We start from the raw sequence: 141,486 nt of genomic DNA on the forward strand, positions 1-141,486 counted from the left end.
TAGTTCTAGTAGATTTATTATCAATTCCATCTACGTAGACCAGGGGTCCTCAAACTATGGCCCACGGGCCACATGCAGCCCGCCAAGGGCATTTATCCGGCCCGCCGGGTGTTTTTCCCCCTTTTGTTTTTTTACTTCAAAATAAGGTATGTGCAGTGTGCATAGGAATTTGTTCATAGATTTTTTTTTAAAAGCTATAGTCCGGCCGTCCAACAGTCTGAAGGACAGTGAACTGGCCCCTGTTTAAAAAGTTTGAGGACCCCTGGACTAGAGGAATGGTTCCTTGGGATTGCGGCAGGGAGGCTTGAGGTAAATGGGGAGCAGATAACGATGAGTCCAACAATGAAGAAAACGTTCTAAAACTCTGGGGATGACTGTACAACTCTTCTTGACGGGACGAAACTACTGAACCGCATGCTATGTGAATTATATGCCAATAAAGCGGTTGCAAAAACAAAACCAAGGCTCTACCAGATCCCCTGGCTGGTGAGGAGCATGAAGGTGTCAACTCCCCAGGACCCGGATGGAGAGTTTCCAATGTTGCCCCTGCCAGGGTTAGAACCCGACACCCTGCTCCACCCGACCCCCCACGTCAGAACGCCCTGCACAGAATCAGTGAGCAGTCAGGCGTCCAGTGGGGGCACTGAAGTGGCCAGTGGCTGGCTGAGCAGACCTTTGTAGGACTCATTAATCTGAAAAGAATGCCTGACATTTATTCTGAAAGGCGTCTTTCTATGGACCCTCAATTCTTGTAGCACAGAATGATAATTTCCCTATATACTTTCATTTATCTTTCAAATGTTTCCTAATTTATTCTCAGGCATCTGTATCAGAGGGACATGGTACATCAACAGTTTAAAGCATTTCAATAAAGAATATCGCAAAGCAACCCTGAGGAGCATAAAACCAACATAGATCGATTCGATGTGCCACACAAAGCTGGCTTAAACCAGGCTGGCAGAGTCCCCAAGCATTGATCATGTGGCAGCATTCCGGGGTTGACTCTGGTGTCAGAGGGGCTACATTTTTTTGGAATCTCCTGTGTCCCTAAGACAACCCCAAATCTCTCTGTAGTTCTCCCTGGCGTCCAATAAGAAAAGGCCAATTTGATTCATCCACTCGATCTTTATCAGGAGTATTTCAAAGCTGCTGGGCCAGGGTTTTGTCCTAGCTGGACACTGGATTGCTTCAGGGCTTCTCCGAATCCCCTTGCCCAGTTCCACCCTCAAGGTCGGTCAAAGGCATCGGTGGGACCAGGCACCAGTGTTTTGGAAAAGCCTCCCATGTGATTCCAGGGGCAACCAGGGCTGAGAAACCCAGAGTTATGCTGAGTAAATTCTTGGTGGATCTCCACCACCTTCCAGGTCCTGGTTCCCTCCCTGTTCTTTCTCCAGGGACTTCAGTAGAATTTCCCTCCTGGAGTGAGTGTGCTTCCTGGGCTGCTCGGGGCTCTGCTGTGGGCCTGGCTACCAAAGGCCATTGATTGAGGGCCTGCTAGATGCTGGCAGCTGAGTTTCAGCCATGTAAGTAGCCCTAGGAGACAGATGCTGCTGTCTCCATTCATCCAGGCTGGCCTTTATTCCGCTGGCCTGCCAAGCGGTGAAGAGGCGTGAGGCTGTGAATGGTGGTGTGAATCCTGCACATATTGGCAAGGTGGTTTCTCATAGTTGTGCCGAATCACACCATCATCGCTGTGCACACTTAACCCTCTCTCTTAGCCTCTGTTTGCACTGGGGCTTGGTGTTCCCACGGCCCCCTCCCCTGTAATTAAAAAGAAATTAACACAATAGATATAAAATGGTACTGTGGCAGATTAAAGGTGACCATCAGCTCTTACTTTAACTCTCTTTTTTCTTACTTGGATCCACAATCGGTGCTCATGGAAGCAGCAGTCAAGAGATCAAACGTATTGTATTAGGTCAATCTGCTGCACAGAACTCTTTATAATATTGTGGAGCAAGGGAGTTACTTTGAGGACTAAGGTGCGCCTGCCCCAAGCCATGGTGTTCTCCTTTGCAGCCCATGCATGTGAACGTTGGACTTTGGATCGGGAAGACTGTAGAATAGACCCAGTAGAATCGTGGTGCCGGAGAAGAATATTGGAAGCACTGTGGACTGTTCAAAGGACGAGTTATCTGTGTTAGAAGAAATAAGACCAGAGTGCTCCTTAGAAGCAAGGACGGCAACACGCGTCTTATATCCCTTGGACCTATTAAAAGGAGAGGCCCGTCCCGGGAGAGGGACATCCTACTTGGCAAAGTGGAGGGGCAGTGAAAAAGGAAGGTTCTGGATGCGATGGATTGACACGGTGATGGGCTCAGGCACAGGGACAATCGGAACCATTGTGAGGATGACTCAGGGCCTGGCGGTGCTTTGCTCTGTGGTATGTTGGGTCGCTATGGGCCAGAACCGACTCGATGGGACCTAGCAACTACAGCAGGCTTTTGCTAGCTCTTCTAAGAGTCGAATTTCCACCTATCAGATCTGCTCTGGGCCTAGAGATCTACTTGCCCAGCAGTCTATGGCGGCTGCGATGTTTGGGGACTCTTAGGCTCCCCTGTAAGAAACGTTCCTCTTCTGGCTAAGTCCTTCCCACTGCTTAGTCTGGGGGTGCCACCAGCTGCCAGTCTGGCCAACCCAAGGAGATTGCCAGGCTGGGGACCAGGGTGGGGTGGAACTTCACCTGCCAGTCTCCCAATCCAGGCATGGGACCTGTGGAAGAAGCTACGTGGCCCCTCTGGGCCCCCTTGACAGCAAGTGCCCTCCATTGCCACCAGGAATGAGGGAGTCATTCAGCCTCCACCAAACTCAGCCTATACTGCGAAAGACAAAAGAATCGTAGCGCCTTGAGCCTCTGTGTTTAGGGTCATTTCTTATGCAATAGGTTGCTGGGCTAATGGGCGACTGCATGCTACTTGGCTGTCATGTTCCCAGGTATTTGGATTTGTGATTCCATCTCCCCATCCCCAGTGAATGCCTTTGCCAATCGCTCCTTTGTGTTCCTGGGTGGGACTTTGATTGCATTCACTCACTAATACGCCCCGGAGCCTCCACCGGGCCGGGCTAACTCTCACCCACATCATTGGAAGAGGATGCTCAGGTGATTTCTCCTTAAGTCATCCTTGTAACGCTCATGAGTCTGGGGCTCCAAGCATGCCAGAGTGGGAGATGGTTTTTGAAGGCAACAACCACATTGAGACTTGTTATTTTTGTCCGTGTGTGACACCGGGTCCGTTCTGGCTCATAGTGACCTTACAGGACAGAGAAGACCTGCCCCATGGCAGCTTTCTTACGTGGCAGTGTTTGCTGTGGTTAAGCGTTCTGCTGCTTAACCCAAGGCTCAGTGGATTGAGCCGGGGACGTGGCTGCCTCTTTCTGTGAATAGTTCGAGCCTTGGAGATCCGTGGGGCCATTCTGCCTGTGAAGTCTCTGTGAGTCTCAATTCACTTGACACAAAAGGTTTCACACACAAAAAAACAAAAAACCCTGATGGGAGCATCTCACTAGCGCTTTCCTCCCTGGGAGCTACTGGTGAGTTGGAAACTCTGGCCCTTCGGTTGGTAGCTGAGCTGAGTGCCAACCCATTGTGCCATGGAAGCTCTATGGTCACGATTGGCTCACTGAGTGCTACACGGTTTATCAACGTAGCGGGACAGCTGACCGTCATTTCTTTTAAGCACATCCACAGCCACCAGGAATAAGAGAACCATCAGCTCCAGGTGGTCCCGCCGTAATATCATTCCTTTGACCCCTGGTTTGTAGTTGTTTCCTCACACACAAAAGCATTCTAAAGACCGTCAGCAACGCCTGGACAGAGTCCCATCCTAACTTGCCCAAACCTCAGCTAATGATGCGTCTTCCTGCTCACAGCATCGGTTGCTCGGTTCTTTTGTGGCGGGGGTGGGAAGGGCGGTGGTATTGGAGCTTTGTTAAACAGGCGGAGGTGGAACACCATTAGAGAACTTTGGAAGCAAGGTGGAAATCCAGGAGCCTACCACCTGGCACGGGAACACGAGACTTCTCCCAGTCTCTTCCTGCTTTCCCAAAGAATGCAAGTGTGGGCACAGTCCTGACTTTTCTCCCCCCCGATGTTTCTAGCAGAAGTGTTGTCCATGGAACAGAAGCTTTGTATCCATAATTGTAAATGGCCAGAGATCATTTCTTAATGTCCATGCCGGGATTTGCTTAACGACCGCACCCCCTTGGGAGAAGCGGGCTGCTTCCAGTTTTTCAATAAGCAGTTCTTTGAGGCCTGCTTTCCTGCATATGGCTTTCCCAATTTCGGGGTGTTTTCTTAGGCGAGTTTCCCAGAAGGGGGTGATTGAGTCAAAGTGTATGAACGTTTTTATGGCTTCAAAGTAGCTTTTGAAGAAGGTAGGTGTTCCATTTCATGAAGTTTCCAAACATGAAAGAGGAAATTTGGCTTCAGAAAGCCCCCTTGTAACCCACGTATGTTAAAACTTGGGCCATGAGCCATTCTGGCCATTTTACTTAGGTATTTAGAGCTTTCCTTCTTAAATTAAAATAACTTAAAAAGTCGTTTGTTTTATTGGTGTTTCTAATGATGGTGGTCTTTTCTGCACATACACAAAAATTTTTTTTTTCATTTCGAGCTTTTCTAAAAAGAATCCACAAAGCACAAGTTAACGCTTTTTTTCATGACTCGCCTGATCAGAATAGCCATTGCCCTGCACTCACTACCCGGATGTGTTCAGGGATTGCCGAGGTGGGGCCCGCTCCCTGCTCCTACACAAGACGCCCTCAGACCTTGGCTGTACCCTCCTTCGCTTCGGCAACGGACAACGGTTGGTCTCGCTACGAGCAGCTCGTTTGAGGAGACCCCGCAGGAATGGTTTAGCTCCACGGCAGTCTTGGGGGCTTTCTTCACCTGGCGCTTCCAACATCAGGTGATGTGGTGAGAGCAGACAGGTGAGTCTTCCACTACGCTCACGTTCCCTTCCCGTGGAGCTGATCCGAGAGTTTAGAGACGATCATATTCTGACATGGTTGTGACCTGTTTATCTGTGGCCACCAAACCTGTCTACTGGAGCCGTCCCCCCGCGTGGTGTTTCATTAAAAGGAACAGAACAAAACACAGCAGGAAATAGCTGAACGGACTCCATGTAATAAGGGCAAGTATGGTTACATAAAACATTAGTTTCAGATGTGTTGCTTATGGGATTGTGAAACCAAAGGTCTCGGTCACAGAGTTTGAGAGCCAGAATCTGCTAGTACTTCTCTTCGGGGGCACAATTAGCATATTTGGTGGGATTTTGTTGTGTAGTCCAGCCCCTTGCATTGTAGAAGTTAGCGCTCCTGGCCCCCTTCAGCCAAATGCCAGTAGGCTCCTGTGACAAAAGACGCTCCCCACAACATTTCCAAACATTCCTTAGGGGTGCCGAGGATCACTTGTGAACTGTGGAACCTATTGTCCTTCTGGGCCAGGGGATTGATGCTGACTCACAGGGAGCCTGCAGGACGGAGTAGAAGCCTCAGACAGTTCCCTGACCCATCTCTTTCCTGAAACAAATGACCAGGTCTTTCTCCCGCAGAGCTGCTTGGAGGTTGTCTGCTGACTTTTCAGTTTACAGCAGAGGGGCTTAAATCTTTGCCAACAAGGCTCCTCACTGAACCTAGAGAGCTGAAGGGAAAGGAAGCCACAGGTCATTGCTGGTCCAAGTGATTCTTCCCGCTGTCTGGGGATGAGGACCAGGATGTCTTGCTCCAGCAGAACTGGTTCCCAACTAAGAGGAGGGGGGGTGGTGGTGTTTTGGGTCAGCTATACCACTCTGAGAGACAATGACGCTGGCATTTGGGAGCATCCAACCTCAAAGAGTGATCACACTCTGCCTCCTTTGGCCCGATTTCACGCCCTGTGTATTGTCTCTTCCATGAAGATTGATGAACTCCTCATCCTTGAGACCAAAACAGCAGCTAAAGTCACCGCCACTGTTGAGGAAGTGAGAGCCAGTGTCAGGCGTACTAATGGGGCGCGGTGGGGGTGAAAGGCAGGTCACAAGCAGGGGGCTGTGCTCACAGCCTCTTCTACAGGCCCTCGCCTCTAGGTGGTGAGCTCATCGTTCTAAACTTGCTCCGCAGACCCTCTGATTGACTTGAGTTTGGGGCTGGGTGGAAGGTCCCTTATAGGGTTCTGGTCTGTGTTCAGTCCAAAATCTTAGGTTCTAGGGGCCTCTCCTTAATAGATCACACTTTTCTTGCTCCTTCAAGGGAAACTCCATACAAGAGACGTCTTGGCATTCTGCTTGAGTGGGGGACTGTAGGTGCATCATTGTGCGGGGCTGTATTTGAAAAGGGAAGACTGTCGACTTGAGAAGGGGTGGAGTCTAGCCTGTCAATCAGGTCATAGCCAGTGAGGCCTCTGTGTGGGGGGCATGGCCTTCTCCTGAGGATTCTGGGAACTCCTGTCTTCCTCTCTGGAGGTGGGACACACACACTCTCTGCTTCGCCTTCCTGCTGATAAGACACATGGAGCTACGCTGATGTAGCCAGAGCCGTGGAGCTGGAGAAGCCATGTGGAGATTCACACCAGCGCTGAGATGCTTACACCGCCACTGGATCCACAAGACTTCCCACCCACTGGCCTGCGATCTTCCTGCATTTGGCATCATTACATGTGTTGTATGAGTCTGAAGTGGAATTTATAGACTGGTATCAGACATATGGGCTAATATCTGGACTTATGGACTTGATCTGAACTGGACTGGGATTTTTTTAAAAATATACAATTACACTTTGATATAAAGCACTTTCTTATACACATATGTGTGTCTATGAAGTTGTTTCTCTAGTTCACCCGGACTAACACTGGGTCCTTATGTAAGAGGTGCCAAGAGGACATTCTGGGGGACCAGGTACCATAGACATATCGGTGTAAAACAGAAGGGATTAGAAGAAAGATCAGGGGAATGTCTTACCATTCCAATTCCCAGGGCTCACCTGTAGAACTGCTGATTCAATCAGCCATGGGCAGAGAGATGGGAAGGAGCCTGGGTGCAGTGGCTAAAGGACTTGGCTGCTGGCCTCGTGCCCTCTGAATCCACCCATCGCCCTGAGGGGCAAAGGGTACCAGTCAGCGTCTGTGAAGATGCAGTCTTGGAAACCCTGGGCAACGCAGTCTGTCCTAAGGGTTGCTGGGGCTGGATTTGCCACCTGTGGGCTGCATTGGGTTTGGGCACCTGGACCGGGAAGCTCCGCTTATCCTGCTGTTCTCACAAAGCGATTCTGGTCAGCAGCGTGGGTCTGAACTGCGACTGACCAGAGCTGCTTGGTAGAGTAGAGCAAGAACGAAGCATTCCTTTCCAGTTAGCCTTCTCATTCGTAATGGTCTTGACTCTGGGTGTGTGGAGGAACTTGGAGAGAGGACGCCAAGATTAGATCTCAGTTCCAAAGGACAAGGGAAGCGCATCAGACATGTGAGCATTTGGAGAACCCACAGCCGTTGACCCCTTTTGATTCGCAGCAACCCTCTAGGACAGAGAAGAAGGGCCCACAGGATGTCCAAGGCCGGACCTTAGATGGAAGCGGATGGCACGTCTTCCTCTTGTGGCAGGGCTGGTGAGTTTGAGTCACTGGCCTATGGGTGGTGGCAGAGCGCTGAACCACCGGGCCACCGGGCTCTTCTTGAACAGGAGATGCGACTTGCTTACCCGGAGGGGGAGACCAGACGGAGGGAACGGAAGAAATGACCGTTTGGGGAACATTGGATGTGTTTCCAGGGAGGGAAGGGTGGGTAAAGGACATTGGGGATGGCTGCACAACAGGAGTGATGGAATTAGGCTCACAGAATTGTAGGAGGGGCTTCAAAGAGTTTGTGGGATGATTTTGTTACCTTTGAATTCCATTTCCTCATGTTTTTTTAAAAGCCCCTGAGGTAGTTAGTTTACTGTGCCAACCTGGCCGATAAACACATGCGGGGTTAATTGAAGGTGGGAGAGATAAATGGCTCGGTGAGCCTCGCCTTTCTAGTTCTCGGGTCTCTTGCTTTTTGATGATCGGACCAGGGTACAGCTGCCTTAGACAGTTCCCTGCAAGACACCCCCGAGGAGAAGCCGCATGGATCTGCCCTGATGCAGCCCTGGGTGCTGGAGCAGCCGTGTGGAGACCCCTGCCAGTGCTGAGATGTTTACATGTTCACTGATTCGGCTTTCCTCCTGCAGTCAGCATCATAGTGTATATTCTGTGAGATGGAGGAGGACTTTGTGGATTGGATCGGACATATGGGTTAATGTTGGACTTGTGGGCTTGGGCAGCACTGGGTTGGGATGTTTTCTTCACGTGCACTTTATATTAAACTCTCTTATGCATGAGTTCCTGTGGATTTGTTTCTCTAAAGTACCCAGACTAACACAGCCTCCTTGCGTAGGTGAAAAATGTTGGACGGACAAGTGTTGTGTTTTGTACGCTTTGACACCAATACAAAAGAACACATATCCACACCAACATATGTCTACACAAAGATGTAGCAGGAACAGGATTAGTTGGCCCCACCATACGTCCATACGTTCCCTTGTATGGTCCTTGCCAGACCATACGGATTATGGGGTGATAGTGGGTCCCCATCCCTTGGAGCAGATGGCAGCCTCCATTGTGGCTGCCATGCCGGGTAGGGCATGTTGACTAGGATGTATCAACCCAGCCTTTGGCACTTAGGAGGCAAGATGATCTGGAGAAGCCCATTTTAATCCCCATTAATAAGGAAAATCAAATGTGATTCACTTTCACCTGGCCAGGACAGTAGGACACGTTTCGTGTCCGGCTCTAGGGCTCTGGTAATTCTTCTGCTCTTTGTTGTTGTTCACAGAGTGCTCACTCTTTCTTACACGCTACTCCAGGTGAGCAGGGTGTGAGGAATACCCTACACGGCCTCTTAGACACATAAGGGTCAGAAGGTGAAGAGAGAAACTCCATTGCTTACTTAATCCTGGGTTACTCCGAGAGCAGTATGGGAGGTGAAGTCTCTCTATCAGGGAGTAGAAGCCTGGAGAGGAAGAAAATGAGGCAGAGGAGGCGAAGAGCCCATCAGGGGCATGAAGCCTGGACCTGATTGCTCAGCTCTGTGAGACCATCTCCTGAGAGATCAGGATGGTCCCGTGGGAGAGGAAGAGAGAGGGATCGATTATGTCGTTTCCATGGATGAACCTTTTGTCCCTCCCACACTTCCACCTTGCTTGTGCCTGGTGTGGAGAAGATCCAGGTGCTATCCTTTCACATCAACAGCAAGTTTGGGGGCACAATGCCCTGGGACAGGAAGCACGAGGTGCTCAAGGAGAGCAGGAGGGAAGGGGCTGGGCATGGCAGCTGTGTCACCACTGAGGGGCCTGGGGCAGAGACACGTGGTTGAAGATGCTGAAAACAGGTGAGGCCGACAGAACCTGAAGTAGCTGTCTTAAAATGGATCCCCCTAGAAGTCGACCTTGAAGCCACGATGCTAGAAATGCAGGAAAGGGAAGACAGCCAACAAGGGGCAAATGCACTACACTACAAAAAAGACAGTCCTGCAGGGCACTCGGGCACCAGTGTAGACCAGGTTCTTGAGTGTTCCCACCAGATGGAGGAGGGGCTGAGGTTGCATCCGCTGACTCCTTTTGCTGACGGCAGCCATTAATTTCCCACCACTTCTGGCATCCCTCAGTCCAGGGGATACCCAGATCAAGTCCACTGCTGTCAGATCAATTCTGACTCACAGTGACCTACAGGACAGAGTAGAACTGGTCCCCAGGGTGTCTGAGATGGAAAGTCTTTACGGAAGCAGGCTGCCTCATCTTCCTCCTGAGCAGGGTTCACACGCCCACCTTTTTGCCCAACATTTAGTCCACTGCCCACCAGGACCCCTGAAAGGAACACAGGTGCCGGCAACGGGAAGACGGCCACCACATTACAAAGGCAGTGCGCAGATGATAAAGGCAGAAGTGCCCAGCGCAGCTTTCTCTGCCACACAGAACAAGTCGGCTCTTCTCAGCTCTTTGTCTCCTTTGCCTCCTCGCCGAACACAGGGAGGTGCTCATCACAACACAGAGGTCCTCCGTGGAAGGCAGTGCCCACTGGCATCATGTTCTCATAATTACCACCCAGAAGGCAATGATCTTTCCGCTTATGCTGGTACGTTGTTTTCTAACCAGCTGGTTAAGCCTGCTTGGCTGCTTCTGCTCATTAAATCACATGAAAATGCAAGCTTTGAGTACCTCCTGTGAACCCCCTTATCACAACCCCACGAAGGAGGCATTTTACAGACATAGCTCAGAGATGGTACTCCTGATGGCCCAGTGGGTTAGGAGCAGAGCTGCTCATGGGCAGAGTCTGTGGTTCAAACTCACCAGGTGCTCCAAGGAGGAAAGGTGAGGCTTTCTGTTCCCACGAAGTCTTCTAGCCTTAGGCATGCTCTATACTAGAGGGTCACGGTGAGTCAGGATTGACTTAGCGGCGCTGGGTTTGGGGTTTTGACCTCAGAGAGCGGGTGTGTTCCATTCCAGATGACCGGAACAGTGAATGGTTCACAGAAAAGCAAGCACATTGGCTCTTTGGCTTTGCCAGTGCACGCAAAACTGAATGTTTACGCTGCAATGTGCCGTCACATTATGAGAAAAGCTGGAAATAATGGTGAAAATTCCCAAAACGTGATACAGAGCCATGAAGTGAGCATGTGCTGTTTGGCAATCGGCGCCAATAGACGGGCCTGCCACGAACCCGAAGAAGCATATTCTCCGCACAGTTCAATAGTAAAAAGCTACCTTGCTATCAACTGGAAGCCTTGCCACTGGGTTTCAATGCCAGCAGGTCCGCTCACAGCGCAGAGGTTCCAGCAGAGCCTCCCGACTAAGATACTAGGAAGACAGGCAATCTACATCTGTGAACTGGGCAACGAAAACCCTATGGATCATACGTGAGATGTTGACCTGTGGATGTCAGATTAAGATTTTGACTCACTTACTTCGATGTGTCATCAGGAAGGACTGGCTGATGGAGAAAGGCATCACATTCAGAGGGAAGCCATCAGGACGGACTCGCCGGATCAGGCAGGGTGGTGTTCAGTTCAACATAAAGTCTCCATGCCTCAGAGCTGACTCAGTGGAACTAACTATCACCAACAGCAATGGAAAGAAACCAAGGTTCTGAATGCTCAACATGCTTGGTAACCTCTTCCCAGACCCAAACTCCAGCTGCTCTGGCTGGTTCTTGTGCCCCTTCCAGCTGCTTGAGTCAGTCTGCAGAGAGCTTATGGATACGGACTTTTCTGGGTCACTCGGTGGAGAGGGGAAGGTGGAACTTCCTCAGAATGTAGCGGAGCCTTGGACAAGCTGGGACGTGCGAGCCCACTTCTCCACATGTCCTGATCTTGAAGACTGAACGGAGCCGAAGTAAACCATTTAGACCAGCGTGGGGATGACATGAAGCTTTCTCTTGGCTATTCCTCCAACCTCACTTTGAATCGAAGGAAATCACTTAAGCCCTGAAAGCGCAGTCTGGCAGGAGGTGGCCTGCCTTGTTTGGCTTCCTGCTTTCTCCCACACTCACAGCTGGGCCCATTTGGTCCTCAGGACCTCCCTGTCCTTCCGCAAGCTGAGTTCACCAGTCCCACCTCTAGGCCACACTCTCCAGTGAGACACCTGGTTATACCTGGCTTCCTGGGTAGAAAAGGTACAGATTTAACCGTATAGATGTGTGCCCATGGCCAAGCATATTAGGGGCAAAATGTTTTTTTGGGAATTACATCTTTAGATTCCTATAACCATCAGTCACTTTAACACAGTGGTTCTCAACCTTCCTAATGCCGTGACCCTTTCATGCAGTTCCTCATGTTGTGGTGACCACCCCCCCAACCATAAAATTATTTTCGTTGCTACTTCATCACTGTCATTTTGCTACTGTTATGAATCGGGCAACCCCTGTGAAAGGGTTGTTTAACCCCCAAAAGGGTTGCGACCCACAGGTTGAGAACTGCTGAACTAGAAGGTGGAACCAAAGACATAATTAGGGATGTCCCATGAAACCAGAACTCTGAACCTCCAGACCAAGGACCCATATCTCGTGCGGCACGTGGTTGCACCCAAACAGCCTCCACAGCTACTTTCCTTTTTGGTCATGGTTGTAAATAGGCCTATCAGACATTTTCCAGTGCAGCCTTTTAAAGGGATGCAACTTGTTCACAGCAATGACAATAATTGGCTAAGCAGCCATCCCCTTTAGTACACCTTGGGTGACTGAAGGGGCAGTCGTCCTTGGGTACGATGCATGGCCTGGCACTGTGAGGGTGAAGGAAGATGGGCCACTTTCAGTCTGAAGACCCCAGACTGATGGGGTTGGAGGGCGGTGTGGACTTTCTCGCCTGGTAGAGCTTAGCACAAGGCCTGTGACTTGGGGAAGCCTCACATGGTGGCTTTTGCCACTGTCATCAGTACCAGGCATAAGGAGAGTATAGGATCTTTGAGAGCGAGGAAGCATTGACCAATTCGGTTCTGACTTGGACTGCTGGGAAGGCAGGTCCACCCAGGGCCTTCACTTGCTGGTGCACACGTAACCCAGAGGCTCCACGGCCATCTGGTTTTCATTAAGTATCTCGAGCTTCCAAGGAACCCCAAGTTGAGTGAACGGCTGTTGGAGTTAGCCCTGCAGGGGACAAGGTCAAACTGAATGGTAATTCCTCAGAGGACATCAATGTCTCCATCTCTGGCACCTGTGGCTGTTACTTTACCTGGTAGGGGACCTTAGTGGCATAGTGGGTTACTCACTGGGCTGCTAACCGCAAGGTCAGCAGTTTGAAACCAGTATTGACCGCAGGAGAAAGACTAGGCTTTCTACTTCGGTACAGAGTTACAGTCTCAGAAATCCACAGGGGCCGTTCTACCCTGTCCTATAGGGTTGCTATAAGTTGGAATTGACTCAATGGTGGCGTTTTATTTTAGTAACATCTGCAAGAATTCACTTTCTGATGCACTCTGTTTGAGGACAAGTCTATCCACATCTCTGGTCACTGGTCCCTTTAATGGAGACTTAATCTGAATGGGGACTCTAACCTTCTCCAAACTAGTCACTCAGAATTTCAGCTGCAAACAATGATCTCTGATCTTGGATTTCATTAGTTATAATTCTTGGATCACGCAGGCGGGCGCGCTTCTTCTGTGTGGGGAGCTGACACCTCGCTTGGAAGTCTGCTTGTTTGAGACGTTTTAAGACCCCAGCATCTCTTCTGTCCGATTGTCACACACCATGGAGCGATCTAAACTCTTCTAAGCTCCATCTGTGTGACAGCAAATTGACGAAAGTTTAGAGGAAAACCCAGGGACAGAGAGTGTGTTTGTTGGGGAGGAAGCACTCCAAAGAGGAGCGTGGGACTCCTTGCACTGCTTGAAGAACGTAAGCAATGCCCCTGGATCCCGTGCGCACAAACTGTTGACTTGGTGGCTGTTTTGCTGTGCATAATCTCAACAGACACAGCAAAATGTAGAGGAAGAAGAAGAAGAGGGGGTGGGGAGACAGCAGCAAAAAGCACCAAGTCTGTTACTCTCCAGCCAGTTAATTTTGACTCACAGTGACAGGGTAGGGCAGAGTAGAACAAGGCTATTTTTTTTTTTAGAAGCAGATTGCTGCATCCATTTCCCACAGGGACAGGCTGGTGGGCACCAACTACGGACAGTTAGGAGCCCGGAGTCTCAATCCCTCTGCCCCCCAGTGCTGCTTCATCTCCTTCCACCCAGCCCCCCAAAGCCCACCGCCATGCAATCAAGGGGAGGGATGATTTGGGATATATATATATATATATATATATATATATAGCTTGTGTGTCCCGAACATGGGGCCACTCCTGAGCGTCCAAGTGAGTTCGTGGGTCAGGTGAGCTGATTCCCTCCAGCTGTGTGGCCCTGGGACATTCACATGCCTCTCTGAGCCTCGGCTTCCTGGTTTCCTAGTTTCCTAGTCCACGGAATAGCAGAATCTCTGTGGTTCCCCTCTCCCTCGGCAGCGGAGAGGGACCGAAAGACGCGCGCGAGGGAGGTGGCCGGGGTCCGCTGGGCTTTCCTCGAGGTTACGTAAGACTGCCTAGGGCGGGGTGGGGGGGCGCGGAGGTGGAGCCCTTCGAGGGGGAAGGGGCGTGGGGAGCGCCGGCGGGGCCGGGATCCACGGCAAAGGAGCCTGGGTGACCCGAGGTGGGGCGTAAATCGGGAGCGCAGGGCGCGGCCGAGTTGGGTTTCAGAGCGCGGTGACTCTGGGCGCCGGCCACTGCCGCGGAGCGCCGCCTTTGTTCCAGGCGGCCGGGCGCACAGCCCCTAGGTCTCGCCCAGCTCCGCGCCTCTGCCCGGCCCGGCTCGCCGCGCGCCTTCGGGGCTCCAAGACCAGCGAGATGGCGCCAAGGTAAGACCCGCCGCCTCGCGCCCCGGGGACCCCCAGCCCGCCCGACCGCCCGCGCGCCTCACCTCCCTCCCTGGGCCACTTCTTGCAGGAGGACCGGCCAGTGCGGGCGTCTGCTCTTGCTGCTCTCCGTCTCCGCCCTTCTCCCCGCTGTTCCTTGGACCCGCGCCGCGACAGGTAAGGGATCCGGCCGGGAGAGGGGGTGGGGGGGTGCACGGACCCTCCACGCCTTGTGCAAAGTTGGGTTAGCGGCGGCCGCGGGCGCGGTGCGCGCTACATTCCTGGACATAAAAGGGAGTGCTCTCCACTCAATGCGCACTGGCCGGACTGCTGGCGGCTTCCCGCTGCCATGCGGGCTCTGAGCGGCGCTTGGGAGCGCCCTGGGCATTCGGAGAGGTGAAACGCTGCCCCGGCACCAGGGTCAGGGGGTCGGAGTTGGGCGCGGCCCCGCCAATCTGGGTACAGAAAGGGAGCTAAGCCAATGACAGCGCGGCGGCTAGGGACACCTGGCGCCTTTGCCGCGCAAAACTAACGGGACCAAATTACTCCGATGCCTTCCTTAGGCCGAGTTGCCTAGAGGATGGCAGCTGCGTGTGCGAGCAGTGGCACCAGGTGATGGGAAGAGGGGCGGGAGGATAGGTTGGGCATCTGGGTCACTTCTGCTCCCTGGGCCACAACTTTCACACCCAGACCTGGAGGTGGTAGCATGAATTAAAATGGGTCTCCGTTGAGATAGAAGTCCTGGGCTTGAATTGTACCCAAGCAGAGCGCCCTGATAGGGTCTGCCTCTCTGCGCCTTAGAGCAGGAAAGGGAATGGTCAGATAACCCTCCCTCCGCGGGCTGCGGTGAAGGTCGAGGGCAGATTGGAAATGATGTGTCCCCATGCTGCTGGAGCACAGGTGGGAGTAAGTGATGGGGCCTGTGCTTGGATCTTTGCAGCCCTGGTGGGTGAGAAAGCCCGGCAGGCATTTTCACAGAAGAGGGAATACAAGTTGGAGGCAGCTTAGGAAGTGGTGGGACCCAGAGTCAGAGCAGAACCCAGGTTCCCAGGCTCCCCTCGGCTGCTTGCCGAAGTTCAAAAGCATGAAAGTGATGGGAGACCAGGGACACTGCCCTCTCCCCCCTGGAAGGAAACCAGGGCTTCAGTGGGCAGCCTCGGTTAACTCGTGGTATGCGGAGGAAACCGGAACAGCCCAGGCCATTGTCTTCTTGGAAGGGGGACCCAAAGCAATTGCAGCGGTCCCTGCCAGAGCATCCAGCCTGGCATTTCTCGCAGATCAAAGGGCAGCTGGAACATAGTTCTGGCTTCTCGGCATCATGGCCCATACTGAACATTGCAATTTTGAATGTGATATTGGGCACTGCCAACCCAGCTGCAGAGGGCAGCTTTGGGGTCTGTGGTCTTTGGTGAGTTTTGCTGAAAACTCTCTTTCCTGAAGGGGCCGGGGTTCTGAGGAAGGAAACTTGGCTTCTTTCCTGCCCCACCCACTCTGTTTTTGTAGCTGGGTCGCTCCATGTCAGGTCAAGGCTGGTATTTCTAACACGAAGGAAGCCCCTTTCCCATCCCTGGAGAGAAAAGGTGGGGTCCAGGAAGTCCTTAGGAGCCGAAGAGGGCCGTTTGTCCCTGGTGGGTCCTCAGTGCCTCCGTGGGAATCTGAACACCATGATCCTAGGATTGGAGTTCACCTTCTACAACCCACATCTCGCATGAGTTTCATGCGGCTAACGCTTACCAAACACGTGTGTATGTGTGCGCGCGCGTGCGCCGGCCAGGGATCTGGCATCTCACACTCACCCAGTGTTCACTGCCACCTGGAAGTGGGATCTGCGGATGGTTATTTTCTCTGTATGTCAGATGAGGAGACGGAGACCCAAGTGGCCAGGTTAAGATTCGGACCAGATAGTCTGACCCCAGAATCTTTGCACTAAAGCATCTGATTACGCTGTTAGTTAGTGAAGCTTCACAGAATGAAGGCTTAGGGGCCCACAGTCTCCCATGAGCCCTACAATGGAGTGTCATCAGTGTAACTCAAGCCCATTGCATCAGTCATACCATCTGCACTACACTTGCCCTTCACTCAGCCACTGGATCCACCACCTAAGAGCTTGAGCAGAAATAAGATGGCCTCTATCTTACAGAAGAGGTTCAGAGAGGGCGTGAGACTTGCCCAAGGCCACACAGCTATAACTGGGCAGATCCATGATGGCCATCCCATGCCTGTGACTCTCAGATTTCCCCTGCTTCCTCACTGGACCACAGCTGAACTGACGATAAGAAATGATGATGATGATGATAGCTAAAATTTTGCGGCACTCATGAGCCATGGTATTCTAAGTGCTTTGTGTAGTGAACTTCTTCAGTCTTCACAACGGTCCCATGTGTTGCCCTTCTCAGAGCTGAGGAAGTTGAGCCACAAAGAGGTGAAGTCACATTTGCCTTGCATGGCTGAAGCACTATCTGGACCCAGAGCCTCTGATTCCAGAATCTCTGTGCCCATTCCTCTATAACATCTGCTCCTGCAGACTGACTTCTGACAGCAGGTTTGCAAACGGGTTGGTAGGAGCTTTGTTGTGGTTGTTGTTGTTGGGTGCCATCGAGGCAGACGATACACACAGCAGAACGAGACGCCGTGTAGTCCTCTGCCATCCTCACAGTTGTTCTTATGGTTGAGCCTGTTGTTGCAGCCAATGTCTATCCATCTTGTCCAGGGCCTTCCTCTTTTTCACTGCCCCTCTACATTACCAGCTGTTAACCGCAAAGCCAGCAGTTCAAAACCACCAGCTGCTCCATGGGAGAAAGATGGGGTTCTCTTTCACACAAAAAGTTACAGGGTGGGAAACACAGAGGCAGTCCTATCCTCTCTTCTAGGGTCCTTAAGAATTGGAATTGACTCAATGGCAGTGAGTTTGGTTAGTAACAGAATAGAGTGCGGTGTTTTTGTTTTGTTTTTCAAAAAACATGGCAGTTTCTTACGAAGTTAAACATGTTCTGTGACCCAGAGCACCGACTCCTAGGTGCCTACAGCAGAACAAGGAAAGCAGATGTCCACACAATTGTATGTGAATGCGCACTGTGGTGTTATCCACAATAGCCAAAGTGCGGGGGGTGGATGGATAAACAGAATGTGGTAGATTCATACAATGGATGAAAAGGAATTAAGTACTGATACATGCTGCAATGTGGATGCATTTTAAAGCTATTATGGCGAGTGACAAGCATCCAACACAAAGGCTGTACGCTGAGATTCCACGTTCATGACGCTTCTAGAAGGAAATACAATAGACGCCAAACAGAATCGTGGTTGGCTGTGAGTCACAACAATAAACTGTTGAAAAGGAAGGGTGTCACTTAGAGGACTTCAGATGTGACCCAAACCATGGTGTTTCCAGTGGCCTCATGCACATGTGAGAGTTGGACATGGTCCAAGGAACACCAAAGAAGAAGCAATGCATTTAAATCAAATGCTGCAAACAATATTGAAGGTACCATGGGCTGCCAAAAGAGCAAGCAGATCTCTCTTGGAAGAAGTACAGCCAGATGCTCGTTAGAGGCAGGGATAGCGAGACTTCGTCTCAGGTACTTTGGACACATTGGCAGGAGAGACCAGTCCCTGGAGAAGGACATCATGCTTGGTAGAGGGCAGTGGAAAAGAGCAAGGCCCTCAACGAGATGGATTGATTGACCCAGTGGCTGCAACAATGGGCTCAAGACAAGTGTTTTATTCTGTTGTCCACAGGGAGGCTATGCGTGGGAACTGACCTAACTTGAGTCACAATCAACTGAATGGCAGTGGGTTTGGTTTGTGTGTGGGACCAAGGGTGGATGCTGAGCTTGGCTGCAGTAGGCATGAGGGAACTTTGGGGGTGGGGGGGGGGCTGTTCTAAAGCTAGACGGTAGTTGTGGCTCTACAGATATACCTAAAATGGTGAGTTTTATGGAGTGAAGATGATATCCCAGTAAAAACGTTAAAATAACATCAAAAGTGTGTATGATCCAAGGATTGTATATAATCAAATCCAAGATCAGAGGAGAGAATTGTTTCGGCTTTAAATTCTGAGCACCTGGATTGCAGAAGCTTATGGATGACAATGAAAACCCCAAATCCTTGTGCAGAGGCCCCACCGGGATGAAGCCTCCATTGAATTCCCTTGGACCTTTGACCAGGGATGTTTACAGCCTTGCCCTCAGACAGAGTGCCTCAGGAAGTAAGTGAATGCAGATATGATCAGACTGAAGTTTAACTTCTTTTGTTTTCCCAGAGCATGTGTGCTACAGGCCTGCTGGGGGTCCCTGTGGAGCTCAGCCAGACTGATATGAAGGAATGTCATAGTAGAAATGCCACTCAGAAAGGCCAGCCCTATATTGCACCATTTCTCTGGGGAAACTGGTGTTGGGCTTCAGCTGGAAAGGCCAAGTCCTCCTCTGCCCCTAGGCCTCCAGCCCTCTTCTCCCTACTTCCCCAGCTGCCACTCAGAGCCCTGAGCTGGGATCCTCAGCTACGGTGGCACACAGGTGGAGGATGATTTGCTGAAAATGAAGTGGATCTGTGGAAAAGTCAACCTTTGCAAGCTACGTGGTATCTAAAAAATAGCAACATCTCGGGCATTGACTCCATCACTGGTGTCCTCTGTGAGTTTGGCTGAGTGACTTTTCCCAGGCCAAGACTGAGTGTTTCCATCCATAAAACGGGTGTGGAATGTGGGGGGTGGGGCAAGATCCACAACTCTCTGAACTCTTCCAGCTGAAAACTCTGCAAAACAAAACTAAGCAGTATTTGGTTTGAGGTCCAATTATTCGATATAACTTATTATATAGAATCCACCCTGAACACTCACCCCAAGTCTGCCCTGGTGCTGACCACTGGGCACTCGGAGAGGATTTGGGCACAGTCTCTGCTCCCAGAGACTCATCGTTCGAGAGCAGAAAAGCAGGTCACAGTCAAGTGCGATGTACATTTTATGGCAGGCTTCTCATCTAATATCCAGCATGCCCACTGTGCAGCCAGCCCCCTGCTTGGAGAGACCTTGACCCCGACGTGTCCCCAGACAGTCCCTCATGTCCCTTCAGGGTCAGGTCTGAACTGGATGACAGCACCGTCCCTTTGTCCTTGGTTTTCGTTTGAGTGTTATTGGGATACCTGCTGCTTTGGGAGGATAGGGGACTATGGCAGGGTGAGGATTGGTGTCGTCATGAATAATTTGTCATTTGTTCTTCATCGTGAAGTGCTGATCTGTGTAAATTATTTGCTTTTCTTTAAACTATTTTTATTATGGAATATGACATGCATTCATGGATGTGCATGCAAAAAGTATTGTCTACTTGCAAAGCAAAAAACACCGTCTTGTTATAAAGCAAACACCCGTGCATCTCAAGTCAAGAAGCAGCCCCCTCAGAAGCCCCTTTACAATGGTCTTTCCCTCTCGTCCCTGCCACCCCCAAATGATCACAGTCATGACTTCCAGTGATCACTTCTTCGATCTTAAAACATACCTTTACCAGCTAAGCATGTATTCTCAAACACGGTCAGTCCCCAACCTATAATTCATTCAAATGACAACCTGCATCTACCCACTGTCTGTCCCCCAGTCCCACATCTTATTCATCTTATTCGTAATGCGTACTGCATGCCTTGTTGCAGCGCATAATATAATAATGTCATCATTCTCATATGTTCACCACAGATGTTCAAAGAGTGGGTTTATCAAGACACTGATAATAAGAGGCAGTGATAATAGAAACTTTTAAAACAGTAATCCATTTACATCAAATTACTTTTAAAGAATAGGAGTCAGGCACAGGTTTTCACTCATAGCACTGTCCCTCCGCCTCATGGGCAGCCCGGTGTGCTCTCTGGATGAGGGGCAGTGGGTACAGTCCCGCCTGGGTTTTCGTGTCCGTGGCGTCGGGCCTGGCCTGTGGGCAGCCCGGTGTGCTCTCTGGATGAGGGGCAGTGGGTAGAGTCCCGCCTGGGTTTTCGTGTCCGTGGCATCGGGCCTGGCCTGTGGGCAGCCTGTGATGAGCTGCTGTTGCTCACAGGCTATTGGAAGTTGTGCTGAGCATCCCGATCACGGTGTTTGGATTCCTGGCTACATGGGCGGGTTTTGGTGGCATCATAGCACACATGGTTTTGCACAGCAGAGTGAAGATTTAGGGCCAGGCCACTCCTCTGCACTCCGGTCCTGGGTGGCAGCAATGGCCTCCCCTTACTCATCTATCCACCAATCCACCCAGAGCAACCGTGAAGACAGGCCTGGCAACACGCTGCCCCAGTGGGAACCCGCTTGCTGGCCGTGGGCTTCCCACGACTATTGTCCAGCGTTGCACGTGTGCACCTGTCCCATGTTGTCATGATGCCGCACAAGGCTGCTGGGAGCATCTTTCGCCAAATGGCCTTTGTTTTGGTTTGAGTAATTTCTTTTGGCTACATTCCCCAATGGACTCTCCCGGCCGAAGAACAGAACAAATGGGATAGCTCTCAGGATACATTTAGAAGGATCTTTCTTAGCGACAGATTCATGTAGCCACTGCCTACTTTAATTGCTGCCCTCACTGTGCTTGGGGTGGAGTCCTGCTCCTGACCGTGGAAGAGCCTCTGGTCAGCCTTCTGGCACCCCCTAGACTTCTCTGACACAGAATCCCCGGGACTGGGGGCTCACACAGCGACTCTATGGGACAAGAGAGAACTGGTCCTTTGGGTATCTAGACTTTTAATCTTTACATCTTTACAGACAGCCTCGTCTTGCTCCGGTGGAGCGACTGGTGGGTTCTAACCACTAGCCGTGAGGTTAGCTTAGCCCACAGTGCCTCCAGTGGTCCACTGAGGGATACTCAATGGGAGCCTGCACAAGCTGGTCCCTTGTGGAAAATACTTGGCCCACTGGCAAACTCCGGGAAGCCATCTCTTTTCTCCTTGGGACAGCCAAACCTGTGAAAGCCAGAACCTGTGAATGGCAGAAACCTGACGGAGAAGGAAAGCTCCAATGCTGATGGAAAAGAGGTCAGACTCACCCTCTCAAGGGCAGGATATTTGTGAGGCCCTGAAGAACAGGGAAGCCTGGTTATGTTCCGGTGCTCACAGGTTCTGAGGGGATTGAGTGTGTCCCCTCCAGGCCAGCACTCAGCCAGGGGGGCTCTCTGACCGTGTCACCATCATCTGCCCCTATGACACAGAAAATCTCACGAGCCAGGGGCCGGCTGTTGTCTAGCTCTGAATCCCAGACTTTGTACGAAGTGGACGGATGCTCGGCAAACTTTTCCAACAAACTGAAGCAGGGACTAGTTAGGTTCAGTCTGTGGTCTTGAGAGGATGGCCCGCCGATGGCCTAAGTGGTGGACCACTCTGCCTGCCAACTCTGGGAATGCCTTCTTTCTTCACGTTTCCTTTCCTCTAGACGTACAGGGCCGCTCGGGGCCGCGATCGGCTCAGAGTGGTAGAAACAATTTAATTTTCAGCATAAACCGCACCCCCATCTTATTCCTGATGGCTCCTCATGTTGTCCACCGTTGGACACAGCTCTTTTGTGCTTCTGGCCACATAGTGAGTTTATTTTCTAGTTTTCTTTCAAAGTCTATAATCTGCTCTATCTAAATTAACTACAACTTAGGGTATAATATGAAGTTCAGTAATTTTTTATGGAGTTTTGATCAATATTACCCGGAATGTTAGTTAAAACACGAATTATCTCTTTATCATTGAGTTGTCCTGCTTGTCACATGATTTTTAAAAAACAACGATACAAATTTTAGTTCTAGAATCTCTTATATCGCTGATCATTTCTGGTGCACACATGCTTTCAAAAATAATGCCATATGATTTTTAAAAAATCATTTTATGGGGGCTTATACAACTCGTATCACAATCAATCCATCCATCCATTGTGTCAAGCATGTTTGTACATTTGTTGCCATCATCATTCTCAAAACATTTTCTTTCTACTTGAGCCCTTGGTATCAGCTCCTCATTTTGTTTCCCCTCCATTCATGCCATATGACTTTGATGATTGTTGCTTTTTAATATGTTTTAAAATCTAATAAGGGTGCACAATTGTTATAGTATCAAAACAAAAAAGATTGTGATGTGTTATCGGACTGTGATATGCCATAAAGAGATGAGTTTTTAAAAATCTGATAGGGGAGTTCACTCTTGCCTCTTTAGTTACAGGTCAGGTTTCCTTTTTTTGTTGCATGGGTTGATTTATTGCATAGCTTTTGTTGGCATCCTGAGATGGCTGGATGATGCCAGGAGTATCCATCTTCAGCGGATAGGTGCAAATTATGAAAATGGTGTGTTAGTCTGGGTAGACTAGAGAAACAAAATTCACAAACACTCATATTCTATAAGACAGTGTTATATAAAGGGTAATTGTACATTATGCATCCCAACCCAGTCCAAGCCCATAAGTTCACCGTTAGCCCATATGTCTGACACCGATCTACAAAGTCCTCCTCAATCTCACAAAACACATGCAGTGATGCCAACTGCAGGAGGAAAGCCGAATCTGTGAACATGTAAGCATCTCAGCTCTGACAGAGGTCTCCATGTGCTTCTCCAGCACCCAGGGCTGCATCGGGGTAGGTCCATGTGGCTTCTCCTCAGGGATGTCTCACAGGAAGTGAGCCTTGCCAGCTGAGGCAGATAATAAGCTAAGGCAGCTGTACACTGGTCCAACCATCAGAGAGCAAGAGACAAGATAGGCAAGGCTCGCCGGGCCATTTATCTCTCTGCCCCTTCAATCAATCCGATGTGTGTTAATCGGTCGGGTTGGCACAATAAACCTTATCACAGGAGGTGTGTGAGGTTGGCTTCTCCAGAGAAGCAAAACTAGCAATGCTTGCATGTGTTGTGGGTAGAAAGAGATTTCTCTCAAGAAATGGCTCACACAGTAGAAATAGCTAAGTCCAGTCTGGTTCCAGCCAGGCTTCCCCTGACTTGAGGAAGCAGCTTGGCAAAGCAGCGACCGTCGGACGATGACCAAGAAAGGGGCCATCAGGCTGTGACACACTGATAGGTTGAGCGCTGCCCTACTCTTTTCCAACAGTGTCTTGCTTGACATCATCATGAACCATCACAGGCGGTGGTCTTACATGAAGAGTGCAAATGAGCATAGAAGGCTGCAGAGTGAGAGCAACAGATGGTGGGGTCTGAGTCACTGCACAGAGGCCACAGGAACAGAGAAGGGTTGGAATCCATTTGTTGACTCGCTGTGTTCCTCACGGGAGAAAACGTCTAGTCCAGGGCAGCACCTCGGCAATGCGCCCCACCTTTGCCTGGGGCGATCTGATGAGGAGGACACAGGGCCTATGTCGCCTGATGCAGCGCCCTCTTCCTCCACATTGGCTTCACTCGACTCATTCAACCTAGTCAAATCCAACCCACTTCATCCCATCCCAGCTGGCACTGAACCCCAGAGAGAACCTCCCAGGGTGGAGGCCATGGTCATTAATAAGCTCCTGGGATCTGAGTCTGGGGTTCCAATCTCAATTCTGCCACTTCCTGTTGCTTGGCCCGAGGCCTTATCTTCTTTATCTGTCAGAGATAAAATACCATAACTCCTACTGCAAGAAATAGCGGTACAAGTCTCAGGGCTGTGTATTGCTCAGGGGCAGGAAGCCCGCTTTATTTGTTCATGTTTCCCCAGCATCTGAGTTGGCACCAGAAGGACACAAAGAGCATTTGAATGCATCATGAACGAGTCATTCAAAGCCCAAGACTGCAGAGGTCTAAATGAAAACCCTGCTTTAAGAACCCTTGACCACAGCAAACGCGATGTGTCCCTTCAGCCCTGTGGACGACTGGTGGAGGGGCAGGAGCGGGGATGAGAGCAGGGCCTGGATGTGATGGGAACACAGGGATAGGCTGTATTTCATTCAAGAAAATCTAGGTCTGCTCTTCTAGGGCTGGGAAGTTATAAGCCATTCCATGTAGCAGACAGCCGGACAGAGTCCCGAAACTGATAAAAAGCCCAACCTAAATTTTCACCGAGCCATGCAAAACTCCATCTGAAATTGGCCCAGCAAGCTGCTTCTCTGCTTTAGTCACACCGTCTTTGTGACCAACCAGCCGAGCTTTCTACTCCCGTAAGGAGTTGTGGTCTTGGAAACTGGGGGACAGTTCTGCACTGTCCTGTAGGGGTCTCTAAGAGGCAGCATCAACGCAATGGCAGTGAGGTTTGGATGGATATTCTTGTGTGTTTAGTACATTTGGTTCTGAGGGGGGAAAATCCTCAATTACAATTCGGCAGCAGTACTGCTTCCTGGTCTCCATCCTCTTTACCGTCTGTGCCCCACACTGCTGCCACAAACAGATTCTAGCTTCTTGCTCCTCCAAGTGTGACCCACCATGAACCATCTGAATCAGCATCTCCTGGGAACCCAGTAGAAATACAATCTCCGGGGTCCCACCCCAGACCCTGATCAATTAAAACCTGCAGTTTCACAACAGCAGGAGCCTTGGGGGTGGGGTGGGGTGGGCAGGGACAGGCATAAGGGTTACATTTCAAAATCACCAACCCAGGGGAGAGAGAGAAGTTTTCTACGCCTGTAAACAGTTACAGTCTCAGAACCTCAGGGCGGTTATACCCAGTCCTGTAGGGTCACTATGCATTGGGCTCAATTCGATGCCAGTGAGTTTGCTTTTCTTCTGGAAGATTGAGCACCGCTTTCTGATCACGTCCCTCCCCGCAGGAAGCCTTGGCGTCCTGCCACAGTAAGCGCCTTCGGGTAACCTGCCCCCCAAGATGCCCACGATTTGACCCATTGGACCTTTGGGTGTGTTGTACCCTTGTTGGTGTTAGGTGCACTCAAGCTGGACGCTCCTCACAGTGACCCTATGCACACAAGGCCGTGCCGTCCTCACCGTTGTTAACTTGAGCCCGTTGTTGCAGCCACGTGTCGGTCCATGTTGAGTGAGTGTGTGGCAACGAGGAATTAGGGTGGCAATTAGGTTGAGAATGACCTGGGAAGGGCAACTCTGCTGCTGGGGGAAACAGGCTGTTAGTCCGAGGACCTTCATGAAGGAAGATTATCTGGGATTATCTGGGCCAGCCCCATGTGGTCACGAGGACCCTTACAGGCAAAGCGAGCCCTGGGGAGGGAAGGGGGGAAGAGCACCACCAGCAAGGTGTTTGCTGGCTTTGAGGGTGGCGGCAGCGGTCACGGGCCTCTATTAGCTGGCCGTGGAAAGACACCGATTCTTCCTGCAGTCTCCAGAGAGGCGCCCAGCCTGTGGGTCCTTGGCTGTGAACGCCCAGGCAGCCCTATGTTGGACTTGGACCTTGGGTAGCTGTAAACCCACTGCCCCCGACCTGGGTCTGACTCCCAGCAACCTTGCGGAGTTCCCAAGGCTGGGCTCTTTATGGAAACAGACGGCCTCATCTTTCTCCCAACGAGGGGGCGGTGGGTTCAAACCACTGACCTCTGGGTTAGCAGTCCAACACTTAATGCAGTGTGCCACCAGGACTCTTCCAGAACTGTAAGATAATGCGTTTGGGTGGTTTTTAAGGCACTAAGTGTGTGATCATTGGTTCCAGCAGCAATAGCAAACGGGTACAACATCTGCCTCCTCAGTGTGCCACCCAAGGTGCCCTTGGCCTGGGCTCCCGGAACCTCTCCGCCCGCATCCCGATCTTAAACCACACAGCTTCCAGAGTGGCAGCAGTGCATGGGAGGCTCCGTGCAGGGTCTGGGCTTCGGGTCACTCCCTTTGGTACCTGAAACCCCTAGCACTGTGCCCCAGTCCCTGGTGATGACTCAGGTGTTACGTGTTCAGTGAACCCGGTGGAATCTGGCAACATTCGGTATGTACCAGCCATGGAGGCACCCCGGTGTGCTGGAGACAATAGCGGCGACAGGGAGGGGGCACGGTGGGGACTTGTCCAGAGTCTCGGCTTTGACATTTATCTGCTCTTCTCAGTCGGATGGGCTGCAGGTTGCCCATCTGGAAACTGAAGGGGTTGGATCAGATGAACCCTGAAAACGCTGTGAGCTGGAACGTTCTAGAAGGCCTGGGTTCAAAGAGACCCGCTTTGGGGCAGTCGAGGAAGTGATTCACCTCAGTGGCACTCAGCCTGTCCATCGGATGGCTGGGCCAGCCCTCTACGGCCCACGCCCCAGTCGGTGCACCGGACCCAAACAGTGCATTTGCGCCGTCTAGTTAAATGCCAAGTTACTCACTCTCCCGCAGAAAGGAAAAGGGGGAGAGAGACAAAAAAGAAAAGAAAAAGAAACTTTTACTCACTGCACAGTTTTTCCGGGTGACACGCTTTCTAATTTTACTTCAGGTTTCACTGTCTACAGTCGATGGCTCCGTCTCACGGTCCCCCCTTCCTCTGCCCCCGCACTCCCCCTTGTGAAGCTGTGAGCTTTCAGTTGAAGAAATGGCGTGGTTTTGTTTGCAAGTGTGGGCTGATAGCACAGAAAGCCTGTGGTCCTTATTTTCTCCGCTGGGGAAGCTCTCTAGAAGCCTCAGCCCTGGGCTGCTGGTTCGCCTCCTGGCATCTAGGGCTGGGCATGGCCCCGTGGTTTCAGCTCACAGATGCTGTGTCTGTGAAGTGACGGGAGGCTGGTGAACAATGAAGGTGCTGGGACGGGGTGGGAGTGGTGCATGCTGGGCTCATGTCTGCCAGCAGTTCTGCTGGAGGCTTGGTGCCTTGCAGGTAACACAGCTGGCACCTACGGACCACAGCCTTTGTCATCTCTGCAACATGGCCCTCCCACACTGCAGGGGCTCCATGTTTTGAGCACTGGGAAAGAGCTGGGTAGCCATGTGTTAAATAAATAAATTCCCCTTACATAGTGCCAGGGAGTCTGAAAAGCTGGCCAGCCATTTGTTTCTATTTGCCTAGAGTAACCAAGGAAGGAGTGAGGAAGGTGTGGCTGCTTCCTAGGCCAGGAGAGCAGGAGAACTAGATGGTGCCTGGCTACCATGACTGAGCATACTGATCAAAGATCCTCCAGAAGAATCCTGATCAGAGGAGGGAAAATGCAGGATGGAATTTCAACTGCTCACAGAACCCAGAACTTTTGGAGCTGCCGAAACGATGGCCCCAAGATCATCTTGAAACCTTAAACCAAGAAGATTTGGGCGGAAGCCTTAAGACTCACAATAACTAGATAAAGAATATTAACCACTGTGCTCTTGTCAGACCTAGCTACGTGGGATCACACTGCGAACAGCAACTCACAGTTTAGAGAGGAGACTTGGGGGGCAGTGAGTTCTCATGGCTGAAGAGGGAGTGGTTCAGACGGAGGGTGAGGATCGTGGTACAACTTGAAGGCTGGAAGCCAGGCCTCTGGTTACTGCCGGTAGACATCATCCCTGGGTCTGCTGTGTAGACATTTTAAAAAGTTAACGTTCTAGATGGCAGGGAATGCTGCTCCTGTGACATCTGTGCGCCCAGCCGCTCTCCCCATCTGCGGGCCCCTCCAGGGTCAGACATGTGTTCCCCCCGACCCCCGCCACCACCACCCAGTTACCTTGCCATGGGATCTCCCGCCCTCCTCCAGCTGTGCACACAGAGCAGATCCTCCGAAATGCAGCTCCCATCATTTCGGGTCCACAGGTAGATTCTCCGATGCTTTGCATGACAGCCAGTCCACATGCGTAGGTCTGAAATTCAGGCCGCGCCTCCCCTTCGAGACCGCCTGTCCTGGCTCCGGTCGCCTGAACTGCGGCTCTTCTCTGCACTTGCCATGCAAGCATGGTCCCCTGCTCTAAGCCTCCTCTCATGCTGCCCCGCAGCTAGGAATAGTTGCCCTGCCCTGTTGAAATCCTCCCTCCTTTTCTCTTTGTTGGAGGCCCTGAGTAGGGCGAAGGGCTAACACGCTCGGCTGCTAACCAAAAGGTTAGAGGTTCAAGTCCACTGAGAGGTACCCCAGAGCAAGGCCTGGCAAGGAGCTTTTGAAGACACAGTCATCGGGAACCCACGGGAGCGCGGTCCTCCTCTGACCCGCCTGGGGTCACCACCTATCAGAGTCACCTCGACAGTAGCTGGATTTCTCTGTCATGGGTCTGCCACTCAAAGTGTCAGCAAGTTCCCCTGGAGCTGCTTAGACATGCAGACTCCCAGGCTCAAGCCTCAGGATATGCTCTGGAAGCAGGTGGCCAGACGCCTGGGGGCAGCTGAACCGCAGTGCTTCGCAGCATGAGGACCCAGGGCTGGGGCTGCGGAGTCTAGGCAGACTTGGCTGGACGTACTAGCTGTGTGACCTTCGACTCTTCTCCAAGCCTTTTGGAGCCTCAGTTTCCTCCTCCGTGGAGTGGAGACACTAGCAGTGCCCAGCTTACGTTCTCGTGGGGATTAAATGTGACCACGTCCTCAAGGCTTAGCGCACAGGGCCTGCCCCTGGTAAAGGCCATTGGCTGGCATGGTGATGAGGTCCAAGCTCGGTGTGGCCCGCTGACGCCCAGGCCTTGCTCGCACCTGGTCCATCCCTCCGGAGTCAGGACTCCCTTGCAGGGAGGGCTGGGACAGCGCTGGCCAGTGCGAGGTTAGAGTGCTGCCTTCCGATGGAGGCAGAAGAGCGATGCGCTGTGGGGAGAGGACAAATGCAGGATGTGCTCACCTGGGGGAACCAAGCGCATGCAGAGAAACCAATGATTATTAGTGGTGACGCAGGCGGGGAGGGAGAGGGCCGGGAAAGGAGGGGGTTAGGCTTAGGGGGCATTTAACTTATGTCAATGTTGGCGGAATAATTGGGAAAAGTATAGCAAGAACAGGTGTACAAGGTGAAGAAGAGAGTCAACGTCACTGAATTATATATTATATATGGAGAAATTGTTAGGGATTGGGGGAGAAAGGGAGAGTGATTTTACTCAATGCTCAAACTCCGCAAGACTCTCAGATGGCCGGGTCCAGGTTCTCAGGTGTAGGATCCTGTCACTCTGGTGACAAGAGTCCTCAATGGAGATGGTATGATGTGTCGACTTGATGACTCCAGTGTATGAGGAAGGCTCAGAGACCCTGCAGCGGAGCCCTCGGCCCCACGCCTGCCCAGCCACCCTCTCCCTTGCTAGACAGTGGACCAGCCATGCGTGCGCACACAGGGAGGCGTACCAGTGTGCTTGCTTAGCTTTGTGACTGGCAAGATGGAAGCCACTGCTCTCAGAGTGTTGGTCTGACACTGGTGAGCTCCCCCAGGGAAGCGACACGTCTCATTACATCCCTGCTGGAGTCCTAACGCCTCTCACAGCACCTGCACGCCACAGGTGCCCCATCAGGGTATTCACCTGGGTGGGACTGTGTGGAGCGATGGCTACGAGACACATGCCTTTCCCACCCGGCATTTGTCTTTCCAGGAATAAGCGTGTGGGGCTTGGCCGGCATGGGAAGATGGAGTGGAATGTGAAACATGTTGCTCATGCATATGCAGGCAGGAGATTGGCTCAGACCCACGGTTTCTAAGTGGGGTTGTGAACTGGCTTTTCTTGGTTCAATCATCCCTGAAGATGCAGAAACAGAACAGATTTTTGCAGCATGTGGGTGAATTGGAATGATAACCAGCCTGGGAAAATTAGACATTTATATCCTGCTAGAAATGGAATCTCCCTTCTAGAAAGGATGGGCAGCGTATGCACGGCCTAGCAACCAAATCTCTTGCCTGGCACAGTAAGAAATGATGGTGCCCGACTCAACGATGGTGGCCAGCGGTGTTGCTTTGACCATCTGTCCTGAGAATAATCCAGTGTCTTGCATCAGGCTCTTGAGTGGCCTCCCATCTCAAAGTTTCAGTTCATAATACTTCCCATTCCTGTGGTCTTTCATCACTGCACTCAACGTGTCACATTGGGGTCTGTTTTGCGTCTGCTTCCCTGCCTGTAACTGAACTGGTTTGAACGGACTCAGAGCCTTGTTTCTAAGACTCGCCTGTGGCTGGCAGCTTCCCACTTGTGGGGACCCTGGCTGCATGGTGACTCCTTACGAGATGAGTGTGCCTCATTTGCGCCTCAGACACGTGGGACCCCAGAGCTTCCGCTTTGACGGGGCTTCCAAGTCCCAAGATACCTTGTTTCCGTCAAACTCGATAGGAATCTTGAGGACTCAGGAAATGCTGGACTTTCAGGGTGGTCGTCTGGTGTATGGTTACCTGCGTTTGAGTTGGTCCCATCTGATGCTAGGTTTCAGGGGAGAAGCATGCAGTACTAGGTTTTCAATAGCTGGCTGTTCCGAGACTGATCTCCAGGCTTCCTTCGGATGCTCCTCCAGGTAAACCAGAGGAGGCTCCAGCCTCCAGCCCATCACCAAGTGTATTAACCGTCCTGCCACCCAGGGACTCCTCGTCTGTGGGAGTGACACCGTTTCATGTCAACTTGATAAATATGAATGAAGGGGTGGAGTCTAGCCTGTCAATCAGGTCACAGCCTGCTGCCTCCTTATGGGCATAGCCTTCTGATGCCTCTCTTCCTCCCTGGAGGAGGGCACACTCTCCCTTTGCTTCACATTCCTGTTGACAAGCCACATGGAGCCACGCTCATGGCAGCCAGAGCCCTGGAGATGCTTCAACCGCCATTGGATCCACGGGACTTTCCACCCACCAGCCTGTGGTCTTCCTGCATTCAGCATCATTACATGTGCTGCGTGAGTCTGAAGAGAAATTCGTGGACTAACATCAGACGTAGGGGTTAATGTCCACCTTATGGACTTGATCTGGACTGGGCTGGGGTGTTTAATTGATGCATAATTACTTCTTGATATAAAGTTTTCTCTGATACATAGTTGAGTGTCTCGGGATTTGTTTCTCTAGTCAACCCGGACTAGCACATCATCTATCCCAGCTCTTCCAGGTTGCAGATGGGAAGACTGAGCTTCAGTGGGAAGCAGGGCCTTACAGAGTCACACAGTTACAGTGCAGAAGACCTCTAAGAATCACCTGGGCACCTTGTTGAATGAAGATTCTGATTCAGCATACCTGGGGTGGAAATGAAAAGTCTCAAAACAGGTTCAAACCAGAAGGAACCTGTTTGAAGCCCTGAGAAGAACTGACCCTCGATCCCAAGTGTTGTGATGTCCAGGTTGGTGGCGGCCACCTCTGGAAGTTCCTGAGTGATTCTTGACCAATGGCCTTTGTGTTCTGCTTCTTTCCTTCAACTATAGTCCCCAGCAGACTCTGCTGGTCAAAGAACAGAATGAATCGGATAACTTTTATTCTACATTCAGACGGATCTTTCTCAGACACGGATTCACTGTGGCCACTGGGAGTCCTGCTCCCTGCTGAGGGAGGGCCTCTGTGGTCTGCCCTCCACCGGCGCCTCCTTCACTCACACTGAACTCCTGGGACCTGAGGTTCCCACAGAGCCAGCCCCAAACACAAGCTCCCCGCACCATCTGTGGAGCCTACCCTCGGGGGTGTGGAAGGAAGGCGGGGAGCTCACATTTGCTCTTGGTCTCCCATGTGCCTGGCTGGGCTTAGCAATCGTCAGATGGGCTTTGCATCCCAATTCTGCTATTTATTAGCGCTGTGATTTGGAGGGGTTGCCCAGAAGCAGGTTGGTTTCCTCATCCGGATGAGAAAGCGGCGGAGACGCCCGGAGAGCGGAGCACAACATGTCCCAGTCCCGCAACGTCCTCACAATTGCTCCCTCTGAGCACATTGTGGCAGCCCCTGTGTCCAGGCAGCGCCTAGGACCCCTCTCCTTTACTAGCACGAGGTCCTTGCCCAGGGAGGTCTGATGGCATGACCAAGGGACATGAGATGGAGTCTCGCCATGCTCACTTAGGGGCACGCTGGCGGTGGTACTCCTACAGAGAAGGACTTGTTCATCCTTCTGGCAGGCTGTGGTATGTTCACTCCAACGCCACGGTTCAAATCCTTCTCCGGTCTTCTTTCTTCCCTGTCTGGCTTTCCATGTCAGAGAAGCTTTTAAAAATTCTGATGCCAGGGGCCCAGCATCCGGATGCTAGAGCCCCTGTGCAGCGAGGGGCCAGCGCCAGCCCACACAGTCCATGACAGGAGTGTCACTTGTGTCCTGGTCACCACTAACCCCGCAGCACCGGCAGTGACAGACACCTGGTGATGGGAGCTTGGTGAGCGTTTCTGAATGCATGAATGGACAATGCGGGCACCTGACACGGATCCTGTGCCACTGCCCTGAGAGCCAGCTGGGGCCGTGCTGGTGCAGTGTTTAGGTGCTGGGCGACTAACTCAGAGGATCAGGAGGTCAAGCAGGCCAGCGGCTCCGCGGTAGAAAAGACCTGGTGATCACTCCTGTAGTACCTGCAAACCCAGGACCCCTGTGGGCAGTTCTTTTCCATCAGAGAGGGCCCACTGGGAGCCCGGATCCACTCGGGCACCTGCACCTGCCAAGAAGGCTCAGCGAGGCCAAAGTTGATTAAGGTCACCCGTAAGTGGTAGATGAAGGACATGCATGAGGATGTCTGGTCCTGAATTCTCCGACCTCTCCCTTGCACCCTGCTGGGTAAAGCACCCACCGTCAGCTCCAGTCTCCCTGTATTCGTCCAGGTAGACTAGAGGAACAAATTCATCGACACTCATGTGTGTATAAGAAAGACCTTTATAGACCAGAGCAATTGAATATTGAGAAAACATCCCAACCTTGTCCAGATCAAGTCCATAAGCCCATGTGTCCAATACTAATCTATAAAGTTCTCTTCAGAATCATGAAACAATGATGTCGAATGAAGGAAGATCACAGCCAGTGGGTGGAAAGTCTTGTGGATCCAGTGGAAGTAGAAGCATCTTAGCGCTGGCAGGGGTCTCCACGTGGTCCCTCCAGCTCCAGCACTCTAGCAGAGCTCTGTGTGCCTTGTCAGCAGGAAAGAAAAGAAGAGAGGCTGTCTGTATCTGGCCTCCAGTGAGCTGTTTATCTCCTGAGTGCCTCCAAATGAGGTCATCAAGCTGTGACCTGATCGACAGGCTAGACTCCACCCCTTCACAAGTTGACTCCAGATGATGTAACCACTACTCTCCCCAACCTCTCCTCTGTTATTAGGAGGCTTCTCGGGGGCTGTCGTCTGCCAAGGTCCGGTCCACGCTCCCACGATACCAGTGGCCCACAGCTCTCCCTCGGCAAACATTTGGAGACCCTCATTCTGCACTTTCAGCCCCGCTAAACAAGAGTCGCCCTGTTTCAAGATGTGACCTCAGGGTCACCATCTGTTCTGGGCTATTCTCTTAAACTCAAACCCTGTTTTGGAGCCAGAGGGGGCTCGGACCTCCTGCAGAGAGCAGACCTCTTTGCACACCTGAGCAGGACAGTCTGTAGGCTGGATGTAGCATCCTCCAGGTGTGGCATGAGGAAGGAAGGTCTCAGGTGTAGCTGCAGGACAAATTGCTTATGGTGTTTGCTTCCTCTGCTCCATAGCGTCAAAGAACCCTAGCGCCCCAGTACAGGCCCCTTCCTTCCTTCCTTCCTTCCTTCCTTCCTTCCTTCCTTCCTTCCTTCCTTCCTTCCTTCATCTATCTACTGAGCGCCTACTGGGACCCAGCAGTATGTGGAGCATTTCCCCATCCAGCTTGACCTGGGGAGTAGTGTGAGTACCTAGGGGGATGGAGCTGTGGAGACACACAGACAAGAAATGTGGCAGCTCACCAGTCTCCCCCCTGGTGGGGATGACTGGGTTGGGGGGTAGTCCTCTGAGTCCTCCTCAGCTCTGGGGGTCTCTCCGATTCTCCAGGCTCCTGCTGTGGTCATTCTGGGTGAGATTTCACAGTGTGGGCTGAAGCCGTGAGCTCATTCTGCCGGGCTGACTGGATCCACACAGACTCGTTTGTTGGGACGCCCCGGGCCGTTCCCAGGGCAGCATGATTTTGCCCTGGGCATAACATGCCAAGTGCTGAGAGTCTGCAGGAAAGTATGTCTCCTGCGTGTGCCAAGCTGCCGCCTCGCTGTACATTCCTAGTCGCCCAAGTCTACCCTCTCCTTGGCAAAGACAGGGGCCCGACTGCCAGCAGCAGCAGCAGCTCGAGGTGCAGGGAAGGGTGAGTCTACCTCTGAAACCCCTTGGGGGCCGTCCTCAGAAAGCTGCTGAGATGCCCCCTGCTGTTGGGAAGATGTGCCTCTTCCCCAAGGCGAGCCACAGTCTGGTGCTGGTCACTGCTAGAAAGAGCCGGGAAGGACCTCAGATGACCAGCATATGACCACCCTTCCCCCATCCCTCCCAGGCACCAGCTTGTGGCCTCGATCTCCTTCAGTCTGTCTCTAACCTACAAAATGGGGTAGCCAGTGTCCCCACGGGCCAGGCGGCCCTGGGATTCCATGAGCTGGTGCATGTGCATAGGTGCTGAGCCGGAGCCCTGGCCCTTCGCTGGCTGCAGGGTTTTAAATCTGGGCCCATCCTTCTCTTCTTTCTGCTCCAGCGCTGGCGCTTCTCCAGTGGCCCCATTTCTCCATCCGTTGGGATCATCCCCATACCCTTTCTTTTCACAACTTTGCTATGCGCTTCTCCCCGGCCCCCACCTTCACCTGTGCAAAGACGGACAGGGGAGTGCTGCCCTTCCTTCAGGTCGCCCTCCCGGGCCCCTTGGAGCGGGGACTTTCAGCCTGTGAAGACCTTTGCCATGACCACGTGTCAGGGCTCTGTGTCCAACCCCCCCTAAGCCAGTGCTTACCCCAGGGCCAAGTCCAGGCAAGGGCAGCTACTGGCTGCTGGCTGTGGGCAAGGTTCAAACCCTCCGCTGGGACCTGTGTCCCTTCCCCGGATCCATGCTCCCCTCTGGCAGGACTGCCTCACGAAGGGGTCATGTAATTTACGGTGGAGTGAAGGCCTGTGGATGGAAACCCTTAGAGATTGTGTCAACCACGTGGTGTCGACAGGCCGTGCCAGGGAAGTCAGGAAGCGCCCCAAGACCGGCCTCGCTCAGAGAATTGGAAGACTCCAGTTACAATACACTCCCAAGCTGGTCCCACCATCTGATGCGTCTCCACTGCCCTGCCCTGCCACCACGGAGTCCTGCTGGGAGACAGTGAAGAGCCAGGAGCTTATCTGTCATTAGAGATGCTCTGCTCCTGGGAACTACGGGGTGGAACGATTCTCCCACCCCCACCCCCACCCCCTGCCTATTGACCACTGCCCTCAGTTCATACTCTGACACCCAAGTAGCCTATGAGTAGCCTCCCCGGAGCGTCCAGCCAAACCTCAAAAACCCCAACAGACAGTGGCGGGGGAGGGGAGCTGACATTGTTCCCAGTCCCCGCCCAGACCAGACTGTAGACTCAGGGATTGGTGGCGTGGGGGCACCTGGAAAGCCTTCTGTAGCCTGGAATGCTTCTCAGCGGCGTTCCCAACACTGTCGGCAGCGCAGGCGCTGAGGGCCAGGGTCGGCCATCCCAGCCCTCCTACCGCAGGAGATGGGAGATCGCAGACCTCAGATAATCTCACGTCCAGCCCTCTGTGGGTGTCAATACTTATTCTACCTTCACGGAAGGGGCAGGGGTGTGTGGAGGTGGTCAGAGAAGGGCAGGGCTGTGAAGGGTCTACTGGGCTACCGCGATGTGGGTGGGTTTGCTGTCACGCCTGCCGGCCTTCCCTGCAGTCCTTTATGATGGCTGTCAGAGGTCAGGGTGCTCAAAAGCAGGCACCATGGGACCCGGGAGCGCCTCCACGCACACATGCACGCACGTCTCTATTAGTGGTGCTTTCATTCATCGAAGGCTTAAATCCTGCCTCTGCCCTGTCGCCAGCCCGGGTCAGCAGGGCTGCCGAATCTCCCAGCCTCTGGGGCTGCCAGCAGTCCTTGACTTGCGGCCACATCCCTCCAATCTCAACGTCCATAGTCACACAGGCCTCCTTTTCTAGCTGTCAACAGCCCCCCACCACTGTGTCCATTTTGAGACCCTTGTCATGGACTTTAAGGCTCAGCTGGATGATGTAGGAGTCCCCTCATTGCAAACTCCTTAACTTAACCGTGGCTGCTGGAGTCTTTTCCTGAATAAGCTCGCATTCACGGGGTCCAGGGATTAGGATGTGGACACATTTGGGGACCCTCCATTCTGTTAACTGCCATGACCATGGGCTATTTCTGGTTGTCGCCTGCCTCTAAGCTCCATCTCTAGCTCTTCAACTGGGGCGTGAGGGGTGGGTGCTGTGCTAAGTCTGTGCCCAGCTTCCAGCTCCTCCTGGTCAGTCCCATCTCATTCGAAAAACCCACTGCCAGGCTGTGGTTTACAAAGATTGTGCCGATCTGAGGAACATGCCTCTCCTGGCACCCAGCCCCCTGTCCAGAGCCTCCCCATCAGGTTTCTCAGGCTGGAAAGGCTGCCCTAGACAAAGGAGTTTCACTTTGAGGACCACATCTGATTCTCAGTCCGCCTGAGAGAGAGGGATCGCCCCCATTTTACAGGTGAGAAAGTGGGGCTCGAAGGGCTCAACCTGCCATAACCCTACTTTTCCTGGCCCCACTGTGCCTCTGGCCCCTCATCTGGAAATTGGGAACAATTATAGTACCGTCAGCATGGACTGAGAGGGGGATGGAGAGCTCTTCAAGACTCCCAGGGCCAGGCTGCACCCAGGCAGACTGAACTGCCGTCGGTCACCGGGGCAAGGTGGACCCAGGCCTGAGCAATTGAAGCCATCTCCCCCTGTGACCCAACTGTCCACCCAAGGGCGAGAGCCCCTGCTGTGCTGGTGTGGTCCCACCACCTGCACTGCACACGAGCCACGAGGGTGCACTCACTCACTCACTCAGTCATTCACCAGCAGTGACCCCATGTCTGCCCGTGCTGGGTCCAGCTTGTAAAATATACCTGGGAGCACGTCTGTGTGCCGCCCAAGAGCTTGGGCTCCCGTGAGCCCCCGTCCAGTTGCTGGGAAGGAAGAAGGTCTTACGGAGCAGGGGGACGTGCGGACAATGGGCCCACATCAGAGAGACTGAGCCACTGTGACTAAGGCCGAGTGGTCCTGAACTTCAGAGAGGGGCCCAGAGCTAGCACAAAGCCTGCCTGCCTTTGGGGACACCCCTCCCCCGCCATACCAGGGAGAGCCTGGGAGTGGCACCACCCTTTCTTCAACCACTCTCTAATTGGAACCCAATATAGGAAGCAGGCCAAGTCCAGTCTACACTGGTGTGCGGTATGTGCCAGCCTGGGGCATGAATGAGTGTGTGTGTGTGTATTATTAGTGTATGTGTGTGTGTGTGTGTGTGTGAGAGAGAGAGAGAGAGAGAGAGAGAGACCCTGCACAAGTTGATGAGTGTGTTAATGTATGCATATATGTGAAGGTGAGGCTATGAATGTGTGTGAGCCTTTGTGAGCACGTGTGAGTGTCAGAATATATGTAAAGGTGTGAGAGAGTGTTTAACTGTTTACTTGTGTGTATGTCAAATACCTAGGATCCCTGGTGAGATAATGGTTATGCACTGGACTTTGATTCTCAAGGTCAGTAGTTCGAAACCCCCAGCAGCTCCTTGGGAAGAAGATGGGCTTTCTACTCTTGTGGCAGAAACTCGCGGGGGCAGTTCCGGCCTATCCTGTAGGGTTGCGCTGAGTCGGCGTGGACTCGGTGGTGGTGGGTTTGGTGAGATGCCTGTGTATCACGGCCTCTGTGGGTGGATGAGAATGAGTAGATGTGTGTGGACTGGGTGTGAAATTGTGAGTGTATATGTGCCACACTTACACTCACTCACTGCCATCACATTGATTAGGACTCCTGGTGACCCTATAGGACAGGGTAGAACTGTCCCGGTGTGTTTCCAAAAATGCTAACTCTTTACGGGAGTAGAAAGCCTCATCTTTCTCCCAAGGAATGGCTAGGGGTTTTGAACTGCTGACCTTGCGGTCAGCAGCCCAATGTGTAACCCACTACACCTTGGGTGGCTATTGGGGTGATGTATATGCGATTAAGTGTCTAGATGGGTGTCTGGGTCTGAGTGTGTGTGATATAGGTTAATGAGCGAGTGTGTATATGTGTTTGTTGGTGGGAGTGGGGGTGTGGCTGTGAGGCAGAACCTCTCCTCTGCAGTCTTCCCTTCCCCCTGGTCCTGGGAATCAGTCTGAAAAGCCCTGGACCATATGCTGCGCTGGCCCTGCCCGTCCTGCCCGCTGACGTCATCCTCTGAGTGCCGAGCCTGCCACCATTCAGGAGCTGTAGGTGGTGGGCTGCCAGCTTCTAACAGGTAGCTGCACGTTCCATCAGGTGCCCCTCACATGCCCCCGGCAGGCCCCTCCTCCTCTGAGCCCCGAGCGGAACCCTCCAGAGCTGCCCGCTGGGCTTATGATTCATCTGGTTGATGTCATCCTAGGACTCAGACCTCAGCACACTCAAAGAGGCTTTGTTCCCCAAATGGAAAAGGCAAGTCTATAAACTGAGTTGACTACAGCGGTCTTCCCAGAGGCCCATGGCTGCTCACGCCTACCAGCCTTCACTCTGCCACCTGTCCCTGGGGTGATGAGGGACTCTCCCCCAGCTTCCCTGAGGGGGGTGGGCTGGGGAAGGGGTGAAGGAAGAGAAATGAAGGCCCTCCCCTCAGTGGACAGTGGGTGCCCCTGCGTGCTTCCTAAGCTCAGATCTAGCATCGACACCTGGGCTGCTTCCTGCCATGACCAAGGGAGTGAATGGATGTGGGGGCTCGGTGTTGGGTGAGAAGACAGAGCACGGGACATCAATCAACTCCCTGATGGCTCACAGGTGGAGGGTGGCTGGGTGTTGCCTCTGAGACCACCTTCACCTTGATCACCACTAGCTGGATGCTGGCTTGCTGTCTGCAAACGCTCCCCCAGCCCCGGCTCAGCAGGACCATGTTGTCCGTTCTCACGGTGACCTGTGAGCCAGACTCTATTGAGGGAGTTAGCCTTTATCTGTCGCTGTCACCCAGGCCAGACCCAGGCAGGCCAGGCAGAAGGAGCAGACTCGGATTTTGTGAAAGCTGCCCGAGCGATGAATGTGGGGTGAGGCCCAGGACCCCCCCACCACACTAGTCTACCTCTCCCAGTTCCATGGCCTCTCCAAGCCTCCGATTTTCAACCTGTCAAAGGGGGATAGAAGTACTATTCACCACACAGCGGATCAAGCGTGCGGATAAGTGGGTGTATGGAGCGTGCTTGGTGCAGGGCCTGGCATGGAGCAAGACCTCCACTCATTCTAGCTGCTGCCGCCACGATTGTGGTCTCTCGGCATTCAGCCGACAGCACAGGTCACCTTTGCTCGGCTCTGTCCTGCTGTGGGAGGATGACAGATGAGCTGGTATGGACTGCACCCCGGCAATCTGGTTGACATCAGAGGACCGGATGCAGAAGGATGTGGCTGTGTGGTTGGAGGAGGTGCCTCTGTGAGAGCCGCTGGAGCACCTGTGAGCCAGGGGCACAGTGGGCAGTGCCAGATTCAGGTTGGCACCGCTGACTGCTGCACTGGGCACTGGGAGTGAGTCGCTCTGATATCCGGAGCTTGAGTCCGCCCTCTGCAAAGCCAGGTGATGGTGGCTGGCCTGCTTCCGTCCCGGCGGTGGCAGGCACAGGTGCAAGGGGTACTCTGGACACTGGAGAGGGCTCGGACCAGATGAGGACCTCTCCTCCTGCCGAGGCCCTCCGCTGGGCGAACCTCTTCCAGCTGCCAGGCCAACACTGCAGAGCCCACGCCTTACCAAGGGCTCTGCCTCTGGCTGGAACCCACCTCCAGGTCCTCCCAGCCCTACCCTCTGTTCAGCTTAAACCTGAGCCCATAGAGAGACAGAGAGAGACCTAGACAGAGACACAGAGAGAAAGAGAGGTAGGCAGCGCAGACAGTAACTTCATTGAGCAGGAAAATTCCTGTGCTCTATATGAAAACCGGAAAAGGGAAGGGGGCGTTCTAAGTTTACATGCAGAAAAATGCTCTTCTGTGAGTCAGAAAAATGGGTTCTTTGATTATCGCTAAGCCAGGTCTCCCTTCTAAGTCGATCCAGGAATTTTGCCCTGGTGGGGGAGCAGTTCTTTTTTCTAAGAACCTCTCGAGGCCTCGCAAACTAGACCCTGGATTCCTGCTCCCTGAGCGGGAGGCCGGCAGGGCTGAGGCTTCCAGAGACGGCCGCCTGGGTGGGGCGGCCTCTGCACAGCCCTGAGAGTGCTGGTGTTTTCCTGGGCACGGCTGAGCTGCAGAGACCAGGAAGTCTGGGGAAGAGCTGGGCTGGTCCTGGCCCCTGTTGGAGTTCTTCCTTCCAGGCCTGAAGACTGTGTCTTGAAGGAGCGGGCCGGTCAGGGTAGTTGGAGAAAACAGCCTGGAAATGAGGAGGATGCGGAATTTGAGCCTCTCAGACCTGGCAAGGGCCTTTGGAAAGCCTCTTGCCCAGCCTCTCCTTCACGGAGCAGAGGCCTGAGCGGGATGGGGCTGTTCAACATCGGACCAGGAGCTCATGGCAGAGGCAAGAACCAGGGCCCTGCCTCCTGGACCTCAGTGCTCCCACCACCTCAGGCCACTGCTGAAAGGCCTCATGTGCCAATGGAAGCCAACTGTGTGTGGTCCCAAAGGGCAGCGCCAGGCCCCGCCGGGTGGGTGGGACCTCAGTTCTCTCTGTGTGAGCACCAACTGCGGAGGACTTAGCACTGTCCAGCCAAGGTCAGGGCTGTCTGTGGGGGAGTGGGCTCCCCTGCCGGAGAGATGCGCAAGCAGGGACAGGCTGGCCTTTGGTGGGAGTTGGGGTGGGAGTGGGGGGGCCTGCCCTTTTTCAGCACAGTTTGCTGAGCTCTGGGCTCTGTGCCTGGAGCACTGGGAGAGGGGGGCGAGCGAGGGGAGAGGGAAGGAAGCCACAGACCGAGCAGATGGTCTGGTGAGATTCCCAGGAGTCTTCAGGGGAAGGGAGCCAGCAGGCCTGAGCAGGGCAGGGCAGCCTGGGTGCTGGTGCTCCCTGGGGCTTCTTGGCTCCTGCTGGAGGCAGATGGGGAGCAGGGTGGGATGCCAGGGGCCGACTCTCTCCCAAGGGGTAGAATTCAGGAACATCCAGGCCAGATGTGCCCTCTGGGGCCCTGGGGCAGTCACTCCCCACTTCTGCCCACTGACCCCTAACCAACATGGCTCATATCCGACCCCACCCTCCAGCCCTGTCCCCACCCAGAAGCGCCAGCCAGCTCAACAGCGTCCTTCCAAGCCCACTGGGGTGCCGTTCATCCTCACAGCCCGGTGGGGGTAGGAGTGGGAGTGACGTGGGCAGGGCCATCTTTTGGCTTCTGGGGCAGCAGATGTAGGAAGGCGCAGGGGATGGGCGCTCGGGGCCTGGGTGGGAACCTCTCATTTGTGCTGTGAGCGGACGCACGGGTTGCTCTCTCAGCTCCTTTCCTAGCCCCTGATGCGGCTTCCGTCGCTGGGTTCCACCCGGATCTTTACCATTTCCAGGAGCAAGCAGCCTCACGTGTACCTCGGGTTGGCGAGGCGCAGTTCTCCGTGTGGCCACGGGGGGCCGCTGCCGCGCATGATCCCTGGCGTGGCCTGGTCCTTGACCTCGCTGGCCTAGTCTCTGCCGGCCCTTCGCCTCCTCCCTCCTCCGCCCCTTCAGGCCTTAAATGCTAACAGTTGTTGCTTGGTGCCACACGCAGGTCCCCAGGGACGCCAGCCCCAAAGGCCAGGCTAGCCCAAACTTGGCCCAGAACCCAGCATCTGGAAGGCCTGGAGGAGAGGTGCCTAATGTCCTTCCCTGAGAGGAGCAGAGGGTGGGGCACTTTTCTGGCCAGGCCTCTGCTGCCTCTCTGGAAAGAAAGCCTGAACCCTGGCCTGTTTGTGTCTTCATCCCTAAGATTTGTCCTGTTTCCATGGAAACTGGCCTTGGGCCCCCACGGGGTGGGGGGAGACGGGGAGTCGCACCCTGCAGTGACTTTACTGCTCAGAATTTCCTCTGCCCCGTCCATCTTAGAGGCCTCTGGCCTCTCTCAAGGCGTGTGCTCAGGAGGTGGAACTGAAGGCCGGCAGGAGCCAGGCCCAGCCACGTCTGTCAGTCCAAGGGCCAGCTCGGTGACACGCCCCGGGTTGGCCCCTGCCCAGCCAGACCAGGTGGCTCACATTACAACAGGTAGCCCACCTCATGTCTCCAAGGAGATGGACAAGGACGTGGGCCATCTCATGTGCAAGGGATGAGGCTCAGGGACCTTGGCGCAGCAGAGACAGGGCTGGAAAGAAGTGACCATGTGTGGTAGTTACATCATCTGGTGTCAGTTTGGGACTTGAGAGGATTAAGAGTGAAGGGGTGGAGTCTAGTCTGTCAATCGGGTCATAGCCAATGAGGCCTCTGTGTGGGTATGGTCTTCTTTTGAGGATTCTGGGAACTCCGGTATTTCCTCCTTGGAGGTGGGAGACACTCTCGGCTCACTCCCTGAGAGACACTCTACTGACAAGACTCATGGCAGTATGGTGATAGACCCCATACCTGGGAACTAGAGGAGCCACGTGGAGACCCCTGCCAGCGCTGAGCTGCTTCCACTGCCACTGTATGCACAAGACTTTGCACCCACTGACCTGCGATCTTCCTGCACTCAGCATGTGTTTCAAGAGTCTGAAGAGGGCTTTATAGATTGGCATCAGACATATGAGCCGATATCCGATTTGATGGACTTGATCTTAATGGGGCTGGGATGTTTTCTCAATATTCAACTGCTCTTGTAAATAAAGCTCTTTTCTCTACATACGAGAGTGCCCATGAATTTGTTTCTCTGGTCTGCCCAGAGTAACACACCGTGAGATGAGGGAGGGTGTCACCAAGAACAGAAGCAGCATGAACGGCGACAGGGGCAGAAAGGCGGCGGGAATGGGAGAGGAATAGGAATCAGATTTTTACTTGATCCTTAGGGCGCGGGAGCCATTGAAGGCTTGGGAGCTTGTGGGCAGCAGGGCGAATGGCTATTCATGGAGGCGCACCGACCGTGAACTTTGTAGGATCACACATGCCGCTTACAGGCCTAGCTCCTCGGTGCCACACAGACCCAGACGTCATCAGTGTCCTCAAAACACAGGTCGAAACCCCTCTCCAACACACGCTCACACACACACACACACACACACACACACACATACACGGATGAGATCTATGAAGGGAGAAATCAAGGCAGAGGTCAAAGTCAGCCCCCGGACCTGTGGCGAGAAGGGCCATGTCAGAGAAGATACCACAGGGACTCCAAAGCTTGTTTTGTCAATTGCTCTGATGTGCAGATGGGGCAACTGAGGACAGGGAGGTGGAGTGGCCTGGCCAAGAGCAGAGGTAGAATCCATGGCAGACCTGGCATTTGAACTCAAAAGTGCTGCCCCTCCTGCCTGGGTCATTCTTGTTGCCTGCCCCTTGGCTCAGTGCATTCCTGGGGCCTTCTAGAACCAGTGGGCCCAGCCTGGTGCAGGAGGGAAGAGAGGGCTAACTGATCTCAGACAAAGAATGAGGATATAATGAGGTTCTTCTTGGTGGTGGGTCCAGGCCCGACCTCACCGACCTCTGGTTTGAGCCTAACACTTGTAACTCTGGACTGAGTGGGGGTCTGTGCATGCAGCAGACACATCCAGACCACCCACTGGGGCCTGAGGCTGGATGCTGGGGTGGGCGGATAACAAGGTAGAGGGCAGTCCTACCCCTCTTTGCCGACTCAGGAGCTCCCAAGTTGGTGGTGTCTGCCGCATCGATCAACACGGCAGAGAGCAGGGCCAGGTGCTGGATCAAGGTTGTCCAGATTACCTGGTAGGACAATCCAGGAAGACTTCATGGAAGTGGTGACAGTATGGAAGTTGAGAACTAGTCCTCGGATGGAGGGAACAGCATCTGCACGGCTGAGAGGTGGGACGGGGTCAGACCCACGGTGACAAGTGTATGAGGGAAATGGCAGGATCGTACATTCTACTGAGCATGTTACCTGCTGAGCTGTGTTGCTTGTAGGCGCTGACAAGTAGGTTCAAACTCAGCGCCCTTATGCACCACAGGACCAAGCATCGCCTGGTCCTTCAGTGTCCTCAAAAGAGCTGCTGTGTTTGACCCACTGTCAGTCCACCTCCTCCTGAGGCTTCTCTTTGTCCGCTGCCCCTCCACTTTACCAAGCACGATGTCCTTCACCAGGGACTGGCCTCTTCTGAACAACACATCCAGAAGACGCCGCACCCTCTGTAACCTCAAGAGCAGCCTGGCTGTGCTTCCTCCAAGACTGGTGTGCTTCTTCTTTTGGCGACCACAGTTCTTTCGATATTCTTCACCGAAACAGCAGTTCAAATACATCGATTCTTCTTCCAAAGGCCTTCCTTATGCGCCGTCTAATGTTGCCACGCATCTGATGCGATCGAAAGCACCCGAGTCCTCAAAGCGACATCATGCCGCTTGCGTGAGCATGATTGGGGGCCAAGCAAGGTGAAGTCGGTCGATCATGCTGCTGTCAGTGGGTCCGGTTGTGGGGATTTGGGTCTTCTTGACACTGAGTTGTGATCCCTCCTGAAGGCTCCAGTCCCCCAGCTTCATCCGCACGTGCTTCAGATCCCCCTGTTTTCAGCTGAGCATTCAGGCGCATTATTTTATTTGAGTTGCACAACTGTTCCAAGAGGTAGGTATGATTGTCTGCGGGGAACTGTGGCTGCCTCCCAGGAAGGTCCCTAAGAGTCCTGAGACTGGACAGCCCCAGAGTGAGCTCACCCTACCCAGGTCGGTGAGTGTCTGCCCACCCCCTGTGACCTCGACCCCCCACCTCCCACCCAGCACAGAGCCATGCCGGCGCACGCCATTGGCCAGTTTATCTTAGCCCCCACTTTCTCTGCCCTCCCTGGTGGCCATTTAACAGGTGGCCCTCCTGCTGGAGGCCAAGTGGAAATGGTCAGTAGCCCCAGGGGCGTCTTTGAGGATGGGTCACTCCAGGCCAGCAGTCGCTGTCCAGCATGCAGGAGGGAGGGGGGTGCTAAGGGCCAGGCTGGGCTGACTTGGGCTTCCTGGGAGGTGTGGGTTTGGCTCCCTCTGTGCCCCCCTCACTGGAAACAGATTTGTTTGCTGCCCACACAGGTCCCTCTGAGGGGCTAGTGGGGAAGGATAGAAAGGGACCGCTTTGTAGACATCGATTTTTGCCAAGCTTCTACCTGGGGTCCGGTGGTTACAAGATGGGCTGCTAACTGCAAGGCCCACAGTTTGAACCCCTTAGCCTTATAACCCCATCGCATCACTGTGAGTCAGAATCAACATGATCCCAGTGAGTTGTACATATGTATCTATACATACAGATACACACATGTATATACATGCATTTCACTCACTCACTGCCATCAAGTTAATTCAGACTCATCGTGACCCTGTAGGTCAGGGTTGAGCTGCTCCTGCATGTTTCTGAGACTAACTGTTGGTGGAGTAGAGAGTAGAAAGCCTCATCTTTCTCCCAACGTGCGTGTGTGTGTACACGTTTGAATTGCATATGTATGTGTACATATGTACGTTTGCATTCCCCACTTCCACCATGAGAAGTAGGCGGGGACATCCCCACACCATCATCATTAAATCATTCACCCAACAGCCGGATGGCCACTTAGTAAATGGCCAAGGCTGGACCTGAAGCTGGCTCTGTCCAAAGCTGAGAGCGTTCCCCTCACTGGCCCTTCCGTTTGCCAGCTCTCTAGCTGCCCATCCGATGGACAGTGCCTGGAGGGGCTGGGGCAGCCTGGGGCCATGGGGGGGGCACTAACTTTTCTGCTGCTCCCTGGCCTTGTCTCCTGGCCCTCGACCCCTCCCCTGACCCCTGGTTTCCCTGTCCGTAATACAAGGCCATTGGTCGATTCCTGATTATTGCTCCGATGATGTTGAGCAGGGTCTCCTGGCGATAGGAATCCCGAGAATTATGCTGCACGAGTCTGGGTTTCATTAGCCACGAGCAGCACTGGGTGGAGCTAAGAACGTGGGAACCCTTCTGCCTTGCACCCACTCCCCACCCCAGCCCGTGGGCCCCAGGACACCACTTGGGCCCTCGTCACTTGTGACTTCTTCCAAACCAGGATCCTCCCAGATAGAACAGGACTTCCCAATCTGTTCTCAGTAGGAGATAAGGGAGGGCAGGAGAAGCTTGATCATTGGATCAGGTACAAGAAGAAAGCAGAGTTTCTCACATGTGCATGTGTGTGCATGTGCATGCGTGTGTGTGATTTTTGTTTTTTGTTTTTCCTTTAAACTGGGAGAAAAGAGATCTCAGCAGGGTGTTTTTTTTCTTTTCTTTTCCCCTTTGCTTTCTTTGTTATCCCCCCACCCACCCACTTTCCTCTTGGTCTCCCTTCCCGCCTTCAGCTTGTCTTTCCTCTTTCCTGCCCTGGGCTCCTCTCTCCATCTGAGCAAACGTGGGCTTTACCTCAGGGCGGGAAGTCAGCAGTAGGCTGTGTCATTTCTAAAGGCGAAATGAATCGTCTTACAAAATATGTAAATGTTTTCCATTTCGAATACCTGAAACCTGGTACAAAATTCAATGTGCACTGAAGGGCATCCAGGCCAGTAACCCTCTCCTCCTCCATCCGTCTGCCCCAGCCCCCAGCCTCCTGGAGGCAGCTGCTGAGAGAGTGCGTGTATCCCCACACATAGGTTCCATAGACACATACTAACACATGTGTGCATACACATACATTAGAGTACATCTAGAAAGATATACAAGAAATTAGTACTCAACTAGGTGGTAGTGGGTTGGGTGTAGGTTATATATTTCCAACTGAGAGCAATTCTGCTTTGCACTTTTAAATTGTAATTTCTCCTCTTTTTAGTGCAGCTTGTTGATTGCTTCATATTGGTACCTGGAATGGCATCATTTTAAAGGCTGCATTGCAGTTCATTGTGCAGCGATGCCACCGCATTATTCTTTTAAGCATTTCCAAAGATGGACCCATCTGTCTTGGAAGGAGTAAGGCCAGAGAGCTTCTTAGAGGCACAGGCCCGTATGGCAAGGTTTCCTCTTACATGCTTCGGACATGTTGTCAGAAGAGACCAGTCCCGGGAGAAGGACGTCATGCCTGGTGGAGGGGAGGGCTGTGGAAAAGAGGAAGGCCTTCAAGGAGACGGATTGACTCCATGGCTTCCACAGTGGGCCCTGGCCTGGGAGCAAGTGGGAGGATGGCGCAGGACCGGAAATGCTTCTTTCTGCTGTGCGGCATGGGGTCACTATCGGTCAGAACTGACTTGAGGCACCTAACACAACAGAGATGGACGTGTAGGTGAATATCAAATGATGCCACCGTGAATATTCTTGTGCCTACTTGAGATCTCACACATGCGATTGAATCTGTAAAAGGCATCACCGGAGGTATAATTCCTTCTAGGTCAAAGAGTACATACGCTTTTGTCATCCTGTTAAATATCATCAAGTTGCCTCCCACGGGTGCTGTACCAATCTGCGCGCCCACCAGCAGTGCTAGCGAGAACGTTTCCCCAGGCCCTTGCCAACGCAGCTGATTACCCAGCCTGCTCCTCTTTGCCAGTCTGATAAGGAAAATGGTATCTCTTTGGGGTCCCTGGTTTGCATTTCTCTCAAGGGTCAAAGGACCCTTTCGCAGGGGTCGCCCGATTCGTAACAGTAGCAAAATGACAGTGATGAAGTGGAAACAAAATTATTTTATGGTTGGTGGGGGGGGAGGGGGAGTCCCCACCACATGAGAAGCTGTAAGAAAGGGCCGCGGCCTTAGGAAGGTGGAGAACCACTGGCTCACCCCACTGAATGAGTTCAAGGATCAGGGAACCTCTTCATGGGCCTGTGGTGTAGACAGTGAAGAACCCCCTGGTCCCGGCATTGGTGGTTGTGGGTTTGTTTGTATGCCGTGCAGAACTGCAGGAGCTTCTGTCTTGCTGTAAGTTAACCAAATCTATTCGTGAATCCTCACTGGGGTTGAGTCCTTTCAAGCAAAGTGCAAGCTGTCGAGCAAAGGCTCGGGATTGAGGAGCCGGCTTGCGTTTGGCCAGCGGACACTTTGTCTCAAGCCTCGGCGTCGGCATCCGTCAAGTCAGGAGGTTGGGCTTTGTCCGTTCATTCATTGGTTCATTCCCTTGTTCATTCAGCACCGGGCTGACAACGGGAACATGGTGATGGACTGGTGCTGTCCTAGTCCAGTCTCTGGGGGACAGGGCCTACAGCAGGTGAATGTAGAGATCACAGAGGAGATGTTGTTAAGTGTTTGGCTGCTCGTCCAAAGGGCGGCAGTTCAAACCCACCAGTCTGCTTCTCTAAGGTTGTCAGTCTTACAAGCCCGTGGGGTGATTCTTCTGTCCTGTAGGCTCACTTTGAGTCAGAATGGACTCGATGCCAGTGAGCGTGGTCTTTTGGGGTGTTGATGGGGTGCCACAGGTGACTGTGCCGGGAAGGGGTGGGGGACGAGTGGAGGGCATTCATAGGGCTGAGGTGTGAGGACCTGCCCAGCAAGGGCCCTCGGGGGACTGTGCCAGGAATGTAGCTGAGTCCTGACCACAAAAGGACCAGGGCCCACAGCCTGACCCTGACCGTGGTGGCCTGACCACAGATGGCTTTGCTTACAAGCAAAACAGCAAGAGCATCCGATCGGCTCTTTGTTGACACGGGGTAGTTTGTTCATGGAAATGTGAAATCGTTGACACAGAAGGCTTCTTTTGGATACCCACCGCTGTCTCATCGTGGCCCTATAGGACAGAGGGAACTAGTCCATTGGGTTTCCCAGCCTGTAACTCTGGAAAGGGGCACCGCTGATGGGTTACCACCAACCCTTCCGGCCGCCAGCCACACACCTAACCCGTGGCTCCACTTGAAATTGCCTGAAAGTGGTAATGGTGTTCAGTCTTAATCAGTGTCTCCAAACGTTTCAATACAAAGAAAAACTTCATGTAAGACATTATATTCAGCTCTATTTTTTTAAAAACACACTAGAATTCATGGCAGCACACAGCCACGTAAAAAATAGTGTTGTGATGAAAAAATTCCTGACAGACTCTATAAATATTGAAATGAAGGTTGAAGATGCTTTTTCAGTAGGACACGCTCAGCTTGCTACTCTGAAATACACACTAAAATAAACTTTATGATAGTGCAGGCAATATCTCACTAATTTATAATCATCCCATCATCATGACAAGCACGGATTCAGGAACTGCCAAAAATGCAGAAGCACAAGAGAAGAGTTAATACCGCCAGGTGTGCTCCAGGCTAAGCTGCGCCATAGTCTGACACAAGATAGACAAGTTATTACAAATACAGGTCCAATCCATGCACAGTGATAAAGCTTATTACAAAAACGTTTCAAGAAATCATAATCTTTAAACGACCACTGCCAATGCGTCAATTCCAACTGATGTCACCCCATGGAGAGCTTCTGAGACTGTCGATCTTGACGGGAGCAGAGCCTCCACTTCCTCCCTCAGAGTGGCCGGTGGGCTTGTACTGCTAACCTTGCAAGTAGCAGCCCAAGGCCCAACCCACCAGCAGAGCGCCCTGCACCCTCATTACACTGATGAAAGGAATGTCCCCTAATATCCGTCCATGGAAGCCATCCCTGTGTCTTGCGAGATGAGTTTCCGACCTGAGAAATGAAGCTTAGCACCGCCTTGAGTAGTGAGCGTACCCAATGCTACCACAGCAATGTAACAGTGGTGGGGGGGACTGGTGAGTGGCCCCCCCCCCAAATCTAAGAATACCTTTATTGTTCTCAACCCATTGCACACCATCAACGTGTGTGGCTACAGGGTCAAGGTTAACAGTACAGTCATTTGGCCTCAATTTAGCCTTGTTTCTTTTGAGAAGTACTCCCGCCTCATCAGCATCATCATATGAAGGGCAGAGATTCCCTGAGTGGCTTCCGGTATTGCTCCTTCTCCGACTGGCAGTCATTCCCCAAGGGCTTTAGAAACGTGACGTGGCCTTGCCCTCACATTCCAGACGAACCAGAACTTGAGAAGGGGCTCTAGGAAAATCCCTGATGTGCTATAACCTTTACGTAACTTTTCCCAGCTATGTGTCTTGTTTCTTTTAGATGTAAGATTAAGAGTTTTAGATTTCAGCTTGGTTTCCACCCGTATACCAAAAGCACCACTTGTGGTGAATTGTTCTTTTTGCTACCTTCTTCCTTGAAGTTCTCGTTTAGAGGTTTTCCAACTTAATTTGACACCTGGCCATTCTTACACTGTTTCATCTTGTGGGGCAATCCATCCACTACACGTTGCCTTGGACTGTTTGGGGGAAAACGTGGGAGCCAGTGTCAGAATATGAAGTCTTCTCTCGAGTCCCTGACGTTGTCATGAGCATTCTTCCCAGCCTCCATCCTTTATGGGCCTTTAGCACCTGATTGAAGTATGCGTGCAGCACGTGTTCTCCTCGTCAGTCGTTCCGTCTGTCTGCAGGTCCCCAGGTGCTACGTCAGCCCTCCTTCCTTTGGCCCTTCCTGCTGTTTCTGGGCAGATCAACCGCTCTGATCTTATTGCTGCTATTGTCCGTGGCTCCAGAGTGAATCTGCTATAAACCGCTGGGCATTTCTCGGAAACCTGATGCCCAATGTTGTTGTAGATGAGTGTACAGATCTGTGTGCCTTTCTTTTAATTTTCTCCTCCTCCTTCTCAACGGATGGGGTCTTAGCATCTTGTTTTCAGTCCTGGTCCAGTGGGGAGCCCCAGGCAAAAGCCCTGCAGCAGCAACAAGGCTGGTGTTGAAGCCCCAGAGCATCCAGGAACTCAGCTTCGCACAGGTGGCCAACACGTTCCCAGAGGGGTGGGAGAGAGACCCCAACTCCTGATCCCCATCCTGCAGCCCCCACAGGAAGATTGTCTACAGTTGGCCACTAGTATGCATGTGTGAGTGCATGGGTGTAGGCATTTGCATGTGCATGTATACGCATGTGTACTTGTGTGCACGCATGTCAGTGTGTGTGAGTGCAGGCATGTCATATATGTGCACTGTGCGTGAGGGTGTGCACACATGTGTGCATGTGGGCACGTGTACATGTGTGGGTGTGGGCATGCATCTCCATTAATGTTAAAATGCATGCTAGTGGGCGTGTGTGTGTGGACATTTACAGTGAGCGTCTCAGAGCATGCTGGGAGGTACAAAGAGTCGCCCCCACCACCCCAGTTCAGAAACAGTGCATCAATTCATCTGGAGCGCTCCCTGGGGGCCTTTCCAATCACACGCCCTGGTCCTCATCACAGAGGGTCATTGGTCTGGAAACTGGGTTGAGCCCCACCCAGAACTGTGGGGAGAGAGGACCCATCTTTAGGAGGCTGTGGCAGTGACCCGGCCAGGGTCAGACAGGCCAGGGCTGGCAGCACACTGCCCCATACTAGCCCTGTAAGCACGGCCAGTCATTCATCTTCCTAAGCCTCTGCTCTTGGGACACCGCAGGTCATGCTCAGGGCTGCGGTGGGGACTAAGTAAAATCTTTGCCGGGGCCCAGGGACAGAGCACCCGGGCACCCAAATCGACTGATTTCCTCGTCAGCACAGGAGAAGTCAGAATCACTGCTGAATGATATCAGAAAAGCAAAGCGTTGCAAAAAATATGTTTGCTGCATTGCTGCCATTGTTGGCCAGGGTTCACATAGATGGTCTGCTGAATCACTCCCTGGACCCGTCCTCTTCCTCCGATCCACGGGGCTGCAGGTCACACAGCTGACACCTGTGTCGAAGGAGACGGGTACAAGAGAAATCAGGTCTCATCATCCGGTGGGACTTTCTTCGGAGGAGTTGTAGGGTAGCCTGGGTCTTCTCTGGAGACCAGCCTGTCAAGGGCTTCCGTATTGTCACGGCACTTCCCCAGGGTCTGTGGCTTCAGCAGTAGCCCAGGCAGTTGCCAGGTGAGTCTGCTCCCGCCTGGTCCTGCTCCTGGGGAGGACACTGCTGGATTTTGAGCCCCACTCAGCCCAGGCCACCTGTCTGCTGTGTACCAAGCACCACTTACACTGCTCCAAAGCCTTGCTTGTCCATGGTCCTGGCTGCAGTGACCTTGGCCACTTCCCTCCTGGGGCCTACTGCCACCTAGACCACTGTAAGTAATGTGTCAGTGGATGGGTAAGGGGGTGGGGTGCCCCTGCACATCACTCTGCTGTCTTCTCCCAGGGACCATGGTTGAAGGGACCAAGGCTCTGAGCCCGAGTTCTCCCCCAGCCACCAAGGGAGCCCAGGTGGTGGAATGGCTGAGCCCAAACCCACCCAGATCTGCTCTTACAACAAGGACAGCCTAGAAACCTATGGGGCAGCTCCACGCCGTCACACGGCGTCACCATGAGTCAGAGTCAACTCCATGACACCCACAACACACCCGATGAGGAGGCCCCTCGTTCCCCACTCACTTAAGGTGTGCATGGTTAAGAGTCCAGGACTGGGTCACGTGCCTGGGATTGAACCCTGGATCAGTCTTCCCTTGTACAAAGAGCCTCACTTCTAAAGGGCTTGGTTTACTCTAAAGTCAAGTGGGGGTCACAGTGCCGAGCCTCACCCAGCCCTGTCGGTCGCTGTGAGTCGGAATCGACTCGATGGCGGTGAGTTTGCTTTCTGGTGTAACCTCACGGGGTGCGTGAAGTGTGAATGAGCGAATGTCTGTGACCAGCTCAGTGCGTCGCCAGGTGCAGAGAGATCGCTCGGGGAATGTTGATGAGGATGACGACAGGGCAGCGACTATCTCAGGGGTGACCCTGTCTGTTCCAATCCTCCGAGGCCCTGAGACTACATTCCTACACCCATCCCCGCCCTGAGGCACGCAGGCAGCAGACCACGCTCAGAACAGAATGAAACAGAATGTAATACATCAACCTACACTGTTCTGTAGACAGAAACTAAATACACACCCACGGCTCTTCCAACTCACGTCGTCCACCTTCAGGACAGAGTAAAACTGCCCTGGGGGATTCAGAGGCTGCAATCCTTCTAGGAACAGAAAGCCTCATCTTTGTCCCATGGGACAGCTGGTGGCCTCCAACTGCTGATCTTGTGGTTAGCACTCCAGTGTTAACCCCACTGTGCCACCAGGGAGCCCACTGACAGAAAGCTGGGTGGTGGGTCTATTGTAGGATACCAGCCATCCCAAACCAAACCGCCGCTGTCGATCACTAGACAGTGTGACCCTACAGGACAGAGGAGGACCGTGCCCGAGGGGGTCTCTGAGGGGGTCCTCCTATGGGAACAGACAGCCTCATCTTTCCCCTGGGGAGCAAACCACGGAACTTTCTGGCCGTGGCCCTGTGTTTAACCCATTGCATGGCTTTGCACATTTCCCGAAGTGCAGATCATGACCCACAAGCAGCGGTTCTCAACCGGTGGGTCGCGACCCCCCCCCCCAGGGGTCGAAGGACCCTTTCACAGGGGTTGCCCAATTCATAACAGTAGCAAAATGACAGTGATGAAGTAGCAACGAAAATGATTTTATGGTTGGGGGCGGTCACCACAGCATGAGGAACTGTATGAAAGGGCCGTGGCCTTAGGAAGGTGGAGAACCTCTGCCCTTGTGTGTCCTGGAAAGCCTGGTGCCCAGCGGTGAAGGCACTCAGCTAACAACCATCATACGGCCGGCCATTGAGCCCACTGCTCCTCTGTGGGACGCATCTCCCACGAGACCACCGCCCGAGAGACCCTGTGGGTGGAGCTGGTCCACTCTGCCCCGTGGGGTCCACTCAACGTGGCTGCCAACCATGTCTTTTGGTTTATTTACAGCACGCTCTCTCTCCCCCCTGCGTAGTAATTATTTTATTTATGGTAGGAAGAATGGCTATGCTTTAAATACAGGTGTATACATTTTAAAATTGTCTCTTCTGTGAGAGTTTACGCAGCAAGGTAGGTTCCCAAGTGATCATTTCTACGTGAGATGTTCAGTGACGCTGGGATAGTGAGTCAGCGTTCTCCTAAGTCCCTTCTGGTTGTTCCGTTCCTGTGCTGCCCCCGCCCCCCCCACACACACACACACACATCTCCTCATCTTTGCTGTAGAATCAGTGTTGACCTTTGGGTCTCATCATGGGTGACACCCTTTATTGTGTTGTTGTTTCTGAGAAAGGCAACCTCGGGTGGGTGGGTGTAGGCGCAAGGTCCCACAAGTACCGGGGCTACTGCCTCGGGCGCTGGTCCTCTAGTCTCCCGTGGACCAGGAAGTCAGAGCTGTTTTGAAGTTGAGTTCTGCCCCCCAAGCCCCTGTGTTCTCTCAGAGCTTGGCTATGATGTCCCTGAGCCAGCGTGATGCTGAATAAAACAGAAGCAAAAGTAATCACTGAAGAGGAAAGAAACGATATTGGTGCCTGACGAGGGCGACAGGGAGGCACTGCGTTGGGCTGAGTTGCCCAGGGAAACCAAGCCAGCAACACCCAGCTATGTACTAGAAAGAACTGCACATCAAGAAGTGAGTCCACACCAAGACGGCATCCCAGCCCAGGCCCACTCAAGTCCGTGGGTCCGATGCTAGCCGGGACGTGCCCCGCAGGCTGATGACACAGAGGCATGCAGCGGGATGGGGAAAGATCACCGGCCAGTGGGTGCAGAGTCACGTAGATCCATGGTCAGTGGAATGGCGGCACAGGGTGCCCTCAGGGTGGGGTGACCCACACAGGCTGCTCCTGGAGACAAACGCAGCAAGCAGGAAGGTGAAGGCACAGGGAGAGAGACAAGTTCCCAGTTTCTCCATACAAGAAGGCCACACCCCCAAGGAGGGGTCACCAAACTGTGGCCTGATTGACCCCGCACTTTCCTACAAATCCCACTCGACATATACTCATCCGGCGACCACAGGCATCGTAAGGGAGGCAGCCGTGTCAGTGTTGCAGGTGTGTGTGCCTCTATTTACATATTCCAGTGAGGTGCTGGGGGTTCCCTGCGGATTCCTGGCCCAGGCACCTCACCATGCACCCATCCAGCCACTCACCACCCGTCAGCCACTGATGCCTTCCTGTTGCTGCGAACTGGAAATAGACCGGGGGGCTGTGTCAAAGAGCCAGCCAGCGAAAGCCCTGGGGACCCCACCTGTGCAGTCCACACCCTCCCTCCCGCCGCGGTGGGGATGGCCGAGGAGCGGGTAGCCCTTTGTTCCGCAGCAGCTATCAGCAGGGGCTTCATTCCATGGCTCCATGAACTTTCTGAAGGCCCCTCATACGTGCACGGTGTGTTGAGAAGCAAATGCATTTCTTACTTAGAAAGCGCCAGCTTATGCTCCGTGAGAGATGATTGTCAACTGGATCGCGGCGGCTCGGCCAGGCACGTGACCCTGGGATGGCGCGCAATCAGTTGACCTCCGTCTTGTCCCAACGGGAATTTGTTCTGGTTCAAGCATTTCTCGCCTGTTCCGTGACAGGGGGCTCTTCTCTGGCCTTTCGAATATTGATGGCGGTCTTTTCTTTCTTACAGTTTATTTGGATTTCTTATCTTTATGTTATTTTCTTCTTGTTGTTTTGTTTGTGTTCTTATTGTTTCTGTGAGGTTTCCGGTCTGTGAAGCACAGGGGGAGCTGATGTATGGAGACAATAACCCACGCAAGCGTTCATCGGGGATGTGCAGTGGGGCTGGAGCGGGAGGGCATCTGGGGAGCAGACAGTGAGTGCAGGAGGGGGACACCAGCACTGATTGTGATGTATTTACAATGCCTTTTTGAAGCCATTTCACTACAGAATCGTATGCTGTGTGACTCCTGTAGCAAGAGAACTACTAAAAAGCAAAACCCAAGAATGTGTGGGTCTCTTCCTCGCTGTGCCCTTCTACTCTCTGTAGATCACGGTGTGGCCTCTCTCCTCTCCCTGCAGACCCGGCGACCCACGGCCACCTGGACCTCACAGAGCTCATCGGGGTCCCGCTGCCCGCCTCCGTGTCCTTTGTCACCGGCTTTGGCGGCTTCCCGGCCTACAGCTTCGGGCCCGGCACCAACATCGGCCGCCCTGCACGCACGCTCATCCCACCCATCTTCTTCAGGGACTTTGCCATCAGCGTTACGGTCAAGCCCACCAGTGTCCGCGGTGGAGTGCTCTTTGCCATCACCGACGCCCTGCAGAAGGTCATCTACCTGGGCCTGCGGCTCTCGGCTGTGGAGGACGGCTGGCAGCGGGTCATCCTCTACTACACAGAGCCGGGCTCCCTCGTGTCCCACGAGGCCGCCGTCTTCCCAGTGCCCGTCATGGCCCACCGGTGGAACCGCTTCGCTGTGGTCGTGCAGGGCGAGGAGGTGGTCCTGATGGTGGACTGTGAGGAGCACAGCCAAGTCTCCTTCCGCCGGTCCACCCGGGCCCTGAAGATCGAACCCAGCGCGGGGATCTTTGTGGGCAACGCAGGGGCCACCGGCCTGGAGAGATTTGTTGTGAGTGTTCAATCCCGCTCCCGGCAACCAGGGGGCTCCTGGGCACACATTTGCCACGCAGGAAAGACAAGCCAACAGCCGTGGGACCCTGGTGGTGTAGTGGGTTGTGCCTTGAGCTGCTTCCAGCCAAGGCCAAGAGTTTGAAACCCCCAGCTGCTCAGTGGGCGAAAGATGAGGTTTTCTATCCCCATAAAGATGAACGGCCTTGGAAACCCCCAGGGGCAGTTCTGCTCTGTCCCGGAGGGTCACTACGAGGCAAAGTCCGCTTGATGGCAGTGAGCAGTTGGGGTTTGGGGTGCCACTATGGCTAACAGGTTGGCAGCTAAGCTGCCTCAGACCCAGCAGCTATTCCACGAGAGGAAGACACGCCCGTCTGCTTCCAGAAAGAGCGCAGCTGTGGAAACTGCGGGGCAGCTGGACTCTGCCCTGCAGGGCTGCTGAGTCAGCATGCGTGCGGTGCCCGGGGTCGGAGTTAAGTTATTAGGATCGGTTTCTGATGTCCTCGGCGAGGCTTGCGTGGGATGGCGAGATGCACGCTAGGCTGAGGTCTTAACAGCTAGGGACACCCACCCGCTCGCCCCTACCTGTAGGACTTACTGACCTCACAGTTATCGACGGACAGCCTTCCTCTGGAAAGTGGGGAGCATACACCAGCGCCCCGGGTTAAAGTGCTGGGCATATTTTAAGGAAGGGGAGTCTCTGGGTGGTACAGAAAGGCAATTCTCTGCTGGTGGGGGGGGGTAGCCACTGAAAACTTTGGGGAGCACAGTCCCCTTCGGAACACACGCAGTCTCCCTGAGTTGGCATCAACTCTGCGGTGACTGGCGTGGTTTTGGGGGTCCCTGGTTAGTTCAGACTTGGAGCACAGTCCGCTCCAAGGACCCTGCCGGCGACGCCCGTGTGGTTTATGCTAGAGACATAAGATCAGCAGGGTGGTGGGCGCGGGGTGACTGGGTCACTGCATCCCGGTTGCAGGCAGCAGACCTCACACAGGTTCCTTCACGCACCCGGCCCTGCCACAAACACCAACGTGATTGTGGGGTGCGGATGTGTCAGCCGTGGCTCTGACCCCTCTGCTCTTCCACAGGGCTCCCTCCAGCAACTCACCATCCACCCTGACCCCAGGACCCCCGAGGAGCTGTGTGAGGCTGAAGAGTCCTCGGTGAGTCCACCCACCCCACCTCCCACAGCGGGCCTTGCACCTGGCAACGGCCCCACCCAATGCCTGGGCAGTTCCTCATCGCCAACGTCCATGGCATATCTGAAATCTCTTGTCTTGGCGACCGTGGCCTCGAGTCCTATTTTGGGCTTTGGGATCATTTTACTTTTTAAAGAGCTCCAGCCACGTCTTGGGTGCTGGGCATTCTGCTTGCTCTATACCCTGTCACGTTCTTCCGTGGCCATGGCAGGCAGTGGCCTGGTTTCCAGCCTTCCTGCCAGACAAGGGTGTCAGGATGCTGAAGTCTAAGGCATTCTGGGTGTGAATTCTTATAAAAGCACACCTAAATTTAGCTGGTGTGCTTGGCAAGTAGACTCGTTCCTGAGTTGTGGATGGGAGGGTGGGCAAAAGAAAATGGCTCAGTTCTCCCTCCCCTTCCCTTCTCGTCCCTCCCCTCCCTCTCCCATCCCTTCCGTTCTCTTCCTCCCTCCCTCCCTCCCTTGTTCCCTCTCTCCCTCCCTTCTCCCAAGATTTTACTAAGCCCCTGCCAGGTGATGGCCTCAGGCCGGAGCTGCAGACACAGAGAACATCTGGGTGGTGTCCCGGCCTCAGGCTTCCCACACACCTCTACCCCCAAACAGAGCGAGGGCGCCCAGGGTGGCTGAAGCACCCAGGAGGTGAAGGGCAGCGAGGGGAAAGAGGAAGGCCTAGACAGAGGTCAAGGAGGAGCTGACTCCCGGCCAGTGGCGAGCAGGAGGTCACCAGAGGAAGAGGCCACAGGGCCTCCCAGGCAGAAGGGGCAGCGGGATGCACAGACGTCAGCGGCCGAGCAGAGGGGCCGCATCTCTGGGGCAGCTGTGTCCACCCAAACTAGAGTGTGCGCTGGCTTCAATCACTCACAGCCCCCGCTGCCGTGCCCGCGGGGAAGAGCCCCGGTTGGACCCGGCTCTCAGGATGATCATGCTCCTAGAGCTGGCGATCCCGGCAAGCGGGAAGCCTTAGGTGTGCTCGGTCCATCACCTCTGTGGCACCCTGGGTGATGAAAACGCAGAAGCCACGAGCGTTGGTTACCCAGTGATGGCCCTCGGCCTCATTGGAAGCCATTTGTCGAAGGCTAATTATGAAGATTAAGGTGCCCGGTGGCACTGCCTGGTCATGCGGGTCGCAAGGTTGGTGGCTCTAACCTCCCAGCCACTCCACGCCCCAAAGCTGTCGGGCTTCATACTGCCTGGGGTGGCTGCGGGGAGATTGACTCCATGGCTGCCGCGGGGTGGGGGGTGGGGGGCGTGGGGGATGATGATGAAGGCCAGGCAGCCACATGAAGGGGTGCTTAGGGTGGGGTGGTTCCCAACGTAGCATTCCGATGGCAGACCCCGCGGAGGTTGGCAGTGCCTTTGGTCAGAGAATGAAGGGGACGTGGGGGAATGCAAGCAGATGGGTTGGAAAGACGGAAACGTGATCGTGTTTGGGCAGTGAAGTGCGGAAGGAGACAGGAAGAATAGCTACACTGTGCGGGTGTATGCACAACACACGCACTCTCGCTCTGTCTCTCACACACACACACTCACTCACCCTCCACGCACATATATACTGTCACACACACGCGCGCGCTGGGTCCTTCCACCTCTGGCTCTCCTGTAAGGTACCGCTCCTCTGCCTGATGTGGGTGATGTGTCCCACACAGGCCTCTGGAGAGACGAGCGGCGGGCTTCCAGAGACGGACGGAGTTGCTGAGATCCAGGAGGCCGTCATGTACACGCAAGTCCCGGTGAGTCCTGGGGCCCACCACACACGCTTAGTCCACCTTCAGGGGGCTTGAGGGCCGCTGGGGGAGCCCTAGAACCTCTGACCTACGACCTGCACCTCTGGCTTCCCAGGAGGAAGGTTCCAGAGAGCTCTAGCCGAAGGGGAGCTTTGTAAATACCCCAGAGGAAGTGGAAGCCCAGTTATCTCAGCATCTCCCTGCCCAGAGACAGACACTCTGCCACTCCCCAGCCCTGTGACCTTGGGTCACTCAACCTCTCTTCGTCTCAATTCCTCTTTTTTTCAGATGATGACTCAGTAACCCTGCTCCACTGGGGTCACTCTCCAGCCCTGTGACCTTGGTCACTTAGCCTCTCTTCCTCTCAATTCCTCTTTTCTACGGTGACAGCTGCCGTGACCCTGCCCCACTGGGTTGCTGCATGGTTAGAGGAGGCGTACCAACGCAGGTCTCTCCAGTACCCGGCATGAGGGCAATGGCCCTGACAGTGGCCGGTGTTTGGGGTTCAACTGTGAGGTGCAAGACTTCCCTGGGAGGTTCACTGTGGGCCACGGGAAAGGTAGCCCCCCCTACCCCTGCATCAAGGTGCAGGCCTCTTCCCTCCTGGGAATGTGGTGGGGGGAGGGGGATAGCTGAGACAAGAAAGTGGTCCAGGACCACTGAGTCAGGCCGTGGACACTGACCAGCAAGCCCAAGACAGAAGATGCCCCACCAATCACCTCGAAGAAGGTCTGTCTCGCTTACTTTGGACCCAAGCAAGGCAAAAGATGGAAACCAGACACCGGCGAATAAACGATCAGCCTGTGACAACCGGGCTCCAGGTAGAGCAGTCGGCCCAGAGAGCTCCGTGGATGTCGGCAGGTGTCATTGAGTTGCCGCTGGAAACACTTCTGGGTCCTGCCCATCCACGTAATCACTGCTTTGCTTGAGCCCAATGCTACAATTCCCGTGTCGATCCAAGGGGCTTCCCGCTTTCCAAGCATGATGTCGTTTCCCAGAGATTGATCCCTCCTGATCACATGGCCAGAGGATCTGAGCTGCCCCGGGTCTCCCTGGCCTTGCCTCCAAGGAGCGGTCAAGACAGATCCGTTTGCTCTTCTCGGAGGCCAGGGTCCTGTCAGTATTCCTCACCAACACTGCGGTTCAAAGGCGTCAGCTGAGCTCCAGCCTTGCTTCCTTCCTGTCCATCTTCTGCAGGCCTGTGAGGCAACTAGAAATACTGTGCTTGGGCCAGGTGCCATGAGTCCTCCTGGTCACAGCGTGGCCTTCCAACAGAGAGGCCTTCCGCAGCAGGTTTGCCTGATGCACTCCGCCGTTTGACTTCTCGATGGCTGCTTGCATGGTGGCTGCTGGTGTGTCTACATCAAGCGAGCTCCGTGGCAATGTCAGTCTTCTCTCCCTCTATCTTGATGCGGTCTGTTGGGGGGACGTTTCTTTTCTTCACGTTGAGCTCTCCTCCATTCGGAAGGCTGTAGTCTTTGACCTTGCTCTTTAAGTGCTTCAAGTCTTCTTGGCTTTCTGTAAGCAAAACTGGGGGACCGGGATAGCTCTGGGTTTTGGGGAGTCTGCCTCTGATCCCCATGCTGTGTTCTCCGTATACTCTGGCTCCCTGGATTCTGTACTCAGCAGACTGGCTGGATACGTTTGGCAAGAACATACACCCCTGACACACACTTCTCCTGATTTTAAGCTGCAGTGTTCCCTTGTGCTTTCAGGTAACTGCCCCTGGGGCCTGTGAGCTGGAAGGATATGAAAGCCACCTTTTTCAAACTACCCTTGGCACAAACGGGCCACGTGAGCCCCTAGCTGGAGCTACTGCATGGGTCTCCTAGTGCCTTGTCCAGGGTTTGGGCTTGGATCCTGGCTACTGGCCAAGGGTGGGCTGGGTGGAGTGGGCTTCCAGAGGCCTATTCCCCAGACCACATCCAGTTCCTGGGCAGTGGTGCAATCCTCTGTGCCCATCAGCCGTTGACCATCCAGGGGTGTGTCCAGGGCAGCAGGGCCCAGAGCAGTGGGGCTTCCTCAGCCTGAGGCTGTACCCTCTCCTGCAGCGACCTAGTTCACAGGCTGAGAGGGAGGCAGACTCAGGCCAGAGAGGGCCAGGAGAGGAGGCGGGGGATTTGAGAGAACATGAGACACTTGGAGCCCTGGTAGAGTAGTGGAGTTTTCATTGGGCTGCTCACTGCAAGGTGTGTGTGTGTGTGTGTGTGTGTGTGTGTGTGTGTGTGTCTTTACATTGGAATAAACAAAAAGATATGTACAGCAGAATCCGCACCAGCTGCTCTTGTACCATCCTCAGTCCATTGCTCAGCACCACCGCCAACTCCATGCAAGAAATATGAGATTTCCCCGCTCATAATGGTTCACAGCCTACCAGACCCCAGGGAGCAGTTCTACTCTGTCCTATAGGGTTACTGTGAGTCAGAATTGACTAGATGGCATTTGGCTTTTTAGCTGGAGGGGGTGGTTTTGAAGAGTGGAGAAGCCTTGGACCTGGACCGGGAAATGGGAAGGCACGGAGACAGAGAAGGGAAGAGGACCAACTATGTGCCTGGGGCTACTCTATCTAGTCCCTTCATCTAGTCCTGCACAAGATGGGGCTCACCCTCTTCACATACATTGGAGACCCATACTCAGGAAAAGGGGTGACCTTGCCAAAGTCGTCCAGGCGAAGGGTACCGTCTCCAGCCTGGACTCAATGGCTCTCCACCCGGCCCCCTTCCGGACCAGGCCACTTCACGCACAGAGGCAGATGGTGGTTGGAGGGGGGTCGAGGAACTGCCATAAAACAAATCCCCCAAATTGCCTGGATAAGTGATTGAAACAGGTTGTGGGTGAGTTGATGGGTTGGGGACTCTGGACACCTCAGTGCCTATAGCCCCCCATCCGTCCCAGGAGAATCCCCCCTGGGCTGGGGCTCTGAGGAGCGGCATGCCCTGTACCCTCTTGTCTGGTTCAGATGACCAGAATCTCTGCCACGTGCTCCCAGCCTCGCTCTTTGGAAAACGATCCGCCGCCTTCCGTGTCCTTTGCAGGGAACTCTTTCTCCACTGGTACATGGAGGGGGACCCCTAGCACAGGGGCGTCCCAGCCTGTCCCCTGTTCACACACACAGCCAGGCCAGGGGCTCCCGCCTCAGCGTCTCCTGGTAGGGCCCCAGGCTTCTCTTCAGCATCCACCCTTCGGGGACCGGGGATTTCCCTCCGAGTCTCAGACTTGGCCCTCCCCGCTGTCTGGCTTTTCTGTTGGAATGAATCTCACTTCCCCGTCTGCACGCTTTTTTTTTTCAGGCCACTACCCTCCAGCCACCAGCCACGGCCTGCGGGCTGAGTCACAGACTGCCTGAGCCTGCCCCTCTATAGCCCCTCCTCACTTAGAATAGGAATCCCTGCTCCCCCATTTGGAGGAGCCCTGGTGGCATAGTGGATTATTCGTTAGACTGTTAGCTGTTAGGTCAGCAGTTCCAAACCATGAGCCACTCTGCAGGAGAAACACTGGGCCTTCTACTCGCGTCGAGAGTTACAGCCTCAGAAACCCGCAGGGCCAGTTTTACCCTGCCCTATGGGGTCACTACGGGTCGGAACGGACTTGGTGGCAGTGAGTGAGGCTACCCCATGCCTGCCCTGTGCTCAGCCAGCCTCTGCTGATGCTGGTTTCCACTTGTGTCTAATGGATGGACATCCCTTGGCTCTCAGTCCTGACTGAGTACCACCATCACCTGTGGGGCAAGGTGTCAAGTCTGAGGAAAGATGCTCACCTGGGCTGCATACCTGGGCACTTGCATTCAGTAGGCTGGGAGGGAAGGGAACCCTGGTGGCATCGTGGGTCACGCACTGGGCTGCTAACCGCAAGGTCAGGAGTTCAGAACTACCGGCCGATCCTCAGGAGAATGACGGGGCTTTCTACTCCTATAAAAAGTCCCAGCCTCAGAAATCCCTAGCCTGCCCTATAGGGAGTTTTTGTTGGGAGGCCTGGAGGGAGGTTCTGGAATCTGGATGTAGGGGAGCACTCTGATGTGCCTCTGACCCACAGCCAGGGCTGAGGGCCCCTCTGGTGATGGCACCCAAATGCTAAGTTTCCCAAACATGCCAGCCACCTCCCTCTCCTTAGCTGACGGTTTCCCGGGGCAATCGGCGGGAGTGGCCGATTTTAGGAGAGCTTGGCTGTTTGGACCTGCCCAGCTGGGCCTCGGGACCCAGGCCCGGCGATTTGCTTCTGCTTGTGGAGAGAAGCACTCTGTCCTGCGTGGACAGAGCTGGGGGTGGGGTGGGGGTGGGGAGGAGCTCATGGCGATGCGACAGTTCATGCCTCAGCTCATCCCGTCCTACTTGCCTGGCCTGTCCTTCCCTGCACCCTCACTGAAAATGGCTGACCCTCCTTCAGGAGCTTGCCCGGAGCTTGCTCCTGGAAGGCCACGTGGCCAAGTCCCCTCCCAGTGCTTTTCTCCCAGGTCACCTTCCATCCCAGGGAGCTGTGCCTGGGTCTGCTGCTGCGTCTCCCAGCGGTCCGACAGTCCGAGGGCATGCACGCTGTCCCACTCGTTCATTCTTGGTCCTCAGCACTCGGCCAAGTCAGCCAAGACTCGGCCGATCTCAGGAAGTGACTCAACATTCCTGGTTTATCACAAACCATGCTGACCCCTGAGAGCCCACAATGCCCTGCTTGAAGCAGCACCCTGCTGCCCCACCGCCGAGGGTCAGCTCAGCTCTCAGCTCACCAGAATGGAATCCTGCCCTTGGCCAGGAGCTCTCGGCTGCCTGGCTGGCAGCTTGCCCAAACACACTGGCGGCTGATGAGCCGGAGTCTGTGATTTCATAGAAACCCAGCGGTCACACTTGGTGCCAGAACACAGCCCGCCGTTGCCCGCTACCCTGCCTTGTCCCACGGCCGAAGGCCTTAGAGAGCAGCCTCACCCTGGGCTCTCCTGGCCTTCCTTGGCACCAGGCTGAGTGGCTTCCACTCACACGCCTCCCCAGGAGAGGAGAGGAGAGGGCCCGCCCGGGGCAGGAGTCCTCACATGCCCTGCTAGGTGGTGTCTCCAGCTGGGAGACATGGCCAGTCCTCCTTGGTCTTCTTCTCCCTCTGCCGGATGGTGCTGGTCCTCTGCTCGCCCACCGTGGCCCTCGTTCCTGCTTCACTGGCCTCCTGGTGCAGTGACCTGGGCCTCAGCTTCCCTGGCCTGTGCTCTCGCTGCTGCCAAGGGGAACTCCAGAGCCCACCACTGGCCCATTACCTGCCATAGCCCTCACCCAAGCTGCCTCTTCCCACCAAAGAGCCAGCCTCTGTCCCCTGCTTCCCTGCATCATTGATTCAAGGTGTTGGGCCCAATGACTGGCATGCCCTTCCTCGTCCCGGCCCCTCCCTCAATTTCTGTCCTCTGAGACCCTGCTCACTCTTCAAGGCCCAAGTCTCTGCAGCTTCCCATCGTCCACCCCCCTCTGGACACTTGATGGTACTCGGAGCAATAGAGCTGTTTCTATAAAGCAGATGCCCCGTGTGTGTTTGCCATCTTGCAGAAGTGCTGGTGAGCAAAAAGACAAAGCACTCGCCTTGCATGGTAGCCCCCCTCTTTTCAGAATCTGAGAGCCTACAGAGCCCTGGTAGGGCACTGGTTGCGGGCTGGGCTGCTAAGCGCAACCTCAGCCTTAGCAACCGCCAGCTGCTTCCTGGGAGAAAGACCAGGCTTTCTACTCCGTGAAGAGTTACAGTCTCAGAAACCCCCAGGGACAGTTCTACCCTGTCCTATACGGTCACTATAAGTTGGCATCGACTTGATGGAGGTGAGTTTGGCTTTTTGGAATGACCGCTCATGAGAGCTGCCTCGGATGGGGCACCGTGCTGAGCTGTCCGTGCGTTTCTGCCCCTGGGGTGCTCCATGCTGTCCCCATGTTACAGAGGAAGACACGGAGACTCAGTGAGGGTCCATGACACGCCCAGCTTAGCAGGGAGACCGAGAGCTGGGGGTGACCCAGATCTGACTGTAAGAACTGAATCGTTAGACCCAGAGTTATTCTGCATCTGGTTTGGTTGTCATTGTTGGTTTTTTGGTATGATTTTCTCTCTGTTAAATCCAGGATAGGTAAATCTATCGAGACCATAACTAGGTTAACAGTTCCTCAGGGTTGTGGCAGGGGAGGTGGGGGGTCGTGGGAGCTAAGGATAACAAGTGCGAGAATGAAGGAACCGTTCTAAACTTGATGGTGGTGCTGATGACCCAACGCTTCCTAATACACTTAAACCACTGAATGACATGAGACACGGATCACATGCCAATATGACTGTTTGAAAATAACCCCTGAGTTACAGGCCCCTTGACAGATCCCCCTTGTTCTGATGGACCAGAGATTCTGGTCCAGGTGGGTCATCGTACCTGGACTCTGCCATCGGAGAAACCGTTTCCTATTGTGAGTCAGGATGTACTGCACGTGCTGCAATAACAAAGGAGCCCTGGAAACAAGACCAAGCTTGGTTTTCTCGCTCACACCACACATTTAGCACCTGTTGAGCAGATCGCCGGATCCGGCCACTCTCTGCTCAGCCACCTCAAGCTCAGCCCTGGCTTCCATGTCCTACTGCAATTTGGAGCCCAGCCTGCTCATCCTTCTGTTCGTTCATTCATTCATTCATTCATTCATTCTCCCATCTGACAGCTCCTTCCCTAACAGCTCCTCTCTGTCAGCCGGGAGGTGGGGCGGGGGTCACAGAGCTCAGCTGAGAGAAACAGAATGGTACTGTCAGTAGAGTCGTATTTTTTCATTCTCTCAAGCGTGCACCTGCCTCAGGCCCGGGGGGTGGGGGGGTGTCATGGCCCAAGTGCACGGCAGGTGGGTCTAGTTTCTCCTGTGGGTTTGACCTGCGCTCGCGGATATTAAACCTGCCTTTGGAAATAGCATTCTTCTCTCCTGCCAACTGAATGCCGTGGCTCTCGTTTCTGCCCTTCAGCCGGAAGCAGCAAAGGCAGACCCCATCAACATGCCTCCGACTCTCTCACCCCCCTCTGAGGATGTGGAGCTGTCCGGCGAGCCTGTGCCTGAGGAGACCCCAGAAGCCGCCAACCTGAGCTTCGTGCACAGTCTCTCTGAGCAAGGCAAGTCCTCACCACCTTCCCACGTCGTGGCCTCTCACCGCGCGTTCTGTGGTGTGCGTAGATGTAGAATCTTTGAGGAAGGACTTCCTGCTCCCCTCCTTTCATGACAAGAGCAGGGAGTCAAGTAACAGAGAAGCAACTCGCCAGAGGTGATGTGGGCCTCCTGGCCACCCTGCCCCTGCCCCTGCCCTTGCCCCTTGTCCCTCTGCCCCCTGTACCGAAGTAGCTCCAGCAGGGGATCCAGAGCAGATCTGTCCCTAGGCTGGCTGCAGCTTGCCTTGTGCCCAGGCCTGAGTTGGCTGGGCCTGTGCTCTCTGCCCTTTCTCAGAGGGGCTGGAGGACAGCTCATGGCAGAGCCAGGGGCAAGCTCACCCTCCACAGCACTGTTCCTCCAGCCAAGGCCCCCCCACCACCACGGGGCCTGGCTGGTCAGATTCTATTTCATTCATATGTGCAGCCCTACCGTAGACCCAGGAAGCACTCGAAAGAGGCACAATTCCGAACTATCTATATGCTGAGACTTTGATGCACACATGCTGTTTATACATCAAAACAAACCAGGAGCCCGCGCCGACTCAGAATCCTGTGGGTTTCCGAGACTGTAACTCTGCACCGGAGTAGAAAGCCTTGTCTTTCTCCCGTGCAGCAGGTGGTGGAGCAACTCCTGACTCTGCAGTTAGCAGTCCAAGGAGGAGCCACTTTATATATAATGCCTATTGGGTGGGGATTCGCTTGCTAACTGAGAGATCAGCGGTTCAAACCCACCCGTGGCTCCAAGGGAGCCTCAGAAACCCCATAGAGGTCACTGTGAGTCAGGATGGACTTGATGGCCATGGGTTTGGGTTTTTTGGTCTGGTGATCTGAGCCCGCCAGCTGGTCCACAGGAGAGAATGCTGTCCCCTGCACCTGTGGTGGGGACAGCCCAGGAAAGCCCCGCGGGACAGCTCTACTCTGTCCCAGATGCTTGCTGTGAGTCAGAGCCCACGTGGCCATGCTGTGAAAAGTGAGGAGGAGAGACCGGTGGATCTCCTTCTGAGAACTCGGCCCTCGGAAACCCCCGGAGCACAGTTCTGCTCTGATGCTCTGATGCTCAGGGGGTCACCCACTGGGTGACGGCGTGGTTGCTGTTGTGTTTTTCTGGGGGGAGTAATGTGATGGTTTGGGCTAGAATAAAATGCCCTGAGTTGCCATATATGAATCACCACCAAAGAAACATGGTCCTCTCAGTGCTGCCCCTCTAGTTGATCCCCCTGGCCCATGCACTCAGGGGCCAGCCTTCTGTGGACTGTAATTTCACCACCTGTGCTTCTGTACACTGCCACGCCCCCATATCATATGCACAGGTGATGATTGTTTGCATTTCTGCCATCAGTTAAGGAATGCTGTTGGAAAATCTCTTCTTGGGAAGTCCGTGGGAGAGAGGAGGCGTACGGTGCTAAATAGAGGGAGATTGAGAATAATTTAATAATGTCCCCATAAATCCTCAGTCAGCGTGCTGAGGTGGAAATACTCCTGAGCCGGGACGAGGTGGTTTCGATGATGTCCCTGCTCTGCCACCTCTTGGTTTCCAGGCCTGGGACAAAGTGTTTCATGATTCCAAATCTTGCATTCCTTAGCGGTCCTCTGGGAGAGATGAGAGGTCGCAGGTGGCCCGGAGGTGGAAGTGGCTTTCACAGTGAGTGCTGTGCTCGGTGGGAGTTAGGTTCTGTGCAGGTGCCAGGGGCCGGTGGGGGCCCGGGCTTGTGCCTCTCCTAGGCTGGGGGTGCGTCCGAAGGAAGGAGAGCCAAATGTCGGCTGGTCCCCAGGTCCCAGTGCTGCCAGCCTAGTCCCTGGGATGAGCCAAAGTGCTTATCTGGCAGATAAGAGGGCAAGCGGAAACAACCGAGTGGACAGAAACGTTCCCTTTCTTCTTGAGTGGACCGCTTAGGTGCTGGAGGAAAGGCCTCTGGCTAGGGGATAAAAAACTCACTCACCACCATCTAGTCAGTGCTGTCTCACAGTGACCCTACAGGGTAGGCAGAACGGTCCTAGTGGGTTTCCAAAACTATAACTCTTTACTGGGGTAGAGAGCCTCTCCTTTCTCCCGAGGAGTGGCTAGTGGTTTCGAACTGCTGACCTGGAGGTTAGCAGCCCGATGAGTAACTATTGATTTTATCCCAAATTCCCCTGACACCATCCTCGCCCCAGCAACGTGCTCCTCCTCCCAGAGACCAGACTCCGTGGCTGCTTGCACTGCTCCCCCTGGTGGTCAGAGCAGGGAGGACGAGAGTGGTTGGCCGGCTGGGTGCTGGGTCACTTGGTCTTACTGTGGCATCAGTATAGCACGCAGAGGACCCAGCCCCCCTCAGTCACTCACTCTCAGTGGGACTTTACTCCCCACTGAAAAGTGGGGTTAATAGCAACAGAATGTTAACATGCAGACCAGAGCAGGACACACGAGTTACGTGGTGACAATGTAGTGGCTAAAAGTGTCGACTCCCGTCCTGGATCTGCCCAATTGTCAGTGAGGTGCTTAGATGGGTCCTTTGTACAGCTGGTCTCGGAGGATTACTGAGGGGTCCCTGGGGCGTGCTTAGCACTGAGCCTGGGCTGCAGCGGGCACACACTTGTATGAGCCTTGTTCGCAGAGATGGGTGTGCACTGGAAGACTAGAAAGGTCCTGGTGTGCATAGATAGAAACTGCAGGAGAGGCAACCATGCTTCTATAAGGGCATGAAAGAGAGGCACGGCCTGGGCAGCAGAGCCTCCCCAAGCTTAAGAAGTCAATGGTTTTGATAGGGCCATTTCCTTAGTCAAAATTGATATGTGTTTCTTGGGGCAAGATTTCTGGTTTGGACAGTTGCGTAGTCAGTCTTACAGGTTTGTTTTAGCTCTTTGCTGAGTCCTCTTCTCAGCAGGTACAAGCACAAAAATTAAAAATGGAGTTGTTGCAAGGGTGTCTGGGATACTTAGCATAACAAATTGAGCATGTGCGTAAGCCCTTTATTCTTAGTGCCAATCCTGGGTTAGTGCTGGGATGGCCAGCTTAGGTCACCCAGCAGTCACCAGTGTCCCAGCCGTGCATGTCCCTGAACCCAGTGGAAGCTGGTCTCTCGGGAGGAAGAAGTGTGATCTGATAGACACCTGAGGCGTAGACTTCACAGATCTCATGGTTCTTTGACAACGTCATGCTGTTTGTCCCGCTCCACAAGTCCGTGTTCTGCAGTCTGCGGTTTCCCTTGAGAGGGCCTGCTTCCTGTAGGCGTGTTTCACCTGTCCAGCTGGTGTTTCCTCTGGAGCCTATCTCCAACAGGACACTTTCCCTTTCTTCACTTTAATTTGGTACGTTGCAACCGACATGTGTTCTTGTAGTGAGAATTCAATCCATACAGCGTTATCTATGCCCAGAAAGAACAGTTTCTTCCACTTTCCCCACTAATAGCCTCTTGAGGAGAGAGCTAATATTAAGCATGGTTTGATATATATACTTGCCTATATTTAAGATAAGGCATGTATCTCATGTACAGATCACCACTGAGAATGATACACCTATTCCTTGCACATCAAGATGACCAGGTTCCAAAGACCAAGGCATTAAGCAAAAATTAGTGTTCTGTAAAAATGGAGGATTTTCATGTCAGATCACAAATGGAGGATGGCGACATCATCACATCACTGCTAAATGACCTCATTACACACTGCCAACCCCCTGAAAATCATGGCCCAGCCAAGTTGACACATAACTGAACCGTCACAGCCAGCGTTACTACCAGATGCGTGTCCGTACTCTCACTTACTGCCCTGGAGTTGGCTGCGACACACAGTGACCCTGCAGGACTAGGTAGAACTGCCCCTTTACGCTTCCATGACAACTCTATAAGCGCCTCATCTTTCTCCTGTAGAGCAGCTGGTGGTTTCAAACTGTCAACCTTGCGGTTCTCAGCCCAACTCATACGTAACGCACTATATATACCACCAGGGCTTCTGATATAGGTCTTTAGTCAGATACAGAACTAGTCGGATGGTAGGTTTTTCACTGCGGGCATAAATGTGAGATGTCGGATAACGAGGTCGTTGCTAAGGGAGGCGGAGGTGTAGTTGATTCACACCCATTGTTGGCTGTATGCTGGAGACTGGCCTCTGTGGCTTCTCTGTATTGACCTGCTACCTCCTTATAGCGCGTCGGCTTCAGAACGACCCTGCGAGGCGGAGGCCTTATTATTCGCTGTATCAATGAAGTGCCCGAGGTACAGGCTGAGCAGCTATCCCAGAGCATGTGGCTCGCAAGCAGCAAAGAGGGGCGCAGACCCCGCATTGGGGCCAGAGCCTGTGGTCTGAACCCCCAGCGATACAACCTTTTTAAGAGTATTTTTCTGCATCTTGTTCACCCTGCCCCCGCCCCCACTCCCCACCCAATCCTGTATTATGGACATGTTAACAAGTCAGTAGATAAAAGTAGCATGTTCATTCTCAAGACTGCAAACTGCCATTACTGACTTCAGAACGCCTGCTTCCTTTAGGGTCTGGGGAGATCCTGAATGACACCCTGGACGGGTTTCACACTGTGGACGGCAACCCCATAACGGACGGTGGCTCGGGGGATGGGGCCTTCCTTGGTGCCGTGAACGAGAAGGTGAGGAAATGGTGAATTCCATTCGTTCCATCCAGAGTACACGGGTCTGCTTATCTCACGGTGGCTGGTGTTAGACAGCCCAGGGGTGGTGTAGCGGGAAGGCACGGCCACCTCCTTCCTCATGGGGCGGGGTCCCAGGTCCCCAGAGGCCCTCCAGAGATGGAGGAGGAGATGCCACTCAGCCTTGCCCCTGGCCCCTCACACGCCCCTCTCCATGGTAACCACCTCCCCGGGCTCCATTGTGAAGCTGTCACAGCCTCTTGGCCCTTGGAGCCCCGTCCATTCAGAACCAGATGACCTGCAGGACGCGGCCCTGCCAGACTGTGTGCTGTGAGACCTGCAGAGCCAAGTTTAGAAAGGCTGGACACAGTGCGGTGCAAAAATCATGCACGTATATTCTGTCACCATGACCTCTGCTATCAGCCTGGAGGTCAGCCCACTCTCTCCCTGTCCCCTCATGAGTGCTCCTAGCTCTCCGGTCCACTACCTGAAAAAGTCCAGCCCAGTCCAAGGTAAGATCAGAAAGTCAGCAAAAACACCTACACAAGCCGGGCACCTCCAGCAAGGAAGAGAAGGTGGTCAGGGAGTTCCTGTCCGGGTTCTGACCGACACCTCCCTCCTGGCCCAGGGTCTGGCCCGGCTGGGGACGGGGAGGGAAGAGGCACCATGGGAGCTGGTTGGTTCCATTGTGTTCTGGAGCCTGGGTGTGGAAGATGCCTAATGGGCAGAACTTCCTCTCCTGGGGGCTTGGAGGTTCTCTCCCCAGGGATCTTGCATGACGGTTCCTGGTTGACCTTTGACTTCTGCCCGGCTTCTCCCCAGACTCTGGATGTTTAGAGGGCCATGTTTCAACATGGCCGTTATCAGCCTCTTTCAAGGAGGAGTTGTGTCTTGACTGTGTCGTATTTGTCCCAGTAAAGCAGCTGCAGAGCAGGTCTCCCCCCCTGCCTCTCTCTCTGCGTGGCTCCCTTTGTTTTCCCTTGACACGAGTCAGGCACCAGTCCCGTGTCCCCCAAATTCCAAAGGACATATGCCACTCTCACCAAGTGGTGTGTCAGGGAGCCCTGGGAGGGAAAAGCCATGGCGTGTTGACCATCAGTCTTCAAAGGTGTCCCTACTCGCCAGGCACTCACCCCTCAAACAAATCCCTGTCCTTTTTTATGCAAAGTGCAGGTCGGCCAGTGGAGGACCTCAGGCCGACCCAGTTTCATCGCCCTTCAGCTGGTCCCAGTTCAGTGCCCTGGCCCCTTCTAACCGGATGTGGGGGTGCAGGATGCTTATTGAGTAGCACTTGCCACTCCTCCCCCATCCCCCAGGGCTTGGTTAGTACTGTGGGTTAGACATTGTGCTGTTAACCACAGGTCGGCTGTTCAAACCTACCAGCAGCTCTTCAGGAGGAAGATGAAGCTGTGTATTCCTATAAAGACTTACAGTCTCGGGACCCTGATAGAGGGTCGCTTTGATTCAAAACCAATGTGATGGCCGCGGGGTTTTGTTCGGTTGGTTGGCTGGTGCGGGGCTTTACCTGAAGTTGAGTCAGCAAGAGTCTCAGTTAACATCACATGCTGTCATGTTCTCTCTGTTGTCTGGGATAAGGGACTGAAGAGAACACGTGGAGTAGGGCTGGGGGTGTTTCAGTAAGTGGGAGAAATGCTCCTCTCAATAGCCCGCTCCTTATGGGACCTGCCGAGACCCGCGACAAGGGAATGCAATTGGTCAGCCTCGCCTTGTGCAGGAGGGTGCGTGTGAAGAACAGGAAAACCAAGCCCAACTCGCGGCCACTGGGCCTGCTCCAACTCAGCAGCTCATAGGATGGAGTAGAACTGCTGAGTCTAAATCTTTACTGGAGCAGAAAGCCTCTTCTTTCCCCCTCAGAGAAGCTGATGGTTTCGAACCTTTGGATTCGTGTAATGCCCAGTGGGTAGCCACTATGGCACCAGGGCTCCGTAAATAAAGCAGACACGCTCTGGAAGACAGGTGGAAGAGTTGCTATCCGTTGGCAAAGCTGTTCTGTTTCCATTGTCTTGCTTCCTGTGCTGCCTTCAGTCTCCCTGTGCGTTTTCCACGGGGCGCTGAGTCCCGGAGGCAGAGAGGAAGCTGTGGCTCCCAGTCTGGGGAGGACTGAGGAGACCGGCTCACCGCCTGCTGTCTCTGAAGCACCGCCCCTCAGTGGCATTGGCCCTGTGCTTACAGCCTGGCAAGGGAGGCAGGCATAAGCCCACTGTGGAGGAGAATGTGCCAGTACCAGCGTCTGGTCCCGGCACAGGGTGACTCAGGAGGCGGCGGCTGTGCAAAAGTGTTAGTCAGGATGGACTAGGGAAACATTCATAGAAGCTCAGATGTGTACAAGAAAGAGCATTATAGACCAGAGCAATTGAATATTGAAAAAACATCCCAGTCCAGATCCAGTCCATAAGTCCGATATTACCCCATATGTCCAATACCAAGCTATACATTCCTCTGCAGACTCACACAGCTATGCAATGATGCTGAATGCAGGAAAGTCACAGACCAGTGAGTGGAAAATCTTATGGATCCAGTGGTGGTAGAAACACCTCAGCACTGGCGTGGGTCTCCACGTGGCTCCTCCACTTCCAGGACTCTGGCTGCATCCGTGTAGTTCCATGTGGCTTGTGAGAAGGAAGATAAAGCAGAGAGAGAATGTGTCCCACCTCCAGAGAGGAAGACAGGAGTTCCCAGAATCCTCCAGAGAAGGCCGTGCCCACACAGAGGCCTTGTTGGCTATGGCCTGATTGACAGTCTAGACTCTGCCCCTTTGCAAGTTGACAGATGATGTAAGCAGACTCGAAGGCAAACACCAGACTTGGGTGCCCTGGAGGTCTGCCCTGCCTCCATGGTCCTGTGAATCTGTGCTGCTGTGGGGCTGGGGTGGAACCGTGTAAGGGGATCCGTGACACTAGGCAGGTAAGCAGACCTTAGGATAACCAGCCGTTCCGAGTCCACGGGCAGCTTCACTGTCTGGACACAGCTCGGAGGGTGAGGAGAGCAGGAGGAAGGGACTCAGGACTCACATGGAGGAGGGTGGGCAGGGTGCTATGCTGAGGGCACTGTAGGGGACAGGAAGAAAGGAAATGTGTGTGACTAGTTGAACGTAAAGCTGACTTTACCCAGTTCACAAGAAAAAGTGAAGAAGAAGAAATTGCCCTGAAGTGGAGGCACCGCAGAAATGCCCTGGACTGGGCAGGCCCCAGTAGTTGGTTCTCTGGGCACAGACACGCTGCCCAGGACCGTGGGCTCAGCAACATAGTCTCTCACGTTAGCTTCACTTTCAGGGTACACGTGCTGAAGAAGGCTTAGCAGCAACAGCGGCAACTGACGAGGCCGAGGGTCCCACTAACACAACCTGGGAAGCAGAGAGTGGCAGCGGGGAGCTGGCCCCCTCCATGCCCACCGAGCAGCCAGCAGTGAGGGTCACGACAGTAAGTATCAGCCCTGGGTGCTGGGGGGTGATGCTCGTGGGAGTCTGGTGTAGAGGAGGGCCTCTCTGGACTCTGAGCAGGGAGACAGGGGCACAGACTGGCCCACCAGGTGGGTGGTCATGGGCACTGCATGGTGCCAGGATCCTGGCTGGCTCGTGGAGGCTCCTGGGGTCAGAATGGTTAGTGGGGTAATAGAAACCCAGGATGCTCAGGCGCCACGGAAGAGGGGCCAGTGGCCCAGCCTCATGGACAAGGAAGTCCGAGGAAAAGATGCCGCTGGTCAAAACAGAAGGAGGGGCTTCAGAGCTGGGGTCAGGAGGCACACGGACCCGCAGGGGCAGAGTCTAGGGCCATGAAGAAGATGGGAGGAGGCCAGGGAGGCTGCTAAGACCATCGTGGGCTGGAGACAAAGGCAGGCAGCACAGGAATGTTCAGCAGAAAGGGGAGCCATTGGGGGATATTGAGCAAGGAAGAGTTTGGGGAGAGCCCCTTGACCACCAAGGTGAACGATGGGGAAGACTGGAGGTAGGGGATCTGTTAGGGGGAACGACTAGAATGTTCTCTCGTACAGATGGCAGCCTGGGAAGGCCAGGGGACCATTCTCCTCTGCAGCCTGGGTCACTATGAGTCGAAGTTCACTCAGTGACCCCCAGCAACAGCAAAGGGCCTGGCAAACTGTGTCCGAAGCTGCCACCGTGTGAAGGCATCAAGGCCTGGCGCGTGTCCACTGGACTTCTAAACTTGGCTGCAGGGACCAGGGGAGAGCGCTTTCAGGGCTGTGGGAAGGGTGGCCACCAGGCTGCACTCGGCTGGTGCCAGGACACACAGCTCCCAAGGAGAAAGTTAGCATGCCCGAGGACCTGGGTTCTGTTCCACACAGGGGCTAAGTCTCTCGGGGGATGCCCATTCTGGGAGTCCCAGCACAAGCCTCAGGGTGACAGGCAGGAGCCAGGAGAAACCTCTGACAGGGTGCTGGGGCGACCATGCCCTGGCTCTGTACCAATGCACCCCGGGGGCTGAGGGTGAGGCCAGGTGAGGGCTTGGCAGTGCGAAAACTTTGATGAGGGAGCGATAGCGTGCTGTCTGAGGAGCCAGGGTGGCGGGTCCAGTGACACAGTCCCTCCCGGTGGCTTTCTTTCCAGGCTCCAGATAACGAAGGCAGTTTAGCAGCCACCACGGCAGGGGAGGCCGAGGTATCTGTCAGCACCACTGGGGAAGAGGCTGAGGCTGGCAGTGTGTCTACCCAGGGACCAGCCCCCTCCGTGTCCACCGCCAAGATCCTCGGGGAGGAGGCTACCCCGGTAAGGAGCGTCAGCGGCTGGGAGATGGAGCGTGTGGCTGCCAGCAGCCCCGGCCTTCCTCCCTGGCAGACGGCAGAGGCTCCGTGAGTCTTGGCTGAGAGAGTGTGTGGAGGAGGGGATAGCAGGCCACCATGGGGATCATGTGAACTCCTGTTACCAGGCCCACCTAGGCCTGTCCAGGCAGCCCCTCACCTGATGTCCTTCTGGGGGAGGGCCACGGTACAGTGGGAGGGGCATCCAGCTCACAGCTCTGGCCAGTGTGCAGGTTGGGTCCATGAATAGAGTGGTCACAGCCATCCTCTTCGTTACTGTTACTGTCATCCTCCTCTTTCTGTCCCCCTCCCCTTACTCACCCTCTCCTGCTCCACCGCCTCTTCACCTCCCTCCCCTCCCCTCCCCGCACCAGGCCCCAGTGGGTCCCCGTGTCTTAGCCGAATAGAAACCAGACCTCGAGGAGCTGCGGTCTGGAAAGGGAAGGGCCACCTGTGGGGATGGACAGCATTCAGCTCCTGGACCTGTATCCAAGGAGGCAGAGATGTGCGGGCCGGCACTCAGGGGCGCTGGGCCGGGTGGCGTGAGGGCCGCATTTTAACCCCGGGCTCCCAGGACTTGGCGGGGCTGAGACAGCGGTGGATGAGAGGGAGAGCTGTACAGACAGACGGCAGTTGCCCGGTGTCCACAGGCCTGGGCACCCTGCAGCCCCACACCCACGGCCTCAAGGTCGCTGGCCCTGGGACGTGGGTGAAGTGGCATTGTCCCACACATCGATTGCATTTCAGGGTCCAGAGAGTGAAGGAAGTGGGGCAGCCACTGCAGAAGTGCCACTCAGCACTGCGGAGGAGGCCAGCAGGGCCCCCACGGACGGGCTGGCCCTCCCGACGCCCACAACAGTTCCTGGAGGAGACAGCGCTTCAGTAAGTCCACCTCGGGCCCTCTCTGCCTCTGCCTGACTCACGGGAGGGAGAGGCCGGCACCGTGGAGCGGACCAACTCCCGGCCTTCCTGGGGGTATGTTCCGCCCACTTGAGGGCAGCAGGCCTCCAAGCCCAGAGCAGGACAGAGGGCATCCTGGCTTGGTGTCTGTCCTCACCCCCTTCCCGGTAGTCAGAGCAGCCTTCCTTGCTGGGGGTGGGGAGTGAGCCTTGGGGGAGACGCTCATTGCAGGAGGGATGTGGGAGCCGGTGGTCCTGAGACCCTGTTGGGAGAAACAAGCATGTGGGTCAGAGTGTTTTGGATGGGACTAGCACTGATGATTGCTTGGTGGTCAGCTATGAGACGGAACAGACTTTGTGGCAGTGGGTTGGTGGGTTAGGTGACCGGCTCTCCATGCTGGTCTTCTTCCCAGGGTCCTGACGACGGAGCTCCATCTGCAACCACGGACCAGGCCCTGACCACTACGTGGGAAGACCAGTCCGGCAGTGCGCCGCCCCTTGGGCCTCCGCTCCCCGTCCCCACGGCGGCTCCTGAGCGCACAGTCACTCCAGTAAGTGGCCGGAAGAACTGGGTGTGGGGCCTGACCGGCTTCCTTAGCGGCGGGCTTTCATGTGGGGCTACCAAGTGCAGTGGGGGCCTTTGGCCAGCAGAACCCATCGCCAGCAGGCTGCCCTATGCAGAGGGAGACATGAGAGGCAGACAGCTAGGTGAGCAGGCTTCACATCCCGGGGCCCCCTCTCCTGTCTCTCACTGTGACGAGAACCTGCTCTAGGAAGATCGCCCCAAGGTGTGCGTCAGGCACAGCGCCCAAGGTTCCTGGCCTGAGCACGCAGCGGCCTGGAGATTGGCTTGGCAGGACTCGCACTGGGCGGAGAGGCTGGGGGCTGCCTCTCTGAGTCTGGGCTGGAAGCAGCTTCTTGCATGGCTCTGGGCCTCGGTTCCCCATCTGTGGGAGAGGGCAGAGGTCAAATCGAGGTGCAGCAGGCACGTTGGAAAGCCCTGCACACAGGGCTTGTCTCCATGCTAAGTCTCTCTTGTTCTTCCAGAAACAGGAAAGCCGGGGCTGGGGCTCAGGGTGGGCTTGCGTGAACTGGGGGATGGGTTTGCCCTTTGGCCGTCAGTATTTTACAGGGAGGCAGTCCATCGGTGTATGGAATCAGCTCCCTGAGTCGCACTTGGTCACACACGCTTTGAAAACCAGGACCTAAGCTACTCGCTGCGGTGGGTCTGGAGGCTCCGGACCGAGGAGTGAGATTGTGGTTGTTAGGAGCCATTGAGTCAGGTCCAGCCCAGAGCCGCCCGATGGACAACAGGATGAAATAGGACCTGGTCCCACGCCATCCTTCATGTGAGCCCAGCGATGCCGCCACTGTGTCAGTCCACCTCGTCAAGGGCCTTCCTCGTTTTCACCCCACCTCTACTTCACCAAGCACGCTGTCTTTCTCCAGGGACTGGTCTCCCTGACAACGTCTCCAAAGAGGAGTGAGGAGGACCCCAGAATTCCTATTGCCTCAGAGGCTTTCCCCATGTCTCAGGGGTTGCTCCCAGTTGTGTGGCCCGGGGTTTGGCTTGGTTTTTTTTAACCATCTGGCTATTAAGAGCTGTCCACACATTTGTTGAACACATGAGAGTTGGCCGTGGAATAGAGGAAGACCGACGTAGGATCGGTGCGTTTGCATTATGGTGCTGGCGAAGACTGGTGAAAGCGCCGTGGACTGCCAAAGGAACAAACACGTCAGTCTTGGAAGACATGCCGCCAGACTGCCCGTTGGAAGAGCGGATGGCGAGACTCTGCCTCGTGTGCTTGGCACATGGTTGGGAGGAACCAGTCCCTGGAGAAGGAGGGCATCACGGGTTGGTAAAGTAGAAGGGCAGCAAAAAGAGGAAGACCTTTGCTGAGCTGGATGGACGCCGTGGCTGCAGCAGAGAGCAGAAACGTGGCGGCAATGGCAAGAATGGGCAGGGCTGGGTGGCGTTTGGTTCTGTTGTGGTCGGATGGCGGTGAGTCGCAAACACCCCAACAGCATCCATGTGCTGTTCCGCTCATGGACTGGGGGTACAACTCAGGGTCCTCGGCACAGGCACGGGGAAACAGAAACGTACTAGGGCCTAGTCCTCCCTCCTAGGGAATTCACAAAGTGGGGCATCAGCTCAGGGGCTCAGTCTGGAACTGGAGACAGATGAGGATGACCTCATTCCCACCCCCACGGAACTCACAGTCCAGGTGGGACAGGAGATGCAGAAGCTGTGTGTGAGCAGACACCTTTTGTTTGATTTGGCCCCACCTACCCCCTCTGGTGTTAAGTACGTGGGTGATTGGTGTGGCGTCAGGAGTCCCATAGGGAGAATTCTGCTCCTGGAATGCCCTTGGCTCGGGATGTTACCTGGGCGTCAGGACCACTGTCTGAGAGAGGGATTGGGATAAGAACTCAGCTTTGTAACCTGACTGCACATGATACAAGCCTGGGAAGCTTTGGACAGGGCAGGTGTCTGGGCCCCATCTCAGACCAGTTGTTGAGATGCCTGGGCAGGGCTGAGGCTCCGGGGTAATCCAGTGGGTGCCAGCTCTGGGTCCCTTTGGACTAGCCCTGTGCCTGCGGCCCCATCGTACACATTGTGTGTGACCTCTTCAGTGAAGCCCCACTCTTGTCTGCTCTTCGCACCAAGGTTTATAAATGCAGAAAACAAGGACCAAGCCTCCCCCATGGGTGCTGGCAATGCGCATTTAGGTAGCCCCATCCTCCTCTCTAACACTATGTTACGGGAATGCTGAAAGGACACGCAAGGACTCAGAACATAAAACGTGATCCACATTCCCATCACCCACTTGGAACAGTCATCGATGCTTGGCCAGTCTTTTGTCATCTGTTCTGTCCCCTACGGCAGGTTCTCCATCTGTCTATCCATATATCTGTCTCTCTCAGAGGAAAAGACTGGAATCGTCTTTAACATCAACCCCTATCATTGCTCTCATATGTTGCTAAGAGGTTGACCTGAGACCTCTCCCCGCGACCCCCACCATGACATCACCCATTTAACAAAGTGAACCAGGGTCCCCTCCCAGCAAGAGAGCCCTTGTGACACAGGGTTAGCACCTCTGCTCACCTAAAGGGCACCAGTTTCTGCACCAGCAGCTCTGTTGCAGAACCATGCGGCAGTCTGCTTTAGGAACACTGTGGTGCTGTTCGACTGTCCTGTGGGGTCTCTGTGAGTCCAAAGGGGTTCGACCGCTACGGAACTGGTCGGGCTCACTCAAATCATCCGATACCTGGGCTGGTTGTTTGTTTGTTTGTTTAAAAGCCTTTGATGGTTAGTATGTGCACCACTGTACTCCAGATAAGAACGACACAGGTTGAGTTGGTATGTCCCTTGATTTTTAAATCACGATTGCCCCTCGCCTGCCTTTTCTCTTCCTGCCATTCGTCCGTTGAACAAACCGGGTGCCTTGCCCTCAGATCTTTTGTGTTTTCTGCTCTGAGAAATTGGCGCCCGACAAGCTGGGCCAGTGGGCAGAGGGATTGCTTTGCTCTTTCTGGGAAACTCTTTGTCGACATATATGTAGACTGACAGTCTTAAAAACCACATAGAGTTAATCCCAAAACATCTGGTCTAGATCTGATATGTGCGAAGCCTTCCTGTACGGTGCACAGACGTTCATCTCAGTGTTGGCTATAACGGGGAAAAGTCGGGATCAATGGGAGGACAATAGGGACAATGGCTGAGTTGGGAAGTCCATTCGCACAATGCAATACTGACCAGATACTAAAATCCTAAGGAGCCCCGGTGGATCATGGCTGACTCGTTGGCCCGCATTGACTGGGAGTAGATCCTGCTGGAGGCAGGATCATGCCATGATCATGCTAAGTGAAACAAGCTGATTATAAACTTGTGTGTCTTGCATGGTCTTGACGATTTCATAATGCACATATGCAAAAGGGTGAGAACAAAGCACCCGGAATGCTCCTAGTTGTTGCTTTGAAGCGGTGGAATTGTGGGTGGTTGTTAGGTCCTGAATAGGCACATGGCCATGGCCTTTTTCACCTTGGGGGCTTAGAGGTTTTTGAGGAAACTCTAGGAGAGACAGGCAGACAGACAGAAACACACACACAGTTCATCCTTCCCTTCGGGACGGCACTAGTAAAGATCAGGCTGCACTTCTCAGGAGACATTGATGAGCAAGATGCTTCAAGTCCCGGGCAGCTGGTATAAAGACCAGTAGAAACCACCATGAGAGAGAGCACCCACGGTGGGACAGCGCTAGGCTCACCTGGAATCCCAGGGTCACCCAGAGCATATGGCCTGGTGGATGGGACAAAGATCTGGTCAGGCTCTGCCTCAGTCTTCACCACATGACTTCACCCTCCCCAAACCCCCACACCCCCACTGCAGTGCACGCACACTTCAGACGACGGCTCTCCCTCCACCGTGTACAAGGGTCTCAGATGCGGCTCTTCCCGGCAGTGTTTGTGCCTCTTGCGGTGGGGCGGGGGGGGGGGGGGTGAGGATTAACTGGGTTGACACAGGGTGGCTTCACCTCACTCCTAGGACTCGCTCAATGGATTCCCTTTCTAGGGTTACTTTTCATTTTGCAGTTGGGGCCCAGGACAGTCTAGGGCTCCGCCCAAGGTCACACAGCTCCCAAGGGAGTTGAGAGTCTTGGGCTCTGGATTTTCTGCCCTTGCTCTTTGCGCTGTCTCCAGCCACCGGTCTTCAGACACAAGCAGGGAACTGGTCATCCAAGCCTGCGGTGGCCCAGGCGAGGGCATTCCATTTCTAAGCACAGGCCAGAACATAGGTTTTCCTGGGATCACGAGCCAGTTCTCTTCCTCAGCCTGGGCAGTTAGGGATGGATCGCATCTAATGTCAGGCCAATGCTGGTCTTTGTATAGCGTGTACCTTTCTGTACAATGAACAACTTAAAGAGACACTCCTGGACATACAAGGCTACTATTAATGTTTGTCATAATCGTGTTTTGATATGGGTCACAAAGTACCATGGTCTGTTATGTTAAACTGCTGTCTTTACCTTCAATTTTTAATGCGCAGGCTCACCTCTGTGTATTGGGAGTCACAGATATTAGGATTTTCAACGTGGAGGTTTGGGCACCCAGCATCAAGCTAGTCTGTTGGCTCTATTTTTCCAACAGCTTGGCTCACTTTGCGTCTCCGTGTTCCACTCTGGTCATTCTCTCAGTGTCTCAAGCCTTTTCCCAGTGGACCACTCAGTGTAGCGTCGACAGAACTCTGGTCTGCACCGGGGCCCAGGAAGCTGTGCGGCTTGCCTGACTGTGGTGTTGGCTTTATCATGGAGGCTGGAACGGGAGCCATGGGGTCTCCGAGGCCTGTCTGTAACGGGCTTGGTGGGGGCTGGCTCATAACGACAGATTGTACGTGAGTCAGCCCCTTGTAAACGGAGGACTCTCCAGCCTTAGAATTTGGGGGCGATCAGAAGAGGGACTTTGTCCTTCAAGTGAAGCCATGCGTGTTGACTCCTGTGTCTGTGGAACACATCTAGTAAGCTGGAACAGCGGTCTGTGCGGCTTCCGCTGCCGGAGTCTTTCCACGATCATTAGGCTAAGAGTTAGCGGGGAGCCTGTTACCTGCCAGGCACATGGTGGAGGGGGGCAGGGCAACACCCCCTCTCAGCACACCAGAGAGCATTAAGAGAGCTTGGCAGCTCCCTGGCCCGCACACTTGCAGGCCGTGTTTTAAGCTCACCGTCCCATTTAGACTCAAAGAGGGTGCGTGGGGCGGAAAGGACAGGGTGGCCCAAAGGAGCAAAGCTCCATGCTGTGGCCGTTCCAGAGGACACCCTGGCTCCCTCCCGAGTGCCCTGAGCATTGTATTTGGAGTTCACTTGGTCAGGTCTTCTAGGAGCAGCAAGGGCCCTGAGCCCCGCAGAGCTGTAACCGAGAGTCTGGGAGAATCATACAGATCCCTGGGGCTGTGACCTTGTCTCTTCTCACCACCTGGCCAAGGACACTCGTCTGCCTGCTTTTCCCACCACTGCCCGCTGCTGCCAGAGCAACCCGATAGGGCAGAGAGCAGACTGGTCGTATGGGTTTGTGAGGCTGTAAATCTTCAAGGGGCAAAGAGCCTCGTCTTTCTCCCACAGAGTGTTTGGTGGGTGCAGATCTACCTGGTTTCCAAGAGAGAAACCAGGAGACTTTCGCAAGTGGTCCTGCTCCCTCCCCCACCGCATCGAGTGAGCAACCCAAACCCACAGAGCCTACCAGAGCGACCTCGGTCATCCCCTCTGTCTTGGCGCCTCCCTGCCAATGTGAATGTCATGCAGGTGCACCCACGGGACCTCCCTGTGCCTGGTCATACCCCAGCCTCTCAACGGTGCTCAATGCACACACTTTCCGTCACTTAATCAGTGGGGTGGTGTGGGTATGTGCTGGCCGGCAATCCTCAAGGCCGGCAGTTCAAGACCACCAGCGGCTCCTTGGGAGAGAGAGCCGAGTAAACACTTAACAGTCTCCAAAACTTGCAGGGGCAGTTCTGCCCTGTCCTCTAGGGTCCCTATGAGTCGCACCCACTTGATGACCGTGAGGTTTGTCGTTCGCTGCTTCTGTCTTTATGAGGGAGGCACTAGGAAGGTATTTCTGATGCCATTCAACAAGGGAGAATCTGATGCCATTCAACAAGGGTGCACTGAGTACTTTCTTGGGCCCGGGCTGGTGCTGGGCCCTGGGCACCCAGAGTGGCTCAGGATTGGGCCTTGTTTTGAGGTATTCCAGTCTAGACAGACTGACAAATCCTACGGCCACAGCATCAGATTCAGCAGGGGCCCGTGGAGACACAGAGGAGGAGGAGGAGGAGGAGGGGGAAGGCCACCTGGAATTGAGGTACTGGGTGGAGGAAATGGCCCTGGAACTGGGCTGGAGGATGGGTCTGGTTTTGAAAGGCAGGAAAGGAGGCAGGGGTGTGGACAGGAGAGCACTGGCCGGAGAGAGGAGCTGGAGACAAGGCGGAGAGTGTCACAAAGCTCCATCGCCCAGGAGAGACCGTGAGCAGAGCTGTCCCTGGAAGAGTGGCAGCCACAAGCAAGCTGTGGGGAATGTTCTCTCTCCAGGTGGGAGTGGAGCTTGAGGGCTCTGGCCTGGCCGGGAGCTCCAACCTGGATTTCGGCTCTGGCTCTGGTGACCCGGTGCACAGTGAGGACCTGTTAAGAGTGAGTATGATAGCTCAAAGGACCCCTGTTGGCACCATGGCTTCAGTATTGGGCTGCTAACTGCAAGGTGGGTGGTTCAAAGTCACCAGTTGCTCTTTTTCCCCCTGCCTCCTTTTTTGTGGGCCCTCTGGCCTCCCTGGCCCCTGCCCCTCTCTGAATACCCCCGCTAGGGCTCCTCCTTCTCCGGCTGCAGCTGGCATCTCTGCCCCAGACTCCCCACCTCACTCACCTCCAGGTCTTCCTTTGAGCCAAGTGCTGCTTCCCATTTGCTGAGAACATGCATGCTCAGTATAACTGCATCCCCTCTTTGTCCCCTCACCACTTCTCACAGGGTCCCCCAGGCCCACCGGGCCCACCCGGCTCTCCCGGGACTCCTGGGACACCAGGAGCTGATGTTTTCTTGGGCCCACCCGGACCTCCTGGTGAAGATGGACCTGCTGGTAAACCTGGGCCCCCGGTGAGTTTCTGAGGTCCCGTCCCATCCCTGTGGCCACGGGGCTGCTTGTATCCAGGCTGGGTTGCACGATCTGCAGGCCTGGCACTGGCTGAGGTTGGTGGCAGGGGAGGAGGAGCCAGCTAACATTTGCAAGTACAAGTACTCCTGGTTGAGTGAGCTGAGAAGTGACCCCAGGAAGGCCTCGGCTGCTGCCCCTTCCTCCGTAGAGGAAATGCAGGCCATGGTGGGCCATGTAGAGTCCCAGGCTATCCATCAGTGCTGGGCCTGGGCCTGGGCTGGAGACTCTCGGAGACTCTCCTGTCCACTCACCCACTGGGGAGAAAGTGTGGCTCAGAGAGGGACAGTCCCTGTCCAGGGGTGGCCACACTGTGGTCCAGGACTGGCTTCCGTGGAGGTGGGCCTAAGGCCTTAGACCCTGCTGGCCTCACCATGGGATCATCCCCATCCTATCCCCCTTTTTCTCCCCCTTCCCCCGGGTGTTGCTGGCTTATTCTTACCCAGGCCATTGTAAACTGACTGTTGCTGATGTTCCCCAGGGCCCGGAGGGAGAACCTGGAGTCGATGGAACCTCTGGACTTCCTGGGATGAAGGGAGAAAAGGTACCAGAAGGTGGAAGGGTTCAACTCTGGGAAGCTGCTGGGCCTCCCCATCCTCTCCCCAACTGCCAGGTCTGATAGCCCCCGGCCCCCTGCTCAGCCCCAGACTAGGCTCACTGCACCCACCACTGAACTCCGCACCTCCTCTGCCCACTTCTGGCCTGTTCCTGCTGCAGAGTGCACACCACCACCGCCCCAGTGACCTGGGCTCAAAAACAGAGCTCTCTGGTCCTCCTCCGTCTCCCTTACCCACCACTTCTGGCCACTGGCCAGGGCTCCCCTCAGACTGCCACCCGCTCATTTGCTCAGGGCCCTGCTCCACCTCCCTTTTTCTCCAACCAGCTTCCGCTCTCTCCACCCGATGCCCTGTCCCCGCCTACAGCATGCTTGTCATCAGGCCCTGCCCTCTCCCTGGGGAAAATATCCCCTTGGCCTGCCAGACAGAGTCCGAGGGACGGAACACCTGCAGTTGCTCCTTCTGCACACCGGCCATCTCATGGTGCTGACTGAGTTCGTCCTGTTGGGCTATCCTCACTGCTACCTGTCGGCAGCTTTCCCATCATGCTTAGCAGAAGCCCAGGGTCCCACGGCACCCCTAGTAACGTCACTTACACACAGGCTTCCAGGGTCCTCGCCCATCTGCCTGGTCTGCCTGCAGCGACCTCCAAGCCCCCAAGGCAGCCCCGCCCCATGCTCTGGCCTGCTGGATGGAGCGACCCTCCCCTCTCTTCCTCCTCCAGGCCCAGCTCCGGGCTTCCTCTGGGAAGCTCTCCCTGCCTGCTGAGGAGTAGAAAATACCTCCCCCCTCCAAACTCCCTCAGCACAGTGTTTATTCTGCAGGGACCCCTCCTGGGCTGTGGCATGCACAAACACTGTTAGCTTACCTGTCTGCACCTTCCCCCCCCACCCCCCCACCCCCCCACCCCCCACCCCCAGCATCCCAGCCCGGCAAAACCCTGAGATGAGTGCTTGATGAACGGGCAACGCTCCCTTGATTTTAAAACTCCTATTGAATCCCTTCCTTTTCTGGGCCCGCTGCGAGGGGGAGACGGGCCAGTGGCAGGCCCCGGTCCGCTGGAAGGGGACCATAGCAATACCGTGAGCCTCGTGCTGGGAACAGGCTGGAGTTAGACTGAGATTCTGTGGGGAGGGTCCCTTCCTGCCCTCTGGGGTGCGGGTGGGAGTTTTCTGGGCACCCAGCCCGGTGAACAGTGCCGACTGCCGACACGCCACCCGGGCCTGCGCTGCCACTCCCAGTTCTGTGTGCCCTCGCGTGCTTGTTGTCCCCGGAGCGCAAACCTGGTTTTCCTAGAAGATTATTTCTCAGAAGAGGAGGCGGGAATGGTCTGAGACACACACCGTTTCACTCGAATTTAAACTTGGCAGGAACCTGTGCTTCTCCCCCACTCCCCCTCCCCGTCCCCTCCCTCCTCCCACGCACCAGACCTTGATCTTAAAACTACCCACAGCCACATCCTCCGGCAGCCCAGCCCTGCCCAGGGGAAGGTGGGAGGCGAGCCACACGCGTGCGGGTTGGTTTCGGAAATCTTCTGTGCCAGTTGGGTGTGTATGTGAGCTTCCTTGGGAGTCCTTAGGCGATGCCGTGGCTAAGCAGCTCCAGTTCTTCAACACGGGATCCCGGAAGAAAGGCCCAGTGATGGGCCTCTGACCCGTCGCAACCACTTTGAGCGCAGTTCTTCTCGGACGCTTGCGGGTCACCACGCGTCAGCATCGGCTCGATGACCAGGGGGTTAGTGGGCTCACTTGGGTGGGGGGGTTCTGCTCAATTGCTTCCTCGTCAAGTAGAAACAGATTCCTGAAGGGTGCGGGAAACGGCATTTCTGTCTGCGTGGAGCTTAAGAGGAGCCTTGCACGTGACAGTGTGAAAAGTCACCCATAAGCCAAGGTCGAGGACCTGGATGTCGGGTAGAGAAAGCAGCTGCATCCTGACCTGTGGCATCTCGGGACCGGGCTCTGTTGACGGTGCCTTCGCCGAGGGTCACGTGGGTGGTTTACCATCTTTGTGCGAAGCCAGGTTGACTAGAGACACTCCTGGAGGTGTAAGAGCGAACTCGATATCAAGAAGTAATGATGCATCAATAAAACATCCCAGCCCACTCCAGATCAAGCCCTAAGTCCAATATTAGCCTATGAATTCCTCTTCAGACTCACGCAGCGCACGCAATGATGCTGGGTGCAGGAAGATCACCAGCCAGTGGGTGGAAAGTCCAGTGGATCCAATGGCCATGGACACATCTCCAGGGCTCTGGTTGCCATCAGCGTGGCTCCGTGCAGCTTGTCAACAGGAAGGCGAGACAGAAGTGTGTGCCGTCTCCAGGGAAGAAGAGAGGAAAACTCCCAGAATCCTCATGAGCAGGCCACACCCACAAGGAGGCATCATCAGGCTGTGCCTGCTTGACAAGCTAGACCACCCCTATGCTTATTTATCAAGTTGACATGAAATTCTGTAACTGCCACAGGGATCTTGTGGATAATGCTGGGACCAACATGGATGTACAAGGACCTGTCTGGATCCCCGCTTTCCATCCTTTCAGCATATCCCTAGAATGCGGTATATGTACACCGTGCAATAGAACCCCGCCTTCAACACAGTAAACCTTCATCCAGGTTACAGCACGAGTAGACCTTGAAGTTACGCTGAGAGAAATGAATCCGCCCCAAAAATGAAACCATAAAGATTGTATGATATTTCGTCCTACTCACATGAACTATCTAGAAGAAGCAAGCCTAGACCAGCCAACAGCAGGGCAGGATCCCATCTCCCAGCGTGCTGCTGTAGAATCCACGAGGCTGCATCTTCCTCCCTCTGAGCTGGGTCTGAATGACGCACACCCAGGGCTGTGCATTAAGGAGCCCCCATGGGCCTGCAGGCTGGACGGCTAGCTGCAAGGTTCAAACCCACCAGCCACTCCTCAGGAAGAGAACGAGGCTGACTGCTCCCGTAAAGACGGGCAGCTCTGAAACCCCACACAGTGGTGTCGCTACGAACCCGACAACTGGGCTTGATGGCAGGGCGTTTGAGGAGAGCTATGTTAATTGGCTTTGGGTTTTTCTGTTTCAGGGACCACGAGGGCCCAATGGTTCAGTTGGTGAAAAGGTAAGACATGACAGCCTCCCCCTCTTGGGTGACCCACTCCTCTCCCTGGTTGACGACCATTGGACTTTCAGGGGCTTCTCCACGGAGGTCTCACAGCGGGGCACAGTCCCTTGGAGAGTTCTCCCTTCCTCAGCCCCTCCCACCACTGCCCGGGCTCCGAGCAGCTCACTGTCCCAGGAAGCTGCTGCTCTGTCCCAGGAAGCATCCCAGGGCAGAGACAGCTCAGCCCATTCCCTTCAAAGACCCAGAGTAAGCGCAGGCCTGGATGACCAGCATGTCCTCTTGCTTACAGGGTGACCCTGGCAACAGAGGTTTGCCAGGACTCCCAGGCAAGAACGGAGAAGTTGGCACTCCAGGGGTCATGGGTCCCCCAGGGCCCCCCGGGCCACCTGGACCCCCAGGCCCTGCCTGTGAAGTCGGCCTTGGATTTGAGGTAAAAGAAGCGTGTCCACTCTCAGCTGCTGCACGGGAGGCTGGGTTGAGGATGGCACGGCCCTCCTTCTCCACTGGGCCCCCAGCGCCCAGGACACGGGGGCTGGCCCTGATCTGTCCTTCCTTGCCCTTCCCCAGGACAGCGAGGGCTCTGGGAACACCAGGCTCTGGAGTGAACCCAGAATCCCCAGACCAACAGCATCAAGTGTGGGTTGATTTTTGGAATTTCCATTGGGAGAATGGTTGTACCGTCACAGTGTCACATGGAGTGAGGGGACCCAGGACCCCTACCTGGGCCTGGTCTGCTGGGGGAGTGGCTGGGGAGGGAGCAGGGGCTCGTGGACCGGAACAGAGTGACAGACGAAAACTAAAGCATGTGCTTTTGGGTTTTATTGCGTTTTGCAGGGCCAGAAAGGAGAAAAGGGAGACCAGGGACCCAAGGTGAGGTCGCAGACGTGTGTGTGTGTGTGTGTGTGTGTGTGCGTGTGTGTGTGTGTTGGGGGAAGGAGGGTGTCTCTTCACCCTGCTTCTAGAAGCATTACCCACTGACACTGAATCTTTCCTTTCTCTCTCACTGCTGGAACCAGGGTGACCGGGGAATGGACGGCATCGGCCGCATGGGACCCCCTGGGCCCCGGGGTCCACCCGGCCGCATTGAGATCTTGCCTAGTGTGAGTAGCACCCAGGTCGGAGCATGGCTCTTGAATATTTGGCTTAGGGAGGAATTGGTCTGAAAGCTGGCTGCCTTCAGGGGTGTGGAGTGAGCCACGGAGATGGGGGCTTCCTCCTGCCAGCATACCTCACCTGCCTGCCCACGCCCCTTGCCCCCATGCTCCTGTGATGCTTCCAGAGCACCCCTTGGGCTGACGGCGTGTGGGCACCAACCCCCAAAAGCAGCTGAGCAGGTGGGTTTTGAGGAAGGCTCGAAGAGGCAGCATCCAGACAGGTTCTGAACAAGTGGAAGGGTAAAAGCCCAAGCCAAGAGAAAATCCCCGTTTGGAAAGAGAGTTGAAGGACTTCGCTTACGGGGCCGCCAGATGCTCCTAAGCAAACCCAGATCCCGAAGCCCTGCCCACCAGCCCCAGGTGGCCCTGGTGCCTGGGAGAAAGAAAGGGTCCACTGATGCTTCTCCCAACTGCCAATCCAATAGGTCACTCTGCCCCCTACCCACCCAACCCTGGGCAGAGACCAGGCCATGAGGAGCCACCAAAGGAGCCCCTTTGGTGGAAAGCATTCCTATCACCCCCACCCCCGCCAGCAGGGCCACGATGCTCTCTGCGGGCATCTGGGCCACCGGTCTCCTTCGGGTCTTCAAGCTGCCACGGCTGCTGCCTGGCCTGTCTCCTCCAGCACTCCTGGCACACAGTGCAGGCTCGGTCACTCTCAGCGCCAGATTGGTGTCACCCTTCCTCTGTGGGGATCGACTCGACAGCACCCTAACAACAGCAAACACCCACATGCACGCACTCCTATGGGGCCCCACGCCGGGCCCTGTGGTTACAGAGAGAAGACACACATGGTCTCCACCCTCCACAAGTCGCTGAGGTGCAAAGATACATAAGTGGGGAAATGAGAGGGAAGATGATTAGGGATGCAAGAGATCAAGGGGGGCTTTCTCCAGGAGGTGTCTTTGAGCAGGACCTTGAAACCTAAGGAGGGTCTTACCAGGTTGGCATGGAGGATGAGGCCCCCTAGAATTGAGGGGGCAGGGCCACCCTGAGCCGAAGCACAGGGGTATGGCCAAGGCCCAGGAGCTGACTGTGGTGGGTCAGCTTTGGGCAGGTGGAGGGCGAGGTGGGCTGGATCCAGATTGCCACCCATTTAATGTTCCCATTCACTGCCTTGGAATCAAGTACAGAAGAGAGTGGAACTGCCCTCCCGGGTTTCCGAGGCTGGAAACCTCTACAGGAGCAGAAAGCCTCCTCTTTCTCCCCTGGAGCGGCTGGTGGGTTCGAACAGCTGGCCTTTGCAGATAGCACTTCAGTGCGTAAGCCCATTACACCGCCGGGGCTTCTTCCTACTGGTAGATGACAAAAAGGCAAAGCACCCCAAGTAACTGGGGAAAGGATAATCCCAGAACAACAGCAACAAAGAATAAAGGAGGATGATAAAGAATGTATCGACTGTGGGTAAGGATGGGAGAAACAGGTGCTCTCTTATGCTTCTGGTGCAAGTGCAAACCGCACAGCCCCCTTGGACAGCTCTTTGGCAGTCTGTTAAAACTAAAAACATCCACAGCCCACAACTCCACATGGATAGCTTTCCAAGCTATAAACTAGACTGGGGGAAGAGCCAGTTCAAGAATCACACATGCAGTCTGATGCCATTTCTGTACCACCACCGCATGTACATGGGAGGGCACAGAACAAGGCTGCACACTTCCTATAGGGGGGGTGTGCTTACATTTCTGCACGGGAGGATGCATTCGTATAGTGGGTAACGTCAACGTTAATTCAAAGGCGGCAGTGATAAGGCAGCGCAGGGCTGTTCTGTAAGAAGGAGTGGGGTGGGTGGGCTGGCAGTGTGTGTGTGAGGGTGTTACTAAAGTCTGCCTGAGCTCTGACATGCTGGTGACTTAAATTAGGGCAGAACACGTGTCCCCCTTTGTCCTCGTCATCTGATATTGTCTCTCTCTCTCTCTCTCCTTCAGGCTTTGATCAACATCACCCACGGACTCATGAATTTATCTGACATTCCTGAGCTCACTGGGCCTCCGGTGCGTATCAACAGTGGCCCTAGAGTGAGGTTCTTTCCCAGACGTCCGGGGTGAAACAGGCTCCGGGTTGGTTTGCAATCCTTGGAGCGCCTGAAGCAGACAGACTACCGTAGGATGGAAAAGTTGCTGTCCCAGGAATCTGGTCAGGGCGGCGTGTCCTCTGAGGCGGGAGAGGCCCCACACCTAAGATTCAGCAGAGCGAGCGTGTGTGTTCAGGGACACAGAGAGACATACGTCACCACTAAGCTGGTGTCTGGGCGATGCTTTTGACCTGCTTCTGTCTGCCTGGCCTCACTTCACAGGCCAGACTGAGCCTGAGCTAGTGGGGGAAGGGCCCACGCCTTGGTCTTTCCAGCTGGTTAAAAAGCTCAGGCAGCTGGCACACAGAGAAGTTGTTTGCTTGGACCCACGGAGCTGGCCCAGGGTTAAAGAGGAAGGGTGAGACCTCCTCCGGCCTGTGCAGTAACCTGCACTGCATCTTCCAGCGCCTGCTGGGGCCAGCCCTTCTCCACCCCACACCCCTGAACCCCCACACCCCTGAACCTCTGATTCTCCTTTCTGGCCATTTCTCACCAGACTGTGGGGCAGCTAACAAGGGGTGATGGGTGCCAACGAGGCCCTCTGCACACCCTGAGGAGACCTCCTCCCACAGCTGTGCACCTAACCTTGCCAATCTGATGAAACTGGCTCGAAGCCCTACCCGTGTCTAGGGCCAGTCTACCGCCCTCCCCAGGGCAGGTCTTGGAGCCGAGCCATTGCTTCTGCAGAGCACCTCGGTTTGAGGCAGTCTTCCTGTCTCCAGCAGGAGCAGGACACCCTCTCCTTAATGTCTACAAAAACACCCCAATAATCACGCCCTGACATAAACCAGCCCACAAGTCCAAGTCCAGGTGCACAAGGTCTTCGTTTACATTGAACCTGGGTGGAGGGTTAGGGTGGCTAATGGCAGAGGCACACCACAGCAAACCACCGACAGACCTACAGTAAAGACTGGCCCCTGGCCTGCAGCCCCAGGCTCTGCCTACCGGCCATGCCATTCTGGCCCTGAGGTCTCCCATCCTGTCCAGCGCGGAGCAGTAGATTTCACTGGCCGTCATTTGGGCAAATCCAGACATCCTCAGTCCCCTCCATCCCTAGCATTTTCCTGTCTGAGAGGGCCCTGGACCTAGCTGGCATGCTGTCTACCCTGCCATGCTGCATACACAGTGTACTATGGAACCAATCCATGTCTGGTTAGGTCCCTCTCTAGACTGAGCCAAACCCATTAGCCTTTAATAGCTGGTAGGAGCTCTGGGGGCCTGTGTTAGTCCGGGTATACTAGGGAAACAAATTCATAGACACTCATATGTGTATAAGAGAGGGTTTTATATAAAGGGTAATTATACATTAAGAAATCATCTCAGCCCAGTTCAGTCCAAGCCCATATGTCTGATATTAGCCCATATATCAAATACCAATATAAAAAAAGTCTTCTTCAGACCCACAAAACACATGCAATGATACTGAATGTAGAATGATCACAAGCCAGTGGGTAGAAAGTCTTTGGATCCAGTGGTGTTGTAAGCATCTCAGCGCTGGCAGTGGTCTCTACATGGCTTCTCTGGCTTCAGAGGTCTGGGTGCATCAAAGAGGTCCATGTGGCTTCTCCAGCTCAGAGCACTAGTGTAGTTCCACGTGTCTTCTCAGCTGCAGTATCTCCACTGACTAAACAGAGAGAGAGAAGTGTTTCCCTCCTCCAAGGAGGAAAACTACAGCAATTCCCAGAATTCGCGGGAGAAGGCCAGGCCAACACAGAGGTCTCATTGGCTGTCTCTGGATTGACAGGCTAGACTCCACCCCTACACTCTTAAACCTCAAATTGACACGGCATTGCATTGCTAAGCAAGAGTGACAGCTCAAGCCAAGATGAGGTGTACAGTGTACAGATTCACATCTCAGCCACCCCAAGGAACCGCCCCACTCGACCCCTAGGGGCACAGTGCGTTGGAACCAACTGGATGGCGGTGTATTTTAATAGCTGCAGCTATCCGGGGCTGGCAGGAAGAAAGCACCTACTCCAGATGCAGTGACTTCTAAGCTCTGTGCACCAGGGGCTTTCCCAGGGATGGAGGGGACCATTCTGGCTCCTGTGAGGAAAGAGAACGGCCCCCCTTCCCACCTCCAAGTCACCAGCTCGTCACGCACCTGGGCACACTCCATGGAGTTCAGGAACACGGTGTAATAAGGACAGCTATTGGAGCTACATCAGGACCCTGCCAGGTCTCAGATGCGGAGTGACTTCACGGAGGAGGCTGCCGTGTAAACTCGAGAGAGGTCTGGCTCGAAGGACCAAGACTATGGGTGCCCGAGAACCTTCTGGCTCTGCTCTCAACTCTCTGTGTGCCGGTGAACCCCAGAATTCTCCTTTGCACAGTAGGCTGGGGCCCTTGTGCCGGACAGTGCCTCTAGAAGGTGCTGGGAGGGAACAGACCGCATCCTGATGTGTCTCTAACGTGACCTCCTTTGCTTTTGCATGTCACAGGGGGCAGAGGGCGTGCCTGGGCTGCCAGGATTTCCGGTAAGTACCTGGTGGCTCTCTTTCATCCGTGCGCATGGCTTTCCCACCGCCATGTCTTTCTCCTTCCCCTCCTTCCTCCGTCTCTGCAAGCTCTGATGCTGTCTGGCTCATCCAGCCTGCCTGGCTGCCCCAGCTGTGGACCCTTCTCTACCTTGAGCTCCACGGGGCGTGGGATCCTCGGGGGGCGGGGGGGTTGCACCCAGTCTTTATTCTCATCTAAACTGTGAACATCTACTGGACGGTTGGGGCTCTCTCTGCCCCAGAGATAGTGAATGCCCCAGCAGTGGTTGACTTCCTATGAATGCAAGTAAATGAGTCAAGCATTTCAAGAACATAAACTCCATCAGAGTCCCCAAGGAGAGAGCTGGAGTGGTGATGTGTGTGTGTGTGAATAATAAATAGTCTATGTGCTCCTGGTGACGTAGTGGTTATGTATTGGGCTGCTAACCATGAGGTCAGCAGTTTGAAACCACCAGCTGCTCCACAGGAGAAAGATGGGGCTTTCTACTCCCATAAAGAAACCTACAGGGGCAGTTCTACACTGCCCTTTCAGGTGCCATGAGTAAGCTCTGACTCGATAGCAGTGAGTCCGTTTGTTTGTTTGTTTGTTCCACTGAGAGACACCACCAAAAGTGAAAATGCATTCTCCGTAGCAAGTTTTACCCAAAAGTTTGGGCTTTTACTTAAGACCACATATCTGAACCCCAAGCAGAACCTGCAGAATTTACTGAAGATGCTGAGGAAGTGCCTCTGGGCCTCCCTCGGAAGGACCCAGTGCCAACAGATGGCAGCTTCTGTGCCCAGCAAAACACAGCAGCATGAAGATGCATCAGAAAGATAACCGAGATCGATGGTGCTTTGTTTTTAAGTTTTCTTGCTGTGAATTAAATCCAGGCTGACCCAGCAGATCATCAGGCTTACGTCACCTCTTCACACACCTTCCAACTCCAGCCACCCATCACGGTCCTCTCATTGTGCCTTCACTTGCCCACTGCCTCCCTGCCTTCTCCTCACCTAACCCTCGATAGAGACATTGGTTCTTGGTGGTGGCACCATAAGTGATTTCTCTTTCTGTTCCTTTATGCTTTTGAACTCAGTGCCTTTTCTCAAGGACTCTGTCCTACAACGATGCTAAACACACAGGGGACCCAGACATCCACAGCAGGGAAGAGAGGCCGCCCGGGAGCAGGGCTCTGGCTCCAGCCCCAGCTTGGCTGCTCCCTGACCTGGAGCACGTTCCAGAATACATGTTGCTCTGAATGAGTGGTTCTGTGCTCCCGAGGGAGCCCCAGGCTCCTCAGAAGTTCCTCCAGGCCACAGCAGGGAGTGAGGATGGGCTGGAGCAAGCAGTACCCCGGCCAACCGCAGCCTTCCAATAAAGGATGCTCCATTGGAAGCACTTTCTACAGCGGCTTTCATTTAAGACTTTATTTGAAAGTTAACAGAGGAAAGAAAGGCAGCGTTTCCCTATTAAAAACGAATGATGTCTGAAAGCCATTGCCCTGATGGGCAGTTCACCCTTGACCCCAGGAGACAAGACAGGGACTTGGAAAAGTTACATGGCAAGCAAGGGGGCAGCGGTGGGGAGGCAGAGGTCATGGCTATGTGAGGCACTGTCTCTGGGAGTTGAGGTGGCCTCTGACTGGGAGATGAGGAGACTGCAGAGAGGGGTGGGCGGACGTGGCTGGTGGGCATGGCAGAGACCGAAGTACAGAGGCAGTGAGAAGTCAGAGGGCCCGAGAGGAAAGGGGTCCTTCTCCCTCCCCTGCCCCCCACCCCGTGATATGGGGCAGAGTGGAAGATAGGGTGGTGAAGCTTGGGTGGGGTCGGCTTGGGATGTCAGGCTAGACCATTCTGATCCCATCCCATCAACAGTGGGGAGCCAGAAAGGGGGAAGGAGTCATGGAAGCTGGGTGGGTTGGGCTGGAGGGCAGCCAGGAAGAGCATGCGGAGCAGAGCCGCCCCCCCCCCCCCGCTCAGGGGCTGTTCCCATGCCCCTCAAATGGAGGAAACACACGTTCCGAGAGGTGTGGAGCCGACAGGCCTCCCAGAGCTGGACCACGGGAAACTGAGGAAGTAGCATGGCTAAGGGTGACTTCCACCTAACTGGGAATGCGCTCTCTGCTCCACTTTTGGGGGGAGGGGGACTTTTCTGATTGGTAAAAGCATTTTAATCGCAACAAATAACAGCAACCCCCCCACCCGCCTCCAACAATTCCTTCTAGGGCCCCAAAGGATCAAAAGGGGACACTGGCATACCTGGATTCCCAGGACTGAAGGGGGAGCAGGTAAGAGGGCCCCAGCGACCCCAGGGGGCGATGGGTCCCCAAAATTTTCCAAACACTTGAGGTCGGCTGGGAGCCGCTGTTAACGTGTGTGCGTGTTATTGTATCGTGCAGTCAGAAGTACCCCGCATGCGTACACTGCCATGTTGGGGTGCACGGTTGGATGACTGTCGGTATGGTTTTGACAAGGGTGGGCAGCCGTCACCGCCATCGGGTCCCAGGGCAGTTTGATTCTCTTCAAAAGAAACCCAGGAGCGCTCACTCCCCAGCGGCGAGCTTTGGTCATCGCAAGCGCCTCCAGGTGGCGGCTGGGCCGCGGGGGGGGGGGCAGGGCGGGGGGGGGCTGCGAAACAGCTCAAGCCAACACTTCTTTGGGAGGGACCTCCCTGGTGCTGCCCGTAGTCAGACGGCCTGTTGGGCACCCCCTGTAGAATGCTCTCACTCTGCGGGCAGGCCTCGTGCCAGCTTCTCGTGTACAGCACCAGCACAGATGGCACTCACAGTGCTTCCTGAGTGCAGGAATCCATCATTAACAAGGGAGATGGAGGATCATTTTTAGCAATGACCAAATGAGGGCATTCAGCCATCGAATGGCAGTCTGGGTCCAGGTCCAGAGTCTTAGGAATAAGCAATTAGCATGCGGTGCACGCCCGAGTGGTCTCCAGACTCACCTTGCTGTCTTCCACATTGACGCGTGGATGGATCAGGCCGTGCCATTGGTGTACATGGACAGTGGGAAAGGCTTACCTACAAACAGATATTAAGGACTTGGAGGTTTTATGGTTGCTGATCCGTCCATCCGCTTACGCCTCCATCTAGGTATCTGTCTACTGGTCCCTGCAGGTGTGCTAGCCAATTCTGTCCTAGGTACTCCCACTACTGAAGAACTGAATTCAACTCAGAGTGGCCCACAGGATGGTGTCAGTCTGCCCCTAGAGGGTCGCCGACCTGTGATCTTTACAGAAGCAGACTGCCGCACCTTGGGAGAGCCCAAGGAGCTGCTGGCGGTTTCTAACCACTGTGCCACCAGGCTCCTTACACTAGGCACTAGAGAGAGAGGAGGAAGCTGGAGGGAGCAGACGGGTAAAGGGACAAACGTGGGGCGTGGTCAAGGCTTGTGCAAAGCCAATCTGAGCACTCTGTAAGGAGGGGCTGGGGTGTGGAACAGGGTGGGTGTGCTCTGCAGGAGAAAGGAGCCTGAGGCGTCTGCCCTTTCCCTGCCCCCCACCCTTCTACCACTGTCCCCCAAAGAGGACTAGAGGGGCTCCAGTATCTGCTGGAACCCAATTCCAGCAGGTGCAAGGTGCAGCGCACCAGGCAAAGGGGCCTCCTTTGGAGTTCTCATGGGCTGGGGGAAGTGAGCAGGAGCCCGGGCAGCTCTAACTCGGGAGGGGGCCCAGCCATGTCTGTCTTGTGAAGGCATGAGTGGCTTTTGCTTTAAACGCCCTGTTTCTAGTGTGGCACGGTCCGATGGATCCAGAGGGACCTGCGTGCTGCCCGCACCACTAACCTCCTGCCACGCTGAAAGACTGGGCTGGGCGCCCGGCAGCTCTGCTCCCGCCGTGGCAGCAAACTCACTTTCTCTTGCTCTGCCTCTCCTGCTTTTGTGCTTGCTTCTTCTTGCTGCCTGCGGTGTGCTCAGGACTCCGTTCCGCCGGCGGAGGGGTAAGATCCGAGTATCGAGGGTGGGCTTGAGGAGATGGAGCAGAGGAGGCTGCTCTGCGGGCTCTGCTGCAAGGAGCCTTCGTTGTGGGCCAGCCGGCTCCCCAGGGGCCCACACTAGAGTTGACAGCCAGAGCCTGAGGGCTGCATCAATGGTTTCTCCACCTGGCCTTGCTCCCTGGACATGCACCGTCTCAGGAGTGTCCTGAGCTCGTGGATGGCTCTGCTGAGGACATTATTCCACCCCTTCCCACTGAAATGAGGCCATTGCTCCCGACCGAGTGGGTGTTTGTAAAGGACCTTGGAGTCTGGGAGCAAGTCCCCTATGGCAACCTGAACCCCTCCCTTGAGCGAGGCCTCAGTGTTGACTCCTTCCCCTCGTGTCCCAATCTCCGCCGTTTGGGGAGGAATAACCATTCTTGGTAGGAACAGACCGGGAGCTGGGGTGTCAGGAAAGCAAGCTGTCAAGTCTCTTGGGACCAAGAAGCTCCTGGAGGGCTGGGAAGGACCCTGTGGGACTGGATCCCATGGGGCTGATGGCGAGGGTGGGAGCTGCCAGCATCAGGAGCCTTAGAGGGGCAGGGAGACCACAGCCTGTGCTTTTGGGCAGGAACTGGGAGGGAAGAGCTCACAGGTCGTGAGTCAGTCACTCAGTCGGGCAGCTGTCAGCCTCCTGTGTACAGGAGGGGGGTCTGTGTATAGTGGGCTTGGATGGGTGCAATGAAGACAAGAGACATCATCCCGGTAGGGGTGAAGCCTAAGTGCTTCTCTGGACCGGGTGAAGAGGAGACCCGACCTCATGGAAAGGTTCTCTGAATTGCAGGGTGAGAAGGGAGAGCCGGGCGCAGTCTTGACTGGAGACATCCCTTTGGAAAGGCTGATGGGGAGAAAGGTAATCATGACCCCAGGCCCTGCGGGCACACGTCTGCTTTGGCCTCCCTCCTCAGAGTCTGTCTCCAGCAGTGGTCTCTGAGTGACAAGACGTGTCTTCCTGTTTCAGGGTGAACCTGGGGTCCACGGAAGCCCCGGGCCAATGGTAGGTAGAGTTTTGTGAACTGGGTCTGCTGGGGCCCCCTTAGATGCTGGCTGGGCAAAGACCAAGGGGGTGGCACAGTGTGCAGACCTGGCTGCTGGAAGGGGTGAGGTCAGGGCCAAGGGGGGGGGCAGATTCTGGGAAGAGGTCCATCATCCCCGTCAGCTCTGGCCTAGCCCTGCACACCCCACCCCAGGGGACACAGGTGCCCCCGACAGGCTATGCTCCTGGGTCGGGGACTTAGCTGGATGGTGGGGGTAGGACTCTGCACCTCTGAGACAGATGGAAGCACAGCAAGAACCCAGTATGGAGCATGGCCTTGGGGCCGACGGGGAGCTAGGCTGGGGTGTAGCGGACAGAACAGGGAAGCGTTAGCCCGGGGGTGCAAGGCCAAGGCCCATGGTCCACGTGGTCTGAAATGGCCCAGCACCGGGCTCCCTGGGAGCCGAGCCTGTGAGCACAGACCCTCTTGCTCCTTCGTGGTCCTGAGGAGGGAGCCCCAGGGTGGGGAGGGAAGAGAATCAGCACGGGAAGGGTGGGAGAGTGGTTTCCTCCCGAGGAGGCACTTCCAGAAGTGAGCAGGGAGGCTGGGAGAGCAGGAGACAGGCCGGTGTCCCCTCGGTCCCTGTCACCCCTATCCACGAAGGCAGGCTGAGTAGCCCCCATCTTCTCGACCTTGACCTAACCCTGTGTGTGTCCTTCCTCTAGGGGCCCAAAGGACCACCAGGACACAAAGGGGAGTTCGGCCTCCCGGGACGGCCTGTAGGTATCTGTGTCCTCAGAAGGTCTCCAAAGGATGGACGCACGGCCAGGTGCCGACAAGGGGGTGGCAGCTTGCTAAGGTGTCTCCTGTGTGTTTCAGGGTCGCCCAGGACTGAATGGCCTGAAGGGCTCCAAGGGAGATCGAGGGGTCATGATACCGGTGAGTGTTCCCCACCCCCGAGGCCCATCAGTGGGGGGAGCCACAGGAGGGGTGAGAGGCTGCGGGCCCAGTGAACAGGCTGCAGACGGAATGCTCAGGAATTCTGTGCTCTCTTCTCCACTGCTGCTTGTTTCTATAGATATTTTCCCCTGGCTCACTCTCAGGAGGGACCCTCCCGCTGATAGCAGTGTAGGGAGCCATACTTGTCCCATCCTGACCGGAGGGTGGGTGGCAGAAGTTGGCGCTGGTGTGCTTAGGAAATCTGCCTTCAAACCTAGTGGCAGGTCAGCCCCTCTCCCCTCCTCTGGATCGTCCAGGCCTCCAGGCACCAGTGGGTGCTCAATAAATGCTTGCAAGAGACTATCAAAAGGGCATCTGATGTGGAGGGGCCTCAAAGGACAGCAGGGCATCCGGGCAGCCGCAGAGTCCAGGGCTAGAAGGGATTCTCAAGCATCAAAGGAGCCTTGGTTACGAGGTGGGCTGTGATCCCTAAGGTCAGCAGTTTGAAACCACCTGCTGCTCCATGGGAGAAGGACAGGGCTTTGTTCTCTCATAAAGAGCGCTAGTCTCAGAAACCCACAGGGGCAGATGTACCCTGTCCTCTAGGGTCGTTGTGAGTTGGCATCCACTTGGTGACCATGAGTTTGGGGTGTTTTTATTTATTTTTTTAACTGCACACCAAGCACAGTGCAAAGGGCCTTGAAGGCCAGTCTCTCACTTGATCTGCCAGTCACCACCCCCACCATGACATGCTCTGTGGAGCCCTCGCTTCACAACCGAGGACACTGGGCTGAAGCAAGTTGACCCATGCCCCTGATCACCAGCCCCCGATGCAAACACAGCTCTTCGTCCTGGCTGCCACCCTGCTTCCATGCCCTGCACCCCAAAGTCAAGAAACGCCATTTGTTTGAAGCACCGGGGGATGGACTGACACGAGTCAAACCTGCTGGCACTGTTAGGTTAGGCCAGAAATGGATGCCATCGCAGGACCTCCCGCCTGCTGAGCGGAGCCTCTCAGCTGGCCGCTGGGGCCTGCCAGACCTCCAGGTTTGCATGGCATTAAGGTCAGAGCAGCCCAGCCTTGAGAGCAGTTCTGCTGCCTGACACCAGTGAGCTGTCCTGCATGGGTAGGAGGCTCCTGCCCACATGAAGGGCAACCTCGGAATATCATCGCCTGTGGGCAGCAGGATCAAAGTTGCTGCCGGCTCTCCAGGCTCGGCTTGCCTCACAGTGCCAGCTGCCAGGGTAGAAGTGCTCTGCAGGGGCCACTGGTCTTCCCAGGGGACACCTTCATCTGCTCTGGCCATGCCGACTTCCATCATGGTGTTCCCAAACCCTGGGGGAGGCTGCTGCAGCCGCCCCTGCACTGATGACCACCTCAACTCAGGAAGGGCCTTTTTTTTCCTTCCTCAGGGACCACCTGGCTTACCTGGTCCTCCAGGCCCCCCGGGACCACCTGGACCTATCATTAACATCAAAGGAGTGAGTAGGGGGTGGTCTGTGGTGGGGGGCGGGCATAGGCTGGTCATGGGGCTGGCCTTAGCTGGAGGGTAGGGTCCTGGGGTGGTTGGGTGGGCTGGTGGGTCACCTCTCTGTTCTCATTTCCCACAGGCTGTTTTCCCAGTACCTGCCCGGCCACACTGCAAGACGCCAGTAAGTAGACCCATGCCCCTTCTCTCCACAGATGTCCTCTGCAGAGCCCTTCAGGGACCAGGAGCCTGTAGATAATGACCTGGGGCCCTGACACATCCTGGACCTTCTACAGTATTCGAAAAAGCAGGGCCTTGTGTTATCATAGTGGGTGGCTGGGTGCCACGGTCATTATGTGTTAGGCTGCTAGCCTTAAGCTCAGCGGTTCGAAACCACCAGCTGCTCTGTGGAGAAAGAGGAGGCTCTCTACTCCCAGAGAGTTCCAGTCTGGGGAACCCACAGGGGAGGTCTGACCCGCCCCATGGGGTTCTGAGTCAGTCTGACTCAGCGGCAGTGGGTAAGGCATAGAGCACTTGGTTAGGATAACCACAGTGGCCTTATCCTAGGAGCAGTGAAAACACAAAGGCCAGGGGTGGCCTGGGGAGGGCTAGACTCCTTTCAAAACACAGGTGAGAGGGGGGAAACAATCACCACCACCATCACCCAGCAGCCTTGGCTTTGAGACCCTGGGGCTGAAGCCTCTCACTGGCTGTGTCTGACCTTTCTTGTTACTGAAGGACTGAGCAGCAGGCAGCCTGAGAGGCAGGGCCTATTGCTCCTACCTTGTCATGAGGAAGCAAGCTGTGACATAGAGGAGGAACCTACTTGTCCAAGGTCACCCAGCGAGGGCAGACAGAGCCAGGGACTCCGGACCACCAAGCAGATGCAGACACTCTGAGCCTCAGTGTCTCCCAGCCAGCCAGTGGCGCTGTCCCCCTATTTCTGTGGGGAACCTCAGGGAGAGTGGCCTCCCATGAGTACAAGGCTGAGTCATGGAACCACTCACCCAACAAAGATGGACTGCTCACCCACCGAGGGCCAAGTCCTCCGTGGCCTTGTGGACACAGGGGTGAACTAGAGAGGCGAGGTCTCTACCCCAGGGAGCTTGTAAATTACAACTGAGAAAGAGTCCTTGAAGCAGGGTCCTAATTGTTGCTTGTGGGAGGAGGTGATGATGTTTGAGTCACCGGCGTCAAGATGATATGGTTTGACTGAGCGTTTGCCTCACCATCTGCCCACCGCAGAGGCACTGAGTCTCCACCGCAGGCCAGGGGATTCTGAGACAGGTCCTGCCTCAGTCACTGGCTCACAGCTGTGCACCAGGGCGCCAGCCCATCAGAAGGGGAGGACGGGGGCTTTCACACATTTACATCTAAGGGTTTGGGAAATGGTCCTGAGAAATGCCCCCTGTGTCACTCGCAGTCGGAGACGCTGCAGCCCAGAGAGGCAAAGCTCTCACACAAGGCTGACAACGGGCCTGTCATGTGACAGTACAAGCCAGCCTTTGGGGTGCCGGGAAAATGCTACTCCCATGACCCTGACTTGTGCTGGGACCCTCTGCAAATAACCTTTGGGGGTCACGGGACACCTTACAAGAAGCTGAGGACAAGCTCTGAGCTTTTGGGGGGAGTTTCAGGGTTCACGTTGCCTGGTGGACACCAGGGCACTTGGCCAGCTTTCCAAGTGGACATTGTGAAATGGACTCCACACCAATGCTCAGCTCACCCCCAGAGTGCAGGAACCTCATCAGCCTCACTGCCAGAGAGCAGCTTGGTCCTGAATCCTTCATCCTGCATCCCGAAACCTTTTTCCTGAAAAGCTCGCTACAGGACTCCCCACAACCCACCATCTTCTCTTGGTGACCTCTCACCAGCTTGAGACCCTCCACCCGTCAGCGCAGAAGCTTCCTGCTGCCAGAGGCGCCACTTTGATGACACATGCCCACTAGGGGAGAGGTGGAAGTGGGCTTGTCTAAGCAGGGTGGCAGGAAAACTCTCACTGCCAGCCAGTCGAAGCTGACTCAGAGCGACCCTCTAGGATAGGGCTGCTCTGTGGGTTTCTTTCTTTGTGGGAAGGGAAAGCCCCGTCTTTCTCCCACAGAGTGGCTGGTGATTTTGAACTCCTGACCTTGCGGATCTCAGCCCAATACGTAACCATTACACCAACAGGGCTCCTGGGGCTGGAGGTGGCTCTGCTGTAACAGATAGGAGAGTACAGGGATCCGCGCCGTGGGAAACCATGGGAAGGAATGCCATCTAGATCAGCTGGGACTACAGACGCCTGCATCTCATGGGGCTGGGGAGTCCAGAATAGCCCCCCCAAACCTGATACTCACCCCTTACTCAATAACCACTCGGTTTGCGTCTGTCCGTTATGCTCATCTTTCATTGTGCACATCTCAAAGCTAATAGCTGGGGAGACCACTCACTGGGACACTTGACCCCTCCCACGAGCAGACCTAATGCTAAGGTTGAGCCTCGGAGGATCATGGTTGGCCAGACCAGCAGTGCTTTGGCTTGTGGTCTACAAGTTCTAGGCCTCTCCCTTGGTGAGGTTGGGGCAACTAGGACCCAGTTCTGTCGACGCCTGCCCAGCTACATGATGGGGCTCCCAACTCAAGGCCTGGGATGTCTCTTCACCCAGGGTTGCTGAAGCTGGGGGAGGGGTAGGAAGGGGGACACACTCTGGCTCTCTGCACTCCAGAGTCAAAGGAGAAAGCCTTGCTCCATGACATTCCCACTCGGGCCACACCCCATGACGGTGGCGGCAGGCACTTGCCAGCACGAGCCTGTGTTTGTGACCTGCGACCTCCCCTTTCTCTCCCTGCAGGTTGGCGTCCCGCATCTGGAGAATTCGGAGCTCATCACCTTCCATGGTACACAGGCCCTTCCCTTTCCATTTCTCTGGCATGGCCCCTGACCCCAGGAGCTCTGCAGAAGGTGTCCGGGCTGGGTGCCCAGTAGGTGGTTGGGCAGGTCTGCCCGGGGCTAACAGAGACGGGAGCAGAACTGGGATGTTCTCGTCTGACCTGGTGACCTATCTATTGCGCCCACTTGGGCTGTGCCTCCTATGCGGCAGAACGTATCTCCTTTGTTCAGAAACCCGCAGTGATGCCTTCTTTCTCCTTGTGTGGTGCTGTCCCCAAGCACCGAGGTGAGACAGATGAGCCCTGCCTTGTTCCTGTCCCCCAGGCACTTAGAGTTGCTTAGGAGGAACCACTGGTAAAAATAATGATCATGCACTGTGCCAGGAAAGGGCAGTGGGATCCCAGCAAACCTCCCCCCCGGGCCAGCCAGCCGCAGCTGCAGCAGCAGCATCACCTGGGAGCTTGTCGGAAATGCAGAATCTCTGTGCCCTGCCGCAGACCTGCTGAGTCCAGTCCTGCCTTTTGATAAGCTCCCCAGGTGTGCTGTGTGTGAACAGCCAGTGGAAAGTAGCGCTGGCTTAGGGTGGGAACTAAGAAATGTCATCGTGCCCATGACCTCTCGGAGAGAATCCACTACACGCCAGAGAGGGGTGGGCCACAAGAGAGGCTCCTGCGGATGTTTTTTACAGAGAGTGACCAAACAGCCATGAGATCAGGTATCCCCGGGGGGGAGGGGGGGGCTGCCCTGTGGCAGGCTGGGGGGAGAAGAGTTCAGCCAGAGGTGAGTACTGGAAAGAGAAGACTGCTCCCCCTTTAAGCTCTCAATCAAAAAGGGACAAATGGAGGGGTGGGACACAGGCAACAGGTCATCCTTGATGTGATAGCCCCTGCTGAGCCCCCCCCTCCAGGTCATTTTCCTGGAGCCCTGAGTGGGCAGCTGCATTGGTGAGCTCCCCAGCCTCTCCCATGACTGGGCTCCGGCTGGAGGAAGCGGAGGCTCCGCAGGCCCCACTGTCAGGTCCTTGGTCTCTCGCAGCTCCCAGGCATCCCTGGGGCCTGTGTGACGCAACTGCGTCTTCCTGCTCAGGGAGGATTTGCTGCCGACCAGAGACGCTCAATATACTCGGGAGGGCAGCGCCACACCCACACCTCCGAGCTCACCTCCTTCCTCCCCCTTCCGAGGAGCCTGAGCCCACACACCTCATCACCCTTGGGTTCCCACCTCCAGGCTACTGAGCACAGCCAGCTTGGTGGTTCACACCTCTCATGAACCAGCCGTTTGCAGGGATCTTGTGTCTGCTGGTCTAGCGGCCACCCCACCCCACCCTCCGTGGTAGAGAAAGGAGGTCACTTGCACTCCCAAATGCTGGTCTCCTGGCAGGGTGGCTCCGGAGCCCCCTAGAAAGAGCTGGAGAGAAAGGAGTGGCTGTGACCCCACCCAGGGGAGGGTGGGCCACCAGGTGTGCTGAGTATGTGAGATGTCCTCTGTGGGCCCTGTCTTCCCCTCACACTGCAGCCGGCTGCACAGGCTGAGTGGGGCTGGAAGGCTGGTGCAGGGTGGTGCCGTATCCACCTTCACGGAGTTAATTGCAGCTTCCGTGGGCGCTCGTGATGGCTAATGATAGCACTTTGTGAGTCGTCGCGCCTGGTGTTGTCATTAGCTCCGTCTGGCTCCCTAGCAGAGCCGAGCTTTGCAAGGTCAGGAATGGTGTCCAGTGCCTCCACCTGCATTCTCACCATCATGCAGCAAAGGGGTTCAAAAGGAGTGGCTCCCCCGTGGGTCTTTCTTTCAGGGGACTCTGCTGAAGGGGCTCGGTTTAAAATCTTGTCTCAGAAAGATGTGATTTTCTATGATTCTCCTGCCCCACCCCTACTCCCACCCCCAGAGTTTGACTGTTATGGTTTTGTTTGTTTTTTCTGGTAGGCGTTAAAGGAGAAAAAGGTGCTTGGGGTCTTCCTGGCTCCAAAGGAGAAAAAGGGGACCCAGGAACCCAGGGACCACCAGGTAGTCCAGCTCTTGTTTCAGATCTTGGCTTGGGTTTTGTTCTGAAGAAATGCTCCTGAGCCAGAGACTACACGGATCCCATGACTACCCTGACCTCAAGCACCGCAGAGTTCTAGAGAGACCCAAGAATTATGGGCCCGGGCTGTCCAAGGCAGAAGGGTATCCAGAGAGACCGGAAGTTCTGCCCCTTCATGTTTCAGATCTAAAACAAGGTCCAAAGAGGGCCAGAGACTTGTTCAAGTTGCCTCAGGATCTCAGGAACCAGAAATCCAAAGGACTGCTCTGTTGTCTGGTCCAGAGGCCGCCCCACCCACCATGGCGGGGAAGCGGGGTAGCTTTGCTTCGCAGGTGCTGGTCTTTGGAAAAGCATCCTTCTGCGCCCCACTCCCAAGGAAAGATTTGGGGAGAGGGAGTGGTGGCTCTAGGTCGATGGACATGACATTTCTCACGACTGTGGTGGAGGGGGAGGGGGTGGGGGGGCAGGCTGCCATCCAGGTGGCATTCTGCCGACCTTGTCTGTGCAGTACTAGGACCAGGACCCCTGTCTGCTCCTAAGTCAGTGATCACTCGGCCGGACAGCTTGCTTCCTGTGGGATATCCCAATGGCTTCCCACTAGGAAGCGTTCATTGTTTATTTTTAAGTTCCTGAAAACATGGTACGTGCATTTTACGAGAGTTTCTTTTTTAGGTCCTCCGGTGGATCCAGCCTATCTGAGACATATTCTGAACAGTCTGAAGGTGAGGCTTGCTCACGAAACTCCGGGCCCGTGTTCCCAAGTTCTGGGGCAGAAGTCAGAAACCAGCTCCCTCCCGCTCTCACTAAAATCATCCTGTGTTCTCTGCTTCCAGGGAGAGAACGGAGACCGGGGCTTCAAGGGGGAAAAAGGAGACTCTCCCGGCCAGTTCTTTGTGTCTGGGCCCCCAGGCCTGCCAGGAAGTCCCGGAGTGGTTGTAAGTCGTGACCTCTCCAGGTCATCTTCCTTGAGAAGCTAATGGCCTTCCCTGAAGGCCCCGAATAAGATGAATAAGATTAGACAGTTGGGGAGCCAAGGGTCAGCTCTGCTTCTACGGGCTAGAGCGTGCTTGGCTTGGGCATGGCCAGCTCTCCCCTGAGACTTGTTTATTGATGTGGAGCTTGGCTGAGGCCCATGGAGGCAAGGACTGTGTTCACCCAGGCAACTCCAGGCCATTCACTACCCTGCTTTATTCCTGTAAGTGCGGAGAAACCCACTCAACACAAAGGAGTTCTTAGTGGCGGGTGCATTAGCTAACCGAGGCAGAAGGATGAGTGGGGAGATCATTTTTGAAGACCTAGTTGATCTATAACACGGGTGGCCCCCCTTCATCTCATGGACTCTGGACACGTCAGGAAGAGGGACCCAGCCTTGGAGCATTAGAGGGTCGGTGACAAAGGGAACGACTCCCAGGGAAATGGACCAGCTCCGTGGCCACCACAATGAGCTCATCACAGGGGTGGTGCAGGACTGGGCGTGGCTGCACTCTGTCCTCTTAAGGGGTGCTAGGGGGTGGAACCCATTCAGCAGCAGCTAGCAGCACCAGCATCGGTTTGAAAGGCCAGCATGCTTACCCAGAGGTGCCTCAGAAGAAATCAGAGGCCATCTGCCTCTGAAAAATCAGCCACTGACTGTCTGCGGGACTCAGTTCTATTTCGCCCCACGTGGGATCTCTGTGATCCAGGATCAACTTGGCGGCAGGGGGACTTTTATTTGACCCTTCTGACATCACACCGAGGAAGCGGAGCTATGAGGTTTTCTCCAGGCCAAATGAGAGGGAATCAAGCTATGTCCCTCCAGAGAGTGTGATCCAGTTATTGATAGTCAGGGATCATCAGCCACTCTGGTCTCAGAGCTCATCATGAACCAGCAAAGCCACGAGACCCACGTTCTATCTCAAGCTCGGCTCTGAGTTGCACTGTGGCCTGAGGAAAGGCCTTTCCTCTCTCTAGGCCTCAGTTTCTGCCCCTATAACATGCAGACGCTAGAGTAGATGATCTCAGGGCCCCTCTGGCTCCAGGCTCTCAGCGTCTCAACCTGGTGAGTGGGCTGCTGCTCTGTGGGTCTTGCCTCACCTTGAGTTGGGCCCAGGCTTGAGAGCGATGATAATGTAGCTTGTAACTACTGACTTCTTACTGAATGTTGGACGCTCTGCCAAATATCAATGTTATCTCTGCTAAACATGCAGTGATCGCTTTTATCTTCATAAGAATCCTATGTGCTTGGAAATGGTCCTATACCATTTCCAAGGGAGGACACTGAGGCTCATGGACGATCAGCCACATGATTGAGTCCAGAGTTAAGAAGGGGTGGGATCAGAAAGTACAGGCTTGGATGAGTTGGGTACTTCTTAACCAAGAGATCCAAACACACGTCCACCACCGGATAGCCCCGTTAAGCGGTAGAACTGACCTTGGTGATGGATGTTGCTCTCTCCCTGTGACCACCTTCTTACCTTTAAAGGGCCAGAAAGGGGAGCCGATCGTCGGGCCCCAAGGACCTCCAGGTGCTCCTGGCCTGCCTGGGCCCCCTGGCTTTGGAAGACCTGGCATCCCTGGGCCCCCAGGACCCCCAGGGCCCCCAGGACCTCCAGCTATCCTGGGAGCAGGTTGGTACTGTAGCTGTCCTCTCACTACTGCTGTCCCTGCTGTGTTCAGGTCACCACCTCTGGTTGGCTTCTCAGAGCTTTCAATAGCCCACACTGTCTAACAGAGGGGCATATCCTGGCTTCCAGTGTCTGGACCATAGGGACTGGGCAGCCGAGGATGTGGGTTAGAGACCACCTGTTTCTCATGATGAAAGTCTCTGAGCCTCGGTGTCCCAGGTGCACTGGCTGAGAGAGAAGGGAATCTCCAGTTATGAAACATTTACCAAGTACTGACACTCCACTGGTCACTCTACTACATTATCTTACTACATTCGTAGAATTGTTTTTAGAGGGATATGCTAGAATCCCCATTTTACAGGTGAGAAAAGTGAGGCTCAAAAAGACTTAGGAACATTTCCAAACTCACACAGTTAACAAGGGTTGCCCATGGGATTAGGACCAAGATCAATATAGCTCCAGTTGTAGTTTTGGCTTCATTGGGACTTCAGTCAAGAATCCCAGCTCTTCCCTGGACTGGTCAGTATGGCCTGGGTCCTGCCCTGGGACAAGAGCCTCCACGATGCAGTTTCAGAGTAGAATGCTTAGCAGCGCCGTGAGAAAGGTGTGAACCTTCCTCTCTGCGTTTCCAACGCGTGTGTTCTGTGCCTTCCCCTTTCTGCTTTATCTTAGCTGTAGCCCTTCCAGGTCCTCCTGGTCCACCAGGACAACCCGGGCTTTCTGGATCCAGAAACTTGGTCAGTACTGAAACCAGTGTCTATTTCTTATTTCTGCTTTAGATGAATTGACTTAAAATCACCAGCTGACAATCACAGGGGCTTGTTATAGCCCGTAAGGCCACGTTGAGTGGCATTAGAATTGGAACTTTGAGAATAACAATGTACAGTGTTTTCTTTATCTGATACCTTGGGACCTCCATGCTGCACAGAACAACAGACAACCGCGTCAGTGTGAACTTTGAGAATACACAATTTACAGCGAGCACACGTTTTATTTGGTAATGAGACCTCCATGAGCACAGAACAAACAACAAAACCGCGTGCGACTTGGAAATCCAAATCCAGATGTTGAATAACAAATCAGACGGATGAAATAGGAGGAGGCCATGTTTTGAATCTGAAGATGTCTAAGTACTGTGAGCGGTGTCTGTGATCTATGCAGATGACTTCCCAAGGAATAAGATAAAGAAAACAATTACATATTATTTAAGTTCCATTCTTCTAATGCATAACTGACTAAGCTATAACAAGCCCTGGTGATGTAGTGGTTACCGATGAGCTGCTAACTGCAAGGTCAGCAGTTCAAACCCTCCACTCCTCTATGCAGCAGAGACTGGGGTGTCTACTCCCGTACATAGGCACAGTCTCGGAAACTCACGGGGGCAGTCCTGTCACGGGGGCTGCTCTGAGTTGTCTTCCACTCGATGGCACTGAGGGAGTGATAACAAGAACCCATCCTATTCCATCACACCAACACGCGTTCTTCGCTGGTCCTGGGACCGGCCAGTCCTTCTCGCTGCTGTTAAAGGGTGTCGCTTACACGCTCGCCTGCAGGTGCTGGACAGAGCAGAGAAACTATTGCAGGGTGCCGAAGATGGACAGCTAGATGGCTCTCAAGGTCATCAGGAGTCCTACGAAGACCTGTGATCTTTGCTGGATTTTGGTTCAGAGTTGTCCAACAAAGAGCTCCCTGGAAGATGATGGGATTGTGCGATCTCATCACTTTGGGAGAATTTCTCAGCCAATTTGATGCAGGTCATTCAAGGCTAGTTGAGTATTTTCAGCATCTTTCTCAGTCGAGATGGGGGGTGGAGGGGGGGCGTACACCCTCTACCTCTTTCAGCTGATAAATCTCGTCGACTTTCTAGGTTGTCACAGCCTCTGTGTTTGCCTCTAGATGTGCCAAGGCGACAGTCTAGCCTTTGGCAGAGTTCTGCACAGAGAAGTGACCGGCTACCCTTTTGGATCGTGTGCTTAATAGAAACCGAGCTAGCCACAAGATTTCTAGACCCACTTGCTGGCCTTTCATGTTTTATTTTTATTTCCGTTCTTTCCACGTGAAAAAAAAATTGAACTATTTAAGGAACCGCAGGAGATAACACCGTTTTAAAGCGGTAGTGTCACTGAGTGGCTGAAGAAAACCAAACCAAAAAAAAAAAAGGCCCCCAGTAAGGTCACCTTGCCAGGAATTGCGTTGATGCCCAAACCCAGCAGCCCGTCCTGTTTACAGTACTGGCTGTCTGGGCACTCACAGAGCACTGCCTCCGCCGCTGTCCATGCGTAAATTCTTTATCGTTTAGATGTGTGCTTCCAAGTCCTTCCTCGCTGCGTTTCCCCCCAAAGGTGGCCTTTTGTCGAGAAGGAAGCCCTGGTTCTATGTGTGGCACAAAGGCAAAGCCTTCTTACTGGCCGTGAGGGTCTGGCTCCCATCTGAGTTGACAAAACGCCCCGAACCAGACTCTCTGTCAGAGTCTGTTCCGACACGCAGAGACCCTCCGGGGCAGAGGGGAACTGCCCCTTGGGGTTTCTGAGCCTGTGCATCTAGAAGGGAGCACCAAGCCTCCTCTTTCTTCCCTGGAGCTGCTGGTGGGTTAGAACTGCTGACCTGGCAGCTTAGCAGCCAACCGCCCCAGGCCTCCTTTGACTTTACAAAGGGGCCGGTGTTTCCGACTGTGCCCCTGCTCTGGTAATAACTGCCCTGTGCGGGATTTCAAATGATCCGACAGGTCACCGCACTCAGCAGCATGGACGAGATGCTGCAGAAGGCGCACCTGGTGATAGAAGGGACGTTCATCTACCTGAGGGACAGCACTGAGTTCTTCATACGCGTCAAAGATGGCTGGAAAAAGTTGCAGGTAATTCGGAAACTCCCGTTCACAAAAAACCCTCCACGCCCTCCAAGAACCATAGGCTGTGCGCGGAAATGCCCCTTCCTGGCCGGGGGCCGCCTTCTCACTGTCGCATTTGCCTTAAAGCTGGGAGAACTGATCCCCATTCCTGCGGACAGCCCTCCACCCCCTGCGCATGCCAGCAACGTGAGTATTCCGCAGCTTGGCTGCTCCCGCCTCCGCGTGTCGGCATTTATGAGTCCCCTGGATTGCCACCAAGTCCCCAGACTCTAGTCAGCCGACTCTGCCTGGCTTCACGGCTTGTAGATGCCCAGAAGTTACCAGGAGGAAACTCAGAAGAGAAAGCTGGACTCAGAGGCTCTTCTGCCCTGTGTAGTCACTGAATTCTGACTTGACCTCGGTTCCACTCAGTCCAGTGACATCACTGATTGGTGTGGGCCAGGGGCCGGCAAACTGCGGTCCCGAGCCAGAGCCGGCTCTTCCCGTACACACGTGTGGCTCTGAAGTGAAATGGAAAATAAAAATGAAACTATCGTAGATAGGACAGAGTCGAGCTGTCATCTAGAAGAGCCCTTGAACTTGCACACTCTGAGACATCTTGGCTTGAGAAGCATATTAGCCTACCTTGCCCAGTGTCCATCCCGACAGCAGCCCCCGAGCCAGGTCCTATGGCCCCCCTCTTGCTATGAGCAAACAGTCTTTGAGAAGTCATTGGCTCTGTCATGTGCGGAGGGTGTCACAGGCATGGTCCTCTGCGTCCTGGGCCCAGTCTTCTTTCTAAAAGACTGGAGGTCACCACCTCCCCTTCTGAGGCCCATGGTTCTGTCGGAGACTGAACCTCTGCTCCATCATGAATGGTCTGAACAAACAGTGACAGACACCGAAGAAAGTATCTTCTTAAAATAAAAAATACCGTCCTAGCATGGCAGTGTCCTGTTCACCCCACCCCCTGTTTTGTTTCTCTCTAACAGCCATATCAGCATCAGCCGCAGCCCCCACTGCCGCCTGTTTTCAGTGCCAACTATGAGAGGCCCGCAGTAAGTACACCGCACGCACCGACTTAGCGGGCAATTGCTGTGTCTCTGCGACGCCGCTCCGGGCCTGGGCTGGTACACAGTTCCCACCACCGAGAGAGTACTCGCCCACAGAGTAGTGAGAGAGGCGAGGGATGGATGTTATGATCAAAGACCCTATAACAGTCCTGCTCGGAAGAGGAGGATGTGGAAAAGGATTTCAAATGCCCCACGGAATCCAGACTGTCTGGAGTCGTCGAAGCTGGATGAGCCCCTGAAACGATCGGTCCTCTTTAAACCTTAAACCTAAACTCCCCCCAAAATTCTTCTCTGAACCGAGAAGACCGCTTCTTTTAACGGGTAAAGCACATCTGTTTTGAGTAGTGTGCTGCTTAAAGTATTGTCTATGTGCGATCAGAGGGACAGTGGCCACCCGAAGCGCTGGACGGGAAACCCGGCGGGGAGGGAGTTTGAGATGATGGTGGTGGAATGGGGAGGACAAGGACAATGGGAAGAGTCGTACAACTTGAGGAGAGTAACCGTTGTCCCAGCACTGTGCACACAGACACTGTTGAAGGGGTGTGTGCATGGCTGTGTGTGCCGTCACACACACACAAAGGGAGACAGGCTGTTCTATAAGGTGTGGTAAGCGGTGTGGGCAGGACCAGCACTGGCAGGTTAGAGAAATCTCTGCGGAAGAGCTAAAGGGGAGTCGGGAGCAGGAATGAGCGGGGCGGAAGGCTGGTGGACAGCAAGGGCAAGACGGGCGGCGTTCTGTGTACAGAGATCAGCCAGGGTTAGTGATCCAGCGTTTGTGAGGCCAGCCAAGGACTCACGTTAGAGAGCTAATGAAGGGCTTTGGGCAGCACCGAAACCAGAGAAAATTTCCACAACCTCCTGCCCCACCTTCCCTGTCCTCTGAATTCGGGCAAATAAAAAGATTTTTTTCTTTTCTGGCAACTTGGACCCTTCTTCCACTCTGTGCTGATGAGATAAAATCACCTTGCTTTGGTATAGAATATACTCACGTGACTAGCATGTATACATACATGTAGTGTGCATCGCATGCATACGACACTGAAATACAAGGGGAGAGGGTCGTCTGCCAGACTTTGTAAGGCACGTGTTACTTTGTGTAAAATTGTGGTCTGGTCCTCCGGCAATGAGGCTGCGCAGGAGGGGTGAGTGGTCTCTGCCCGTGAGATGTGTTCTGAAGGCCCAGCCGAAGGGAGTGGGAAAGAGAGCAGGAGACGATGCTGGGTTGGGGGGGAGGCGGTGCAGGAGAGAACAAACTATAACGTGGCTTTGAATTTGGGATGCTGCCCAAAGTGGCGAGGATGTGTGGGTAGGGTTACCATCCGACCCCTGGCTTTCCAAAGCAGCTCCCCGCCTCCCTGGTAATAAACACCCTGCCTTTCCTTCTTGAGCCCAGGCCTATGAAGGAGATAAAAGGAAGTACAACAAATAGCATCAGGCAGTAGCTAGCTAGAGCCTGGGACCTAAGAGCCAAGCTGGCTTGAGATCTCCTCTTTGTCCAGGAAACTGGGAACCCAGCAAACCCATGGTCCACGGGCCGATCCAAGGAGCCCGTGTAAGGAGGGCATTTCTGCCAGTGAGCACTGTTGGAGCTGGGGTGTGCTGTTTTGGGAGACCCCGTGCTCTCCTTCCCTGGAGATGCTCCGGCAGGGATGGGAATTCCAACCACAATAAGCCGACTGCAACTCCCTCCACCCTAAGGAGTCTGGGCCCTTGTCAGGGTCCCGAACTTGTTTGAGGGGGTGGTGTTTGTCGCTAAGGCATTAACTGCAGCGTCTTTCTCTCACGTTCCCAGCTGCACTTGGTGGCTCTGAACACTCCAGTTTCTGGGGACATTCGCGCCGACTCACAGTGCTTCCAGCAGGCCAGGGCCGCGGGGCTGCTGTCCACCTACCGGGCATTCCTGTCCTCCCATTTGCAAGATCTCTCCACAATTGTGAGGAAAGCAGAGAGGTACAGCCTGCCCATAGTGAACCTCAAGGTAAGGATGAAGGAGTGTGCCGGTTAGCCGAAGAGCCCTAGGCTGCTGCCTCTCATGACATCGTCGACAGAGTGCGAGTTCAAAGCCCATCTCTGACTCCTGTAGACTGTGGGATTTGGGGCCAATCACTTACCCTCTCAGGGCCTCGATGTTCTTGTATATTTACACTGGCCCGCTCTGCTTGGGTGACCTTGCCAGCCTTTCCATTTACAGGGTTTTATTTTACTGTTTATAAAATACTATCCAAGGAGGTCTGGTGACCCAGTCGATAAGGGCTTGGCTGCTAACAGAAAGGTCAGTGGTTCAAATCCACCAGCAATTCCTCGGGAGAAAAGAGCTGGCCGTCTGCTCATTAAGCCTCACAGCCTAGGAAACCCTGTGGAGCAGGCAGACTCTGTCCTACAAGGTGGCTGATTCAGGATCAACTCCAGGATGCCCAACGGCAGTCTCATCCTCCTAAGAGAGGATGGACAGAGAGGAATGGAAGCTCGGAGGAAGAAAGGTTTCCTTGAGCCCACTGAAAACCACGCTTAGCTTCCCTGGCTCCTGCGCCTGGGTTCTTTGTTCCAGCCCAGGGCAGCTGTGAGCATGGTCACCAGCCCCTGCCCCGGGGTTTGGTGCTTTCTGTGCATGTAAGCTGCCAAAGCCAGCGATGCCCCTCGCCCCCTTTGCTGGCCACCTGCCCTCACACATCGCACAGAAGCAGCTGTCTCCTTGGAGGCTGAAGAGGGACCGTTTTGCCACTGTGCATACACATCCTCCATCCTGACCACATCCCCAAGGCTGTGGAGGCCCTTTGGTCCCGATCACTCAGGGTTTTGACTTGGAACCCGTAGCTAAAAGGTCCCCTTCTGGCCCCACACCAGCACTCCAGGGTTCTGCTCCAACAGGTCACCTCCTGGAGGCATTGGTATTCAGAGCGTCTCCACAGGGCCCCTCCATGAAGAAGGATGGAGGTGTTTATCTCCACGACAGCGCCTACAGTGCTGATTGGCACAGACAGGAGCCTGCACGCATTTGAAGCTCAGCATAGAATTTAGAAAATAAAGACCTAAAATCCACTTTTGGTCGAGGGGAGCCTCCTGCCCACAAGCTCTAAGAGAAAATAAGAGATCCACGACAACGGGGTTCAAGGAGGGATTGCAAATCAGTCCACAAGCCTTTGCAGAGCCCCTGCTCGGCCTGAGCTCCGGGAACGGTGTTGGGGACGTCGGCATGTGGGCCTGGAAGGAGGAGGAAATAACAAGTCAGGGTTTCATGTGGCTCGGGGGGTGATTCTAATGCAGTGTTTTGTGTCCACAGGGCCAAGTACTTTTCAATAATTGGGACTCAATTTTCTCTGGCCATGGAGGGCAGTTCAATACTCACATTCCGATATATTCCTTTGATGGCCGAGACGTGATGACGAATCCTTCTTGGTAAGTGGTGGTGAACGCCCTTGTGGTGCAGAGCACAGCAAACCCTGAGGTGCCGCCGTCAGCCGCCCCTCTGGAGTGTGGCCAACATGGAGTCTCAAGGAGACGACTGACGGGGCCAAGCCTCAACATGAAACCTGGGCTGAGTCTCTTCTACTCTCTGAGCCTCAGCTGCCTCGCCTATAAAACGGGCAAGGTAATCATGTCCCAACAGTTATTGGGTGAATAACCTGCGTATGTGCGGGACGATCGAGTATGCAGTCGGCACTTAATCAGTGCTGCTAGTCCTGGAGATTGTGTCACTGTGAGGTGCACACTCCGGTGCTTTTTAGAATAGAGCAGCTCAGCCAGCCTTTCGGAAGGAGCACTAATAAATATATGAAGCCCCACCCTGCTCCTTACAAGGACAGACAGGCACAGACTATCAGCAGTCTTATGCAGAATACTATCACGATAGCGTGAAGACTCAGCATGATAGGAACATGGAGGAGAGAGTCCTTCTTAGCTCTGAGGGCACATTGTTTAAGTGCCCAGCTGCCAACGGAAAGATCTGCAGTTCAAATCCACCCAACGTTCCATAGAGGAAAAGACCATGCAGTCTACTCCCCTGGAGATTCCTGCCCGGAAGACCCTGTTGGGCAGTAGACCCTGTTGGACGGACCCTCTTGTCCGTCCGGTAAGGTCGCTATGAGCCAGAATCCACTGGATGGCACAGAGCAGCAGCACCTTGGGGCAAGCACCAGAGAAAGGCTTCATGGGGGCGGAAGCAAGGAAGCCTTCATGGGACTTTGAAAGATGAGGAGACACTGGTCTGTAAGTGAAAGAGAGGCCCCTGCAGGCTAAGGAGCCTCGTGTGTGAGCCAAGTTTCAAATGCACAACACAGCAGGGTCTGATTTGAAAACAGCTACACGCTGACTCTGAGTGGAAGACCGTGTGTTCAAAACGTTGAAAAAAGCCAGGAGTATAGGAGATTGTTGGGGTGGGGTGGGGGGTCTGTCCACGAAGGGGTAAAGGAGCCTGGCCCTTGATGCCCTAGCCTTACGCTCTCTCACTCACCACGAGAGAGGGCAGAGGAGTGCCGTTCCCACAGTAACACAGCCCAACTGCATTCTAGGCCTGAGAAGATCATCTGGCACGGCTCCAGCGCCCACGGCGTCCGTCTTGTGGATCACTACTGCCAAGCGTGGCGGACCTCGAACACGGCAGTCACGGGACTGGCCTCCCCTCTGAGCACGGGGAAGCTTCTGGACCAGAAGGCATACAGCTGTGCCAGTCGGCTGATTGTCCTGTGTATCGAAAACAGCTTCATGACCGACGCTCGGAAGTAACCAACGACCTTCCAAAGATTCCTAAACGTGGTCCAGCTTCCTTGTGGGAAAAGTTGACGCTGAAATTTCAAATGTTTAAATGTTGTAAATATTACAGTGGTTTTTTAAAAATGACACATTCATCACAACAGCAACCAAAGAAAACATACCTCAGTACGCTCAGAACTGAAGTGATAAGGGACTTAGATCAAAGACAAAATCTGATCCATACACTGGTGCTAGACTCTGCGGGAAACCTCATGCGGTAGGTAGGGAACTCGCCCCAGCCAGGTTAAGAGCAAGTTAAAAATAAAGGTCATGGCCTTCTGCCCAGTGCATCCTTCAGGAAGTGATTGCCTCCTTCCAACCAACGTTGCTATTGAGTGCAAGATGTATTTCATGCTTTTTTTTCCAAGTCAGTGTTTAGAAACGTGGCCTGTACCTAAGTTATGCGCAGACTAACCAGATGCTTTGTTCTCAAACAGCCGCCCGTCATCTGCAATGGCTTTTCACACCCCCCAGACACAAAACTGCTCGAATGGTCCGATTTCTCCTTGCAGACATTACCAGGCTTCAATGTTTTCCTCTTTAACAGCATTGCTGTGGGGCTTTGGGAGTTTTGTATTGTTACACATCATATTTTAGTATGGCTTCTGTTTATATAACTAACTTGCTGGAAAAATCGAGACTCCAAGTGATCTGAAACGAGGAAAGAAACAGCACGGCATATCCCGACATTCCCCTCGCCCGCCTCCTTCCACCGACCCCCACCCCCACCCCAGTTGACTCCTGATGCCGGGAACTCTTGAATTATACCTGTGCCTTTTCCTGAGACCAAAAGGCTCCAGGGATGGATTTTCTGACACACGTGTCCCTTAGTGCTGTGCACATTGACCGCTTTTCCATGTAAGTGACCATAAAAAGATCTTTTCCAGGCACTCTCTGCTGGTTGACCTTTCTTCCCCGCTCTTGTCTCTTGGTTCTCCACCCTCGATGGGGAAGCCGGCCTGGGCCGGGCTCTGCCATGTGTGTTAACCGCTGCCAGTCGCTGTGGAGTCATTTTGGCCTGTGTCTGTCCCTCGTGTTGCTGGAGAGAACCGTGGTCCACAAGGTCTTGTGGCTGTGACTTTTCAGAAGCGGATTGTACCTTTCCCGGGAGACATCCCTGGGTAGATTTGAACCTCCAACCTTTCTGTTGGTAGTTGCACAGGGAACCGTTTGTACCACCCAGAGACTCCTGGCCACTCAGGAAATGATCAGGGACCGAGACAGTCTTTCCATCCTACTCATCTGCTCCGACCCGTCGTCTCCCACCAGGTGGGGCAGGCTCGGTGCATGGAAGAACCCAGCACTACAAAGGGTGACTCGGCTACTCCCTCAGGGAATGACTTGGAACAAGTCTCTCTCTCTCTCTCTCTCTCTCTCTCTCTCTCTCGCTCTCGCTCTCGCTCTCGCTCTCGCTCTCTCGCTCTCTCGCTCTCTCGCTCTCTCTGGGCTGAAAGCACCTCATATCAACGCCCAATTGTTAACCATCAGACTTCCTTTACCATTATGACCCATTTACTTTTCGTAGTATTCCTGCATGGTAGGAATGTTTGTCTCCACTTTGAATATGGAAGGGGAAAAATTATGAAGTGAGGCTTGGGGAGTCACTTGTTCCCCAGCCACATGGTGGTGAGTGGCGGGGCTGGTTTCAGACTCTGGGTTTCTTATTCCGGGATCCAAGATGTTTTCAAGAAATCACCATTCCAGGCTCCCTCCCAGATCTGTGACATTCTGTCTCTTGGTCTGACCCTGAAGGATAGATATACACCAGCCCCATGGCCTGCTGGGATAGGTCCTCTGATTCTGCCGGCTGGTTCCTAAACTCACAGTGGCTTCACCCTGACAGTCCTTGGAGTGGCGAGGTCACTGAAGAGAGGGGGGGAAAGGACAGATAGCCCCGAACTTCCACGTCCAAACTGGCTGCCACCGAGTCAGTGCTGATTGATGGGTACCCACTGTGGGTTTCTGAGACCGTGACTGCTTGCAGGAGTAGAAAGTCCAGTCATTCTCCCAAGGGGCTGCTGCTGGTTTCAAACTGTGGATCATGCAGCTCTCAGGTCAACGTCTTGGGGTTTCCTGTCTAAGGTGCCATGGGTGACATTGACTATTGGTTGGAAAGCCCCAGAGTGAATTGTCTGGGACGAGCCCTGCTACTCATGACTGCAGTTGTGTGTGTGTGTGTGTGTGTGTGTGTGTGTGTGTGTGTGTGTGTGTGTTGGTGGGGTGGGGTGGGGTGGGGCCCTGGAGATGGATCAGCCACAGGGGACAGGCGAGGAGGCTGTGGGGTCAAGAAATGAAGGCTCAGTTCAGTCAGAGCTCACCATGGCCTGCGGTACAGACAAGCAGGTGCTAGAGGAGGTGAACGCCTCCCGCCAACCTATCAAGTAGCAAGGTTTCTGGGTCTTCTTTAGAACTCAGGGTCTTGGGCAGCTTAGGGCAGGTACAACCAGACTAAGGGTCAAAGTAACTCCTGTCCATCTGAAGGGATCCTACTGGTTGCCAGTTGAATTTTGATGAATCGTACCACAAACCATCCAGGAGCCCGGGAGTCATTTATTGTTCCGTCCCGAGGGGAAGTAGCCAGGGCACCACAGGGCAGTTTTATCAGGCTCACAGTTGCATTTCCACATTACACTTTCAGCTTACACTGACTTCTCCTGTTCAGAATTGAATGAAATGACACTGAAAACAAGGGAAGAGTCCCCATCACTGTCCCATAGGGAAGAACTGTATCCGTGGGGCAGACACTGGGAGACCTTCCTGGAAGAGAGGAAGCTGCTGTGGTTGGATATTTTACAACCCAGCCAAAGCTGGGCTTACCTGAGAATCTCTCCTGATGCTGCTGACACCCTCTGGGCTGAGCCAGCAGGGCTGGGGGCAGCGACCAGCTGGGATCTAACCACTGGCTGACAGCACCCGGAACAGTGACCAATCCTTTCAAATACAGACTTGCCTCTCTATAAATATCAACAAGTCAGCAGTACTAGCTAGTCATGTGAGGAGACTCAGCAGCCTCATAAAGACTAGCAATACAATGCAGACTAGCAATACAATTTTATAGGGTTTTTAAAAAAATAATTTGGATTGTCGGTGAAATTTCTGAGGGTAATAGAAGCGTGCTCTGGAATTCTAGAACAATAAAGAGACCTAGAAAAATGAAGTACATGCCATGCCCTTGAAAATAAAACAGAGCTGCTGGACAAAATAGATACCATTCAACGTGGAATTATCACATAAGCTACTTAAAAGTCAATATGCTCTCGGAGCAGAGGAGAAATGTGTGGGTTGACGAGGCAGCGCGCAAGTGGGTGTGGGATAATGGACAAAATGCCCCGTAGCTGCACACTGGGTGTTAGGAGAGACACGAGCTGCACAGAGGGAAGAGAAACATCAGAAAACAAATGAAAACCATTCTTCTGAAGTGAAGAAAAAATTGTATCTGTGGAAACAGCCCACATGCTCATCAACAGAAGAATGGATAAAGACATTCTGGTACATACACACAATGGAGTATGTGGCAGTTACATAATCTGCCAACTTGTGAAGGGGTGGAGTCTATCCTGTCAATCAGGTCACAGCTATGGAGGCTTCAGGGTGGGTGTGGCCTTCTCCTGAGGATTCTGGGAACTCCTATCTTCCTCCCTGGAGGTAAGGCACACACGTGCTATGAGACCTTCCTGATGAGAAGACACATAGGCAGGGGCGGGGGGAGGAGGGAGACACATGGAGCTATGCTGATGGGACCAGAGCCCTGGAGCTGAAGGAGCCATGTGAAGACCCACATCAGCACTGAGATACATCCACCACCACTGGATCCCCAAGACTTTCTACCCACTGGCTTGTGATCTTCCTGTATTCGATGTCATTGCATGTGTTGCATGAGTCTGAAGAGGAATTTATAGACTGGTATCAGACACATGGGCTAATATCAGACTTACAAACTTAATCTGCAGTGGGCCGGGATGTTTTCTTAATATACAATTACTCTTTAATACAAATTTATCTATTACACACATATGAGTGTCTATGAATTTGTTTCTGTAGTCAACCCAATCTAACACAAAATACAAGGTATTCCAAAAATACTGCTGAAATATCTCATGCCATAGATGGACCTAGAAACCATTACACTGAGTGAAGCTCGTCAATCACAAAAAGGGCGACTATTGTATGGGTCACCTATGATACATCTAAACACCAAGAGAAAAGCAGGCTACTGCTCTCAGGTCATATAATCTTCTACCCCAGTATCCCAAACAACATATAGGCAGTGCCCCAGTATCATATATCACCCCTGTATACACACATCTTAAAAACCACCCCAACAGAGGAGACCTCACCTAGCTGGGTTTAGTTTCTCAAGATAAGGGGAGAGGAAGAAGACCATTCAGAGATTGCCGGACCACATCGTGCTAAAGTCACTTCAAATCAGCAGACACTGCTAAAGAGTGATACGCCAACTCACTGGAAATTCCAGTCGAGATGAGGGCAGTGAGGTGGGTGGCACGGAGGTATGTATGTCTTGGAGAAGGTAATTAGACTTCTGTTGGTGGGTAAACTGAGTGGAGCAAGCTCCCATCAGGAAAAAAAACCACTTAACAATACATAGATAGGACCCAAGGAGAGAATCCGCCCAGTACTATGTTCCATCTGGTAAGCATGGCTCTGTTGTTCTTGGGAATAAGTTTTAAAGTTTTTCCCTATCACCAACCCCCATTGTTTCTGTAAAGAATTTCCAGTCACATAAGATTTTAAATGGAAGAAAAAAGAGTTTCATCCGTAACAAGTCAATGGCACATGTATTGTGGTCTGAAGCTAGCATATACTTATATAATTTTTTTCTCAACAGTGTCTTAAATGTTATACTATTAGCTAAATTAATGACACTATCAATTAGAATTACCCTGTGCACCAGGAGGATGGCTTATAATGTTCTCTATCATAAAATAATGATAACTCTAGAGTGAGCCAGAGACACACGAGGGGATACCTCTCCAACATCAGAATTGCGCTGGGCTGGGAGGAGTTTTCATACGATGCATTTTTCCTGCTAGGCAAACATTGAGCAACTCGCTCTGAGTTAGTGCACTCAGTGGCATCTCCTGGGAAGATTCTCTCGGGTCCCGGTGAATTTTTTCATAAAAGCAGTTTCGCTGGAACCTTGTTCTTTGTGATGGCCAATTTAAGAGAACAGCATGAGGCTGTGAAATTTTGTTTCCTGCTCAGGAAAAATGCCCCAGCAACTGTTGTGATGTTGAACACAGCCTACAAGGACAGCGCTATGGGAAAAACTCAAGTGTATATAAGTGGTTTTCTCCTTTCAAAAAAACTGAAATGTCAGTTGATGACAAACCTTGTTCTAGACATCCGCCAACTTCCCGAGCTGACGAAAATGTCAATTTGTAGTGCATTTAGAGTTCATTCCACCAGGTCGGACTGTTAATCAAACTTTCTATTTAGAGGTTCTAAAAAGATTGCATAACAGTGTTAAATTTTAAAAGGTCTGATTTGTGGCAGACAAGGGACTGGTTTTGCTGCCATGAAAATGCACCTGCTCACGCAGCCATCTCAGTGTGCCAGTTTTTTGGCAAAAACAAAAAAAACATGCCTCTTTTGTCCCATGCAACTTACTCACCTGACCTCACTCCATGAAACTTCTTTTTGTTTCCATGAATGAAGAGGGACATTAAAGGATAGCGAGTTGACATACAGAAGAGGTTAAGAAAAGAACAGGGGAGGTGCCGTCATTCATCCAAACAGATGAGCTTGAAAAATATTTCTGAGAAGAGAATCACGATTTGATAAATGTATTAAGTGTAATGGAGAATACTTTGAAGGTGATATGGTTGTTTTGTTAAAAAAAATACATACATAGCTTTGGGAAAACATCTGGTGATTTTTTTTTTTTTTTTGGTGTGTGGGGAGTACCACCTTGTATATAAACCATAGACATGAATGGATTTGGGGATTGCAATTAATTCCAGCCCCAATCTAAGAACAATTCATTCTTATGACATGCCCTACTCGATGCCCTCACTTATGAAGTGTCACTGAAGATATGGGTGCTGTGGCAAAGTGTGGTGAAGAAGCCAGGTGGTGCCTGGCAGTCAGAAAGAATAGCAGGTGGAGTCTTAAAGGTTCATCTTCAAACAAGTAACCATCTAAGTGAGGAGTCATCTAAGTCCACATGGAAGAAGCACACCAGCCTGTGTGATTCAAGGATTATAAATAATAAAATCCAAATCTGATGGAAGGAACGATATTAGAACTTAAATTGTGAACATTCAGTTTTCAGAAGGCTGCAAATGACAGGGGAAGCCTCAGACGTGTTTGCAGGGTCCCCAGGTGGGTTAAGCCTCTGGTTAGTGCCCTCTGGCCATGGTGGAGGGATGTGAAGAGGCGTGCTATCAGACAGAGCAATGTAATTTTGATTATGATGGGTGTAGGGACATGTATTTGATCTCCCTTGTGACCCATTTTAAGTAGTTTCCATTTTTAATATTTTCTGCTTTCTTTTTGATTGAGGTTTTCTTATGTTTTGTCCAGTCATTGTTGTTTTATTTGCGTGTCTGCTTCCTGTTTGTGTTTTGTATAGATTCCTATATGTGAAATCCAGGATAGGTAAATCTATGGAGACAGTAACTGGATTAATAATCACCGAGGGCCATAGCAAGGGCAGAGGGAATAGGAAGCTAACAACAAGGAGAAGAAAATGTTCTGAAATTGGTTGGGAGGATGATTTCACAACTCTTCTTGATATGACTAAATGTTTAAATTATATGCTAGGTAAACTATGTGCCAATAAATCAAATCAGTAACACAAAGTACAATGTGACCCTGAACTCATCGGAACAAGATTTATGAACCTTCAGTTTTAACATAGAATGTCTCATTGAAGAGACTGGTTTGTGTGTGTGTGTGTGTGTGTGTGTATATATATATATATATATATATATATAAAACAAGTCAGTTTATATATATATAACAAATCAGTTTATATATATAGAAACACCCATATTAACTAAAACAAAAACACAAAGAGAAAAAATATTTTTAATCTAAACTGATCCCTGAGACCACCCTGTGGCTAAAGAACATATTGACTCACCAAACACTGACTGTCGCCCATGAACACTGTGCTACTTTAGAAATCACCTGAATGAGACCAAGTGACCAACACTTACTTTAAGCCAAAGATAAGAAGCTGAGGGGGCAGGGCAACGAGAGATGGAACACCTAGACCAGAAATCATGAGCATGCTCCCTCATTGCTAACAATGAAATGACTGCCACTGAATAATCTGTGTAGAAATTGTTGAGCGAGAACCTAAACTTCTGTGTAAACCTGCACCCAAAATGCATACATGTGGTCATTACATAATCTGGTGTCAATTTGAGGATTCAGAGTGCACGGGTGGAGTCTAGTCTGTCAATCGGGTCATAGCCAATGAGGCCTCTGTGTGGGCATGCCCTTCTCCTGAGGATTCTGGGAACTCTGGTATTTCCTCCTTAGAGGCGGGAGACACTCTCTCTACGCCAACTCCCTGTGAGACATCCCTGTGGAGATGACACATGGAGAGAGGCTGATGGGGCTAGACCTCTGGAGACAGAGCAGTCACGTGGAGACCCCTGCCAGTGCTGAGATACTTACACTGCCACTGGATCCACAAGACTTCCCACCCGCTGGCCTGTGATCTTCCTGCATTCAGCGTCATTGCATGTGCTTCATGAGTCTGAAGAGGACTTTATAGATTGATATCAGACGTATGGGCTAATATTGGACTTATGGACGTGGTCCGGGCTGGGATGTTTTTTCAATAATCAACTGCTCTTGTATTTAAAGCTCTTCCTTATACACATATGTGTGTGTCTCTGGACTTGTTTCTCTAGTCTGCCCGTCCGGACTGACCCAATACATGAATCTTCTTTAATCCACCTCAGGATTTATCTGGTCACATTAAGAGATTTCAGAGGCCATGTAAAAACTGAGGGCAAGCCCCAAAATATGGTCACTTGCGTTGCAGTTCATGCACGCAGTTTATTCCAACTGAAACCTGTCTAACGTGTCTCTGAAATCAGTGATTGGCAGCAGATAAGTTCTTTCAGTCATGTATTTGTTTTAGTCTCATTAGGGAGTCTTGAACAACAACAACAACAGCAACAAAGACCCAAGCCAACAGCGACTACTGAGGAAACCAGCTGGGCCAGTTAACTTCTAGGCCGAGGTGTCAACTCAGAAAGTTATGGGAAGCATTTCTTTGGGAGTTCAAAGGGATATTAACCTTCAAAGATTTTTTTTCTCTCCTTAAAGGACACAAAGCAATAATAGAGTCTCTTAATGAAATGTTTTAAGGAAATTGAAAACTGCATGTGTGGGGGAAAGACCAGGAAAGTTCCTCTGAGTAAATGTTGCTGCAGCGCGTCACTGGCCTCTGCTCCTTCTTGGGAGTGAGGGCCGTCCAACAGAACTCTGTTGGGAAATCTGACCCCGTTCACTCGACAGCCCTGACCTTGCCCCTTCATACTTCCTGTGTTCCCCAAACTCAAAGAACATTTGAAAGAGAGTTTCTTGAGGACACCGAAGCTGCCATTTGGATGTGGTGGGGTAAATCAAATTCTCTTTAGGAAAGAAAGATGTAAACATCACCTTCAGGAATCTATATTAAGGCAACAGTATATGATATTTATATGTGCATCTATGTAAGCATCATCAATCTTCTTGCTTGATAAGCTTCCTATGATTTCGTTGTGCTGCTTTGGGACTTGGACTCATCTGAACTCCTCTGCAGAAAGAGCTTCAGACTGCCCGTGGAGTTGTCCTTCACGGCATTATAACTCAGAAGGCAACAGAACATTATCAAATGACGCTGTGGGACTTCCAAGTGGGAGAACAAATGAGAGAGCCTTTCAGAAATATCAAGACTCAAAATTAAACTACTCATACACTTTTCCTGAGAAACAAACTTCGTGGAAGACTTATAACCAGACCAAACTTAACCGAAATGAGGCCACAGACAGTAGAAGGTATCATAATATACAAGACATTCGAGAAAGTCAGGAGAAGTTATCTTTAAATCTAAATCATGTGCAGCATGTGTATCACATGCATGGAAGTAGGTTTTTAGGTGGTTTTATTTTATGTGGTTTTAATTTTAATAGTTAGGTTGCTAAGTGTAAGGCCGGTGGTTCAAACCTACTAACAGCTCCTGGGGAGAAAGATGAGGCTGTCTGCCTCTGTAAAGATTTACACTCTTGGAAGCTCTGTACAGGGTTACGATGAGTTGCAAATGACTTGATGGCAGTGAAGTTTTTTTTTTTTTAATTTGGATGTATTTATTTTAATACAAGTTAGAAAAATATAAGTAAGTACCACATTTATAGTTTCACATTTATTTTTATTTCATACGATGCCAAAGAAAGCATTTACATTTTTTTATTTATTTTATTTTTTTTTTTAATTTTAACAATTTATTAGGGGCTCATACAATTCTTATCACAGTTCATACATATACATACATCAATTGTATAAAGCACATCTGTACAGTCTTTGCCCTAATCATTTTTTTCTCCTCTTTTCTTTTTTTACATTTTATTAGGGACTCATACAACTCTTATCACCATTTACATTTTTTTAAAGAGTGTTGGTACAAGAGAAAAATGTCAGCCAATGAACCATGCAACGACTGGATTTTGTGAAATGCTGGCCTGAAGAGTTATTGATAAGGTGGCTGTGAAACACGTCTCCCACCTTCACAATGTGTGATTATAAAATAGCCTCGTGTTTCAGGTAAAACACAAGTTAAATCTGAAGTCTCAGGCCCTCGATGTGATGTTGGCATCAGTCAAGTGTTCTCCTTCCTCAGATATCCTTCCAATTTTCTCTCTTCAAATATTCCGGAGCGGTTCATCTTTGTCCCGGGACTGTTTGCCTGTGAATCCGTGCTGGGAAGGACGCCCCAGCGTGCCCTTTGTGGCCAAACTCCCATCAGTGTTCGCGCTCCATTGGCAGTGCTGAGACGTGGCCATCCTGAAGAGGTGGCTCTGGGATGCTCACTCTGCCCTGGTGGTCCTGATGCGGAGAGAAGGCCCCGCCAATTCTTGCCAGGGTGCCTTCCCAGGATCAGGTCTCCAGCCCCCCGGGTGGGGTGGAGTTGGAAGACTAAGAAATAGATCTTTTGAGTAAATAGACCCAGAAACTGTATGACTTGGTGGTTATGAAAAACCTGGTCTATCTTAAGAGGTAAACTCTAAACCCTTTAAGTCTCTTCTCCCCTCCTCCTCCCAGAGAGCAGTCTTGATATGGGTCCTTGACTTTGGGAAATGGAGGCTGGAGAGGAAAAGGAGCTGGTTTTGAGAAACTTCCCCTCCTTCATCAAGTGTATTGCAGTGGGGGGAGGGAAGGAACCGGGTCAGGTCTCTTTCCTCATCAAGCCACAGTGAAAGACCTTCCTAGGAACTAACTACCCCTGACTGACCCTCTGACTGGCACCTTCTCTGTGGCAGGCATTTGGTTGCTTGTGTGGCCCAGACTCAGCCACCTTCTGCAACGTCTATTTAGCAGAACCAGAAAGGCTTCTCATCTTTCCAGCAACCTCTCCTCGTAGGAGTATGGGTAGCTCCTCTTCTGCTCCTGTTCCTACCTGCCAATGCTCTAGTTTTACCCAGATAATTAGAAAATGGATATTCAACATGGGGATAGCATGGCAATCCCCCTTCTTCTCAGGGACCCCTATCCACTGCTGATTCTTTGGAAATCCCTCCCAATACTTGTCTTAGAGGGAAAAGCATTGGGTTGACTAGTTTTCTTCTTACTCCTTAGAACCACCAAGAGAGTGTGTTTTTCCAGGCCTTTAAATCTGCTGTTCCTCGCCTCAAACACTATTAGGCTCGCCACAAAGATAGCTCGAGACCAGACCAGAGAGAAGGGAAAGGAGACTTTAATCTGCACTGGCTCCTGGAGAGATTCACAGGGTCCAGCAAGGAGCCTGTCTGTGGTGAAGAGGACATTTTTAAGCTGGTCAGGAAGGGAGGGGGAGAGGCTACAGCTGCAGGGGCTTAAGCATGTGTCCATCTGTGAAATTCCGAGGTGGAGTGGTGTCCTGATTGTTCCACAGATACCGAGGAAATGGCTCATTGTCCTGGAGCTAGCCGTCTCAGTCCAGATAAGGGAGGTCAGGCTGTTCCTAATGCCCTGCAGTGGTGCCTGACCCAACACTTCCCACGAGGGTGATGAATCTGGCTCTAATTTCTCTCTTCCTCCCCTTCCCAATCATCTCATGAAGATTGGGAAGAAGGACTAAAGAACAGCTGGTAGGGACCAGTCCAGCTCCTCTTAGTAAGCCCTGGGAGGGGCAGCAGGTGCCCCTGTGAGCAGTCCTTGCAAGACAGTGTCCTTAGAACCACCTTGTCCTCACCTTGGGCTTTAGCAAGAATTCTAGACAACAGGAAAAGTCCCATTCAACCGGCTGTTATGTTTCAAGCAGTGGAAAGGAGGCAGGCTTGCAAAGATCTAGGGAAAGAGTGTCCCAAGAAACTTTAAAGGCCTTGAGCTCCAAATTAGTTTGATGTGTCTAAGGAGCACAAAAAAGCTGGTCAAACCAAGCCCCAACTCATTGCTATCAGGTTATTTGTCTCCTCGTGACCTTATAGGACAGAAAAGAGCTCCCTCTTTGGCTTCTAACCTCTATAGGAGCAGACAGCCTCATCTTTCTCCCAGGTAGTGCCTGGTGGATTTGAACTGCTGACCTTGCGATTAGCAGCTCAGTGTGCAGCCCACTGTACAAGGACTTCCTTCGAAGGCTGTCGGAACTAGAACGAGAGTAATTTCAGATAACAGAGGGAGATTATGGAGGGGAGGTAGGCAGCTACAAATCATGACGGCTCTTATAGACCAAGGTAAAGGGTTTGTGCTTTTTGTCTGGTTGTCCTGAGAAGCTGCTAGAGGGTTTCAAGCAGGGGAAGGATGGGAACTGTTTTTGTCTTTGTTTGGAGGTAGCAAATCGTGTCATTGGATCTATCATTACCACGATCCAAAAAGGGACCATTAACGGACTGCTGCAGAGATTTAGCTGAGAGACGAGGAGGACGGTGTGAGTGGTCAGACCTGGAATCCATGTGGGAAGAAGAGGCTTGCTGGGGACTCTGTTACCAGAGAACAAGAAGAGTCAAGCACAGTTCCTGGGTTCAGACGAATGGCCGGAGGGGGAAATTGTGCTTATTGTTTGGGGTTTGTTTTCTTCATTCTTGTACCCCAGCTCAGGAAGAGATGGGCCAGTGCGTAGAGGCTGAATAAACAGGCACTGAACCAAGGAAAAGGGCCACACTTTGAACATGTTCGAGTTCAAAGCCCGTGGGATATACCGGTGCCTTCAACTGAGACCCCCTTGCAAACAATGTATGCTTGCGAAAGGGAAGGACAAGCAATGCCAGTGGTTATTGGCCAATCCTGGCCCTCTGCCTGGCGGCAGTGAAGACTTCCTTAGCAGGGAAGCCACTTATTTTGGTCCTGCTAGCCTCAGGGCAACTCCACGATCAGGATGGGGGGGCAAACACGGACCCTTTGTATCTTGGGTGCTTGGTGCGGCTATTACAGCTGCCCATCCTTTAGGGAAGGGCCTTGTCTATTTGTCTATTTTCCAGTTTCTGTTCCTCAGTTCTTGGCCATCTCCTTGTAACATGTATCTTCCCCTCCATCTGCGCTCCCTTCTCCCTGCATGATTTGCCCTTTTGAGATCTCAAAGGTGATTGTGATAACACACACCCTACATAGTCCTGATTTTTAACAATTTTTCCTGCATCCCGCGGCGTTTTAAAAAAGTCCCGATTTTTGGAAAGAATGCACGACAGGCTAGGATATACGGTTTCCGGCTGCCATGTGGCTATTTCGCCAGGATATGAGTCTTATCAGTCGTGTCCCGCTGGTGTCCCGCTTTACCAATGTTCAAATCTGGTCACCTTGCCTATACTGTGTGCTCTCTTTAAAGTCACAAAGAAAGGCCCACAGGGGTAAGAGTTCAAACAACACAGATTGGGGGGCACAATTCGACCTAGGCATCATCCTTGGGGGGTGTCCGCTCTTCACCACAGACCTGGGGGGACTTGCCTATTCTCTGGGGCCTCTGCCTCCTGGCCTCCCCCACCTTGAAGTTTCCAGAGGGGAGGCAGGTGTCCTCAGACCCTGTATCCCAGGTGGTTCAGTTTGAGAGGGAGGTCCCTAGCTCCCTGGGGACCCTTCCCCTTTCAGCCGCAGAATTCAGCCTTTTTGGTTCTTTAAAGCAAAATAAGCACCCTGTGGGCACACTTAGCATCTTGCTGCCAGCGGCAAAGCTTCTCTTGTCTGCCAGTCATTCCCTTCTGCTTTCAAAGAGCCGGCTTCTGTGGCAACATCGGTTTTTTTGGGTTTTTTTTGGTATCTCCTCCCTAAGGGCACATGAACTAGCCAGACCCATCCCAATATCCATTTTTGTTTTCTGTTAGTGTGGTTTAAGTGAAAGCGAACAGCAAAACAGCTTTCCTTTCCAGTTTTCAGAGTGGGTTTTGTAACCTTAGTTGCAATTCCCTCTAGGTAGCAGCGGTCTTATGTCCACTTCCTCCCTGGGAGTGTGACCTTGACCTCTTGAGACAGCTGGGGAAGCTGACCAGCACAGGGCTGGTTTGCAGCCTGGGTGCCCACAAGAAGGAACCCATCTGGCTCCTCAACACCTCAAAACGCCAGTTCCGCCTTTCAGTCGCAGGCACCAGTTTCTGTTTTATTCAAGCTTCTTGGGAGAACAGGAGCAGCCTTGAACCCAGTGAGCTACGGAGGATAAAGGGCTTGCTGGGGGCGATGGCATGAGGATCGCAGTGTCCAAAGCCTAGGAACATCATCCAGGCTTTCTCCTTTCTGCTCCCCTCTTTCCTCCCATGACGCCGCCCGACTTTTCTCTGCGCTCACGCCTCCTTTCGGCTTGCTTCCTATAGCGGAGCCATGCTGGCCAGGGGAGGGCCCAGGAGACACAGCTGCAGGGAGCTCTGGGCTGATCTTAGGGAGCTCAGCTACTCCATAACAAGAGGATTCCCTCTCCTCCTCCTCTTCCTCCGCTTTGCTATATATAAGCCCCAGCTGACTGGCCCGGCTTCCACCAGGCTCCCCATTCGGTCACGGTGGCCTGAGCATGACTGCCTTGAGGAGAAAAGGGCCCCAAAAGGCAAAAACCAATCCCTCTCCCAGTCAGCCAGGCTTGTGCCAGGAACAAAGAGAGAGTGGGCATTCGGGGGCTTGCTTCCATTCTTCTTTTCTAATGCCAACAAGACTTGAACTTGGTGTGCAGGAATGGTTAGGAGGAACTGGGTGCCGACATCTTCCTCCGCGGAAAATGGGCACCGTGAGAACAGCCCCGGCCTTCCCTGGCTCTCGGAGGAAGCTTTGGAGAAGGAAGTCAATTGAAGTGATGACTCACGGGGGCGTGTGTCACTCCTTCCTCAGTGCAGCCAGGCCCGTCCAACCCTCGGAAGCCAAATAAATAGGAAGTGTGGCCGACTGGGTTCTTCCTGGGAACAGTGCACTTGGTTTGTTCTCATTCCCATGAGCGCCCCCCGGAAAGCAATTCTGCTCACTCCTCAGTGCTCAAGAAGCCTTTCAAAAGAGGGAATTCAAAGAAACTGCTTTACAGCTTCCCAACGCAGAGCTGCAGACCGACCGCCCAAGGTGGACACACAGCAATGTCACGACTTGAACTGATCACATATCCCTCTTAGGATCCTCCACTTCCAGAATCACAAGAGTGTGTGGAAACAGATTGAAGCTCCCTCTCCATTTCCGACCTGGGGAAGGAACGCTGGGCTCAGAGAGAGGTAGGGAGTGACTTAAATCCCACACTGAGATCTTTGGAACCTTTGCCCAGAGATGTCTCCGTGAAACCACCCAAGGCCGCTTCACACAGTGACTCATGGAGTGTCTGCCACACAGTTGCTTCTAAATGTGCTTGCGGGCGGTCGTCGGGGATTACTTTTGATCTCGTGCTGCAATTGAGATTGCTCCATGAACTCAGTTCTCCCAAGCCAAAAATCTCTCCCCCAACATGGGACTTGGTCCAGGCTTAACCACATGACACCTGCAGGCAGCCATCCATGCTAGACACATGCACACAGGGAGCCCTCCAAGTAGCCCTGGCCCCCGGGGCCTTTTCCCTCCCTGAATCCTCGTCATCTTCCACTGGTCTCATTAAACCCTGCTGCTTGGCGGTGGTCTTGCCATCTCTGAGCAACTCTGGATCTCCCCAGCTGGACTGGCTGCTCACGTCTAGCCCCCACCCCCACCCCGGCCCACCACCCGTAGACTTTCCTCTCTTCTTGGTGAGGCCTCATCAGTCATCTGCTCTTACTTAGTCCTTGTCCTGCAGTGTCACCAGTGGCAGTGGGTTCCATTGTCCTCTGGCTTCCAGCTGGGTTTGGCCAACTGGCTGGAGATGGAGGGTGGGCAGTGAGGCTGAGGTGATTGCTTGCTGGCTCCCGTGCTCTGGGATCCTCATGGGCAGCTGCATCCTTTCAGCTCCTAGAAAGCAGGCCTCTTCACACGCCTAGCTCTCCAGCTACCCTCATCTCTCCTGCAGGAAGCACCCTGCCAGGACTAGTACTTCCAGGAGCCCTTTGGGAGTCTTCATTCTCCCTGTGGTTTCTCCATCCCTCCTGCAATTAATCCCTTGATTAAACTCAACCACCAATTACCTGGTTTGAGTGTGCCACCTGTTCAGGTAGGTCGTCCACCTGATTCCACCCCAGCGTCTCAGGCTTCGCCAGCCCCTGGGAGATAGTCGAGCCCCAGAAAGAGACTCTGAGGCGTCTACTTTCTGGAGTCGAGGGGTCAGAAGTGCCCTTTGTTCTGGGGTCCTCAGGTTTCATGACGACTTCCCGCCGCCGGATTCCTGAGGCCAGATCTCCACTTTAAGGTAGAAGCCCCTCCCAGGGAGATGAGCCCGGGTCAGGGAATCAGGACCCTGAACAAGGAGCCTGCAAAGCTGTGCTGGCTTCCTGGTTCCGTTTGAGGCGTCTCACAGCAGACGAACAAGCACAAGATGGAGTCATCCTGAAAGAGCTGACTTGCCAGCATCGGAAGTCGGTCTTCCTCTGCTTCTTACACGTGGCTCATGGGAAGCAGGAAAGGCATTTGAGCCCATACATGGGCCAGGGCACAGTCTATGCAGAGGGCGCCGTGGCTGGCACAGAGCTGTGTGAGAGTGGTGGCCAGGGCCTGCTCACTGCGCTGAGACAGCCCTTACCTTAGGAAGGGGAAGCGTGGCACTCTCCTCTCAGCACTGACTCTCAGGATGGTGGGCTCTCTCCAAGCTTGAGTTGGCTGGACCAGCTTGACCCCTGTCTCAGGCTGGCTCCTGGGAAAAGATAGTCCATTAGTTCCAAGTCTTCATCCCCTGAACCTTATCATCTCGTGGGCCACTAAACCCCCAAGTCTCTGTGCTAGCCATCTCAAGCTATTCCTTGATAGCCCGTGTCCTCATTTTTCCTACCTCTCATTGTGCCAGACACGAAATATGTTCGATTGAGCATCATTTACAATCACTCGCAACGCTGTTTGCTCCAGACGACCACTTTGAGTGCAACATTGTGTGGGATGGCAGTTGCAAAGATGCCCGGAGTGATCTCGTTATTTCACATTTTTCACAGTGTTTCTTTCACAAATTGTCAAACACGCTCTGGTATTACACATCCGTTGAATTTTCGCAATAAACCTATTTGAAATAGATTCTGATCTCTCTCTGAAGAACGCAAGGCTTCAAGACATAAAATGACTTGCCCAAGGCCATGTATCTGGCAAGGAGAAAAACCCACACTTCACACCTCCCAACTCTATTTATATCCTGTGGCTTCAACGTGATGTTTACCATGTGTCTCAGTCCTTCCTGCTCAGGTCAAGCAAGGACAGAATGGCCCGCACAATCACGTGTGTCAGGCCCTGTTTGTTTGTTTGTTTTTTAAAATTAAACCAAGAGGCATGCCCATCACCAGCCTGTTCCACAACGCTGGGCCTCTTGTCTCTTTAGAATGATGGTTGCTTTTGGAAATCTCTGCTTGTGCCCCAAAGGATGGTATGACAAATACGGATCCCTACCCATCCACGCTCTACACACCACGGGGGCTAGCTCCTTGGAAGACTGCAGTTCCCAATCCTCCAGGCCAGTGGGTCTCTAAGTAGGTTCTGCCAGTGGGGGCTCTCATGAAGACTGGACGGTGGGAGAAGGAAAGAGGACAGTGTGCCTGGCTTTGCCAGCAGCGAGCTGGGTACCAGTAATACCCATCCGTATTTCTGGTGAAGGGGGAGGGGATGAGCAGCTGGGGGCCATCGCAGGCACCTGCTGGCTTCAGAAGTCTTGGTGGTAGTTTTGAGAATATCAGAGGATGCCCAGGGTCCTGGTGTCTCCTTGGGAGCAACATCTTTTAGCCGTGGCAGTGGCCTTAGTGGCCAGCATGCATTGACGAGCCCTGAGTGCGCTCTCTTCGCCCTTGTGAGCTAAGCGTTGTGTGGCGCACCATGTCTCAGTGTTTCTGTGACCCATTCTCCACAAGCAAGGGCCTTTGGTTGGACCCTCCAAGCATCGTTCCTGCTTTCCTGACTGCTCCTTCATGACATGCTTGGTCATGCCCCAGAAGATGAGGCTTTACCCTCTAGGGCAGGGAATGCCATGTAGGTAATGCTGTAGTTTATTTATAGACCGAGGTGGATCATGCCAGTGTTGCAAGCTGGTTGAAAAGATAACATTAAAAATAGCAGTGCAAAGAAGAATGTATTCATTCATGGTCTCCTTGCCTCCGGCCCTCTGCCACGTGCCACGGCCCTACCAACCCCCCGACATTCTCTGACATCTTTTGTTCACACACGCCATTCCCGTGGCTTGCAGTCCCCTCCCCTGAAAAAGGCCTTCTCCAAACAGTACGCTCACTCTTCACTTAGGGACGTGGTCAGATTCCAAAGACCAGGGCGTTGGTAAAAGTTGGCACTGTGCAAAAATGGAGGATGACCACATCCGCTCACAAAGTGGAGGGTGAGAGTATCATTTCATAACTGCCCGGTGACATCGTTTCACAACTGCCCGGTTATGTTATGATATAACTGTCAACCTGCTGAGAGCCCCCATCCAGCCAAACCGTCACATAACCCCAGCGATCCCAGCCGGCCCAGCGTGATTCTTGCCCCAGAACAGGACATGTCCATTACGAACACACAAAGCAGCCAGCTAGGACGTGTCTTTCTATTGTTCACCGTCTGACATGGCAGCTAACTAACAAGGTATGTGCTACGCAAAGAGCAGGTGTGTTTTCTTATGAACTCTCCTCGTGTCCCTCCCACCCCATGCTTGACTGGATTCCACATTTCCTATGACATCATTGCTAATCTGTTAGTTGCATTGTGTGTCTCCCTAGTCAGCCTGCCGGCTCATTAAGCACACAGGCCATGGCTTATTTTCTTGCTATACATACCAAATAAGTATATCTATTCGGGTGTGTCCAATTCATCTGTAATACTTAATGAATATTTGGCGACAGAACGTAACCGTGACTGCTGACGGGTGCCTCTTTGCCTGCATCTTTTCCTCCCTTACCCCTAACCACTGTGCTCAACTTGGTTTTTCTCCGATGAATGGGTACCTACATTTGTTTTATTCGCTTGCATATGTCACTTAACTTTGTGTGAACGGGTCATCCCAAACCAAACCCACTTCCACTAAGCAATTTCCAACTCAAAGCCATGTGACAGAGCGTTTCGGAGACGCGTAAAAGCGTTGTGGGAAAAGACAGCTTTGTCTTTCTGCCAACGAGGGGATGGTGACTTTGAAGTGCTGACTTGGCTGCCAGCGCCCCACACCTAACCCACGGCAACAACAGAGCTCCTGCTTATTCATCCTCCCCGACTGGCCCACCCGAGCCCCACCCTCCAGCTCCCAGTCGGGCCTTGAGCTGCCCCACTCTTCCATAGCCCGCTCACCATCACCTCTCAGCCTCTGAAGACACCTAACCAGAATTCGAAGCTGGGTTCGTGGAAACAGACTATGTCTGCGCACCCAGCTCCGTTCCCCGTCTACATTGTCGCTCCAGGGGAGCCCTCTGCAGTCACCGGTCTCAGCTTCTCGAGAGAGAAAGTCCCCCTTGAAGCTGCCGTCCCTGCTTCGAAATCCCAAAATCTCGTCGCTTGAAACTTCCCCTCACTTCATCTACTCAAGTCCCAGTTTCTTACACATTTTTCTCTTTAGTTACCTTTCACATGTCTTAAAGGGCAGATCTTTACAGCCAATGAGACAACGTGGGACCTGTGCACAAACCAATGCCCGTTAGAGTGGCCTTTCTCAAACTGGGGGCCGGGGCAGCAGGTTATGAAGTCCACCTGCATTTTCATCCTGGTTGTAACGATGAAGGCTATTCATGTCGTACCATCTGGCTTCCAGAGTATCGGTGTGTGTGCTCCCAATCGCAGGGGGCAATATGATTTTGTGACAGCTTTGCTCCAGTTGTGTTCACGCACACGTGTGTGCATGTGTGTAGTAGGTCATAATGTAGAATACACTTATTACTATGAATTTTGCTATAGAATGCTGTGAGCCCTTGCTCAAGAGGACCAGTACAGGAGGTATCTTGTGAGTCTTTACCTTCCACCAATTCCACCTCTCCCCTGCATGGCCAGCTTGTGGCTCAGATGGGCTCTGAGAGTGACCCTAACTGGCCTAAAACAATGACCATACTCCCGGCTCCTTTGCCGCCATGTTCAAGGATGGGTGGTAACCCTAGATCTAATCCAATTAGGACAGTCACCTCCTGGCTCCAGGGAGGGGAACATATGACCCAATTGCCCCAGGCACCTGTCTCTCAGGGAATTCAACCAAATCCCTGACCGGCCTGGCTATCTTACAAATAAATGCTTTGGACAGGCTCCATCGGATCAGAAATACAAAAGGCTATTCATTCACTGCCTGTTTTCCTCTGGCCAGACTTATTGGTTGGGAGAGAAGAAGAGACCAAAACACTAACAACAACAGCCCGACAATGAAGACATAGACACAGGATAACTTCTGAGTTAAATCGTCAGCATCATACAAAAAACTAGTCTAAAGAGAGCTTTGTAGGTGACCAGAGTCCCTCTCAAGCTCCAGGCTGTCCCAAAGAGCACTTTGCATATTGGAAGAACTTGGGAATCCAGGAGGTTGAATGTCCAGTTTCAGTGAGGTTGGAAATCATCAGCATGTCTGTGGCTGTGGAAGCAGATGTTGAGGAAGCAGTTGAGGATGTTCAGAGAGAGGAGCGAATAGAGGCAAAGTGAGAGGGCTTGGAACAGAACCTGGGGAGCCGTAGTGATTGGGGGAGGGCAGAAGAAAGCGTGTTTTGAGAGGTGGCTGCCAGTGTCCCCTCATCATATAGCACCCTGGTGCACACCTGAAGAAGGACAGCCTTCCCCTGTTGCCCTTCTCTGGCAGGCTGCCAAGCCCTGGACTACACGCTCCCGCCTGGTAGCTGTCTGGGCATTGGGAGCCGCGGCAGTAGGAAGCCAAGGAGATGTGCTTTAGAATGGGCAAGGGCTTCTCTGAAAGAATGGGCCCAGGCGAGAGAGCGGAGTGGTACGGACCACGTTCTGAGTTAAGGCTTGAGCGTAATCTCTTCTGATGCCACTAGCAGTTCTGTTTTCGTGAAAAATGTATGTGACTTGTTAGTGCTTTCTGGGGAGTCGGGCGGTGGCTTCTTCTGATGAATCATTGTGATGAGAGGCCAGGAGTGGTCCAGCTGCTGCAGCAGCGCCCCCAGGTAAGAACAACAAGGCAGGGTGTCAAGCTTACCTTAAAGAGAGAAACCTCTTGTAAGGAGAGACATGGTAGGGGCCCTAAGTCCAGGTAGGCCTGGTCTCTCTGAGCAATTAAAAAGGAGAGATTCATTAAAAAGTTTAGGCGGGAAGGACATGATGCTAATTCCTGACCAGAGGTGGAGATTTCCTGGAATCGGGTCTATCTACATGGGTGGGTTTAGGGTAATTGGGGGTGCACGCAACAGGTGTTCAAATTGGAGTCCAAGGTAAAGGCTTCTGAGTAGGCTGGCATCGCTTATAACGGGGTGGTGCACCTGTGCCGGGCAGTTAGGTCTCAAGGTTAGAGTCCTCTGCCTAGGTATTCTTTGCTCTTGGGTTCAAGTCAAGGTCCCAGGTGTCTGGTCTGCTCCGGCTCCTATGACTCATTTTAGCTGGTTCAACAGGAGCATGCTGCAGAGCAAGGGTGTGGAACGAAAGCACATTAGTCTCACAGGGGAACAAAGCGCATTCTTCTTGCAGGGGCGGGGAAGAAAACGGGAAATGGGGCAGGCGATTGTAATACGTTACAAGTTAAAATGTTAACTGATGTGTGGTGTGTGACGGAGCCCCATGGTGTTGGCTCGGGAGGATTCCTCAAAGTCATCTGAGCTTGAAAAATGGGTGTGGAAGAGTCCAGTGTCTTTCCTGTGCTGTCCCACGGCTCTACTGGAATTCCCTTCCTTCAACAAATAATGAATCCTATAAGCCAATGGCCTCACTTTAACTATGAGCTACCAAAAGAAAAGAGCTGGGCACAGAGGAGGTGCGCTCTTTGAGGGGGACAGAAGAAAGGACGAGTGGAAAGACCTCATGCTTTAAAACCAGGCCTTTGCCCACCCCACCCTGCTTCCCTAGGAAGGCTCGGGAGAGAGCAGGCAGCTAAGGAACCTCACCTCCCATTGTCTTTTGTTGTTGAAACTGGAAGAGAGGACTCTGCTTTGTAAATACTATGGAGTTCTCTGTATATGCAACTTTTAGGGTCTGGAGCAGAACCTTCCAGAATCCCAGACAATCCAGAGTCCATAGTGGGCTCCTGGCATTTCTTTCTTGAATTTCTCTTAGCCCCATAGATTCCTTCCTTTGGGAAGTCCCTAATTATCTTAACTATCGTACCAGATTGAGGAAGGGTGTTTGGGTCACAGTCTGAGGTCTGAGGGAGGAGTCAAGGACTAGATCTTGGGAGGCTGAGATTCATGTAGGTCACTGAGGCAGAGCGTAGGCTCCAGAGAAGACTCGGGGGTAGAGACGGTGATGCTGGTGAGGCCATCTCCCCAAGCAGTGCTCACCCACCGCTCGGGCTCTCTCCCATCTCTTCTGAAAACATGTCCTGCCTTTGCTTTTGACTCTGTGAACTGCTCCTGGGGGCCCAGTTCCTGCAGCCCTGTGTCTCTGCTCTGCTCAACTTCGAAGCCACAAACACAACGAGGCTCTTCAAGAAACAGTTCCCATCTTCCCATTCCTCCAAGAAGTGTGAAAATGTCTGGGACTCTGGTCCTCTCAAGTCTTTCTTGGAATGGCCACGTGACCATGCACTGATGGGCTCACCCTAAGAAAAACAGCATTTAGTTTGGACATGACTCTCCCTTCTGCTTCCAGCAAGTTTCTGAGGTGGGTCTGCTCCTAGGGCTTAGCACTGGGGACATAAGAAACCTTATCCTTCTTGGGGGACCACAGTCCAAGGAGTACATGGGGAGAACAAGAGACATCAGGAGGGTCTAGGGCCAGCTGAAGGGAGTGGGTTTTGAACTGTCATCCTGGGACTTAGGAAGTAGTGTGGCTGAGACATGGAGGACTGTTTGGTGGCATGGTTGTCATCCTTCGCCTTGGAAGTACTCAATTTCCCCTTCGGCATGGTCTTTGGGTAGCCTCCCTCCTGGTAAGAGGAGCATAGTAGTATTAGCAACCTTGGTGAATGACCTCTTCCCAACCACCTAGGTTGGGCCCATCGGACTGGCCCGAGACACTGGCTTCAGCGATTGACATAAGGCAGTGGTTCTTAACATAGGATGGTGTTGTACCTCACACCCCCTGACTGTGTTGAACATGGTAGGGGCAATGTTATTATTGTTGTTGTCATAATGATTGCATATTTAGTGATTAGGAATGCCAAATATTGCTTATGACAAAGAATTATCCTACCCAAAAGGTTAATAGCATCCCTGTTGAGAAATCTTGGACCAAAAGATGTGCAGCTCACCCCAGTCGGGCCAATCAGAGTCTGCCCCGGGGATTTTGTTCAAGAAGGTCCTTCAAAAGATGGTCTCCTTCTCCAAGTCTCTAAGCCGACATGAGGTAAGCCTGATGCCACATGGCCTTGCCCCTAGCCCTATAATGCATACAAAAGATGTTGGAAAGGGAGAATGAGGTTAACACAGAGGGAAAAGGAGAGAGACAGAGAGATAGAAATATAGCTAGAGAGACAGAGAGGGGGAGAGAGAGAATGATACCATCTATCCTGTTGTTTTCTATCATGAGAATTGTTTTCCCCTTAAGCTCTTTCAACTTGGATTTCTTACTTTCACACCCAAAGAAACCCCACCACTGGCCTGTGGTGAAGGGACCCTTGAGTTTAGCACCTCTAACACTCTCCACAATCTTCCCAACCTCCCTCCCTACTTTCTACAAATGAAGGATGAGGTCACAGAAAAGTCACACAGCACATTAGTGGCAGAAGCCAAGCTAGACCTCAGGTCTCCTGCCTCACAGTTCAGATGACATCTCTATCACGCAGCTGACCTTCCTTCCATAAAATTACAGTGTTGAAAAGCCAGGATGTTACCTGGAAGACTAGGATGCGCCTGACCCACTGCACACGGTATTCCCAGTCCCCTCACATGCATGCGAATGCTGGACATTGAGAACGGAACTGAAGATGAACCAATGCATTTGAATTATGGTGCTAACAACATATAGTGAAAGTACCACACTCTGCCAAAAGAACAAACAAACCTGCCCTGGAAGGAAAAAGCTCCTTAGAAGCAAGAAAGGTGAGAGTCTCTCTATCGTACTGTGGGCGTGTGGTCAGGAGAGATCGGTCCCTGGAGAGGGACGCCACGCGTTGTGAACCAGAAGGGCAGAGTCAAACTGCCCCTCACCCCCAAGGTTGTTGGAGGCTGTCATTTCACAGACGCAAATGGTCCCAGGAAGTGGCTAGTGGGTTTGAACCACCTACCTTTCGGTGAGCACCTGAGTGTTTAGCCACTGTGACACCAGGGCTCCCTCACCATGCTGCAGGACCCCCGTTTCTTGTGCAGAAGACCATCAAGAGGCAGTTGGCATTCTGTTGTGGCCGACAACATTTTCAGAATCCCCTTGTGTTGAAGAGAGTCTAATTAGATGAAGATAGGGTGCT

General features: G+C 53.5%; 1 protein-coding gene across 2 annotated transcripts; it reads left to right on the top strand.

The window, feature by feature from the left end:
* Nucleotides 1-14,127: 14,127 nt before the first annotated feature.
* On the top strand, nucleotides 14,128-118,210 carry COL15A1 (collagen type XV alpha 1 chain). Of its 2 annotated transcripts, XM_075560211.1 has the most exons (40): nucleotides 14,128-14,367; nucleotides 14,456-14,541; nucleotides 55,916-56,463; nucleotides 57,551-57,625; nucleotides 59,307-59,390; nucleotides 66,327-66,471; nucleotides 70,971-71,083; nucleotides 74,377-74,523; nucleotides 75,666-75,824; nucleotides 76,604-76,738; nucleotides 77,169-77,306; nucleotides 83,835-83,933; nucleotides 84,265-84,390; nucleotides 84,927-84,989; nucleotides 88,069-88,104; nucleotides 88,397-88,537; nucleotides 88,675-88,743; nucleotides 88,942-88,977; nucleotides 89,124-89,207; nucleotides 91,187-91,252; nucleotides 93,774-93,809; nucleotides 96,035-96,097; nucleotides 98,580-98,648; nucleotides 98,757-98,792; nucleotides 99,498-99,551; nucleotides 99,652-99,711; nucleotides 101,125-101,193; nucleotides 101,323-101,364; nucleotides 104,011-104,056; nucleotides 105,972-106,052; nucleotides 106,741-106,790; nucleotides 106,902-107,003; nucleotides 108,530-108,674; nucleotides 109,344-109,408; nucleotides 111,397-111,525; nucleotides 111,646-111,705; nucleotides 112,491-112,556; nucleotides 114,364-114,549; nucleotides 115,852-115,967; nucleotides 117,080-118,210. In XM_075560211.1, exons 1-40 carry the CDS (start codon nucleotides 14,357-14,359, stop codon nucleotides 117,291-117,293), a joined length of 4,050 nt encoding a protein of 1,349 aa, XP_075416326.1. In that variant the 5' UTR covers nucleotides 14,128-14,356; the 3' UTR covers nucleotides 117,294-118,210. The 2 variants fall into 2 exon arrangements, with proteins under 2 accessions (XP_075416326.1, XP_075416327.1); XM_075560212.1 differs by lacking the exon at nucleotides 88,675-88,743.
* Nucleotides 118,211-141,486: the final 23,276 nt, after the last annotated feature.

This window comes from Tenrec ecaudatus, chromosome 10 (assembly GCF_050624435.1).
Source record: "Tenrec ecaudatus isolate mTenEca1 chromosome 10, mTenEca1.hap1, whole genome shotgun sequence".
NCBI classification, from domain to species: Eukaryota; Metazoa; Chordata; class Mammalia; order Afrosoricida; family Tenrecidae; genus Tenrec; species Tenrec ecaudatus.

Coding starts and splice junctions, on each gene's coding strand:
- COL15A1 (XM_075560211.1), top strand. Junction 77,307..83,834: donor CTGAGCGCACAGTCACTCCA/GTAAGTGGCCGG, acceptor TTCTCTCTCCAG/GTGGGAGTGGAGCTTGAGGG. Junction 101,194..101,322: donor CTATCATTAACATCAAAGGA/GTGAGTAGGGGG, acceptor CATTTCCCACAG/GCTGTTTTCCCAGTACCTGC.